Below are 123,649 nucleotides of genomic sequence, written 5' to 3'. Positions count from 1 at the left end.
GCAAATCATCCCAAGAGAGAGAGCAAAAGACATGCAGAGGGGCTGGGGAAGGGAGGAGGGTGAAGGCGAAGGAGCACATGCACCATTGGGACAGCTGGGGAAATAAGGCCATGTGCTGCAGCCAGAGCCTCTCTGCACAGGGGGAGGTGTCAAGAACATTAGCACACAGTACTTTCCAAGTTCCAGGTGGGGACAGGAGGGTCTTGCCCAGCTGATTAACTGCTTGCAGGGAGGGAGAGGGGGCAGAGGCTACTGGTAGGGCTTGGGCTCTGTCCTGGTGCTCTTTCCCCATCACTATAAGTCCGTTGAATTTTTGGGCCTGAGCTCCAGGACTGCAGTGACCTGAGGGCCCCTTTCACGGAGGCAGGATGGCCTCGCCTGACTGGGTGGGAAAGCAGAGCCCCCAGGCTATCACCTCACACCAAAGCATTGGAGGAAGGCTAAGGTGTCTCTATATTACAGCTAGGACATTCACAGTTGTCTTGCTTATTCTCTCCTGTCTTCCCAGAAGAAAGGAGGCAGCTTGGGGTCAGTGCAGGGAGTAAGAGACTGAACAGCAGGGAAAAGGAGATTGCAATTTGCAGGCACCCCTGCAACTGTGCCTCACTCCCTAGGAACCGTGGCAGAGGACAGATGCCTGGATTGCACATGGTGATCTCTGTGTTTTTAAGGTCACTTTGCAACTGTGTCAATATTTGACAAATGCAGAGAGCTGGGCCAGTCACCTGAAATTAGAGGAGCAGGAACATACTAAATGTACTAATCATTCTAGCTTCAAAAACAACCTCCACCCACACAGCTTAGCAGCAGCACTGCGCCCAGCTGCACCCTATTTACATTAAAATTACCGAATAAAGGTGCACCCAGCAGTGACAAGATGCCAGCAAAGCATTTGAGATAGGCTCTCCTATCATCTTATTCAACATTAATTCAAACTGGCTTGGATCTGGGACCATCGCCTGGCCTAAAAACTGGCTAAAAGGCCCTAAACTGAGGGGAATGATCCGTAACAACAGAATAAGGTATGGGAAAGGGGGAGCCATAAGAAGCAGAAGCAACAGTCTGGTCCTCCTACTGCTTTAATAAGATTCCAGAATGGGGAATAAAAACACTAATGACACTCCCAGGTGATAAGAAAAATAGGGAGGAGCTGGATTCCTATGACAGACGAATAATCCTAAGGGCCTTTAAATGGGTGGGCCCACCTGCTGGCCAAGCGTGGCTCCGTGGCACTTGGTCTCAGATTTCCTTTACTGTCCACAGGCACTTGTGTCCAATAACAAACCCTCTTGCTGGGGTCTGGTTTAACATAAACCAAAGGCACAGTAAGGACTCTTCCACCTGTCTCCCACTGGCCACAGACCCCTATCTATAAGGTCCACCTAGCACCAACCTCTTTGCTAGGTACAGTTATCCATCTTTACCAGGCTCTACTCAGTCTCTGCCCTGGAAGTCAAGGGGCTGTGCTGGTCCCCTCGTTAGCCTGCATTTGCTGGATTCTCAGGCTGCTTCTCCAGGAACTCCCCTAGCAGTTTACTTCCTGAGTCTTCTCGGAAGCTCTGTCTCAGCTCTCCCAGCAACTTCCCCAGTTGCCTTCCCTTAAGTGGTAACAAATCACAGGTGTACTGGACCCTGCTTTCCCCAGGAGACTCAATCTGGGGAAAAATCAATCAAACAGGTCCTCAGAGAGGAGGAAATCGGGCAGCAAGGATGGCTGAGGCTTTAGAGGCAGCCAATGAGACAGGCATTTGCAATGAGATAAGTCAAACAAGCCAGTGGAGGTTTTGGCCCTATACACAGAGACATTGAGTCCTACAGCAGGGAAGGGATGGTCCCTGCTCTAAAACACTGGTTAAGCTGGCACCTAGAATTGGATGTTTCCCTACCAGGAGGTGACTGACAAACCTGAGTGTGTTCAGAGAAAAATCAAAAATGAGGAGGATACTAGAAGGACTGACTTTGTAAGAACAATTATCCAAGTGATACATATACCAATTCTAAGGCCTGGCCTACACTACAAAGTTGGGTTGTGGAGAGCTGCCTTGCATTGACCTAGTTGTGCATGTGTCTATGTTTAAATTTGTCTCCTACTGAGGTAAGTGCCCAGTTACAGCAACGCAGTAACCGCCTCCCTTAGTGGCCTTGGACGGTGTCCTGAGGTCAACGCAGCACAAGTTTAGACACTATGTCAACTCTAACAGTCCTCCCAAAATGCCTGACACTGACCACTCTGCTCATAATTGTGAACTCCACTGCCCAGGGTCATGCAGACAGGAGGGCCTCCTCCCCTTTAAAGCCCTGCAAATTTTTGAAACGCCTTTTCCTGATTGTCCAGCTTGGCAAACACACCTAGCAGCTCCCGCTGTCGTGTGCAACTGCACAAGTCACCATGCCGGCTTCATGCTTCAGTCATGCTCCACCCTGGAGTACAGGAGACATTGGGTCTCCTGAGTCTGTGGGAAGAGGCTGCACAAGCACAGCTACGGACCAGCCGTAGAAACGTCAACATCTATGAGCAGATTGCATGGGGGATGCAGGAGAAAGGGCATGACAAAGGGATCAGCAACAGCGTCACATGAAAGTGAACGGATTGCATCAGGCATATCAGAAGGCCAGGGAGGCCAACCGTTAGTTTGGTGCCAAGCCACAGACCCGTCACTTTTACAAAGAGCTGCATGGCATATCTGGCAGAGACCCCACTCGCACCCCTACTTTTCACCATGGATACCTCCAAGAAGCCCAAGCCCCAGACTCCTGGCATAAACAGCAAGAACGAGGAGGAGGATGGGGGACAGGAAACTGGGGGGTGGGAATCCAGCTACACTGTGAGCCAGGACCTGTGTGAGACTCCAGCGCAGTCCAGTCAGTCGAGCATGGGCAAGCCTGACGCAGGGAAAGGAATCTCAGGTAAGCGTGTAAACGTATTTCCCATTACAATGATGTACTGATAGCACCCCCAACTTAACAGGACACAACTATTGACTTTTCATTAATTTACTCATACTAGAAGAGGTAGCGGGACAATGAAGAGAGAGAGCATTGTTATGGGATTTTCACTTCCCTGTAGATGTAGGCAGGGGGAGCCATGCTGAGCAGTTTGTTTATGTACACCGCGATGGGCTTTGAATCCTCCTGAGATTTTGATGAAACTGTCATGGAGGTACTCTGCAAAGTTCTCCTGGAGCTTTCTAGGAATGGTGGCCTCATTTCTTCCTCTGCAGTAGGACACTTTTGCACACCAGTCAGTGATAATTTGGCAGGCACCGTGCAGTACACAGACTAGCAGCATAGGGGCCCAGATGGCTTTGGGACACCACCACCAGCAGTTGTGCTCTCTGTGCCTTTGTTACCCTCAGGAGTGAGATCTCAGCTACAATCACCACTGCCTCCAGAAAATGGTGCCAGTACTCAGTGCCATTGCCCTACACTCAGGGTATGTCTACACTACCCACTGGATCTGTGGGCAGCGATCGATCCAACGGGGGTTGATTTATCGTGTCTAGTCTAGACGTGATAAATCGACCTCCGCACGCTCTCCCATCGACTCCTGTACTCTACCGCCATGAGAGGCGCAGATGGAGTCGACGGGGGAGTTGACTCACCGCAGTGAAGACACCACATTAAGTCGATCTAAGTACGTCGACTTCAGCTACGTTATTCACGTAGCTGAACTGGTGTAACTTGGATCGATCCCCTCCCCCACCCCAGTGTAGACCAGGGCTAAGTTTCATGCAACTGAGCAGTTCCTTCCTCATTTCCCTCACCCCTGCAGCTCACACTCACTGTGGCTGGTGCTGAGTGATGCCATGCACAGGCACTCCCAAGCAGAAGTGTCAATGAGCACGTCTTGTTTAAAGGTTATGGGGAGCAAGGGAACGGAGTTCTGAATCTTAAGTTTTTCCTTCTTTTGTGACTAAACTGACAATGGTACCTCTGTGTGTTTTATCTGCAGCTGCTGCGGCCTTTAAGGGGTCCCTCTCCACACTTGCAGAAAACCTGAGCCAAATGAGAAAGAAGAGGACTCGGTATAACATGTTAAATGAGATCCTGCAACGCAGTGCTGCATCGCACCATCAGCACTGGGCCTGGAGGGTGATCACTGCAGGCAGCCTGGAGAAGGAAACAGCAGACAGGAGAAAGGCCCAGGAGTCCCAGCAGGAAAAGGAGAGGGAGATGCACCAGGACTTAATAGAGCTTCTCTGGCAGCAAACAGATGCTGCCGATTGTTGCGGACTTACAGGTTCAACAACCATGGGATCTTCTCCCTTTCCAGTCCCTGGAGAACTCCAATACAGCACCTCCCTTCACACACCTCCCAGCATTCCACATGGTAGTAGGGGGAACATTCCTACCCCTGCCATTCAACCCCATGGGCATTAAGAATCAGTGGTTTCCCCAGGAATTGAAATTAGGGAGGGGTGTTCGAATTTACAGGGGGGTGTCAGAGCCAATGAGGGGTGAGACTGTGAGGGTGAAGGTGGGCTGTAGTAAAACCTCGCTGCTAGTGCAGGCTGGGCCGTCTCTTCCACAGCAGCACTGTCCCCACAGCAGGACTAAGCACTTAGACCTGATTATCAGTGATTTCAGCTGTAGTGGCCACTTAACAAAACAAAGACTATCTATGGAGCCTAATCAGCTGTCTTTAAACACTGGAGAGGGGCAGGTTAAATGGTACTTGTGACTCAGACAGACCATCAAGCAAAATACCTGTCCCCACCCTCTCTCGATGCCCTCAGTCAACACAGGCTAAGTACAGTTCTACTGCCCTTTACTCATACAATAAGAGCAACAACATTTAATTCCTCCCTCTCCCCCCGCATTCAAGTGATTTGGCTGAACCCCAGCCAAAACTCTATCACTTGGGCAACACAGCTCTGTTTGCTGGATACCTAGGTAGATTAGGTGTGAATGTAAATAAAATCTGGTCCTGAAGCCTTTCCCCCAAGCCCCCAGCTCATCATTAGCTGTTAGGGAGAGCTCATTTAGACTTTGCTTGCAAATCATAATTTGAAATGATTAGGTTGGCCAACATCACCGAAATGAATGCACTGACATTGTCATAAAAAACAACAGCTGTACAAGTAAGCTCTATGTTCATACTTTTAAAATCTATTATACTTTTTCAGATACACGTATTTTATCATACACACTTTAAAAGCATATAAAGTGTATTAATGGACATGAATGTTCTTTCTCCTTAAGTTCTGTTCTATTAATTTAGTAAATTTTTGATGTATTTGCTTTTAAAGTTACACAGATTTTTCTGTGCACTGGTTTTGTTAGAGTAAAATTATTTGGAAAATAATTAATCTTTATTCGTTCACAACATATGCTGTAGAGTGCCTTGCAGTTATGAAAACACACATTTACTTGTCACCATACTACAGCATAACACAGCTCATCAGATCAGTGACAAAGTGTAACAATCATAAACAAACACCAAGCACTGCAAAATTAATAGGTGCACTGACAGTGTTCTACTCAGAGGTGTATATCAAGCACCACACAATTCCTAATGACCCCAAAACATCAAGGGCAGGTACAGCACAGTACACCACAGTACACACACTGTGGCTCACTGTTAAAGTGCTCTTTCCAAGCCTCCCTGAGCCACATAGCCCTGTGCTGAGCTCTTTTAACAGCCCTTGTGTCTGGCTGCTCAAACTCCGCTGACAGCTGCTCCACTCCTGCCCTACAGCCCCGTGGCAATTTCCCCCCCTTTTGACAGGTTTCAGAGGGGTAGCAGTGTTAGTCTGTATCAGCAAAAACAATGAGGAGTCCTTGTGGCACCTTAGAGACTAACATTTGTTTGGGCATAAGCTTATGTGGCCTAAAACCCACTTCATCAGATGCATGGAGTGGAAAATACAGTAGAGAGGTAATAAATAGGTACAAATACACAGCATATGAAAAGATGGGAGTTGCCTTACCAAGTGGGGGGGTCAGTGCTAATGAGCCAATTCAATTAAGGTGGAAGTGGGCTATTCTCAACAGTTCACAAGAAGGGAGGAAAAATCACTTTTGTAGTGCTAATGAGTTCAATGTAATCAAGGTGTCCCATTTCAAACAGTTGACAAGGTGTATCAGCAGGGGGAAAAAATAGTTTTTGTAGTTTTCCACTCCATGCATCTGATGAAGTGGGTTTTAGCCCACGAAAGCTTATGCCCAAATAAATTTGTTAGTTTCTGAGGTGCCACAAGGACTCCTCGTTGTGCCCCCCCCCCCCCCCTTGGCTTCACAGATCTTATGCAAGACACAGCAGGCTGCTATAACTATTAGGATTTTTTTCACTGAGATACAATTTTTGTAAGTAAACAATGCCAGCATCCCTTCCATCTTCCAAAAGCACATTCAACCATCATTCTGTACCTGCTTGGGCGCTAGTTCCTTGGTGCTGTTGAGGTGGCTAGTGTATGGCTTCAAGAAGCAAGGGAGCAGGGGAGGCTGGGTCTTCCCCAAACCTAATAGCACTTCAACATTGCCAATGGTAATTCGCCAGTTATAGCTTTCTGAAAAGTCCTGTGTTCTTAAACATGCACCTTCCTTGAGCAGCCAACATTGATGTTGGTGAAGCATCCCCCGTGAGCCACCAATGCTTGCATAACCATAGAAAAGTAGCCCTCTCTGCTGATCTACTCTGTGGCAAAGTGGCCAGGTGCAAAAATAGGGATATGAATGCCATCTATTCCTCCACCGCAGTTCGGGAACCCCATTGCTGCAAATCCATCCTCTAGGTCTTGCACATTGCTGAGAGTCACAGTCCTGGATAACAGGAGATGATTAATGGCCCTGCACACTTGCATGACAAAGGCCCCTGCAGTGGATTTTCCAACTCCAAAATGATTTCCCACTGACTGGTAGCAATCTGGCATTGTAAGTTTCCTCAGTGTGATTGCCACTTACTTTTCCACTGTCAGTGAAGTTCTCTTTTTTTGTTGCCCTGCGCTGGAGGGCTTGGGTGAGCTTGGTGCACAGATCCAGGAATGTGGCCTTGTACATCCAAAAGTTCTGCAGCCACTGCTCATCATACCAAGCTTGCATTATGATTAGATCCCACCCGTCAGCGCTCATTTCTCAAACCTAGAAGCAGAGCTCCACGATATGCAGCTGCTCTGAGACCACCACCAGAAACCTTGAATGAGTTCTCATTGTCCCACAGCAATCTGTCCTGCAAGAAGCTGTCATGTTCCCCACTGATGCAGTTCTTCTTATGGCTCCTCAAATACCAGAGGATAGTGCGTCCTGTGCTTGCAATGTTTATGACAATAGTGCAGAGCTGTGCAGGCTCCATGCTTCGGTCAGAGATAGTGGACTGAGAGGACTGCATGGGTATGTGGGCTTTTTAACAAAAGTGTGAAAATTATGGGGCACAGATGACATTATCGGATGGAGACAGTTGCACACCGTGAACCTGATCTTTTGCACCCAGTCACCCCTGCACAACCTGTTTCTACCCCACCATGCCTTGCCAAAACTTCTCGAAACACTGTGCTGGATGGTGGCAGATTGCACACTGGGATACCTACTCATGGTGCATTGCCCCAAGCACTCCTGGCGACTACGCACAGCACAGGTGCAAGGAGCCACATATGCACGAGCAATATACTATCTGTGGCAGCTTTATGGCGACGTAATTTGAGATAACCAAAGTGTTGTAGTGTAGATGTGGTCTAAGTAACATTCATCAACGGGCATGAAAGGGAGCATGCTCCAGTCAGAGAGGGAGATGACGCCAATGGGGTAGAACAAAGGAATGGGATGGATTCAAAGAGAGAAACATTGTCCAAATACACGAAAAATTATCCTGAGAGTAAAGCGTATGAAGCTGTGGAATCCTCTCTCCAGGAAACGGCTAGGAGCCCCATCACTGGGGACAGTTAGAATGAGACAAGACTATTCTGTCCCTGCCCTGGCTCCAGGAATGAGGCTGGAAGAAACCTATTACAACTTTTTCATATCTAAGACTCTATACCCCCTAGCGCTGAGTGCAGCCAGTGCAGGAGGATGGACAGCAAAGATCATCACTGATGGGAATAAACACAGAGATCCAGTGACGACCAATATGCCTTTACTGAAAAAGGCTCTGCCCTGCCGTGAGCACCTAACAGCAACTAATGAAGACTGGCTTCCAGAAGCTCTTTGCCCTCAGTTCACCTCACAGCAAAGGGATGCGGGAACAATTCAGTAACAGCCAAGTCCAAGGCTGAACTCTTGCCTTCTGCGAGGGCACAAGCGTGGCCTCTTCCTGGATTTGAGGCTGGGACTGCACAATCCCTTTTCTAGCTAAGTAAGACCCCCTTGTTCACAGGTGCCAGGAGTTTCAAAACTAGATTCATCAGCATGGCTTTGGCTCAGCTGAAATGAAGCCACATCACCCTGGGGAAGAGCCCATTTATAGCTGTCTTTCACTGGTAGAAATCTTGGTGTAAAGCCATGGGAGACCCCAAGACCTTGGTTCTCCCATGAGCGACTGGGAGGGAGACCCAAAGCCTTTACGTAGCAAAGGGAAAAGGAGCCGCTCCAAGATCAGAACCCTTTAATGAAGAGAGGAACTGCACAGCGCATTCAAACTACCCTTACTGGGGCAGAAGAGATTCAGTCCATGGAAACTGAAGACAGTGTTCGGTGTCCCATTTGCAATGCAGTGCTGACCCATTCACTACTGTAGGTGCCGAAGGAAGTGCTGAAGCAGAGCCTGCAGGGAAGAGGTCAAGAGGGAAATCCCAGGGAGCAGCTACTGTCATGCCCTTGAATTATTATATAAGGCTAAACACAGGCAGAACACAGACCATATGGAGGAGAAGCATCTTGCCCGGGCCTCTAGTGGAGAATGGGATGGAGCTTTGCTTGATTTAATTGTAAAGAGTAATCTTTAAATCAAAAGAACTTTGTAAACCCCTTACTAACTGGCTCAGCATCTCTTCAGCTGTGCCTCATCCTACGATCACCCTAAGCGGACGAAAGGGGAAAAAATAATTGAAATAAAGCAGTGAAACTGTGGAATGAAACCAAAACAAAGAGAGGAAGGGGGGTTACAATTGATTCAATAGCTGCTTGTTTGCGCTCACCCTTGCCTTCACCACAGGTCACTACAGAGCAATGGTGCTCATCTAACCCTTAAGCAGTCTGGGGACAGGACAGCAGCGGCACTGTCTTTTGCATTAGTTATGAGTGGGATTTCCTCTGCAACGAGGTTTTCACCCCATTAGCCAGAGTGTTCCTTTCACGAGGCCCAGCACACACTCCCTATAGATTTCCAACAGAGGGGCAGCTGCCAGAGACCTGGCTTAGTGATATTTAGGGCTTGTCTACACTTAAAACACTGCAGTGGCGCAGCTGTAGCTCTTCAGTGAAGACTCTAACTATGCCAATGGGAGGGGTTCTCCCATTAATGTACGTAATCCACCTCCCTGAGAGATGGTGGCTAGGTCAACAGGAGAATTCTCCCGTCAACCTAGCGCTGACTATGCTGGATTTTTCACACCTCTGAGCGACGTAGTTACACCAACCTAATTTCCTAGTGTAAACCAGGTCTTATGTCATGCCCTCCTGACCTCGCCACAAACAGGTGCGAAGCACTGCTGGCCACTCATCCTGCTTGGTAGGGCCTGGTCTCCCAGCAACATAGACACAACACACACAAAAGTTAGAAAATAGATTTTATATTCTGTATAGATGTGGAGAAGTCAAACAGGTCAGGCACGGGTTGGGAAGAGGCTGGGTGTCAGGTCCCCGTCTCTACCTCCACCACCTCTGCTACAGCACCAAAACCGACGCCCTCCTGGATGATGACCACGTCACTGGGGGAGCCTTCGTCCTGCATGATGATACATTTGTGCTCGTGCTCAGAGATAGTGATCTCAATGATGTCATTGTTCATTTCCAGGTGCCCAGCAGGGGACGCGCTGCCCAGCATCCTGCACGCCCCGGGCTCAGGGGGGCTGCCTGGGGGCTGGTAAGTAGCAATGTAATGCCCGTTAGCAGTTATCATAAGCTCTGCTTCTTTTATTGGTGCTGGCATCTCCACTGACTGCACCATGAGCACCGTAGGCTCCTCAGTACCCCCATCCTGAGGGACCTTCCTCTTGACCCTCTTCCTTGCAGCCTTTGGCACATCCATGCCCAGCAAGACCGCAGCCTCCACCAGCTTAATGGAGTCTCTTGCCCCCTTGTGGGTGACCTTGTGGCGCTTGAGGCTCTGCAGGAGGGTGTAGCCCATGCCACAGACATCACACTTGTAAGGCATGTCCTCCAGGTGGGATTTCTGGTGCCGGCGCAGCTTGGTGGCCAGCGTGTAGGCTTTGCCACACTGCTCGCACTTGAAAGGGCGCTCGCCGGTATGGAGGCGCTCATGGGCCCGCAGCGTGTGGGGGTCCTTCAGCGCCTTGCCACATACTGTGCACAGGTGGGCCTCCCCAGTGTGGGAGATGAGGTGCCGCCGCAGCTCCGGCAGCTGGGGAAAGGCGTCCCCACAGAAACGACACTTGTAGGGCTTCTCGCCGGTGTGGAGCCGCAGGTGGCCGCGCAGGTTGCCCTGCTGCCGGAAGTCCTTGCCACAGTAGGGGCAGATGTAGGGTTTCTCCCCGGTGTGCAGGCGCATGTGGTTGCGGAGGGAGCCAGGGTTGGCCAGGTAACGCTCACAGATGGCACACTTGCAAACCTTGGGGTTGGCTAGGTTGAGCTCCTTCATGAGGTGGATCTTCCTGTGGATGCGGAGGGAGGGCCGGCGGGCGAATGTTTTGCCGCACTCCTCGCAGGCAAAGGGCCGCTCGCCGGTGTGCAGCACCTCGTGCTCCCTCAGGTCCCGCTTGGTGCCATAGGCCTTGTCGCACTGCTTGCACTGGAAGGGACGCACACCCCGATGGAAGAGCACATGGGCCTTGAAGCTCTCCTCAGAGCTGTAGCTCTTGCCACATTCAGTGCACAGGAAAGGCTTGTAGCCAGTGTGGGTGAACCTGTGTTTCTTGAGGTGGCAGAGCTGGAGGAAGGCCTTGCCGCATTCCCCACAGCGATACCTGCGCTCGCCAGCTTCATCTCCGTGTGGCAGGGACTTTTGCTGAGATACACCCAGGCTCCCAGAAGACTCCTCCTCCAGTGCAATACTGACCTCCACCTCTGGGTACTTGTCCGGCTCATCAGGATCATCAGATAGGCCCTTCTTCCTTTGCTCCAGGGGCTCCAGTTTGGAATGGTTTTTGGAAACTTGCCCCACTTTCTTGCGCGTCTCTGCACCACCTCCCTCGGAAGTGCTTGGCCTCTTGGCCTCCTGCCCAGACACCCTAGCATTGTGCGCCTGCAGGCACTGGCCCGTCAGTGCATGCACCTTGCGCGGCTTCCCAGCTAAGCGAGCGCTGAGTCGAACCCCGTTTGGGGGAGACAATGGCAGATGGAGCTTCCCACAACATGCCTCTTTTAGCTCCCCATCTGCTCTCTTGGCTTTGGGTTGGGGGTCCATCTCCTTGACTGAGTCCTCTTTGCATCTGCTGTTAGCCTTAGCTGCTGAGGTGCTCTCATGGTGCTGGTTCTCTTTCCTCTGCACCTTGGCTTCCCCAAACTCATGTCTAGGGGTCATGCTTTCCTCCTCCTTCCTGCTGTTGTCTTGCAGCCTGTGGGAACGTTTGGCTGGCTGCCTCCTGCCTTCGGCTCTAGTTTCATTCTCCATCACCTTGGAGTTATCAGGATCCCCTGCACAGACACACAACACGGGGAAAATCAACACTGGCTATTGGAGGACAACAGGCTTGTGTTGTCCGGAACAGAGAAAATGGAGAAACTCAGAGACAGACACTCCACCCTACCAAGGGACATCAAGCATCTGGCTCCTTGATGCCTCTCTCCAAACAGGGGAGGAATTTCAACCTCAACACATCCAGGCAGGACTTTGGGGAGCTGTGCCATGGCTGGTAAGGCTAGGAACTGCAACATTCTCCATTCTGCATTGCTACTTCCTGAAGTGACGTAGGGTCAGGGTATCAGTCACAGGGCCCGGGGGACTGCAGGGCCAGACTGTTGGCCACTGAGCCCCAGCTGCTAGTATGTCTTCTGGACGCCTCAAAAATGGATAGTTCTATACAAACACCAACCCAGGGGGATATTCAGAGTAGTAGGAGGAGAATACAGCTGTGATTAGAGCCATGAGGAGTTACTTCTGTGTGGTATGTAGTTACAGCCACTTCACAGACAGCAGCCCACCTGGGTATTTGACCAGCAACAAAATAGGCAACTCCCCATTACACCTCCATAATGCTCACTATGGAGATAGGCTAAATATCCCACAACCAAGGCAGAGTCTTCCTCTTTCCAAGCACACTACACAGTATCCTCCTCCCCATACCATACTACACCCTCCTCTTCTGAAAGAGCGGGGAAGGCAAGGCAGCATTACTTCCCCATTCCCAAGGGAAGGGAACTCAATCCCTACAACAATGGTGTGGGAGGAATCTCTTATTGAATTTATAGGCCCCTCCAAATTCACTCCCCCAGGGGTTCGCAATCCCTAGAGCCTGCCTTATTCTGGAACTGCACCAATGCTCCAAACTCTGAAGACACGCTGGTTAACGGGTCCCCAGAATCACGTAGTGATCTCTGCTTAACAGCGCTGTAGTCATGGCCTTTTCATAAGAGGAAAACAAGGTTTGCATGTCCTAAGAAAGGAACGTACCTGCAAAGGGTTCTGATGCATTCCCACATGGGGAGGCTCCTTCCCTTTGCACCACAGCCTCTGCCTCTGGAGTTGCTGTCTCTGTCACAGCTGCCACTGCCAGCTGCCCCTTTGGCTTCTTCTCATCAAAAACAGCTATCCCCTCCGATGCACTCTCCAGCATTCTCCTCTCCACTTGGGCAGGACCAGCTTGGGCCTCTGTAGGCCAGTACAGCAACTCGGTTCCTGCAGCGATAAGACGCCGCACTCGGATGTGGAGCCTTCCACTGATCCACACCAAAGCCACGTTTGCCTCATCATCCCCCCGGCCTCGCTTCACCAATCTGCAAGACACCAAGCTCAATGTCAGCACCCACCGGGGCACATGGAGATCTTATTGCCTTCAGTGGGAGCTCCAAGCTCTGAAGGATCAAACTTTAGCCAACTGAGAAGAGTCCTCCTAGGAAATAAGCCCTTTAACTGGCTAAAAGAGGCCCCCAATGTCTTGATAAGAACACGTTCTGAATTCTTGGGCTGCATGTAGCTACAAACTAGCTCCAGAATAAAGCTCTCTCTGACTCCTTAAAACACCCTTCACTATCCCAGGTCTCTCTGTCACTTTAAACTTTCCAGATAGGTCACTTGGAGGCCCTCCTACAGAAACAAACTTTCTCCACAAAGAGAGCCAAGAATCTGTCATTCCCCTTACATACAAAAGGAAAGAGTGAGATCATATTTACACAGCATTTTTCATCCCAAAGAAACCCTTATGCAGCCAGGGAGTATTTCACCCACCCCTGAAATGCAGCCAACTGTGGGGTAGAACATGGAAGATGGCACCTTCCAGTAACGCAACATTCCACTAGGGCACAGAACCAATAACTGAAAAATACCCCATGATGAGTGATCGACACCATATTCTGAAGCACCTGGGCTATTTCTTGGAAGTCTGCCATCCATGTATTGGCCAAGCCTGACACTGCCTAGTGAGACCACCCCACAGTGTTACAGTGGCTATAGATTCTCTCTTTACACTTACAGTATGTCCCAAAGGAAACCCCCATGTTGTTTCATATACAGCTACTCACTTCCTCCAGCTGGGGCTCCTCTCACAAATGGATTCATCACTGCAGCAGCCAGACTGAATTGCCTGAAAAACAAAATGAATTCAGAACAGACGTACAAGTTCGGTGTCTGCCCCTTAATTGGGAGCTGGCTGATGCACCTGGCACTTCCTGTAATCAGTCTCCATCCTGATCATCACTACAAAAGTTTTTTTTTTCTCCTGCTAATAGCCTATCTTAATTGATTGGTCTTGTTAAGAGTTGGTTTAGCAACCCCCATTTTTTCCATGTTCTCTGTAAATCTATCTATCTATCTTCCTACTGTATTTTCTACTGCATGCATCTGATGAAGTGGGCTTTAGCCCATGAAAGCTTATGCTCAAATAAATTTGCTAGTCTCTAAGGTACCACAAGTACCCCTCATTCTTCCTGCTGATACAGACTAACACTGCTACCACTCTGAAACCTATAGTGACTCAGGCACTCAGATCCCATAGTGATGGGCAGACAATCAGGACCCGAATAAAAGTGAGACCTGATACCTAGTGTTGGGTGCTTGCAGACTTCCCCTGCCACACTGGAAATGCCGAGGCAAGTGCCGCACATGGGAGCCAGGCACTGGGCAGTAGAGAACAAAGAGCTTCAGCAGACGGTACAGAGCTGGACACCTGGGTTCTCGAGCATGGCAGAGCCAGGCTTTGCACCTGGCTGGGACCTTAGTCTCTCCCCCTTCCTTCATGATAAGCCTCTGTGGTGGACAGGGAGTCCTGCCGCCCCCACTCAGCTGGGTGCTACTGGCTTGCCCGCGAGCTGGAGCTGCTCCGGGGCTTGCTTGTCAGGCCCCCCCGGCCCAACCGTACCTCCGAGGGCGCTCTCTCTGCCGCACAGCCCAGCTCCTCCTCCGCCCGCGGCCCGAGGAGCGCTCCCGGCGGCAGGGCTCTCCCCACGCACCAGACGCCCATGCCCGGTTCCTGGGCGAGGGAGGGCCCCAGGGCCAGTCCCGGAGGGAGGCTCCGCAGGGCTCCGCAGGACGCGCCCGGCTGCGCGGGCAGGTCTCGGATCCGCCCCGGGTGGCCGCGGACGGGGCGCTGCTCACGGCCTGCGGGGCGACAGGGGAGCGACGGCGTTACACGGGGGGCGCAGGCCCCGGGGCACGCTCCCGCCGGGCGCCCGCTCGCAGCCCCCACTTTCCCGGCCAGCTGGCTCCGCTCCATGCCGGCCCGGGGCGGAGGCTCCGGCTCCGCGACCCCCGGCCGGATCCTGCCGCCGCACGGCAGAGGCGCGCGCCGACCCGGTTCCGGTCGGGAGCGGCCGGAGCCGAGAACAGGGTCCCCGCTGCCGGCTGCCCCGTTGGGGGTGGAACCATCCGCGGAGCCAGCGGCCGCGTCCGGACGACTTTCGCTCGGACCCAGAAGGCGCCAGGGACCGGAAGTGGAGAATGGGGGCGGGCCGCTGTTTCCATGGAGAGGGGAATCCCTCTTCCGGTTCGGAGGCGGATGTTTGTGAGCGGGTTTGACAGGCGGGACCCTCTGGGAGCGGGCGACGGGTGAGGGCGGCGAAAGCGGCGGTCGCGGTGTCGGGTGGGGGTCGGTATTTCGGGGCGACGCCGGCCTGCGGGGCTCGGGTCCAGGCGGCGAGCGCGGCCTGGCGGTCGGAGCGGGCCACTGGCCGCCCGGACTCTCGGGTTCTCCCCGTGGCTTGGGCCGGGGCCGCGCTGCCCGCGGTCAGTGGCGCGGTGTCGGGGCGGGGGATGAGAGGATCGCGGTTCTCGCTCCCCGCGCGGGGAGACGGGGGGTCAGGGGGCTGACGCCTGCCAAGCAGCCGGCGAGGGGGAGCGGCGCGGAGATGCCGAGGGGTTGATGATGATGATGATGGCGGGGCTGTCGATAGGTAGATTGGGGGTAGGAGGGTGGGGGATGCCTGTGTCTTGGAAGGGGCTTGACTGAGGAGCCCGGGTTGCTCGGGGAGAACTGGGCCGTGTGTGGGGCTTGGCAGGCCGGGAGTCCAGCTACGGAGCTGTCTGCTAGTTTTCTTTTTAAAAATAAGAAAATTCCCAGACAAAAAAGTTGTTCACGCTGCAAATAGAGATCCCCCTAGTTTGCATTTCTAGTCTTAGCATGTCTTGTTTTATATATATTAAACAACGTTTAGAAGTTCGGCAGGTTTGGCAGTAAGCGGTCAGCTCCAAGCAGAAACCACTCTTTGTACCCTTTGGATGGGGTGTACTCAAAATATGCACTGGGCACCGCTTTTTTAGAGGGACGAGACCAGAAAATTATTTTTCTATCGTTCCTTTGGCTACTCAGACATTGTGCGTTTCTCTGGCTTCCTTTCCCTTTCAAAGTTTAAGTGTCAAGGCGTCCTTTCTAGAACACCACTCCCACTTGAGGAAAGCTGTAAATAGGGTTGGGAAGAGCAGGGTTAGAGCCTAGCCCTGTGGGTTTGTATTGGAAGAGGGTGGAGAGTGCATACAGAATGGGAGCAGAACTAGTTCAGATAAGGCAATCCACACTTACAACGCTCAGGGCCCCAAGGCTGGCTAATGCCCAGGTTTACAGTGCTAAAGGGAATACAAGGCCTTTGAATGGATCATTTATGAACTCTTGGATTCAGGAGAGTTTCCTGAGGCTTGGGCAGTGATAGACCAAAACCCACTATGTAACAGCTAGGATGCAAGCAGGTGAGTGTAGACCAGTGAGCCTAGAGGGCAGAAGAAGTTCTAGAACCCCAGTCTGATGGCGGGGGAGTCAGACAGGCTGGGTAGGGGAGTTCAGGTTTAGTGCTGGAGCTCTGTAAGTAGAAGACTGTTTCTCTGTAGGAAGAAGCAAAGATCAGGAACTATAATATGCTTCAGTTTTCCCCAAAGTATTTGTCAAAGATCCACATTCACAATTAACATTTGGGACATTAGATAGACTAGGGCATTGGGGAGACAACAGGAGATTAAGGGACCCTGCGAGGGAAATGTCTTTTCTTGGACAGGTCCCCCATAGGTCACTTTATACTGTTGTTCATATCATATATGGGATTTGAAAACTGGGGATCAAATGCAACCCTGGATCAGGCTGCTCTGTTGAAATCGGTGAAGATACACTGCCTTCTGTCATGATGAATTTGGAACATAGGCGTTGTCATATTGAAGCAGAGCCAAGGTCCATTTAGTCCAATATTCTGTCTCCAGCAGTGGCCAGGACTAAATGCTTCAGATGCAAATGTAAGAACTCTGCCGTAGGCAGATGTGGTACAATATCCACCTTCTCTCCCCCCCCGCCCAATTAGGTCTCATCCTGAACTCTAATGGTTAGATTTTTCTTAAGCTGTGAAGCATGAGGTTTAATATCCTTCCCAAATTTTTGTTAGCATTAACAGTTAAAATTCCTGATATTCTTGTTTTTCATATAAATGTCCAGTCCCTTTTTGAATCTTGCTGTCTGAATCTTTAGTTTGGCTCAAGGTATCCAGGTTTGCAGAGGAGGCTGAGCTACAAGGGGGTATGCCAGAAGGAACTGGGTTTGTGGCTGGCAAGAAAGATATGTTGCCGTTTCGAGACTGTCACATGACTCCAGTTCCTTAGAAATTCAGCAAAACGCCTTGTGTGGTGGGTGGGGCCAGAGGAGAACAGATAAGCAACCTGTGCAGCTTGTGGTGGGACTCCAAGGGAGAAACCTGAGCTCCGCTTTTCTACTTTCTTCCTGGATCTCTGCTAGGTTACAGGTTGTCTGCCACACTCCCCTGATCGTGATCGCTAGTTGGGTAGGTTTGCAGTGGCTACGGTGCCTGGCTTTTGGCAAAGCATTTGAGGTTGGAAATGGAATTCCATTAGATTCAGCTTTTACTGAAGCACTGGAGAACCAAGGTGTAGCAACAAGAAGCAGTGTATCCATATCGAGTTAGCGGGGTCATTAATGACCTGGAAGAAGGAAGTTTGGCTCTTGATGTCTCTCTCTCAGGGTGATACCTCTGCAGGTGCAGCCAGCTGAGACATTTGAGCTAACAGCTCCCAAACTTCGGGGGTGGGGTGGGGTTGGGCAGGATATTGTCACTGGAGGTTGGGCATTGTGGATTCTGGAACTCATGCTTGCAGTGCCTGAGTTGGTTGGTTTCAAGGCATATCTGTTTTTCCAGGCTCTTTCTGAGAGACTGGGTTAGTGCAGTGGTGAGTTATAAGTCCTGGTGTGCTCAATGGGCTTTGAGGGTGGTGTTGATGCTGAACTGGGTAAAAAAAAAATCTGTGTATATTTGTATAAAAATTGGTAACATCTGAGGCCAAAGTAATGGGTTAGGGACCTTCTCTAACTTGTAAGGCAAAATAATTATGTGTGCAGCAGACGCTAAACTGGCGGAAGCTGCGAGCAAGGACAGAGAAATAACTCAAAGGGCCCTAGAATTTTTATCCATGTTGGGTCTGGCAGTTGCTGATTAATATGAGAAGTGATTGAGGAAGGGGAATTGCTTCTTTGCTTGATGATATATTTCTTCTTTAATGTATTTAAATATATGTCAAAGGCAGTTGGCGATGCGGATGAGCGTTCTTTGGTGTAGAGTATTACGTCTAAATAAATAATGCAGATGGGAGGAAAATGACCAAACCCCAGACTCAGTTGGAGGAGGAAGCCTGGGGAGCAAAAATAGCTGAGAACCTGGTGCGGGAGGCAGCAAATGAGACAAGTTCATGATGTAATAGTGCTGCAAAAAAGTCTGTGTCAGTTAGAGGCTACGTGTGCAGAGACTTCATATGAACAGAGAGGATTTATTCCTTGGGGAGACCCCATGGGGATCCTGCATTAAGTTCTGGGCTCCTCAGTCCCAGAGCCCTCCCATTCCAAAGCAAGGAGAGGGGTGGGGCGCACTGCTTTGGGAAGACATCCCTTGGGGTACTGCACTCAGCTCTGGGTACCTAAGTATTGGAAGGGATCCTGAAAAGCTTCTTAGAAATTCTCAGGGGCAAGAGGGACTAACTCACAAAGAGGTGATGCAAGCTCAATCTGCTACTCCTTGCATATGCATGGCACGGGTTTCTCTGTCATGTGGAGCCTGAACCCACTCTCAGGATTTGGGGAGCTGCCTGCATGTGTAAGGGGCTGGGAAGTTCAACCTCTGGAGCGAAGGCTGGGGAGGAAACATCTTCTTGGGTGGAAACATCAGGTGTCACACAGGGCACTGAGGCACTCTTTTACTGCAGAACTATAAGGAACCTGGAGACTAGTGCACTCTATGCCACGTGGTGCCAGCATTGGAGACCCTACCAGTGAGAGGAGCCTGCTAATGTGGAATCCACTTGATGCTGGCTTTTAAACCAATAACTTGGGCCTCTGGCTCAGTACTGCAAGCTGTTCCTGAAGCCAGGCTGTGGCACTTCCTGTGGTGAGGACTAAGGGAACCCAACTCCATGCTGCCCCTGGGCCAGCACCACCTCTGCCTGGTAGAATTTGGACTTAGTCCCTAAGCACTTCAGGACACTGCTTTGCAAGCTGCTGCTGGTGAGCAGCAATGACAGTCAGATGTAGAGGACTCCTATCAAAGGCTTCCCACTGATCGAGGGGGTGGCAGCAGTTAAGACTGAACCTGAATTCCCTCCATTCCTATTGAAGTTGCTGTGTGTTAAGACAGCACCTTGCAGGAATCTAGGGTCTGAGATGGGACCAGCTAAGGACAGTTTGCATGCAACCTCCAGGGTTATCAGACTTCACATCTGAGTGTCTGCTGGATTATTGGGGAAATTATACTGGTGCTGGGGATTCTATAATCAGACTAAATCACTGCAAATACTGGCTACAGTTGCCATAGAAACTGAATCTGTTGTTGCTAGGTGTGGGGAGCTGGTTGTCACTTGGCTACAGCTGCTGCATAATTCCAACATTAGCTCATGGTCCAGAGGAGCGTAGTGTCCTGCTCCATGACCCTACTGAGATCCAAGAGAAGTTCAGGCAGCTCTTCTAGCTCTCAGGAGGGGGGCAGGGAACAGTTTTGCTTGGCTCTCTAGCTGACTGCAGATCTGTCAGGCCCTGCATAGTTTCTGATTTGCCTCGAAGATCCTCTGCCCATATATGTCTGTCTCACTGTGGTTATGGGAATCTGACTTGACTTGAAATAACTCCCAGACATCCGGGAGCCAAGGACGAGTTAAAGATTGTGTCTGAGTTGCTGGGGAAGAGATAAGGAAGGGTCAGAGCCCCCAGCACCTCCTACCAAAGGGAGGGGACAAACTCTCAAAGTTCTAACTAATGCTCTGGCAAAATCCCCACCCCAAACCTGGCAATTGGTGTAGCCCCAAGCATATGAGCAAGACTCTCTAGAGTTTGGAATGTCACCCTGATCACACTAACTGTTCATAGGCTCCTTGCATTCTTGGATCTCACAAGCAGCTATAGGAACTCAGAATTCGAAACACCAAGCTACTCCACCTTCCTGCACTCCAGGAAAAAGCCACTTTGGGTCTAGAACCATAGCTTCCTTAGTTAGTTAGTTAGTTCCTTTGTTAGTTTTCAGGCAAGACCATGTGTTCTGCTGCTGTTTAGTTCCCAGTCACTGCAGTCCTCTTCTGGGCATTCACACGCAAACAAGACTCTGTCCCATCCCAGAGCCCTTCCTTCTACAGCCTGCACATGCCTGCGTTCCCCTCTGAACTACTCCCAGGATGCGTGCATCCCTGTGAATGACAGATGCCTCACTGGCTGCAGCACTACAAAGCCACCTCAGCCCCCACCCGTGGCCTTAACAGTGGTGTCATCATTGGCCTTATTTCGTTATAGCTCCCTTTGGGATGCAGCCTGCTGGCTGCAAAGTTCCCATCTTCATGGTCCTGCTAATATTAGTTCCTGAGAGCAGGGTCTATACCTCGGTCCCATCCATCAGCCTCCTGCATATCACCAGGGCATCAGCATTAAACTCAATCAGCTGTTTCTTAGAGGGCTCCCTTAAGAAATGGGAACCTCCTGAAGATCTGCTGCTTTAGTTCAGTTTTGGGGTCGCACCCACATTTTACCACAGGTGAGATTGAGGAAAAACTCTCAGCAGCAGCGAATGAATCTCATGCCCTGGAATCTCTAAACTCCCTAGCTTCCTCAGTGTCGTGGCACAGCTTATGCAGTGCTGCCTGCATCGGGTTATTGTGCTATGGAAATAACATGGGGTGTATCCTAGCCTCTTGCCCTATGTGTTGGGATGGGAGAGAAGGATTTTGCTATTGTGATGCTAAACTGAGAATGCTTGTGGGGGGGCAAAGGGGGTTGGCGTTCTCCCTGCATTTTAGTCCAGTCAGTGAAATTTTGCTAGAGATGCGTCAAGCTGTCCCCAACAGGATTTTGTTTCTAATGCACTGAAGCACCCATGTGTGCCAGTGCAGATAACTGTTAAGAGCCCCCTGACCCTCCCTGATAGCTGGGGGATATGAAATCTGGGAAAGCTTCCAGAGCAGAGCCCTGCTGTGCAAGCAGCTGGGCCCAATGCCAGCTCCACTGGGGCAGGAAGGGGCGTGTTGTGTGGAAATAATGGCTGGTACAGTCAGTGTGTCAGGCAGGGACTGGGATAGCCTGTTATCTTCCCTTGTATCTCAGTGTCTCTCCCAAATTGAGTTCTCTGGGAGGGAGAACCATCAGGCCACAGCTGGGCTCAGGGCAGAGACTCACTGGAAGGGTTAGCTAGGGCTCTTTCCCCCTCCCAACAGGAGGTAGAAGGGAAGGGTCTGCTGTTCAGGGTGCCCATTGCTGCAAGTAGAAGGGGTATCTGGGTGGGCTTTGGGGGAGAGAAAGTTTCTGGGTAGGGTAAAGTGTGAGCAGTCTTTGGGGAAGTCAGGAAAAGGGGTAAGAAGTCAGTGGATGGGCTGAGTGTGGAGGGGAGGGGAAGGAAAGGGAGAGCCTCTGGATAGGCTGTGAGAGTGGAGTTGTGTGATCTGTATGTGTCTGACTTAAGAATCTCTGTAGTTTTCCTTCTAGGCTCTTCGGGCAAGCAGCTGAGTTTGGGGGCCATAGCCATGGACCCACTCTCGGAGTTGCAGGATGACCTGACCCTGGAGGACACCAACCAGTCCCTGAGCCAGCTCAAACTGGCTTCCTTCGATGATAAGAACTGGCCAGCAGATGAAGTGCCTGTTTTTCCCAAGTCAGGTGGGCATCTCTGCTGGGGCCAGCAGACATTTGGGTGCAGGGCTGACTTTGAGGCCAAGAGGTATTCCAGGACACCTTGTGCCTTGGCCTGTTGCAGGGAACTGTGACCCTCTCACACTCTAACTCAGTCCCATCTGGGATGTGAGGGTTGGGAAATGGAGATGTGTGAATTGTTTTGTGCCCGAAGCCCACAGTGTAGTACCTGGCTGGGCTCTTGCAGGCTCTGATACCCAGAGAGACCAGGTGATTTGGCAAAGCATGCAGGGTAGGCAGCAGGGTATGTGCAGAAGCACCTGTGCTGTGAGCAGCCCTGACAATACCCTTGGCTCCTTTCCTCTCATACATGTTGGGTGAATTTCCATGCTCAGGAGAGTCCTGAGCAGAAACTGACTGACTAGACACTGTTCTGAGTTGTGGGGTTTGGGACACGCACAGTTGCCTTCCAGGGACAAGGCTGAGACTTGACAAAACTTGCTTGTCCTGTGACAAAATCAAGATTTCAAAACAGGTGTTCAGGAAGGCCAGGCTAGTACATTAACTTCTCCCCGTGTCACTGAGCCTCCGGTTCTCATCCCTGTGTTTCCAGGCCCCTCCCAGAGCTGCTCCAGGTCCGTTTCTGCTTTCATGCTAATTGCTGGTTTCCTGTTTTTTTTGTGTGCAGAGGACACCAACTGCTCCCCTGAGCCCATCACTCACCTGCGCTGGGATGATCCATACTACGATATTGCTAGGCACCAGATCGTGGAAGTAGCAGGTAATGACCCACTCTCCCCACTCCTTCCAGTGTTGCCTCTTCAGTGGGATCAGATGTGGGCTTGTTAATTGGAGTGGAAAGGGGCCCGCCCTGTGCCAACCACCAGTGGCAGACAACAGGGACAGCTGACATTTTCGGGGATGGGAGCCCCAAACCTTTGGGATGTCTGTGGCAGTTCTTATTTTCCATTGTTCTCGGTTTGACTCAGATTAATTCCCAGATCTCACTGTCTCTGAAGTGATTAGAGTGAGGACTGGTCACTTCTGCTTAGGTGCATTCATTGGAGCCCCACCATGTCCCAAGGCATGCTGCAGCACCTTCTAGCTGATTATACCAGAATTGCCACCTCCCCCTGGTTCTTCAGGGCGGTAGCTAATATCTAAGTTGTCTGAGAAATTGGCACATTAACTGGTGGGGGACCATGCAGTTTGCATAGTCAAAGCTTGTGGCCTTTACTGTAGCTGGACTGTGGGGACAGCCTTTGCTGGATGTGTCTGCTACAGGGAGCAGATGGGAAAGGGTTAACATTGTTGCTACTTCAGTGACAATTAGGCTGCAGCACTAACATTCCTGATTCCCTCCCTGTTTCACAAACATCCTTTAAAATATATTAACTCTTGGAGCACTGCAAACACCCTATGCCAGTTACAGCTGAGACCTGTGACTGGAATTTTTAGAAGGTGCTGGGAGTGGGGATACAGGTCAGGATTTTGCTCTGGAACTATTTCCAGCTTGCCCAGCTCTCTTGCTGCCAGAAACCCTCCCCAGTCCCCCACAACTTGATTCTCCCACTTCTTCAGCTTGCATTATCCATGCACCCCTCCACTAGCCCTGCACCCTGGTTTGTGTTCCACGAGTGAAGAGAAATCTTGGGCGGAGGGGAGGAGGAAAGAATCCCAGGCTTATCAGATCTCATGGTGAAATGAAAGTTGCACTGGTATAATCCCCTTCTCTGGGTGGTTTGGGACATTTGGCTGGAATATGGCTCCTTTCTCCACTTCAGTGATGCCACTCCAGCTTTTTGGACATTATCACTATTGTTGTGTGTCCCTAAAACTATGGCTTTTTCCAGGCTACTTTGTGTCTAGAGAGCCTTGGGCGCTCAAGATTAGTGCAATAATTCAGTCCCTGGCCAAAGGGTCTCTAAGGGTATGTCTACACTGTGATAAAAGATCCACAGCACAGCCGCAGCTGGCCTGGGTCAGTTGATGTGGGCTCAGGCTGCGGGGCTATAAAATTTCAGAATAGGTGTTCAGGCTCAGGCTGGAGCCTGTTCTCTGAGACCTTGCTAGGGAGGAGGATCCCAGAGCCCAGGCTACACCCTGAGCCCAACATCTGCACTACAGTTCTATAGCCCTGTAGCCTGACCTCCACAAGCCCAAGTCAGCTGACATGGGCCAGCCACGTGTATTTTATTGTAGTGTAGACATACCCATACATTCTTGTCCACAGTGTACTGGTTTGCCAGATTCCTGATCCTGCTTCCAGGGTTAAAATTCCCAGCATTATAGTTGTCCCAGATCACCACCCTGTTCTCCATAATGCTGTGGTTGGGTTGGAGGAGTGCAGGTTTGTGCCATTTAATGCTTCAGTGACAGAAACTCAGATATTTGCTCAGGCAGGTGTTTCTAAACACCAGGAATTTAAGAGTTAAATGACACTCTCATTCACCTCAGACAAAGCCCACAGTGCTTAACGGAGTGGTTAGATCAGAACCAACAAGAACCACGGAGTGATGGGCCCAAACCTAGGATGTCCTCTGCCATGTGTTGTGTGCTGATATAATCTCCAGTGTTTCTGTAGAGCTTTTATCCCAAGGGATCCCAAGCTTTTATCCCAAAATGCATGAATAGGCATCACTGAAATCCAGCCAGCTCAGAGGCGGGGCACAACAACTCTACATAACTGTGTAGGGTACAAAGTGAAAAATTCCATATCTTACTGAAATGGTAGGTGGGATTTCAGGAGGTTCTCATCTGGCAGGATGGCTGACTGGAATGTGCGCTGGGATTGTGGAAGAAATCTCCTCCCCCACTATTGGGGTAATTTTTATCCATCGTAATTTCTAACTGCCCGTCCCTGTGATCTTTGTGTGGTTGGAAAGCCTTCCTCTGAAGCCTGTGCCAGTGACTGCTGTTGGAGTTGGGTTGCTGATGGCCTGCTACATTTGTCTAGTTCCTGTGTTCTGTGATCATCTCAAGTCCAACTTGGAGGGCATTGACTTGCCTTATTCCAGGCTGGTGATTTCCTCCCCCTGCAAATAGTTCTCTGCTTGCCACTCTCTCACCCAGCAACCGTGTGCCCTGGGCATGCTCAGTGCCTGCCACTCAGCTTTGAATGCCATCAGCTGATATCTTGGAACTATGTTGAGTAGATTCAGAGCTGATCGCTGAAGACCCAGGAAACGCAGTGTGACTCCCTGTGTTTCTAGGTTCCAGGAGGGAGACCACAGCAGTTGCAGAACCAGTCTATGAATGGAAGGCGGGCAGGCTAGTGCTCCGTTCAAGGGGAGATGGCTACAGATATCACTACACCCACCAGCAGAGATGGCACGAATTAGCTTGCTGTTGGCAATTTCAGTGGAGAGGCCCAGGACTGAATGTAGCATGGAAACGGGATTCCCTGTTGACCCCTAAAAGGGGGACAGGTCTCTTTAGGGCTGGGCTGAAGCACGTTGGCAGCTGCTGGTGGGGGAAAGATCACCCTGCTCCTGCCCAGGCTGAACTTGTTCTGAGAATGGAGGCCCTAAGCCAGGGGCGGGCCCGAGGGCCACATCTGGGTATGGAAATTGTATGGTGGGCCACAAATGCTCACGAAATTGGGAGTTGGAGTGCGGGAGGGGGTGAGGGCTCTGGCTGGGGGTGCGGGCCCTGGGGTGGGGCCAGAAATGAGGAGTTCAGAGTACGGGAGGGGGCTCAGGGCTGGGGCAGGGGGTTGGGATGTGGGAGGGGTTGAGAGCTCCAGCTGGAGGTGCAGGCTCTGTAGTGGAGCCTGGGATGAGGGTTTTGGGGTGCAGGAGGGAGCTGTGGGCTGGGCATGGAGCAGAGGGGTTCAGCGTATGGGAGGGGGCTGTGGGCTGAGGCAAGGGGTTGGGGTGTGGGAGGGGGTATGGGCTCTGTGCTGGGGGGCGGTTTTCCAGGGTGGGGACAGAAATGAGGGGTTCAGGGTGTGGGAGGGGGCTCTGGGCTGGGTCAGGAGGTTGGGATGCGGGGGATGGGGTTCTGGGCTGGGGCTGAGGGGTTTGGAGTGTGGGAGGGTGCTCCAGGCTCAGGGCGGGGGTATGAGGGCTCCAGCCGGGTGTGCGGGGGAGGGGGTGGGGCTGAGGATGAGGGGTTTGGGGTGCAGGAGGGCGCTCCAGGCTGGGACCGAGGGGTTTGGAGGGCAGGAGGGGGATCAGGGTTGGGGTAGGGGGTTGGGGCGTGGGAGGAGGTCAGGGGTTCGGGCTCCAGGTGGCACTTACCTCAAGCAGCTCCCGGAAGCAGTAGCATGTCTCCCCTCTGGCTTCTAGGTGGAGGCGCAGCACTGGCCAGGTGGCTCTGTGCACTGCCCCATCCGCAGGCGCTGCCCCTGCAGCTCCCGTTGGGCACAGTTCCTGGCCAATAGGAGCTGTAGAGCTGGCGCTTGGGGTGGGGACAGCATGTGGAGCCCCCTGGCTGCTCCTACTTGTAGGAGCCGGAGGGGGGACATGCTGCTGCTTCCAGGAGCCGTGCGGAGCCACAGCATGTGCGGAGCAGGGCAAGCCTCCCATGCCGCTCCCTAGCGGGAGCTCGAGGATCAGATTAAAAGGTCTGATGGGCCGGTTGCGGCCTGTGGGCCATAGTTTGCCTACCCCTGCTCTAGATCACCAGAGATGTCAGTCTGGGATGCTTCACCAGCAACCAGTTTTTCAGAACTGATGACACCCTTCCCAGCAGTGGGGAGTTGGCAGTGCAGCTCCCGTTAGCAAGTTAATGGAGATGTAGTCCAGAGGCTCCCTGACGTGTTCAGCTCCTGGCAGCAGGCACTGTTGCTCAGAGGGGCTGCCTGAGTCACACTCTGGGCTCCGTGACAAGGCTGTTTATTTAGCCTCTTAGTCAATTATTAATAAAGTAACTGAAACAATATTCAACATGTCAAACCACAGCCCAGACCTTGGAATCACAGGGTCACATTCCCAGGACATGTTTAATCCAGGAGGGTCTAAACTGGTGCTGTGGGAGCAGGGCCCCCATTAATGGTGGAGAGCACATGGTGTCAGTGCTGGAAAGAAGCACTAAGGGAATTTCTTACAGACTAGGAAGAAACTGATTAGAAAATAGTCTTTGGCCTCCAAAACCTGGAGAACTAATGCTGAGCTGCCTTTGGCTCACTAGACAAGCTGCTGATCTGCACTTAAACCTTCTCCATGCAGTGACAGCTCACTATGGCCAGCCCCTGCCTCATTTCTCTTGTAATCATTACCAAAGGGTTGCAGAGATAGAGGTTTTGCCCATCCTGCTGCTTCAATAGATTCCTTCTGTGGCTTTGCTTAGCCATCCATGCCCTGTCCTGCACATCAGGGCAGAGGGCATGTGGCTAATTCTGTCCATCTTTTCCTGAAGAGCATTCTGGGGCACTATTCTGAGACATTTCAAGGAAATAGAAGCAGGAGGCTGGTTCTCATCCTCAGGCTGAGCTTGTTGCATCCAGGGCTGTCATGTGAGATTAGCACAGAGGTTCCTTGTTGATGGAAGGATGCATAATGTTTGTACAACACAGTTTAATATTATAAAAACAATTAATGCTACTCAAAAATTGGGACAATCATTATCTTGCTGGTACTAATTTGTGATCCAGGTTGTCCTGTGGAGTCCCAAGCTGTCTGGGCCCTAAGGGGAAGGATTTGAACTCTAAGAAGTGTGGAGTAGAACTGGTTGGAAAATAGTCTTTTGATGGTTGTTCTCCACTGCTCCCCCTGGAAATTTTGGCTTTTCGGTGAAATATCAAAAACCAAAATATTTTGATCCACAGTGATTCCAAGTTTCCCCATGAGAGTTGTACTTGAGGGACAGTATGCTCCCATTCTCCTCTGTGGGTCATGCTCTCTGGAAGGAATATGTCTTCTCCTTTGATGCACCGTTTCACCCTCCTTGATAAAGCAAGGATATGTGTTTGAGGAGTCCCTGGCTGTAGTGCATCATGGGAGATGTAGTTCTGCTAGAGAGCCTAGCTCAGAGAGAGGAATAGAGGTGTAAGGCATCTGACTACAAATCCCATGAGGCATTGTGGCACCCTTTTGAATCAGAATATTTTAGATTTTGGCTAAATTATTTTGTTTTCTGGATGTTTAATTTTTTTTGATGAAACATTGACATTTTCCATGGAAAACAAACATATATTTTGTGAAAAAAACTGTTTCTTCAAATTTTGTTTGTCAGATTTGTTGACAGAATTTTTGACCAGGCCAAGGGTAGAGATCTCTGGTGCATCCTGTGTGCATTTCTTGTTTGTGGGTTCCTCTTCTTCTTGGCAGTGGAATTACTGCTCTGTAGCAGTTAAACTCCTTTTGCAGAAACTCGTGCAAAGGCTGCTCAGCACCTCAGCAACAACTTCTGCAATGTGAGATTTGTGAGAAACCACAACATGCAACATCTGGAGAAAAGCCTGCTAGCCCATGCTCTGAGGGCCTTGTTGGAACCACTCCAGACTCAGGCTCACCCCGGGCCTCCTCTCCAGAGATCTGTATTTTGTTAGTAACGTCTAAAAGTTTTAGTAGTCATTTCTGACACCTTGGGATCAAAGCCAAACTGCGGTACAGTATAATCCTGACCCCAAATCACAGATGAGATTAGCAAACGTGGCTAATGGTTAGGGGCCATTAAAATTGGTGAGAGTAGGATCCAGAGAATGCAAATCCCACTGGAATTTGGGGAAAGCAAAGAATCTTAGAGCTGCTATAAGGCAGTGAATTTCCACTGATCCTCCTGCCCAGTGGGACTGCATTCCAGAGCCCAGGTAATGGTGAAGGAGACAAGGGAGCTGCCTTTACCCCTTTAGTGCCTGTCTCTCAAACCTGCAGCTGTGAGATGCATTATAATCTCTGCTTTCCCCCAAATAATTGGCTTCCCCTCACCTGGCACAGGGAAATTAGAAACCAGTATGTGATCTCCTGTGAATAATCTGTAGCCCCTGTCCAATAGGCCCCTTCCCAATCCCTGAAATTTGACGCTTGTTTCTGTTTGTTATGCATGAGAAGCAGTAGATTTCAAGCACTTATTGGTAGCTTTTTGGGCTGCCCTGGCAGAACAGGCCTTGTGTTGATGTGTAGCACAGCCTGCTGTAGCAGTGGAGAGCTGCCATCTCTGCAAAGGGAGAGGAATTCCAGTCCTCCTGCAGGCATGGCAAAAGGCAGAGTATTGGGTGTTGCTATATCTTACTGTGTTGTACTTTGATGACAGATCCAGGGGCGACATTGACTCTATCTGACTTTTGAACACATCTCTGAGTTCTTGCAGCTGCCATTTCAAGGGGTTACTAGAGTAAAGGCAGTGACTGTCTGCAGAGCTTGCACTGGAGCTGTGTGTTGCAATGGGTTGTGCTGGTGAAGAGCTGTGCTCAGCAGGGCCCCTGCGCTGCCTTCCCTCAGAGATAACACTGGTCCTTTCCCCTTTAGTGCAATGTGTTTTCATTGCTCTTATTTGGACAGGAATCCCTTCCCGTCTGCACTCAGTTGTATTTATCTGCTGGCTTTGGTGACATTCCTTTGGGACATTGACATGGTGCAAATAATTGATATTTGTGATGTGCCGAGGAAGGCCTGTTTCCTGCCCCAAAATTTGACGTGTGACTGTGGCATGTGAGGTTGAGAGGATGGGGTGGCTTCTAAGGGTAGCTGTGCTCTGGCCAACCCCCTAATGCAGGCTTAGTATCCGTGTTGGAACCTGCCCTCTGAACAAGAGAAATGGAAATGGGTGGGAGTGGCATGGGATCTTTCAGAGATACAGATCCCCACCTAGGGGTATGTCTACACTACGAAATTAGGTCGAATTTATAGAAGTCGGTTTTTTAGAAATCGGTTTTATATATTCGAGTGTGTGTGTCCCCACAAAAAATGCTCTAAGTGCATTAAGTGAATTAACTCGGCGGAGTGCTTCCACAGTACCGAGGCAAGCGTCGACTTCCGGAGTGTTGCACTGTGGGTAACTATCCCACAGTTCCCGCAGTCTGTGCTGCCCATTGGAATTCTGGGTTGAGATCCCAATGCCTGATGGGGCTAAAACATTGTCGCGGGTGGTTCTGGGTACATATTGTCAGGCCCCCCGTTCCCTCCCTCCCTCCGTGAAAGCAAGGGCAGACAATCATTTCGTGTCTTTTTTCCTGAGTTACCTGTGCAGACGCCATACCACGGCAAGCATGGAGCCCGCTCAGGTAACCGTCACCGTATGTCTCCTGGGTGCTGGCAGACGCGGTACTGCATTGCTACACAGTAGCAGCAACCCATTGCCTCGTGGCAGCAGATGGTGCAATAGGACTGGTAGCTGTCATCGTCCTGTCCGAGGTGTTCCTGGCTGCGTTGGCCGGGAGCGCCTGGACAGACATGGGCGCAGGTACTAAATTTGGAGTGACTTGATCAAGTCATTCTCTTTAGTCCTACAGTCAGTCCTATTGAACCATCTTATGGTGATCAGGCAGACGATATGGATCGGTAGCAGTCGTATTGTACCGTCTTCTGCCAGGCAGGCAAGAGATGAGGATGGCTAGCAGTCGTATTGTACCATCTTCTGCTGAGCAGCCCTGAGATGTGGATGGCATGCAGTCCTTCTCCACCGTCTGCTGCCAGCCAAAGATGTAAAAGATAGATGGAGTGTATCAAAACAAGAAATAGACGAGATTTGTTTTGTACTCATTTGCTTCTCCTCCCCCCTCCCCGTCTAGGGGACTCATTCCTGTAGGTCACACTGCAGTCACTTACAGGGAAGGTGCAGCGAGGTAAATCTAGCCATGTATCAATCAGAGGCCAGACTAACTTCCTTGTTCCAATAAGAACAATAAGTTAGGTGCACCATTTCTTATTGGAACCCTCCGTGAAGTCCTGCCTGAAATACTCCTTGATGTAAAGCCACCCCCTTTGTTGATTTTAGCTCCCTGAAGCCAACCATGTAAGCCGTGTCGTCAGTCGCCCCTCCCTCCGTCAGAGCAACGGCAGACGCCTTTTTTCCGCGCCTTTTTTCTGAGCGGACGCCATACCAAAGGCAAGCATGGAGGCCGCTCAGCTCACTTTGGCAATTAGGAGCACATTAAACACCATACGCATTATCCAGCAGTATATGTAGCACCAGAACCTGGCAGAGCGATACCGGGCGAGTAGGCGATGTCAGCGACGTCAGCGCAGGGACAAGAGTGATGAGGACATGGACACAGACTTCTCTGAAAGCATGGGCCCTGGCAATGTGGGCATCATGGTGCTAATGGGGCAGGTTCATGCCGTGGAATGCTGATTCTGGGCCTGGGAAACAAGCACAGACTGGTGGGACCGCACAGTGTTGCAGGTTTGGGACGATTCCCAGTGGCTGTGAAACTTTTGCCTGCATAAGGGCGCTTTCATGGAACTTTGTGACTTGCTTTTCCCTGCCCTGAGGCGCAAGAATACCAAGATGAGAGCATCCCTCAAAGTTGAGACGTGAGTGGCAATAGCCCTGTGGAAGCTTGCAACAGCAGACAGCTACCGGTCAGTCGGGAATCAATTTGGAGTGGGCAAATCTACTGTGGGGGCTGCTGTGATGCAAGTAGCCAACGCAATCAAAGATCTGCTGATATCAAGGGTAGTGACCCTGGGAAATGTGCAGGTCATAGTGGATGGCTTTGCTGCAATGGGATTCCCTAACTGTGGTGGGGCCATAGACGGAACCCATATCCCTATCTTGGCACCGGAGCACCAAGCCGCCGAGTACATAAACCGCAAGGGGTACTTTTCAATAGTGCTGCAAGCTCTGGTGGATCACAAGGGACATTTCACCAACATCAGCGTGGAATGGCCAGGAAAGGTATATGACGCTCTCATCTTCAGGAACTCTGGTCTGTTTCAAAAGCTGCAGGAAGGGACTTTCTTCCCAGACCAGAAAATAACTGTTGGGGATGTTGAAATGCCTATAGTTATCCTTGGGGACCCAGCCTACCCCTTAATGCCATGGCTCATGAAGCCATACACAGGCAGTCTGGACAGTAGTCAGGAGCTGTTCAACTACAGGCTGAGCAAGTGCAGAATGGTGGTAGAATGTGCATTTGGACGTTTAAAGGTGCGCTGGCGCAGTTTACTGACTCGCTTAGACCTCAGCGAAACCAATATTCCCACTGTTATTACTGCTTGCTGTGTGCTCCACAATATCTGTGAGAGTAAGGGGGAGACGTTTATGGCAGGGTGGGAGGTTGAGGCAAATCGCCTGGCTGCTGGTTACGCGCAGCCAGACACCAGGGCGGTTAGAAGAGTACAGGAGGGCGCGGTACGCATCAGAGAAGCTTTGAAAACCAGTTTCATGACTGGCCAGGCTACGGTGTGAAAGTTCTGTTGGTTTCTCCTTGATGAAACCCCCCGCCCCTTGGTTCACTCTACTTCCCTTTAAGCTAACCACCCTCCGCTCCTCCCTTCGATCACCGCTTGCAGAGGCAATAAAGTCATTGTTGCTTCACATTCATGCATTCTTTATTCATTCATCACACAAATAGGGGGATGACTACCAAGGTAGCCCAGGAGGGGTGGTGGAGGAGGGAAGGAAAATGCCACACAGCACTTTAAGCACAGCACTTCAAAAGTTTACAACTTTAAAATTTATTGAATGCCAGCCTTCTTTTTTTGGGGCAATCCTCTGTGGTGGAGTGGCTGGTTGGCCGGTGGCCCCCCCATCGCGTTCTTGGGCGTCTGGGTGTGGAGGCTATGGAACTTGGGGAGGAGGGCGGTTGGTTACAGAGGGGCTGCAGTGGCAGTCTGTGCTCCAGCTGCCTTTGCTGCAGCTCAACCATACACTGGAGCATACTGGTTTGGTCCTGCAGCAGCCTCAGCATTGAATCCTGCCTCCTCTCATCACGCTGCCGCCACATTTGAGCTTCAGCCCTCTCTTCAGCCCACCACTTACTCTCTTCAGCCTGCCACCTCTCCTCCGGGTCATTTTGTGCTTTCCTGCACTCTGACATTATTTGCTTCCATGCATTCGTCTGTGCTCTGTCAGTGTGGGAGGACAGCATGAGCTCAGAGAACATTTCATCACGAGTGTGTTTTTTTTCTTTCTAATCTTCACTAGCGTCTGGGAAGGAGAAGATCCTGTGATCATTGAAACACATGCAGCTGGTGGAGGAAAAAAAAAGGGACAGCGGTATTTAAAAAGACACATTTTATAAAACAGTGGCTACAGTCTTTCAGGGTAAACCTTGCTGTTAACATTACATACATAGCACATGTGCTTTCGTTACAAGGTCGCATTTTGCCTCCCCACACCACGTGGCTACCCCCTCAACCCTCCCTCCTCCCCGTGGCTAACACCGGGGAACATTTCTGTTCAGCTGCAGGCAAACAGCCGAACAGGAACGGGCTCCTCTGAGTGTCCCCTGAAGAAAAGCACCCTATTTCAACCAGGTGACCATGAATGATATCTCACTCTCCTGAGGATAACACAGAGAGATAAAGAACAGATGTTGTTTGAACGCCAGCAAACGTACACTGCAATGCTTTGTTGTACAATGATTCCCGAGTACGTGTTACTGGCCTGGAGTGGTAAAGTGTCCTACCATGAAGGACGCAATAAGGCTGCCCTCCCCAGAAACCTTTTGCAAAGGCTTTGGGAGTACATCCAGGAGAGCCACGAGTGCCAGGGCAAATTAATCCTTTCACATGCTTGCTTTTAAACCATGTATAGTATTTTAAAAGGTACACTCACCGGCGGTCCCTTCTCCACCTGCCGGGTCCAGGAGGCAGGCTTGGGTGGGTTCGGGGGGTACTGGCTCCAGGTCCAGGGTGAGAAACAGTTCCTGGCTGTCGGGAAAACCCGTTTCTCCACTTGCTTGCTGTGAGCTATCTACAACCTCGTCGTCATCATCATCTTCTTTGTCCCCAAAACCTGCTTCCGTGTTGCCTACATCTCCATTGAAGGAGTCAAACAACACGGCTGGGGTAGTGGTGGCTGAGCCCCCTAAAATGGCATGCAGCTCATCATAGAAGCGGCATGTTTAGGGCTCTGACCCGGAGCGGCCGTTCGCCCCTCTGGTTTTCTGGTAGGCTTGCCTCAGCGCCTTAAGTTTCACGTGGCACTGCTTCGGATCCCTGTTATGGCCTCTGTCCTTCATGCCCTGGGAGATTTTGACAAAGGTTTTGGCATTTCGAAAACTGGAACGTAGTTCTGATAGCACGGATTCCTCTCCCCAGACAGCGATCAGATCCCGTACCTCCCGTTCGGTCCAAGCTGGAGCTCTTTTGCGATTCTGGGACTCCATCATGGTCACCTCTGCTGATGAGCTCTGCATGGTCACCTCTGCTGATGAGCTCCGCACTCACCTGCAGCTTGCCACATTGGCCAAACAGGAAATGAGATTCAAAAGTTCGCAGTTCTTTTCCTGTCTAGCTGGCCAGTGCATCTGAGTTGAGAGTGCTGTCCAGAGCGGTCACAATGTAGCACTCTGGGATAGCTCCCGGAGGCCAATACCATCGAATTGTGTCCACAGTATCCCAAATTTGACCCAGCAACGCAGATTTAAGCGCTAATCCACTTGTCAGGGGTGGAGTACAGAAATCGATTTTAAGAGCCCTTTAAGTCGCAATAAAGGGCTTCATCGTGTGGATGGGTGCAGGTTTACATTGATTTAACGCTGCTAAATTCGACCTAAAGTCCTAGTGTAGACCTGGGCTATGAGCTGCTCTTTTTCACTTATTGGTAGGCAATAATATTAAGGGTTCACAAAATATCATGGAAGCATCTGGAGTATAATAGTCCCCATCTGCTGCTTTATAAGTGAGATCTGGCTTATTGCAAAGTGGGCTCACTCTCTACTAATTATATTGATCCATATTGTAAGGCACATCCTCCATCTATCTCTAAACCCCTCTCAGTCAGAGGTTTCTGACACTTTGAACAAGAGTCACTTCACCCTAATGTGTAGGGGAGTGCTGTTATCCCAGTTTTACAGATGGGAAAACTGAAGTACATAGCAGGGAAGTGAGTCAACCAAGGTTACACACTGAGTTAGTGAAACACCCAGGGAAAGGTGCAGGAGGATTCCCAGTCCTCTCCTTGAACCACTAGATGACCTTGGTTTTGATAGGAACATAGGGGAAGAGAGAGACCCCTAGGGGGTGTGTGTGTGTGATTGTGATTGCCAGTACAGACGGCTTGTTGTAACTTTGTTTCTGTTCCTCCAGACCAGGGTGCACTTGATGGGGCCCAGACAGGTAGGTAGAGTGACTGGTTCTCATGTCATTGGCATTCGATACTCTGGATCATGGTATTCCTTTAACATGATTGTGGCCTGTAGCTGGGTTATCTCAGGGGAGCCCAAACTTTGCCCAGCCTAGGACTGTGTTGGCAACTTGCCAGAAGTGTGAAGGCTGCATGTAATGTGCACTAAACCAAGTAAATTGCAGCCACCCTCCTCCTCTTAAATGTGGAGGTGCAACCAGCTGGGACTGTCCTCTCTGTGCACCGCACCTCCATGTTAGACATGGCAGAACTCTCTGAGCTGAGTTTAGCCTGCAGACTTCATGCTGGGCACCCTTGGGTTCTCAGGTGTTGGCATGAGTTCTGTTCCTCCTCTTGGGTGGTGATGCTTTCTTTGGGCCAGGTTAGCTTGAATCTAGCTTCATCTTATTGTGGTGTATGCTTCAGGCATCCGTGCTGAGACTGCTTCCCTCCCTCTCATCCACTGTTGTAATCAGGAAATAGACTTGCTGTGCAGCTGGCACTCTGATTGGCCGTTCTTCCATGAGCTCCTTCAGGGGCAATTTTTTCTGCTGCCAGCTGCTAGTGGGACATCATATTACGGTGGTGTGTTCTCCATGCTAGCCTGAAGCTGTGCTACGTGGCCCAATGTGCTTGCTGAGGAAGATGATCACGTTTGTTAACATTCTCTGGAGTCCATCCCCAAATGTCAGGAGCTTGGCTGTTATAATGCCATTGGATTTGTCAATGCAAATGAGCTCTCTTCTGGTGCTAGGAGTTCTTTCCATTATCTTTGAACTTTCTGCTGGCTGAGCCCTTTGCTCAGGCCCTGGAATTGCTGATAAATGCCACTGTTTTTCACAGAGACAAGATGGGTGAGGTAATATCTTTTATTGGACCTCCTTCTGTTGGCGAAAGAGACAAGCTTTTAAGCTTACACAGAGTTCTTCTGGTTTGTTTTTTTACAGCTGCCTTTGTGCAATTCTTTCTGTGTGGGTGTTCCCCCACTGCCTTATCTCTTCCTGTTCCCCAGTCTGCCATGCCCTCAGCATATTCCTCCCATTTTACATTTTTTACCTTCTCCCTCTGCAATAGTTTAATAGTTTAAGTACAAATAAAGCATTAAATAGGTATGATATATTTGTCCTTCATCCTGGAGTCAGCTGGTTCCTAATGCAACCTTGAAAAACTGCATCTTGCCAACTTAAACTCCATCTCCCTAGCTTCCGCAGATACCCTCTCTTGGTTCTCCCCAAAACCCATTAAGGATGAAGGCTCTGGTCTCTTCATATGGCTTTTGTCATAAATATAAAGGGAAGGGTAAACCCCTTTGAAATCCCTCCTGGCCAGGGGAAAGCTCCTCTCACCTGTAAAGGGTTAAGAAGCTAAACGTAACCTCGCTGGCACCTGACCAAAATGACCAATGAGGAGACAAGATACTTTCAAAAGCTGGGAGGAGGGAGAGAAACAAAGGGTCTGTGTGTCTGTCTACATTCTGTCTTGGCCAGGGATAGACCAGGAATGGAGTCTTAGAACTTTTAGTAAGTAATCTAGCTAGGTACGTGTTAGATTATGATTTCTTTAAATGGCTGAGAAAAGAACTGTGCTGAATAGAATAACTATTTCTGTCTGTGTATCTTTTTTGTAACTTAAGGTTTTGCCTAGAGGGGTTCTCTATGTTTTGAATCTAATTACCCTGTAAGGTATCTACCATCCTGATTTTACAGGGTGGATTTCTTTATTTCTATTTACTTCTATTTTTATTAAAAGTCTTCTTGTAAGAAAACGGAATGCTTTTTCATTGTTGTCAGATCCAAGGGTTTGGGTCTGTGGTCACCTATGCAAATTGGTGAGGCTTTTTATCCAACATTTCCCAGGAAAGGGGGTGTGCAAATGTTGGGAGGATTGTTCATTGTTCTTAAGATCCAAGGGTCTGGGTCTATAGTCACCTAGGCAAATTGGTGAGGCTTTTTACCAAACCTTGTCCAGGAAGTGGGGTGCAAGGTTTTGGGAAGTATTTTGGGGGGAAAGACGCGTCCAAACAGCTCTTCCCCAGTAACCAGTATTAGTTTGGTGGTGGTAGCGGCCAATCCAAGGACAAAGAGTGGAATATTTTGTACCTTGGGGAAGTTTTGACCTAAGGTGGTAAAGATAAGCTTAGGAGGTTTTTCATGCAGGTCCCCACATCTGTTCAGAGTTCAGAATCGGGGAGGAACCTTGACATGGTGGCATAGTGGTGGGATTAACCTGAAATCATTTTGAGGTCCAGTTGAGATTTTTTGAACTAGAAATACAGATTTTAAAAAAGGAAATGTTTTTCCTTTGGAAAGGAAGTCCAGAAAGCAGCTGAAACTGAAAGCAGCTTGTTTTTCTCTGCTTTGTGGCCAAGCAGAGACAAAAGGGGATTATCTTTGTGAATTGCAGGTTTTCTTTGCCTGGAGGCAGGGTACTTAACTCCTGCAGGGAAATTCAGTCTTCCAACCCAGAGTTTTTTTCTCCCTAAAAGTAAATAGGGAGGGGGGTGTCCTACCCATTTGCCTGGAGACAAAAGTGGCAGGGTTTTTTTTTTAGGATTTTGATTTTTTTTGTTTTACAAGGAGCACAGGTTTGAAAAGGAATTTTTTTTTTCCGTTGGGCTGCTGGTAAGCAGGTTTCCAAGTAGTTGGAGGTTTTTTGCTTTGATTTGGGCCCAGAGCAGAGACAAGGGAATTGTCTTTTTCTGTAGGCTGACAGTCACTATCAGAGAATAGGTATTCTATTCCAGCACAGCAAAATTTTACAGCCAAGTTTTGTTTATTTCTAAACCTTGGGTGTAAAGTTAGTTAAAACAGAGAGGTTAGAATGACAAAATCCACGGCTCGACACAAGCTGGAATTAGCCAGATTTCAGGCTGCGGAAAGACGAAGGGAACATGAAAGACAGATAGAACTCATGCGGCTGAAGAAGGAACAAGCAAGAGTGGCAGAACAACACCAAGCGGCTGCTCACAGGAGAGCTATGGAAGAAGGGACAAGGAACTGGAGGAGAAGGAAAAAGAGAGGAAGTATGTGGAGGAGATGGAGAAGATAAAGGCTCAGCAGAATATCCCAACAAACCCTAGTAATCCTTCTCCAAGTACCACTTCCCATCCCAGAAAGTTCCCCACCTACAAGGCAGGCGATGATACTGAGGCCTTCCTAGAAAACTTCGAAAGGGCCTGCCTTGGGTACAACATCTCTACTGACCAATACATGGTAGAGCTGAGGCCGCAGCTCAGTGGGCCCTTAGCTGAGGTGGCAGCTGAAATGCCTAAAGAACACATGAACAAGTATGAACTGTTTAAATCCAAGACGAGAGTCAGAATGGGGATAACACCCGAGCAGTCTCGTCGGAGGTTCAGAGCCCTAAGGTGGAGACCAGACATGTCATTTACCCGACATGCCTACCACACTGTGAAACATTGGGATGCCTGGATATCAGGAGCAAGTGGTGAGTCTCCAGTAAATTTGCCCTTCCTAATGCAAATGGAACAATTCTTAGAGGGTGTTCCTGAGGAAATAGAAAAATACATCCTAGATGGGAAGCCCAAAACCGTAATCGAGGCAGGAGAGATTGGAGCCAGATGGGTGGAGGTGGCAGAGAAGAAGAAAACTTGTCACAGTTGGAGTGGAGACCAGAAGGGACAACCCCAGACCACACCCTATTACCGGGGGCTGCCCAAAGCCCCACCTACCTCCCAAAGAACCCTCCAGACCCCTTATCGTCCCACTACCCCATTCTCCAGCAACCCACCTCGCCCCAGTGACCCGTCAGCTGGACGACGTTTTAAATGTAACGAGCTGGGGCATGTAAAGGCCAACTGCCCCAAGAACCCCAACAGATTACAGTTCATTGCACCGGAATCACACCAGAGGTCCGCAGGCCCAGATACCTCCCAGATACCCTTGGAGCGGAGGGAAACTGTGAGAGTGGGTGGGAAGAAGGTCACTGCGTGGAGGGACACCGGAGCACAAGTGTCAGCTATCCATGCTTCCTTAGTGGACCCCAATTTAATCAACCCAGAGATCCAAGTGACGATTCAACCCTTCAAGTCCAACTCTTTCAATTTGCCTACAGCCAAGTTGCCTGTCCAGTACAAGGGCTGGTCAGGAACATGGACTTTTGCAGTCTATGATGATTATCCCATCCCCATGCTGTTGGGGGAAGACTTGGTCAATCATGTGAAGCAGGCCAAGAGGGTGGGAACGGAAACTTCTACCAGGACCCGGTCAGAGGTGATAGACCCGGACCCCAGGCCAATGTCTGCAACAGCAGTAGTGGATCCAGTCCCAGAGACCCAGACGGAACCAGTCCCAGAACTGGAACCAGCCAAACAACCAACACCAGACCCAGTGTCAGCACTGAATCCAGTACTTGCAACCTCAACACCAGAGGGCCCCACCAAACCTGAACTGGCAGCAGCCGATAACCCTACTCAAGAGGCTCAGCCGGAGCCTGAATCCCAACATAGTGCACCAGCGGAGAGCGGTTCACAGTCAACAGAAACAGCTCCATCCCCTATATCGCTTCCAGAGGGACCAAGCCTAGGTCCACAATCCCATGAGGAACTGATGTCTCCAACATCAAGGGAACAGTTCCAGACCAAACAGGAAGCAGATGAAAGCCTCCAGAGAGCTTGGACGGCGGCACGGAGCAACCCACCGCCTCTCAGCTCTTCTAATCGATCCAGGTTTGTTGTAGAAAGAGGACTTTTATACAAGGAAACTCTTTCTGGGGGACACCAGGAAGACTGGCATCCTCAGAGACCGTTGGTAGTTCCAACTAAATACCGGGCCAAGCTCTTGAGCTTTGCCCATGATCACCCTAGTGGCCATGCTGGGGTGAACAGGACCAAAGACCGTTTGCGGGGGTCATTCCACTGGGAGGGAATGGGCAAGGATATTTCTACCTATGTCCAGTCTTGTGAGGTGTGCCAAAGAGTGGGAAAACCCCAAGACCAGGTCAAAGCCCCTCTCCAGCCACTCCCCATCATTGAAGTTCCATTTCAGCGAGTAGCTGTGGATATTCTGGGTCCTTTTCCGAAAAAGACACCCAGAGAAAAGCAGTACATACTGACTTTCATGGATTTTGCCACCCGATGGTCGGAAGCAGTAGCTCTAAGCAACACCAGGGCTAAAAGTGTGTGCCAGGCACTAGCAGACATTTTTGCCAGGGTAGGTTGGCCCTCCGACATCCTCACAGATGCAGGGACTAATTTCCTGGCAGGAACTATGAAAAACCTTTGGGAAGCTCATGGGGTAAATCATTTGGTTGCCACTCCTTACCACCATCAAACAAATGGCATGGTGGAGAAGTTTAATGGAACTTTGGGGGCCATGATACGTAAATGCGTAAATGAGCACTCCAATGATTGGGACCTAGTGTTGCAGCAGTTGCTCTTTGCCTACAGAGCTGTACCACACCCCAGTTTAGGGTTTTCCCCATTTGAACTTGTATATGGCCGTGAGGTTAAGGGGCCATTGCAGTTGGTGAAGCAGCAATGGGAGGGATTTACACCTTCTCCAGGAACTAACATTCTGGACTTTGTAACCAACCTACAAAACACCCTCCGAACCTCTTTAGCCCTTGCTAAAGAAAACTTACAGGATGCTCAAAAAGAGCAAAAAGCCTGGTATGATAAACATGCCACAGAGCGTTCCTTCAAAGTAGGGGACCAGGTCATGGTCTTAAAGGTGCTCCAAGCCCATAAAATGGAAGCATCGTGGGAAGGGCCATTCACGGTCCAGGAGCGCCTGGGAGCTGTTAATTATCTCATAGCATTCCCCACCTCCAACCGAAAGCCTAAGGTGTACCATATTAATTCTCTAAAGCCCTTTTATTCCAGAGAATTAAAGGTTTGTCAGTTTACAGCCCAGGGAGGAGACGACACTGAGTGGCCTGAAGGTGTCTACTACGATGGGAAATGTGGTAGTGGTGTGGAAGAGGTGAACCTCTCCATGACCCTTGGGCGTATGCAGCGACAGCAGATCAAGGAGCTGTGCACTAGCTACGCGCCGATGTTCTCAGCCACCCCAGGACTGACTGAACGGGCATACCACTCCGTTGACACAGGTAATGCTCACCCAATTAAAGTCCAACCTTACCGGGTGTCTCCTCAAGCTAAAACTGCTATAGAATGGGAGATCCAGGATATGTTACAGATGGGTGTAATCCGCCCCTCTGAAAGTGCATGGGCATCTCCAGTGGTTCTAGTTCCCAAACCAGATGGGGAAATACGTTTTTGCGTGGACTACCGTAAGCTAAATGCTGTAACTCGCCCAGACAACTATCCAATGCCACGCACAGATGAACTATGAGAGAAACTGAGACGGGCCCAGTTCATCTCTACCTTGGACTTAACCAAGGGGTACTGGCAGGTACCGCTAGATGAATCTGCCAAGAAAAGGTCAGCCTTCACCACACATCTCGGGCTGTATGAATTTAATGTACTCCCTTTCGGGCTGCGAAATGCACCCGCCACCTTCCAAAGACTTGTAGATGGTCTCCTAGCGGGATTAGGAGAATATGCAGTTGCCTACCTTGATGATGTGGCCATATTTTTGGATTCCTGGGCAGACCACCTGGAACATCTACAAAAAGTCCTTCAGCGCATAAGGGAGGCAGGACTAACTGTTAAGGCTAAGAAGTGTCAAATAGGCCTAAACAGAGTGACTTACCTTGGACACCAGGTGGGTCAAGGAACTATCAGCCCCCTACAGGCCAAAGTGGATGCTATCCAAAAGTGGCCTGTCCCAAAGTCAAAGAAACAGGTTCAATCCTTCTTAGGCTTGGCCGGTTATTACAGACAATTTGTACCGCACTACAGCCAAATCGCCGCCCCACTGACAGACCTAACCAAAAAGAAACAGCCAAATGCTGTTCAGTGGACCGAAAAGTGTCAGAAGGCCTTTAACAAGCTTAAAGCGACACTCATGTCTGACCCTGTACTAAGGGCCCCAGACTTTGACAAACCGTTCCTAGTAGCCACAGATGCGTCCAAGTGTGGTGTGGGAGCAGTTTTAATGCAGAAAGGACCTGATCAAGAATTCCACCCTGTAGTGTTTCTCGGCAAAAAACTGTCTGAGAGGGAAAGCAACTGGTCAGTCACTGAAAAAGAATGTTACGCCATTGTCTACGCTCTGGAAAAGCTACGCCCATATGTTTGGGGACGGCGTTTCCACCTGCAAACCGACCATGCTGCACTGAAGTGGCTTCACACCATCAAAGAAACTAACAAAAAACTTCTTCGGTGGAGTTTAGCTCTCCAAGATTTTGATTTTGACATCCAACACATCTCAGGAGCTTCTAACAAAGTGGCTGATGCACTCTCCCATGAAAGTTTCCCAGAATCAACTGGTTAAAATCGTCCTTGAGATGTAGAAAATATTGTTAGTCTTTATGTACTTGGTAGTATATTTAGAGATGCATGTGTCTTATTAACTCTGTTTTTCCTAGAGCTCCAGGAAGAAATCCCAGCCAGTGTTTCACCCTAGCTGAGATTTGGGGAGCGTGTCATAAATATAAAGGGAAGGGTAAACCCCTTTGAAATCCCTCCTGGCCAGGGGAAAGCTCCTCTCACCTGTAAAGGGTTAAGAAGCTAAACGTAACCTCGCTGGCACCTGACCAAAATGACCAATGAGGAGACAAGATACTTTCAAAAGCTGGGAGGAGGGAGAGAAACAAAGGGTCTGTGTGTCTGTCTACATTCTGTCTTGGCCAGGGATAGACCAGGAATGGAGTCTTAGAACTTTTAGTAAGTAATCTAGCTAGGTACGTGTTAGATTATGATTTCTTTAAATGGCTGAGAAAAGAACTGTGCTGAATAGAATAACTATTTCTGTCTGTGTATCTTTTTTGTAACTTAAGGTTTTGCCTAGAGGGGTTCTCTATATTTTGAATCTAATTACCCTGTAAGGTATCTACCATCCTGATTTTTACAGGGTGGATTTCTTTATTTCTATTTACTTCTATTTTTATTAAAAGTCTTCTTGTAAGAAAACGGAATGCTTTTTCATTGTTGTCAGATCCAAGGGTTTGGGTCTGTGGTCACCTATGCAAATTGGTGAGGCTTTTTATCCAACATTTCCCAGGAAAGGGGGTGTGCAAGTGTTGGGAGGATTGTTCATTGTTCTTAAGATCCAAGGGTCTGGGTCTATAGTCATCTAGGCAAATTGGTGAGGCTTTTTACCAAACCTTGTCCAGGAAGTGGGGTGCAAGGTTTTGGGAAGTATTTTGGGGGGAAAGACGCGTCCAAACAGCTCTTCCCCAGTAACCAGTATTAGTTTGGTGGTGGTAGCGGCCAATCCAAGGACAAAGGGTGGAATATTTTGTACCTTGGGGAAGTTTTGACCTAAGGTGGTAAAGATAAGCTTAGGAGGTTTTTCATGCAGGTCCCCACATCTGTACCCTAGAGTTCAGAGTCGGGGAGGAACCTTGACAGCTTTATAATTCTGGTAGTGGTCAGGTACCTTGGTGATGGGTGTGGAAGAAATACCTAGATAAAGAGAGACTGGGTGCTAGGACACCTAGTAACTATGCCTGCAAATTGTAGGATTTGCTTCCTGTCTGCATGAAATGCTCAGTCTGCTTCTGCATTGAAGTGAAACTAAAATATGTCAGAGATATCTGACCCTTCCCAGCTGTGTCACCAACTTGCCTGGAGCCTGAAATTGCATGAAATAGAATAGTTTGTTTCTGGCTTCTGCTCCAATAAAGGTACCAGCATGCAGTGCTCCAGGTTGATCAGGCAGTCTTGCATTCTGAACCTGTAGTGTCTGTGAACCTCAAGTGTGGCTGAGGGCCAGATCTTTGAGTTTTGCTACTTCGTATACTCATCCCTGAATGTTGTAGCTTTGGAATATTTTGTAACATTGGCTCTTTGGTGGCAGACCCTATCTAACTGCATTCGGATGATATCTAAATACTAGGATATTTCCCACTTGAGATTTGCATAGAAATTGGATACCCATCTGATTGTACATACAGAGATTAAGAATAGTCAGGGTACCTGGACTGGTTCTAGTTAACTGTCCTAATCATGCAACAGACTCAAATCAGGGCATAGATCTCAAGTAGCCTGAGCAGTGTTTCCCCAGGTGAAACACACCAGGAAATGTTTAGGGAGTTTTGCAGACAGTTAAGCAAATAGTTCCCTTAATGGGTTTATGGTTCCATTTAATGCAGAGTGGTCTTATCAGGACTATATTATAGTTCTGATACACCTTGTGCTTCTGACACAGCCAGCACATCTCAGGCTGTGATCTCACACATTTGAGTGGCAGCACTCTAAGAAAAAGCAAGGGATTGTGTTGACGATTTAGAAGGTATCATAATTCTTGTTGCCCCAATGCCCCAGTGTGGTATTTGGAAGTGTATTGTGCTGCTGGAGGTGCTCCCCTCTGCATGAGGGAGAAAACTGAGGTGCTGACCACTTGGTCCTTAAAAACACCATGTACTTTTCAGGGTGTTTACCTTGGGTCCTGGTCAGATTCCAGTTTGAGTAGTTATGTTGGATCTCCCTAAATTCACACTAGTTTCAGTCCTCAAGGGTGTTGAAAAATTAGAGAGGGCTCAGAGAAGAGCCACGAGAATGATTAAAGGATTAGAAAACCTGCCTTACAGTGGTAGACTCAAGAAGCTCAATCTACTTCGCTTCAAAATGGAAACGTTAAGGGGTGATTTGATTAGTCTGTAAGTACCTACCTGGGGAGCAAATATTTAATAGTGGGCTTTTCAGTCTAGCAGAGAAGGTAGAACATGATACAAGAGCTGGAAGTTGAAGCTAGACAAATTCAGGCTGGAAATAATGTATAAAATCTTAACAGTGAGGGTAATTAACCACTGGAACAATTTACCAAGGGTCGTGGGGCTTCTTCATCACTGGCAATTTTGAAAGCAAGATTAGATGTCTTTCTAAAAGCTCTGCTCTGGAAATTATTTTGGGGCAATTCTATGGCTTGAGTTATATAGGCGGTCACAATGGTCCCTTCTGGCCTTGGAAGCTATGAAATGAATATAATACTATTCTTTGCATACCATTGTGCATTGTTGCTATGTTCCACTCCAAAGGTAGCTACACTTCGGTGTTGGATGAAGTGATTCCTTGTGTGTCTGGACATCTACGTGTGATGTTTGTTGTGTGCTTTGGACTCTGGGTGCTGTATAATCACTTATTGCTGGTTGTTTGCTAATTGAGTTATTGCTGAACATACCCCATTTGGGAGAGGAGGGGAACAAACGAACAGTGGAGTCATTAGTTCAAGGTCTGTGGTTGTGCTTAGTGGGAGCAATAGCTGTTTGCACTGCAAAGAAGTGGCTAAAATTTAGAGACTTAGAAATAAGATTAACTTTGCATTTTCAAAACCAAACAGTACAAGGAGTGGAACATCTGTCCGAGATCAAACATGATCTGCTCTCTCCAAGGCAGAGCGGTCAGCTGGAGGCAGTTTCCTCAGCTAGCCAAAAGCTTGTAGAATTGGCTGCAGTTTCTCATTTATAAATTGGAACCATTGGTGATTCAAACCCCCCTGAATGCTTGGGAGCTGGCTTTGCCTTGTCTGGAAAGACCAGTCTGATCTGAGATGGCAGATGGAAATGGGATATGAAGCAGTTCGTTTCAGGTGATTTATAAGTTAGCGGACTGAGCTCAGTACAGGGAGCTAAGGAGAAGCCCTGGCACTGGTGGTATGTTGGTCTCAGTATAGTTCTCCAGCTACCTTCCCTAAATGCCCTTAAACAATGTACTATCCTGATTTGGAAGGCAAATCTGGCCATGTTTCTGGAGCTCTCTGAGGGATTAGATGCCCCTTTCTGTTTACTTTCTTCTGGCAAGTATCCAAGAGAATTTGCCTTCCTCTCTAAGGCTGGTCCAGGATCCATAGATTCTAAGGCCGGAAGGGACCATTGTGATCATCTCGTGTGACCTCCTGTATAACACAGGCCGCAGAACTGACAACACCAGGCATTCTCAGCAGGACTCTGTACCAGTCGCGGTTACAGGCACTGCCTTCTGGGCCCTAAGTGTTGTCTTTCATGTTGCTCCAGTGGCAGGTGTCTTGGTATTGGAGTTTGATTTGCCCTTAAGGGCTATGTGCTTCAGCTGGTCCATGTCTAGTGATTTGCCAGGCTCAGAAATCAGTTTCTCAAGGACCTCAGCACAGAACTCTGCTGTGGATATTGCATCAGTGCAGAGCATTCACAACAAAGGCATGAACTTGGCCATGCTTGGGCTCTACTCCTGGCTTCTGTTGCACAAACTAGCCTTGCTTGAAAGACAGTTAAATATGGACCATGTGGCTATTAATCTGGAGGGGTGGCCAGGAGAGAGTGCTGTTCCCAACATATAGCGCCTTTTCACACTGCGTACTGAGACCTGGAGTGTCTCTGTATTCTTATCTGAGACCCCATCATCACAATGCGTGAGAGCATCACAAACATAAACAGATTTATACTCCCAACACCCTGTGAAGTCAGGAAGTATCCCCGTTGTACAGATGAGGAACTGAGGCAGAGAGGCTGAATGACCTGTCCACATGGGGAAGCTGTAATAGTGCCTTATCCACAAGCCCATGACTTTGCAGGCTACTCTTCCATTTTCAATATAAGGGCAGCTGCAATGTACCCATTTATGCTCAGTGGGTGTATGGCAAGCTGTCAAGAAGCTTCTTGGTTAGACGGAGTTTGGGCGCCCATGGGATAATCTGTTTGATGTTGGTCTTGTGGCCTGGCTGTGGCTGTGTACAGTTGTTCCCAATGGTCTCCGCATCACCCTCTCCAGGTCTTGTGTATCTGCTGGGTACCATGTCCTCTCTCAGTGCCTTTTACCCCAGCATGCCACTGTTGTGTTCATGTGATGGTTGATCACTCCCTCATGGCCTGTACCTTGAGCTGTCCCCTATTGCTTCAGTTGTCTCCCTAACTTTTGTACAGGGACCAGTTTGTTTATATTGGTGAACTCCATATTCTCTTGTATTGTCTGGTGAGTTACAATAAAATATCAGTGGAAAGGGAAAATGAGAGTGACAGACTGGAGAGGAAATCTGTTCTCACAGCCTGGACTGCGTGGATGGGGTTGAGGACTGTTGGCCCCTGAGAGGTAATGCTTTCTTGGGTGTTGTGGCCATGCTCACACACATGCGGACCTGCGGCTGCTCTTGGCATCAACAAGCACTTGCCTTAGCGCAGGCAGGCTTTATTTCTGCAAACTTTGGAATTGGCCCTTGTTTATTAGACATGATAACCTGCTCTCTTTTGACTAAAGATCTCAGTTGCTGGGCATTGATTGTAATAAAGGGGCAGTTGGGGTCCAAGATCCCAGTGCAGGGATGTGAAGAGAAGTGGCTGCATGCCCTGTGGGAGGTGAGTTTAAATGTGGAACCGGAGAAGTGATTGTGGTGGTGAATGATACCGGGCAACTCTGCAGTTTGAAATGGGGAAAAGTTTCTGCTTCTTCTCCATGCGACAGCCTTTGTGGCATTGTTGGTGCAACTTAGAACAGTCTGTACTCCCCCTTCTCTCACTGGGCAGGACACGCTGCATTGGCTCACCAGGAAACTGAGGCTCTCGGGACAAGTTTTGCTCTTCATTGTCCTCTAGGGAAGCTGTTCCCACCCCTTCTTGGTATTTGAAAATAAGCCACCCTGATGGAAATAGATGGGGGCTCCTTCATGCAGGTGATATATCTGTTCATGCTGCACTGAAGCTCTGTGTACCCACGTGCTTAGTGAATCAGTACAAAGGAGAAAAGCTCAGAATCAGATAGGGTGCAATTCCCTCTATCCGCTCACTGAACTCTCCCCTCATCTCCCTACTAGGGCTTCATTCATGGGGCCACATTCTCTGTTGGCAGAAGTCCACTGAAATCATAAGAGTTATGTCAGGTGAGAATCTGGCCCAAGATCTGTGAAACCACAGGAGAGGATCAGGGACCATGTCCCTAGGGTGGAGTTCTTCGGGTGTGATGAGAGCTGTTCTTTGCTGGGCTTTGAGTTGGGTAGGGTTGTCCCCATGCTAAGTTTGATAGAATCACACTGGATTTGCCAGGTGATCTCTCCAGAACAGTTTTAGGGTATGTCTACTCAGCAACTAGACACCCATGGCTGGCCCATGTCAGCCGACTCGGGCTGAGACTGTTTCATTGCAGTGTAGACATCTGGGCTTGGGCTGGAGCTCGGGCTGGGACTGGATGAGAGGGTTATGGGCCAGCCATGGGCTTTTCTTGGTTGTGTAGACATACCCTTAGGCTGCATCAGATGATGAAGCCAGTAAACAAGATTGTTCTGCAAAACACTTCGGAGGCTCATGGTACCAATTCCTACTTCTCTAGGATAGGCTCTGGGGAGGAGCGGGAGTAGTGGAGCCTGCCCCTCATCACCTGGCTCTGCTCTGCTCCATCCTGCCCAGAGTCAGCCTGTCCTTTGTGCAGCTTTACCCTCTCCCTTAGGGTGTGGTCTGATTTCACTGTGCATGTAGGAGCAAACTTCAGCCGAAGCAAGAGCAAATATGCCAGGAGAGAAGCACATACCCTGGGCCCGCGCTCTGAAGCTTCTGCGTCTGCGAGGGGAAGGTCTTCCCTCTACTAGGGGTACTTACATCTCTGTAGCAATGCACACAGCCACAGTGCTGCAGGTGCCCAACTCTGAGCAATCTCTGTTTCAGTGTTGCTACCTGAGGCCACTGTGTGGGGAACAGTTCCTGCATGCCTCAGGACATCTGAGTCCCACATCCTGCCCTTTCCTGCTGGCTATGTGGCATATACTCCACACTGGCTCCAGACATCTTTCACATTACTTGCCCTTAGGGCCCTGCGTGCTCTCAGATCACTGCCTTCCCCCACCTATGGACGAGGTGGGCTCTGCTGAGGCAGAGGTCAGGCAAGCTGTATTGGTTACTGTGAAATCCCAGGCTTCTGCCCTGTGGTGGAGGGACAGGGACTCCTGCTGCATTGCACATATGCTGGTGGGAGCCCAGTGTTGTCCCTGAATCTCCCTGTGATCTCTGGCATTTCATTCCCAGGTGATGACAACTATGGACGGAAAGTCATTTTGTTCAGTGCCTGCCGGATGCCACCCTGCCATCAACTTGACCATGTGAAACTGCTGCAGTGAGTACTGCCTTGGGGGCCCACTGCTCCCATGACAGCCTGGATCTGAGACAGTCCCCGAGTCCTAGGGGGCAGATCTACAGGCAGCAGCTGCTCTGGCTGGATATGTGCCCTCTGTTATAATCTCCAACTAGGTGTGGGCTGCACCCCACATCCAGCCAACCCCCGGCCAGGAATTGCCCTCCTGTATGCTCCTCTCCTTCCTCTCCCAGGGCACAAGTGCCTCCGTTTCTGCAGTGTGGCAAAATTTTCCTTATGCCAACTGTGGCCAATAGGGAGCAAGTTTATACACATGCCAGTGCATACTGCGAGCTCAGAAGTTCCTGTGTCTTCCCAGGTATCTTAAGTTCACACTGGACCAGTATGTGGAGAGTGACTACACATTGGTGTATCTGCACCATGGCCTCACCAGTGAGAACAAGCCGTCCCTGAGCTGGCTGCGGGATGCCTACCGGGAATTTGACCGCAAGTGAGTAGGTGTGGCCAATGGGACAGGACTCCTGAGTTCTCTTCTACAGTCTGACTCCCTGTGTGGTCCTCTTTGGAGCTAAAGCATGTCCTAGGCAAGTCCTTTCCCCATTTGTAACATGGGGATCATGATCCCGCCCACATCTCTACCTGCTGGGAGGTGGTGGGGGTGAACTGATGTTTGTCAAATGCTATGAAGATAGAAAGTTCTATAGACAGAGTGAGGGGTACAAACCGCTCTTGTGGAAAGTTCTCCGGGTCAGCAGGGGGCTAGCAAAGGCAAGAGTCAACGCAAGTGTCCAGGCCATTTGGCAGCTCCTCCCCTTATGGGGCAATGCCTCATGAGTGGAGTCGTGGGGTGGCAAAGAGCAGGCGTTGAGGTTGCTGGGTGGTTGAGGGCTAGGAAATGAGGGGAGAGTGGTGTTATAGAAGGCTGGGGAATTGGGTTAACACACGGGGCCCCAGGGAGGGGCACAGTGCACTGAGAGTGTGGAGGGTGGGACTTAGAGCCCCAGGGAGCCATTTGGGCTGCTGCTCAGCCCAGCTCCCCAGCCCAGGCAGAGCTCTCCCTCACTCGGCTTCCTTTGGCAGGTACAAGAAGAACATCAAAGCGCTGTACATCGTGCACCCAACGATGTTCATCAAGACTCTGCTGATTCTCTTCAAGCCTCTGATCAGGTAGGGGGCAGCGGAGGCTGGCTCAAGCTCCCTGGGTGCAGGGGGATGTGCAGCATTCCTCAGCAGGCCAGGAGGGGAGCACAGGCTCCTAGCTCCTCCTGTGCTGGCACTGGTGACTCCTCCTGCATTAACCTCTCGGGGGATATGCCTCCCATTATTTCTGAAAGATCCAGGCAAAACAAGAGCCCCTCTGCTGGGGCCTGGGGAGCTCAGCCCCTGCAAAGGCCACATGTCCCAGGCGTTAGCACCAGGACAGAAGGGGAGGAGGAGAATGAAACCCAGAGGGGCACTGAGTTCAGCGTGTCACCAGTGAAACCGCCAGCCTCCTGGGCCAAAAATGAAAAGAGGAGCGGACTCTGGCCTGCTGCAGAGCCCAGGGAGGGGCAGTGCTGTGCTGTGCAGAGCCCATCTTTGCCAGGCTTTGAGCCAGGCTGTGGAGGAGCCTTAGCAGTGCCTCACGGAATATGGGGGTTGAGAGAGAGCTGCGTGGTGTGGTGCCCCTACTGCTGAACCTCTGCTGCCTCCAGCACTGCCAAGGCCCCTCAGTTCTGCCCCGCAGGCCCCATGATCTTCCAGCTCTTGCTCCCCCAGACAGCTCTGCTAACAGCCCCTCATTCCTGCTGCTCTTGCCCTGGGCTTCCCCCAGTTCTGCTGATGTTAGTCCCTCCGGATCCCTCATGGGGCTGCTTGTCCTCTGTTTTGCAGTTTCAAGTTTGGACGGAAGATTTTTTATGCAAACTTCCTGAGCGAGCTGGAGGAGCATGTGAAGCTGGAGCAGCTGGGGATCCCAAGCCAGGTGCTAAAGTGAGAGCATGCGGCCTGCCTGCCTGCTTACCCATGGCTCCGGGAGAGGAGGGAAGATGCAGGGTGGGGAAACAGTGGCAAGGGGGAAGGAAGCAATGGGGAGGGGCCTTGTTTTGCTCCGAAGTGATGGTTCATCCGAGGTAGCAGTGCCAGGGTGCCTCAGAGAGGGGGCTCTTCCTAGCTCCCCTTCCTGCCTGTCTTCAGCGTCAATGCCTGGCTCAGGCTCACTTGGCCCCTTTGCTGCCTCTGTCTCTTCTGCCTCTTGGTCTCCTCTCAGGCAAGTGACTTTACCCCCAGGCATCTTTCTGCTGTCCCTCCCTGTCTGCTGCTGCCTGTACATCCACTTTGCTCAAAAGCTCAGTGGAGCCTTCTCACTTCAGCTTTCCTCTGTGGTCTCCCAAAGGTGCTTCAACTGCACCTCCAGCCTGTTCAGATCCCTGTGGCTCTACCTCTCTCCCATGCACACGCACACCCCATCAACCCTTGTCTTCCAGCAAACTTGCCCTGACTTCCTAGGTGCACGGTCCTTTGCCCCGTCTTTTCCCTATTCATCCCAGCAAGCTCCTCTCTTTGTACAGACCCCCGCCTCCCCCCTTGCTCCCTCTTCTCCGCTGGAGACTGAGCCCTTTGGTCTTGCTGCCCCAGCACTCCTGAGCTGCCTGTCCTTGGGGTCAGCAAGTACTAGGCTAGAGCTGTCTTTGGGGCAGTTCCCAGTGGATCAGCAAGAGGGGCTGGGTTGGTTGCATCCACAAAGCAGTAGGGTGGGTGCCGGGTGTGAGGTGGTAGGCACTGGTTGGTGGTCCCTGTGTGAGATGGGCTGGTTCCCTACCAATCTGTCTCTCTCACTACAGATATGACGAGTACCTGAAATCACTGCAGAAACCCTCTCAAGTGCCCCAGAAGCTGACCCCACCGCGCCCACCCCTGCCAAACCAGCAGTTTGGGGTCTCTCTGCAGCAGTGAGTATCTTAGAGTTGCGTAGCTTTGGCTGCTGGGCCAGCTAATGCCAGAGCCCTGTGTATAATGCAATATAGTGCAGTTGCAGAAATGGCCTTGAAATTGCTGCAGAATCTGAGTTGTCATTTAGAAAAACTCAATTCTCTAGCCCAGATCCTGAGCTACCCTCTGCCCACCTCAAATTGTGGCTTGCCTGATTGCTGGGCTGGTTCTTGGTGTAAACTAGAGGCGCTGCAGGGCTTCTCTAACATGCTAACAGCCCACAAGGGGTTGTTTCAGTAACTGAGGATTCACTGGAGTGCCAGGACACCCCAGCTACATGCCTGTGTGCGTGGGGCTAGGAGTGGGAAGGGCTGGAGTACAAGCCATGATGGCACTTTTCTGCCATATGAGGATTCCTTGAGTGGGAGGATTCCTCAAGGGGCCGGCTAAAATGGCATTAGGCCTGTGTTGTTTTGCTGGAGCAGGGCAGAGGACCTGACCCTCAACTTTTTCCATAGCTTCAATGCTGTTTTAATAGAGGGTTTCTCAGGGACACATCCCCTCCCATTCACCCTTGCCTCTGCTTCCCCACACTTTCCTGGTCACATCACATCCCTGAGGCAGCTTCAGAATTGCTGACATGGGAAAGTGACGTCAGCAAAGTATTATTTAATGTATTTTTAGCTTTTAATGCAATTTGGCCAGTGGAAATGAGGAGAAACCAGCTCCATGTGCTCAGGCAGTTGTCCCTGAGGCAGTTTGGGAAGTGATTTTCTAGCCCTTCTGGCTGCAGTGAAAGCCTTCCAAACGTGAGCTCAGTGTAACCAGCACAGTGACTGCTGGCTGAGCTTGCAGGCGTCCTGAACCGATCTCTCAGAGAGAGGTGACTTGGCCCATTCTTTGCAATGGGGGTTTGACTCCGAAGCCAAATGATGGTGATGTACATGTCCACATTAGATATTACATTACTGATCATCTGAACTGAACCATCTGGCATTTGTCATTGCGGGATGTAATGGCAGATGTTGGAGAGTAATACACAGCAGCTAGCTGCTGTCTAGGTGGATTCCTGTCCTTCGCTCCCCTACATTTAAACTCCCCTCTGCTCTTGCCTAAAGCGAAGAAAGAAAAAGGAGTTGCATCCCACAGAGCCACCTCAGTTGTTTCCTGGCCCCTTCCCAGCAACCAAAGCCTCCAGCTTGGGCCCCTGACGCTGGCTGTAATGCAGTCGCTGCTCCTCAACACAGACCAGCAGTAGGAGGCAGCGTAACATATGTGTATTGTAGTATCAAAAACATGTGGGATGCTGCCCTGGTTGGACTGGGATGGGGAGAGGGAGGGGGAGCAGGCTGAGGGGCAAAGAGTGGGACAGGACTAGGCGGGGAGAGGGATCCCGCAGAGGTCCCTGCTACGTACATATGTCAGATGTGATGAGCTGCATGCGGGCAAGAGGTAACTGGCAACCTCTAACCTTCTGTTCTTCCCACAGCCTAAGGGAAAAGAGCTCTGATCAGGCCCCCATCCCACTGGTGGTCAGGGAAACCATTGCCTATCTGCGGGAGCATGGTGAGTGCGTAAATGAAACCCTCAACCCAATTCAATACCATGCCGGTGCCTTCTCCCCTTCCTAATGCCAATCAGATCTTTATGAAACAGAAGGAAAATGACCACAGAACAATATGGAGCCCAAATATGATTGATGGAGCCAAGAAGAGAGATCCTGCCATGCCCTCCTTCCTGCACAGTGTCTGGGTCTGACATTCCCCTCTGGTGTTATCTGGACTGGTGATCTGCTAGGTCACTCCAGTCCTTGACTCTGGGAGCCAGCCTTACCCTGCTCTGCTGTGAGAACCCCCACTCCTGGGCTGTTCGTGCACAGCCTCCGGCATGTAAGCTGCTCCTTGGATTGTATAACCGAATGACGCTAGCCAATATCTCCGGTCCCAGACACAACCCTAGGAACCTCTGTCTTGCAGTTTCTAGTTATGCCCGCTGGACACTACAAGCTTATATGAGTTCGTCAATTTAACCAAGAAATTGATACGTACCAGGCTTGTTATCCCAAGGGGAGCCTCTGACACACTTCAAACCAAAGGCACTGCTTCAGGTAGAATAAACAAACAGATTTATTAACTATAAAGATAGATTTTAAGTTATTATTAGTCAAAGCATAACAAGTCGGATTTGGTCAAATGAAATAAAAGCAAAACGCATTTTAAGCTGATCTTAACACTTTCAGTGCCCTTACAAATTTAGATGCTTCTCACCACAGGCTGGCTGGTTGCTCTTCAGCCAGGCTTTCCCCTTTGATCAGCACTTCAGTCCCTCGGTGCGGTGTCTGTAGATTAGGGGTGGGCAAACTTTTTGGCCTGAGAGCCTCATTGGGTTTCTGAAATTGTATGGAGGGCCGGTTAGGGCAGGCTGTGCCTCCCCAAACAGCCAGGCATGGCACGGCACGGCCCCCGCCCCCATCTGACCCTCCCTGCTTCTCACCCCCTGACAGCCCCCCGGTGACTCTGGACCCCCTGCCCCATCCAACCATCCCTTCTCCCTGACTGGCCCCGGACCCACCACCCCTAACTACCCCCGCCACCCCATCCAACCCCCCCCACCTTTCTGACTGCCCCCCCCAGGAGCCCTGCCCCATCCAACCACCCCTTCTCCCTTACCGGCCCCAGACCCACCGCCCCATCCAACATCCCCTCTCCTTCCTGACTGCCCCCCTGGGACACCCTGCCCCATCCACCCCACCCTGCTCCCTGTCCCCTGACTGTCCCCGGAACCCCTGCCCCTGACTGTCCCCCCCGGGACCCCTGCTCCCATTCAATCCCCATGTTCCCCGCCCTCCAACAGCCCCAACCCCTATCCGCACCCCTGGCCCCTGATCACCACCCGAACTCCCCTGCCCTTTATCCAACCCCCGCTCCCTGCCCCCTTACCGGTGGCTGGCGGTGTGGCTGCACCAGGTCAGGCAGCCGCGCCGCGCAGCACAGAGCACCAGGTCAGGCCGGGCTCTGCAGCTGCGCTGCCCTAGGAGCTCACTGCTCTGCCGCCCAGAGCATGTGCCAGCAGTGCAGTGAGCTGAGGCTGTGGGGGGAGAGGGAATAGCTGGGGAGGGGAGGAGAGGAGAGGGGGCTAGCCTCCCGGGCCGGGCAGGACGGTCCCGTGGGCCGGATGTGACCCGCAGGCCGTAGTTTGCTCACCTCTGCTGTAGATGTAGGTGGAAGAGAGAGAGAGCATGGCAGATATGTCTCCCTTTTATCATGCCCTTTCTTTCCTCTTGGCATTACCCGCCCAGCCTCCCCCTCAATTTCGGAGTTAGGTGAACATTATCTCATCACGGTTCCAAACTGACCAAAGGAAGGGGGGGACTCCCTTGAGAGTCTAACAGATTATTTTGTTGCTGCCTAGGCCAGCGTCCTTTGTTCCTGTGAGGCTGGGCTGGGTTTGTCCCATACCTGCCCTGACGTGGTGTGAACTGCCTCTCTGTTCTTGGAGAGTTTTTGCCTGGGCTTGCTTTAAGCCATGAGGTTACATTTTCAGCCCCATAATTATATACATGAAATTATACCCTTACTGTAACAATTACTATAACATCACTGGAACAACCATGCTCAGTGCATCATGAGCCTTCTGAAGACACCTGACACGACAAACTTTGCATCGGATACCATGCAATCATTTTACAAGGATGAACATGGGGGTGGTGAGTGTTCCACCGAGGTACAGAGCACAGTGGGCATGGGCAGTGCTCTCTCCACAGTTGTGTGCAGAGGTTTCCTGTGCACATGGGAGAAGCTGGTGCTTTGACAGCCTTGCTGTGTGCTGTGGCTCGCCGGGAAGGGTCAGAGAGCTCCGGTGTGACAGGCCTGGTCTGAGCTCTCCCTTTCCTTCTGCTCGCTCGCTCTCCCCAGCTCTGACCAAAGAGGGGATTTTCCGGAGATCAGCTTCCACACAGATTGTCAAAGAGGTCCAACAAAAATACAACATGGGTAAGTGTCCCTCCTCAGGAGAACCTTGCGCCGTGACCCCTCCACCTCACCCAACACCCACCTCCAAGTTAGAGTTCTCTGGTCCTCACCAGTCCTGACCCTCAGACTCTGCTCCTCTGCACTGTTCCTGTTCTGGGGCTCTGCTCTCATCATGCTTCTTGCTCTGCACCCAGTGCTGGGGAATATGAGCTCCATCTAGAACTACACAGGAGTGTGTGGATGAGTACCTCTTTAGCTCTAGGCTGGGATCAACTCATTCCACTGTGATCTGAAAGCCTATTTGAATGCTGCTCTCCATCCTGCTGGCCAAGGGGGACTGAACTTTGCCTGTAATCTGCCAGAGGATTTGTGTTTGAGCAGTACAAAATGCGCACCCCCCATTCCTGTTTCAGGAGAGGCTCGTCTCCCTCTCTCCACCTGCTCCCTGAGGAGCCCCTTCTGTTTCCCAGGGCTGGGCATGCTACCTTCCCATTGCTGCCCTGGAGAATGAGACCAAGACCAGAATAGACTCCTGTTTGGGGGGATGAGCCTTGGGGACATTGGACTGGAATTGGCAGAGCTGTTGCTTCTGTCTTGTGGGCAAGTAAGTTGCCTCCATCTCAAGTGAGTCTGGCCTCATGCTTGTCCCCAGGGAGCTTTTGCTCCAGAGCTGGACTTTGACCCTGTGCTCTGCTCTATTGATCTGGAGGGAGTTCTGCCCCTTGCCCCTCTCCGTTAGGCAGTGTGCTCATGCTCTGATAGATGGGCTTCTGAGCCTGTGTCTCCTCTCTGTCCTCAGGGATACCGATGGATTTCCAGCAATATGAGGACATTCACCTTGCTGCTGTGATCCTCAAGACATTCCTGCGGGAGCTGCCAGAGCCCCTGCTGACCTTTAGCCTCTACAACCACGTTGTCAACTTCCAGAGTGAGTTGGGGGCAAGAGGGTACAACCAATCGAAGTCTAAACTCCCTGAGGGCAGGGATCTCCTCCAGGCTACCTCAGACATACAGCTATGCTCTCTGATCCTAGCTTGTGGCTCTGGTGCCTTTCCAAGGAATCCAGGCGGTATGGATGGGCCCCCATTGCCAAGGGAGTATGCATGGGATGGGGAGGAGAGGGAGTCCTGCCTGGGGTACCCATGCATTGTGAGCTGGGCTCCTATCAGAGGAGTCTCCCAGTGTGAGTCAGGGTCACCCTGTTGCCTGGTGGGAGCTGGAGGTTCTCCCCCTTCACTGGCTGGTGCGAGCTAGGGTCTTGCTCACCTACTCACGTGCCGCATGTTTCCCTTTCAGATGTGGAGGAGTCGAATCGTGTGGATGTTGTTCGCAAAACCCTCCAGACCCTGCCCGAGGAAAACTACCAAGTGCTCTGTTTCCTGATGGCCTTCCTGGCAGAGGTTTGCTGCTCCACTTGGTGCTAAGGCGGTCTCCTCTTAGTTCACTGCACCTGGGCCAAGCTCCATTACTGCCCATTCACCTCCCTCCCCAACACACGCTGCCCAGCTGAGAGAGAGCGCGGCTTCGGCTAGGAAACCAAGCTTCTTTATCCCTCCGTCCCCCTTCCCCAAGGGTTGGAACCGACTCTAACGTGTCAGGCTCAGGTAGTTCCTCCCATTGGGGCTGGGGGTCGGGGGCAAAGGGCAGGACAGCAGCTGAGACGGGGTGAAACTCCTGTTGGTGCAGGTTGTAACAAGGCTGGTTCTGGTGGGACCCAACGGAGAGTGCCAGTTCAGGACAAATTGCTTCAAGCAGGGCAGTTACAGCCCAAGGCTGGGGTTTCTATGCACATCAAGGCAAACCAAACCAGCCAAACAGAGCAGACTTTGGTCTCACCCCACTGGCTAACCACAAGTCACACAAGCAATTCCCTTAGACACTCCAGTTTCCCAGTATCACCACCAGTGCCACTCATTATGGGGATGAATGGTTATGAAAACCAATACCCCAGTAAAAGAAAAAGGGTTCTCTCGATCCCAAAGGACCAAGCCCCAGACCCAGGTCAATATACAAATCAGATCTTACCCACAAATCATGCTGTTGCCAATCCTTTAGAATCTAAAATCTAAAGGTTTATTCATAAAAGGAAAAAGATATAGATGAGAGCTAGAACTGGTTAAATGGAATCAATTACATAGAATAATGGCAAAGTTCTTGGTTCAGGCTTGCAGCAGCGATGGAATAAACTGCGGGTTCAAATCAAATCTCTGGAGTACATCCACAGCTGGGATGGGTCTTTCAGTCCTTTGTTCAGAGCTTCAGTGTAGCCAAGTCCCTCCAGAGGTATGACGCAGGATTGAAGACCAGATGGAGGAGTTGCAGCAGCTTTTTATAGTCTCTTGCCATGTGGTCTTTCTTTGTTCCAAAGACAAGCTGTCCATCACATGGCCTGGAAAAACCTCAGAGTTCTGTCCATAGGCAGGTCCCTGCATAACTTGCTCTGTCCCAAGGTATGTCTGCCGTCTCTCAGTGGGTCAGTTGTATGGCTGATGGCCCTTAATGGGCCATCAAGCAGGCTAGGCAGAGCTGACACCAACTTGTCTGAGGCGTCACCCGAAAGCATAGCATAAGTTTGAAATACAGACCATATAGAGCCAATATTCATAACGTCAACTATAAAAATGATACACATCTACAGATAGCATAATCATAACCAGCAAACCATAACCTTGTCTTAAACACCTCATTTGACCCCCCGATTTGGTGCCACTACAGGACCTTGGTTGCAACAATGATCTATATGGTCCCAGTTCAAGTCAATAACGTCACACAGGTAAAGACCAGAAACAGGTGTGCAGTGAGAACGGGATAGAAAATGAGCTCCAGATCCTGCCCTACTGGACTTGCAGGGAGCTTCCCACTGCTGTGGAAGCTGCTCAACTGAGCCAAGTCTATCCCCAGCAAAAGGGGCAGAAACAACCAGCTCCTAGTGCTTTGGGCATGTTGGATGACAGCACCTGCTGGGTCAAGGTGTCTGTGTGGCCTGCCAGCTGGTGCAGAATATGTCAGGGTGTCACTTGCCATCCCAAAAGCCCTGCAGGTTTTGCGCCCTGTATATCACCCTAGCCATCCCTCCCTGACAGTTCCTGGGGGTCAGGGCGGGACCCTGGACTCTATTCCCTGCTTTCCCCACCCCTTCCAGGCCTATCAGTCCCCTCCAGCTTTTCCAGAGTTGGGGAAGGTTGGGGTAATTTAGGGTCACATCCACGTTGCTCTTCAGTTTGCAGCTAAATTAGAGGGTGGTTAGAGCAGAGGCCTGGGCTCATGGCTGCTGGAATCTCTCCTGCTCTGCCTTTGTCATCGTCTGTATTGCAGCGCCCCCTAGAGAGCCAGGCTCAGGGCCCAGCGAGAGAGGTCCCTGCCTTGGAGACAAGACCGAGTGAGAAAGGAAGGACTGTCATCCCTATTCACTGGTGGGGAATGGACACGCAGAGAGACCAAGTGACTTGCCTGGAGTCTCACAGGCAGTCTGTGACAGAGTTGGGAATTGAACCCAGGTCCCCTGAGGCCCAGTCAAGTGTCTTCAGCGCAAGCCTGCCTCTCCTTCCCGGGTGCATTGTATTGCTTCATGTGCCTCAGTTTCCCCCTCTAGGTTAGGCGCCTGAGACCCCACCGAGGGGTTGTGAGGCACCAGGGAGGGCAGAGTGCTGATACTGTTGTTGCTGCCCTGAGTCATTAGGGGTCCTCTCTCCCTCCCACACAGGTCTCCTCTCACAGTGACGTAAACAAGATGACGAACACCAACCTGGCCGTGGTTTTCGGCCCAAACCTGCTGTGGGATAAGGATGTAGCCATCACCCTCAAGGCCATCAAGCCCATCAACACCTTTACCAAGTTCCTGCTGGACTACCAGGGGGTGCTGTTCCAAGACATGGAGGCCTGAGCCGGGGCCAGCCCACATTAGCACACTGTGCCCACCTTCCCCCTCCCTCTTCCTACCTTGTCGTGGAGCCGTGGCCAGGAGCCTCCAGCACAGAGGGTCCATTGGAGCTGCAGGCGCTGAGCTGAATGAGGGCTGTGGAGATGATGTGAGAGTGAGTGAGCAGGCAACCATTTGCCAGAGGTCGGGGAGGGGAGCTGGTTTCCCCATTCCTGGGAGTGGAGTCTTGTCCCCATGGCCATTCTGTGCAGCTCATCCCTGGCCATGCTGCCCTACTGGGGGCTGTTTCTTCCTTCCTTCCCCTCACGGGCTTCTTTCTGCCCTCCTCTCCTCCCCGCAGCAACCCCTCTTCTGTGCAATGCCCCAAGATCCCAGCTCATTCCTCCTGCCTGCATCACCTGGGCAGGACTGGGCTCGAGTTGTTTGGCAGGGGGCTCCCTGTGCCAGCCCTTCCTCTCAGGAGCTGAGTGCAGATTCCTGGCTCCCGCCCTCACCCAGAGCAGGTCAGGTAAGCCTTGTGCTTCAGGTGTTAGTGAGGACAGCACCAGCTGCTCCTGGGCTAACACCGACCCTCCCCTTGGCTCGCAGCAGGCGTGTGAAGGAGAAACTGACTCTCGGGGGGCTGGGCCATTGGGCCCTGCCAGAGACTCTGTGACTGAGGGGAGTTGGCTTAGCCCCACCCCCTGCCGGCACTACTACTCCGAGGAGCCAGTAATGCCTCTCCAAGGGGCGCTAGCATCCTCTGTGGGTGCTGTTCACCTTCACTAACAGGGCTGTGATGGGCATGGGGTGTGTGGCGGGTGGTAGCCCAGGACTACTCTGCGTTGGCTCTAATGGTCCCCTTGGCTTTGTCCTCAGCTCTTGGTGGGAGGGTTTTACTCCAGACCCGGCCTCAGTGGGCATGCGCTGCATGGGGATGCGGGGTCCCCTTTGTAATGCTCTGTGATCAGTGAGCTTGTTGGTATCATGCAGGGAGCAAGTGCCCTGGTGGCACTTGACTTCCCACTGCCAAACCCCGCAATTGACACTGCCCTTCCTCATGGCTGTAGCACAGGGACACTCCTGGGTCCCCTGTTTATCTGCTGGCCAGCCCCTGAGCCCAGCTGCTTTTTGACGTCGGGGTGAGTGGAATTTTATCGAGCAAAAATGTAAGTGAGAATATGGCCTGAAGGGCAGGGCCTGTGCACTGAGGCCAAACTTTAGCCAGAGTGTGAGAGGCCTGGGTCGCAGGAACCTGCCCAGGTGCTGAGCTCTCACATGCCAAAGCATACAGCATGCCCCTAGCTCAGCTCCTCACTACTCCATATATCTGTTCCACCCCTTCAGGGGAGCTACTTTGATACACCCCTTATATGCTAGGTAAGGAGGGAGGGAGATGGCTCTCTACAGGCCAGGCTCAGGAACAGAGCAGCTCCTGTGAGAGAGGAGCTTTCACACTGGAGCGAGACTCTCAGTTTCTAGCCTCACTCCCCAAGACCCATAATTCTTGTGCCCTGCTCCGCCTGGCCAGTCCTGCTCCCAGCTGCACCACAGCAGTGGGGAAACATTGGGACCAAGCAGAGCTCATTTTATAAAGTGGCAGTTGATCTGCTTTTAATAGGATTTTAACCTGCCCTCGAAACTGACCAAAGGCTGATACCCTGGTTTAAAAACAGACAAACTTCTGATGAGCACCAACAACAGGAATGGGGTCTCCTCTGCCAAGCCTAGGAGCAGGGACCCAGGATTGGCAAGAATTCTGTCCTGCAATGGAGCCCAGGCCCAGCTCGGCAACTCTAGCTATTGCCGATTGATTGGCTGCTCTTGGGGTGACCCACAAAAGGGTGAGATGGGCAAGTGGAGGAGCAGAGAATTCTGAGGGCTGGAGAACAGATTGTGCAGGGCTTGGGGCCACCCTGGGTACTGAGTGAATCTCTCTCTGGGAGGCTGAAGAGCCCGTGGAGGGGAGGGACCAGGCCTGGATCTGGACGTGCTGCTGTGTGAGTTGAATTTCTGCCTGTTGGGCTGGGCCACAAATGCCCTTTGCTGTGAATAAGTCCATAGTGATGGTTTGGGTGGGTGACAGAGGGCTTCTAGTTCACCTTGACTTCTGGTAGATCCAGCATGGAGAGTAGCTCTGCCATGGAGGTTTCTTGGGAAAGCTGGAGGGACTCAGTGCTCCTACTGAAGTGGGGGGGAGGAGGGCAGTGTAGGAAGAGCCCTACACTTGCCCCATGAGTTTTGTTAGGCCATGCTCCGTGGGACACTCTGGAAAGGGGTGTTGTCTGCGTGACCCCATATCACATCTTCTGTCTCCCCCTCTCAAGGGAGTATCCCCACCTGCATGTATTTCAGAGCCAAGCTAGGCTGGGCTTGCTGACGTTATCTGGGCCACAGCTAAATGGTTGTTGGCTTAGATCTGCCCAGAGGAAAGGAAAAACCTGCTGGTGTCCTAGGGAACAACCAGAATCTTAAGCCCAGTAGCCTAGAACAGAAATTCCCCATGGGCTGGGGCACAAGGACCTGGCTGCAGGCTCATCCGCTGCTCTCTGCAGTGACTTCCAGCTGGGAACACTGAATCCTGACCTGCTCGGTGTTGAGAAAAGCTGGGCTGGGCTGCAGCAGGGGCAGGCTGAGGCTGCACTTGGGGCAGGTATTTCCTTAGCTTCCCAGAGACACTTTTAAAAAATATTCTATATAGTTAAAACTCCTGAGTTTATGGCTTTCCTATTGAGCGTAACGGGACCTGCTGCAAATCCCTGTGCTAGGGGATGACCCTGCTCCTGGGGCAGAGCCCTGCATGGGGAAGGGAGCAGACTTGGAGCAAGGTCAGGCTCTTGGTACTGCAGATGGTGGGAATGGGCTCGCAAGGTCTTGGGAGCACTCCAGTGTAAATATTCCCATTCCTTTACCCAACCCCTGCCTGCTTCCCCCGAGCTGCCAAGAGGCTTGGAACAGGCACATCAGCGCTGGCTACTTTGCTACTGCAATTTATTCTTCGGGATGCCTTTTATGAAAATACTACTCTTGTGGCTTGTATGTGAAGCTGTGGCCTGGGCCTGACTGCAGTCCTTGGCTCCCCATGCCGGGTGGCAGGTGGGCAACCGAGTCCACGTCTCTGCCAACTAACTCAGGACTGAATTGCCTTCCTAGTCTGGGTGCCTCCTTGGGTGTACAGCCTGAGGCAGAGCTGGGAGGGAGGCAACATGCAGGTAGCTGGAGTGGCTAGAGGACCAAGCTTGGCCCACGAGACTAGGTTCTAGTCCCTGGTGCCTGTAAGAGGTGGTTGGTAGCAGGTTAGGGGCCCATGGTTACTCTGTATTTGTCTCCCATAGTGTGTCCTCCTCCTAAGTACAGCTGCCCAAGGGCCCCTTCCCCAGCGTGGCTTCCATACTAAATATTGGCCACAGCGGCCCTGTGAGGGTGATGTGTTTTGTCTCCTCTCTGTGCCCTGCTCTGCGGCACCCAACTTCCCTCCCACCCTCATTCCAGTGGTGTCTGAGCAGCCTGTGAACACACACTCCACAACCGGCCCCAGCTGTCAGCTCTCTGCCTCTCTCTTCTGCAGCCAGAGCCTGTGGGTGATGCAGCTGAAGGCAAGGTCGATTTGATGCCTTATGGTGACCTCTCTGCTGACTCAGCAGAGACCTCTGAGGGCCAGACTAGCCCCTGGTTGCTCTTTCAAGCAGTGGGGCTCTAGTGCAATTTACAGCTTTGCTTTTTGTTGCTGGTGTTCCCTGCCTTCTCTCCAGTTGATGTTCAGTAGGCACAGGGCTGGGGTTTTTACTGAGACATTAATTCACGTCCATGTTTATTTCCTTCTACACTGCACCAATCCTGTATTTCACAGTTTGCACTTTTTTGTATTTCAATAAAAACCAAAACTCAGCCCCAGAGCATGGTGTATTTCTCCAAAATGCAGCCTCTGGGGCTGATCTACAAGAGAAAGCAGAATGGCTGGTTATTCACCCAGCTACAACTGTGAGCAGAGCTGTGCATGGTCCATCCTCCTTGTGCCTCTCCAGGGCGTGTACACACACGTAGGGACAGCACTGCTTCCCCCACTCAAGGGGCAGGAGCCATGTGCTAGATCCACAAAGGGGACTCAGGCACTGCACCACCTAACGTTAGGCACCCTACTGCCCCCTGGAATCCAGAAGTCCAGGTTAGGTGCCAGATTCCCTATGTTGTGCAGTGGGAGAGTTCAGTGCCTAAGAACAGGATTCACAAAGGCCAGAGAGCTGGGCGGAGAACTGCCTAAGCTAACCAGGAGGAATTATCATCAAGGAGAGAGGTGGGGCCTCAAAAGGTAGTTCTGTGCCTTCTTCCACTTGGGACTCAGAGCTGGGCCCCCTTTCCTGGTGCTAGAGCTGATCTGGTCCACGCGATCTTGCCAAAAAAAAAGGGGGGGGCCCTGCTGCAGCCCCCCCTTTATTCCAGTAGCCCAGTGCTAAGAGCACTGCCGCCCCCCAGGCTTCCTGAACCTGAGCGGGAAGGGAAGGGGAGCAGCTTTATAATCCAGCTGCAGTGACTCAGACGTTGGATTCTTTTCCCTTCTCACCTCAGCAGGTGAGGAGCTCAGAATAGCATCTGCCCAAACCGCATGGGCTGGTGCCCGTGGAAGGGGGTGATTAAACAAGGGCTAGTGAAGGGATCTAGAAATGCCCCTCATTTGCCATGTACAGATTCACCCCCTGTGCAGCACATCTTCCTGTTTGAGTCACCAGCAGAGTTGTTTACAGGGAGAGAAAGGTGCGTTTTCTGCCCCTGGCATGCCTATGGAGCAATCTCTACAGCCTGTAGAACACCACGCTCGAAGCTATTCGACTTGGCACACCATGAATGCAATTGCCAGCACTGCTCTGATTGCAGGATCTGTGGGGCTGCTGGTGACAGAGGAAGCAGGCTAAACCCAGCTGGATTTTCTGCTCCTAGCTGAAGCTTGAAGTGCTGCCAGTCAAGCTTTTGTTTATGGAGAAGTCACAGCTAGAGAAGCAAGATAACATTTTGGTGCCCAGAGCCAGCCTGGGAATTAATTATTCAAGTGTAAGCATGTCACTAAAAGGGATTTACAAGCGTTAGGGGCCCTCTTCCAAGCAGCCCTTTGTCTGGGTCTAGCTCTAGATTTCTGTTCACCTGTTCTACCCTGAGTTGTGCAACATGGGATGAAGCTGGCACCAGGACAATGTTTGTTCACGCTGGCCCAACAACCAGTGCAGTCTGTACAAGACAGGATGCTGTGTCATTGCACAAACAAGGAAAAGCCGCTCCTGTTCCCTCTGTTACATCAAAGATTCCCACCACCGCACCTCCCCCCCTTTAGATTAATTCTCACTCTCTTTACTAATGCTTCTCTGAGGCAGCAGTGCTGCCTGCTCATTGCCTGCTCTGCCCCTTTGCTCTCCCAGCCCTGTCCCATAACTAGAGCCCTGCGTGGATACACAAGTGTGTGTCTGCATCCGATCCAGAAAAATTATCTGCAGGGCTCTGCTCTGGGGGCTAGGCTGAGGCTCCGAGGCATCCCACTCTCCCCCCACCCACGAGGAGCCTGGGGGGAAGGGACGTGGTCAGGGGCTGCTCTCAGACCCCCCCCACTGAAGGCAGGTGGAGGATCTGTGCGGCTCTCCGGCTCAGCTCCATACTGGCCTGGCTGGGGGGGAAAGGAGCTGTGGAGCTGCCTGGAGGCTGCTTGGGCCCCCCACCCAGGGCAGGTGGAAGGTCCACTGCGGCTCCCCACCCGGCTCTTACCAGGGCTGCGGTTCCAAGCCGCCCCCCTCCCTGGCTGGAGCTGAGTCGGGGAGAGCTGCACTGGTAGCTGTGGCGGACCTTCCACCTGCCCTGGGCATGATGCCTAAGTAGCCCCCGACCCAGTGTCCCTGCCTCCCAGGGCAGGTGGAGGATCCACGCCAGTTCCGCTCAGCTGCCCCCCAAGCTCTTACCCTCAGAGCCCGGCGCGGATACAAAATTTGTATCTGCATCCATGCTGCTATCCGCAGAAATACCCACGGATTTGCAGGGCTCTATCCATAACTTTCCTCATTGCATCCCATTCCACCTTCCAAAATAGCACTTTGTAGGCATTAACCCTGCTCCTTCCTGGAGCTGTACTGACTTCTGCAGTTAAAATCTGGCTGTTAGAAGGGAAAGCCATAAGGGTGGGAACGTCCCAGCATCAGAACCTGCAGCGTAATTCACAGAAGAGTCGGATCAGCCTGACCAACCAGGTAAGAGTTGCTTACATAAAAGATTTATTGGAAATTCTTTGAATACATGAAGTGCCTTGGAGACTATTTCCAAAACAATACAATTTAGTACCCTGCACCCAAAGCATTTGTAGGTCATCTGCTATGTACAAGCTGCCTTGACATAGTACAGGACTGAGCAGATGGCTATTAAAATATGACAAAATTCATCATTAAATTCTACAGCAGGCCACAGCATCAGTAGCTAGGTCCCTCTTGCAGAACTGCTGTGGGCCAATCATTTCTAAAGCATTGATTAGACAGAGCTGAGTGACTAGATTTTGGAATGGAGAAGGTGTCAAAACTCTGAGGATTGCCCAGGAATAAGCACATATCTCATCCCAAGAGAAACCCTTTATTGCTGTGGCTATCCAGCTATACCCTATCAACCCAGGTGGGCAGGTTGCCACTGGGTGGCATTAAACAAACATGGCTGCTACACAGAAGTTGTGCCTTGTGAGATGCAGGAGCTGCGACCTTGTTAAAGTCACATGAAAATGACTGAGCACAGACACTAGGCCCTGGAGGCTTTCTGGACAGAAACAGGAATGATGGCTTTCCTTCTGTGGATACCACAGCAGTTCAGTGTGAAGATGAGGAGGAACGACAGAGGCAATGCTGCCTAGGGAAGGATCACCACCAGAAAGGTCTATTCTATTTCTTCCTAGCAGGCACAATGCAGGCCAGTAGCTTACTAACCTCTATGAAGAACTTGACAGGAGAGCTCACCCAGGCATAGCCTGCAAGTTAAAAGTCAGGGTGCCAGAGTACGTCCACATGCAACTTACTACAAGTCTGCGGAGAATGACCAGCTGATCCAGGGGGTGGGGGTCAGGAGATCTGGGTTCTATTGCTGACACTGCCGTTTACTCACTGTGTTGCCTTGGACAAATCACCTGACCTCCGGTCTAGTTCCCACAGCTGTACTGTGAGGATGCAGCTTACTTACCTCCCTCATAGGCAGGTTGTAAGGAGTATTTGTCAAGTGCTTTAAAGCCCTCTAAGTCAGTGTTATTAACTGACAGGGATAGTGGGATTTTCACCTCCAGCATTTCCAATTCCACTTCACTGGGAGGCCTTTTAGCACTGGTGCAGACAGGTGAAGAGATTGGATTGCTCCTCGCAAAACAAGGATCGATTATTTATATATGGGAGTTAGTTGGACTGGGTGGGTGGCCTGGGAGGGGGGAAATTTGCTGCTTCGAGTAGTTATAATACCCCTACCTGGTGCTTTAGGGCATAGACTGAAACACGGCCACTGATCATGCACAGCAAACACCTGTCAACGCAAGGGCTGGGAAAGCAAAAGAACACGTTAGCATATTGGAAATCAATTCAGGTCCTGAGCTCAATTCTTTGCTCTTGCAGCAGCACAGGGTGGAGGGCTGCAGAGGCCACCTGGTAACCCAAGGCCTTGTGTCATTCTCTAGCAACCCTCCTTTTCAACCTAAGGAATTGTGCCAAGCTCTGGAGAAAGCCACATCCAGCCTTTTTTGACCACAAACTGGTCAACAACTCCACCAGTAGTAAGGAAACTAGCAAGGATCCTCAGAGTACAGAGAACTCCCACCACTCTATAGAAATATCATCTGTGGGTAGCAAGGGGGACTTGCAGGAGTCTCCTCTTCAGTTACTCAGCCCAGTTACAGGTGGCTAAAGGGCAGAGAGAGTTACACAAGCCCTACTCTGTCCAAGTTCCTGCTTAGTGCCATTACACAGCTTCTCCCTTCCTCATGTGAGACAAAGGACACACAACAACCAGATCAAACACAGAGCACTGCCAGCCAATCACACTACTTCATGGCTAGCGCATTACAAAAATAAACTTCTAGCTAATCATAAGCCAGCTGATTAAAAAGAGTACCATCAACTTTTCAAAGGTGTGCTTCTGTGAACCAGCTACTTCCCGAATGGCTGAGGAACAGAACAAGTCTATTTCCCAAGCCTATCAGAATGTAGCTCTTCAGGAAGTCCCTGCACTCTGCTGCACCAACATGTGCATGTTATTATATCAATGCTCCGACTGGGTGTCATGGAAAAAAGTCCCCAGAACAGAACACTGTATTAGAGTAAATAAATGTCTCTGAAAATAAATATCTTGGATTTTCCCTACCAAAGGCAGACTATTGTCATGGGACAGGGCTCCATGGCACAACTGCTGTCTGCAGTGACAGGACCGAATGACCTGCACTAGTACACGAAAACATAACTTTTTTTTAATATAGGTTTCTTTAAAAGCAATAAATATTTCCTGTTTCTTATATATTAACCAAAAAGCAGCAAGGTTTGCGGGGAAAAAGGACTAAGACCCCTAGTTACATAACCCTGGAGAAATAGAAATAGAATTCCTATTCGTATTTACAACTGCTTTTCAAGAGCAGCGACCACAACTTTAACATACTCCCAAGGTGCCACTTGCAGATGCACCAGTACGATCACATTCTGGGACCTCAGCATGGTGGTTTTCCTACACTCAAGGAAATGTGGAAAGCCCTTCCGCATAGCTTCTGTAGTTTCACATCTCTGATTCAGGAAGACAGGCCCAGCACAAGGCCCCACAGAGAAAGTCTGTGCAGAGACCCAGTTCCTTGGAAGCAAAAAGTGAAGACCTCTATAGGCGTGGCACAGTATAGCGCGTGAGGTGGAAGTCTGCCTCATCCCCTTGCGCTCTGCAGTCCATGCGCTCACTGAAGACAGGATGAAATGCCTCATTTCTAAGAGCTGATGTCCTGCACTCAAGCCAGCTGAGTATGCCACTGCCCAGATCCTGTGTTCGGAGCCAAGGCTGTCTATACTCCAGTGCAATTGCAGACCCAAGGAAAAGATGGTCTGTGCCCCAGAAGCTAAATCTCGGGGAACTGTGATGCAAGAGGCTTTGCAGAGAGCATTTCTGGCAACTTTCTGTAAAGCCCCTCCATACACAGAACAAAGACTGATGGGGAACTGGGTTACTAACAACAAAGCTTGATTTCTTTTGTCCCTATTGTAGTGTTATAGATAAGTACTCAAATGCCAGTAGGAAAAGGGGTCCAAAACTATCCCAGGGCCTGGCTGAGGGGAGACTGACAGTTGAATCTGTACCTAGTATTGAGGGAGGTGATCTGACAAAGCCCACAAGATGCAGGGGGGAAAATGGGACACAAAAGAGGAGTGGCAGAAAGGACATTGTAGGCTTCCTCCTCCAGGTGCTCCAGAAGACGGACACTGCGCGGACACTGCTGCTGCAATAAGAAGACCGCTTTACTGCAAAGTCTCTACAAAGGCATCAAACTCTTTGACGTTTTTCTCATGGACTGCCAGCTTCTCCGGTAACGAGTCCTGTGAAGGCAAAGAAAAACTCAGATCAAGACTCACTCGCAGAAGGTGCAGTCAGCCGAAAGGAAGCTATAAAACAATGGAAACGTATATAGTAAACTCTGGATATCAGATAGCAGGATATCAGACAGGATCCAGCACGTGAGCCTGGGAAGGGCAGTTTGCCCAGTTTTTTGTTTTTCTACAGAAGCAGCAGGTGCACCATAACCTGGACCTGCAGCACAAAGTCACTCAGCTGTTAGCATTAGGCACTATGGTTTTCCCAGGCAAAACCATGTTACAGAAGTGGCGGGCCTGATACTGCACTCATCCAAGCAACATTCTCACTGCCTTCATTGGGCGCTTTCTCCTAATGCAATCCAGTGTGCCACTAAACCAGATGTGGCAGAGGCAGCATTCGGTTCTTAGATTTGGGTTCACCTAGAGATTTGAACTATGGCACATTTGCCCCTCCAGGTAACAGACAGCAGCACTCAGCTGGGAGCTGAAACAGATGTTTCAAAGCTGCCACAGACAGTCATTTAATGGGAGGGCGAAGTAAAGGACTCGCTCACAAATGCGGCATGTGCAGTAAAAAAAAAACTGCACATTTCAGGTTACTCCAATTTTAGGCTCCAGGCTAATAGCTTTCACACACCAGATAGGGTGGGACAGGGCTGGAATTAAGGCAGTAGGTTTTCTCCCGAGAACCTTAGAGAATGGGTTATGCTCTTCTCTTCTAGAACAATTTGATAAGGACTGGGAGAACTGACCTCCCAAATCACTCCTTTGTGGTGACTAGTCTTAGTTCATAGGGCCTTGAGCTTAGCAGATGCAGGAGTGAGGGGGGGAAGTACAAGACTATGACAGTAGGGAATAGTCTTGGACAGTAGAAGAGTCCTGCAGCTGCAATGGCTTCTGGGAAGAGGATACCCGATGCAGCACACAAATACTGTCCCACACACATGTAGCACAAACCAACAACTCATCTAATATTCTCCATGACAGCTGTACACATGCACTGAGAAGGAATCAGACTGAAAAGGTCTCACATCTGGTTCCTTCCAAAGGTTTCAGGTTCCGAGATGTACAAGCATGTTCAGCAGACTGACAAGGAACCCCTCTTGTAGGTGCCTCTGCTCTCATATGGGATGTTGGCTTGTTCAGGGAGCTAGGAGGAGGAGAGCACTGTGAGAATGTATGTCCCACACACACCAAAGTCCCGTTTTTCCATACCAGATCCTCTGCCATGGACTGAGCCCCAATGTCAATGGAGAGGCTGCTGAGCTGAGGGGGGTTCTGAAATTCGCGGTAGAACGTCCCCAAATCCATTGGAAGAATGTCATCTTTTGAGAATGCTGGTTTCTAGAATAAAGATACAAACGTTAATCCCCATTTAGAGAGTTCGGCCAGATTTCCCCCTTCGCTCTAGTCACAGACAGAAGGCACCATCAGCTACCAGCAAACAACTCAACATTACAGCAATAAATCTAAGTCAAATAATTGAACAGCAGCATCACCTATATCCCCTGCCATGACCAGAATTAGTGTTTCCCTGATGACTTTATGAGTACCTAAAGCAGAGTATTTCCCTACAATCTGCACTCTGCTTTAGGTATATGGGACACAGGGAAAACACAAAAACCTGAACCCAGGCCATGGTGGAGAAAGGGAAGAGGAAATTATTTCCCAAGTTGTGGGTTTACGAATATCTATGTCTTTACCATTTTTAAGGATGCCCAGAGACCCTGTCCTTGATATGGGAGCACAATGAGCCCGTTTGGAGCAATTCATTTATTTTCATTCAGCATCACACCAACACCTGCAGCCCACCCCAGATACAGGTGCTCTGCAAAAGTGCTAGCTTGGGCTGATAAAGGACTGCATGGACTTACAAAGTCAACCATGACAAAGTCGTCGTGTGTGTTCCCGGTGCTGCTACCACTAGAGCCCTCTGAGTGCAAGCTGCCCTGTAGAGGAGACTCAGCGTCTGGGGAGTCAGGAGGATTCACCTGCCCAAGAAACCAGAGTCAATCAGTTTCAGATCCTGTCACTGAGCCCATCTGTGTGTTGTGACAGCATGGGAAGAAGCATAGTGACAGTTACAAGGGCGTACAGACTGTAAGCACAGACTAGCAGGGGCTCTGAACCTGTAGCTGTTTCCATCTCTGGAAAGCCCAGACTCTGGCATAGAGGATGTTATTAGAAACCAGGCTGACGCGAGTAGCTAGTTCTTTGGTCAGAAGTGCATGCAAAGCTAAGGCCAAGAAGGATACATCTGTATGGCATGATCCAAACTTGACACGCACAGATGGCTCTTGGGGGGGTTCTTACCATGGGGTCATTATACTCCAGCTCAACATTCTTGGGCGCAAACATGGCGAAAGGAATGTCCAAGCTGGCCATGGTCACCTGGAGAGATTCAATGGGTAGAACCTTAGCACTTCAGTCAGATTCTCTGCATATCCAGCATGCACCATCCCATTGCAAGGCTGTATGTCAGGATCTGAAACTTTGCCCCACCAAAGTCACACTGGCAACTTGACTGGAACCCAAGGGCTACACTTAGAGGGCATGACATTGGAGAGATTGCAGTCAACTTCCCCTTTAATACACAGGTGTAGACCACAGAGCCTACAGCGCCCAGCATACAGTAAAGCACCACATACAGAGACCTGCAGTCCTTGCTAAAGTCTGGTCTCCCGTTTCCTCTGGCTGCCTTGGTGATGCAACGCCTGGCCCCCTCTGTCCAGCAATGGCATGAAGAAAAGTGCATCATGAGTTCACCTCAGAACGATCACTGCAAGTTACCTGATTAATGGGTTTGTTGACAAAGGCCCCCACTTTCCGGACAAAGATGGTCTCCAAGAGATCGTGTGGGGAGCCACTCTTCCCTTCGCTGCTGTTTGATACGGTTTCTGTGTCCTCACTGCGGGAGAAGGGTTGATGGCTCATTGCACATAAACAATTTAGACAAAACCACATTCTTTTGTCAAGATTCCCTTGTTTTTCTACGCCCTCTCCTAGTGTAGGGAGGAAGGGGAGGGAGACGCATCTCTGTTCTTGCCAGATACTGTTTTCCCCTTCAGCCATCAGTATGCAATAGAGCAGTGGTCTCCAACCTTTTTATGCCCAAGATCACTTTCTGAATTTAAGGGCAACCCAGGATCTACCCCACCCCTTCCCCGAGGCCCCGCCTCTTCCCCAAAGCCCCACCCCACTCACTTCATCCCCCGTCTTTCCATCACTCGCTCTCCCCCGCCCTCACTTTCACTGGGCTGGGGGTGCGGGCTCTAGGCTGGGGCTGAGCCTGGTGGAGGGGGTTGGGGTGCAGAAGGGGGTGAGGGGTGCAAGCTGTGGGAGGGAGTTTGGGTGCAGGAAGGGGCTCTGGGCTGGGGCAGAGTGTTAGGGGTACAGAAGGGGGTACAGGTTGTTGGCTCCAGGAGGGGTCTCAGGGCTGGGGTGCGGCCTCCTGCCAGGCAGCACTTACCTCTGGTGGCTCCTGGTCGGTGGCACGGCGAGGCTAAGGCAGGCTCCCTGCCTACCCTGGCCCCACGCCGCTCCTGGAAGGGGCCAACGCGCCCCTGGGAGGGGGCGAGCAGCACATGACTCCACACAGCTCCCCGTTCCCAGCCAGTGGGAGCTACTGGGGCGGTGCTTGCAGGCAGAAGCAGCGCATGGAGGGAGACCCTTGTCCCCCTGGCTCCTGAGGCTGTGGAGCGCACTGGCCGCTTCCGGGAGCGGTGTGGGGCCTGGGCAGCCCTGCTGTGCCACCGGAGATCATGATCGACTGGGAGATCCTCTAGGATCGACTGCAATGGAGACTGCCAGGCTGTGGAGCAGCTTTCTGCTTGGCTCTATGAGGGAACCACCCCCATCAGTAGGGCAGAAAACCTCAGCCAGTCCTGAGGAAAGGCTGTTCAGAAGAGGTGCATGGGATGAGGGGGTTAATTTGAGAAATGGCAAGGAAGCTTGAGCAGCTGTTGCCAATCACCATCACTCTTTCAGGAACACAGAATTCTTGGATATCTTCCCTGTCAGGAGACAGGGTCGGGAATCTGAACACCATGCTCCTTCCCAGGCCCCGTGAAGCCTGAGTAGTCCAATATCACAGCAGCCAGTGCTAATCTGGTTAATTTTCAGTGGGTGGCTACTAATTATAGTCTCAAAACCTGGTTTTCAGAAGTATTCAGCAGCTCTAAAAATCTGGTCCTTGGTTTTCCGGCGGGCGTTAGCCATTTGCTAACGACTGGTTAGTCAAGGAGCACAGGCCAGTGCACTAGTGCTATTATAACATAAACAGGGTTTTTGTATTGAGTAGAAAACCAAGTTGGTTAAGATGTTTTCTATGGCAACTGTCCCCTGGCCATGAGAGAAGATGGAACCACAGGGGACAAAGGGATCTGGAGACAAACAGGAAGCTCTAACTGGCTGAGAGGGAGGTTAGGATTTCATGCAATTTGGAGTTTAAAGTTGCATTGTTTCCTGTTAGACAAGGATTCTTGCCCCCAAGGTTTCTTGATATAACTGTTAAATAGGTGTTTTCTATTACTGATGCTTTATGACAATTCAGATGAAGCCTTTTTGGGAGGTTAAAATTTACTATTGAAGCCGCCTCAACTTGCTGTTCATGGATCAGACAAATGATCCAGAAGTTATGCTTTGGTACTGAAATGACACAAGGTGCTCAGAGACTATGAGGGCCATAAAGTATAAGCAGATAGACTAGATCTTTGTTTGACGTGTTTTTCAGCTTCTCTGTGCTCAGACTGAAAGCTCTGGCTTTAAGGCAGAGCAGCCAATCTAGTGTTATTGATAAATTTAAAAGAACTGCCCTGCAAATGCTTAAAAGAAAAGTCAGTTTTAAATTTGATTCAACTTTATAGTCACAGATGAACTCGTAAGAGGTGCTGCACCTCTTACTAAGACCTACCTACTGGAAGGAGTAGCTGCTGAGTAGAGGGCTCCATCCAATGGGGTGCACATTACCATCCTCTCATGGTCAGCCTGAGTGCCATGTGCTGGCTGGCTAGGAACTGGGGGCACCCCACCCTCCTTCCCTGGAACAATCAACTAAGGTGGAAAGGAATGATCAAGTTAGCGATCTCAAGACTGATATAGCAACACACTATAGCACTAGAGTTGATTCTCTCATGCTGGGAATAAGTTCTTTTTGGCTCTCCATGGATATGCTCTGACTACACTCCTGCTAGAACACAGCAGTGATTTTCTGACAGGGAGCAAGAGAGAGGGGAAGTCATGTGGGAGGGGACTTTCCCAATGAAAGAATTCATATATCACTTCCTTCCTAATTCTCTGACGCAGATTCAGTGCCATTTCTCCAGACCTATCCCTGGCCTTACCCTGTTCTCAGTGCAATGTCTCCATTCTACCCAAGGGAAAACACCTTGATTAAAGTCCCACTTCAGGTGATTCCAAGAGCATCATAAAGCTACTTCCTGCCTTATTTGCTAGCACCATGTTTTTTTTAAATTACTCTAGATCCTTTGCACTCTTGACCTAGCTGCATACAGAGGCATGCAATGGTTTTAAAGGATGTCTTATCTGTGTGACGCTTAGTGGCTGTGGTGCACGCCATATTCATTCTCCCAACCACCAAGAGTACCTGATGAGGATGTGCAGCATTCAAACCACCAGCAAAGATTACTGGATACCCCATGTCAGCTGATCCAACTCCCAGGGCAGCAGGCTGATAGGAAAGACGAGAGCTGGAAAGCTAAGAAACAAGAGAAAAAATACAAAGAGGGCAAAGAGAGAGGAAAAGCCCCCACAGTCTGAATAGTTATCAGAATCACTGGAGAAAGAACAGGAGATGTCACAGAGGCACAGTACAAGCATGGCTCTGGGCTAGCAGAGTGCCTCAAAGATTTATATGGGAGCCAACGCCAAAGGTTTGATTTAATTTATATATTTTAAAACAAATCAGCCTTGTAACAGAAAGAGGATGAGGGTTTGGCCTTAAAACAAGACTAGTTTGAGTGGGAGAGATAATGTAGGGGAAAGCCTGCATGACAGCTCTTGGAGAAAGGACCAGCACAACCACTTCAAAACTCAGAGCCCATATAAACCCTGGCATTTTAAAGCCACTTCCTCATCAAGGATTCAAGCTCTCAGCATACTTACTGCAAACAAAAGGGGATGTAGCAGGAATGAAGGACACCCCCCACCTAATCAAAGTAAACAAACCCTGGCCACAGGACATACAGGCCCTCAATCTTGCTAGCTAAAAAGAAAACCAGCAAGCTAAGCCCCACAAGATTTCCTCCCAGTATCCCAAACCCAACGAGAAGGATGAGCATCAGGAGATGCTTCCCATCTTCAGCCACCTCTTTCTCTATCTCTTGATCCTAACTAGAAACACAGTTAGTGGGGATCCATAGGAATCCCATTTCTTCTTTTGACCTCAGAAGCAGCACTCTGCTAGGAGCCATGTATCACATGACATCCTCAATTGAGACAAGGTGGGTGAGGTAATCTCTTTTATTGGACCAATTCCTGTTGGTAAAAGAGACAAGCTTTCAAGCTTAAACAGAGCTCTTCAAGTCTGGGAAAGGTTCTCAGGGTCACAGCTCAATACAAGATGGAACAGATTGTTTAGCATAAGTAACACATATTCCAAGGGAACATTTCAGGAGATGTGGCTTGTTAACATCCATGTAGTCACAGGACAAAAAGGGGAGGGCAGTAGGTTACAGATTGTTATAATAAGCCATAAATCCAGTGGGTTTTTTTACAACCATGATTTTTAGAGTCTATCAAAGTTATGAATTTAATAAGCTCCCAGGCTCGTCTTTTGAAGGTTTCCTTTGAGGACGAGGATGAGAGATCAGATATAGAGCGATCACTTTGTGAGAAGTGTGCACCCACCCATGATATGGTATTTTTGTCTTGTATCCTTTTCCTATACAAGTTCGAGTTCATTTGAGAGCATAGTGATTGCCTGGTTTCACCTATATAGTTATTATTGGGGCATTTAATGCACTGAATGAGATACATCACATATTGTGATAGGCATGTGCAGGACTCTGGATTTTGAAAGATGTGTTGTAGAGGGTATTGATCATTGTAGCAGTGGAGAAATGTCGGCCAGTTTTGCATCTGTTATGGCAGGGGCTAGTGCTGCTTTGAGTTCGTGGATCCTAATTTCTGGGTTGCTTCGGATAATGAGCTTGGTGAGGTTGGGAGGTTGTTTGAAGACCAGAAGAGGGGGTTGGGGAAAGATTTTTTTTCAGGAGGTGGTCCCCATCAAGTACGGGTTGTAATTGTTTAATGATACCCTATATTGGTTCTAGTGTGGGGTGGTAGGTGACAACTAGAGGTGTGTGGTTGGAGGATTTTTGTTTTTTTCCTGTATTGAAGCAGGTTCTCTTAGGGTATTTGGGTGGCCCATTCCATGATGTGATCTATTTCTCTAGTGGAGTGTCCTTGTTTGGTGAAGGTGTGTATCCTGGACTTTCTCCTCAAAGCATATTCTATGGTATCTGAGGGCCTGGCTGTAGGTAACAGATTTCTTGGTGTGTTTGAGGTGGTTACTGGATCTGTGAAGGTAAGTAGGGTGATCCAGGAGTCTCTTGTATATAGTTGTCTGTTGAATGCCATTACTGAAGCTAATCGCGGTGTCCAGAAAGTTGATGCTGGTGCGGGAGTGTTCTAGAGACAGTTTGATAGATGGGTGATGGTTGTAGAAGTTGTGGTGGAAATCTATGATGGGTGGGTCCGACATATGCCTATCACATCTGGTGCACTAAATGCCCTAACAACAACAACAACTGTGGGGGTGAAACCAGACAGACAATCACTATGCTCTTAACTGAATTCACCCAGAAAAATTATAGAAGACAAAAACACCATTTCACTCATGGGTGAACACTTTTCACAAGACCTGACCCCTAGGACGTGAAGGGTTCTTCCACTGGTGTAGGTGTTCCACCTCCATCGACCTAGAACTGTCTACACTGGGGGAAAAGTCAGCTTAATTACATCACTGAGGAGTGTGGATTTTTCACACCCCAGGAGATGTAGCTAATGCTGATATAAGTTCCCAGTGTAGACCAGCTCTCAGTACCTTTCCCAGAGCTGAAGAAGAGCCACAAGAGGTAACCTGAAAGCTTGTCTCTCTCACCAACAGAAGTTGGTTCAATAAAAGATATTACCTCACCCACCCAGGGACCAACATGGCTACAACACTGCAATCCCCAAGTGAGTCAGTACTCTGAGTGCTGACATTTTTGAGGTGGTGTCCTGACAATTTAAGGGCTGCCCACAGATATCAGGCTGGGCTCCTTCTAGAGTCTGGGTTAAGCTGGAGGGAGTGGTCTCTTCTCACAAACCAGGCTGGCCCAGTCTCAAGAACTCTTATTTTGCTAGGAGTATCATCTGATGCTACTCTGACTTTCATAGGGCTTTCTGCTCTCCAGAGAGTCCCCAATCCCCCCCGGGAACTCTAGGGGCCATTCCCCATTGAACTGGCCCAACATTCTCTTTATTTAAAAAGTCCCCCAACTCATGCAGACATCCCTTCCCATCACTACACTGTGATTTACTGTGAGTTAAGACAGCCAGTCCCTATTCACCAGACACTGTCAACTTGAAATTTAATTCACTTTTAAAAGCAGAGTTAAAAGTAACTTCAGCCCTGCACCTGCTGCTGAGACTGCCAGCAATGTTTGTGATTTTATAATAGAATGTTCCTATTCCATAAAAATGATTCTCTCCCCTGTTGCTGTGTGAAAGATCCATACCTACAGGAGAAACCTACCTGACTAGTCAGGGGGAGACATAGAAACTGACTACACAAAGTGTGTGAGAAGCACAAAATAAATGAACAAAAGTAGAAAATAGACATCTTTCTAGTCCTCTTAGGTGTTACTTATAACAACCAGAGATCAAACATTTTCAGACAGAGTGGTGAGATTTTTTCAAGTTAACAGTGTCTCAACTTTAACACTCTTAGAACAAGCACCACGTTACAGGAGGTGCAGGTTCCAGAGCCAGAGGCTACTCATGAGAGAACACTTCAAGCACTATCCACTGATGCCTGTTGTGTCATATGGGTAACAGATGATGGTCTCTAAGTTCCTGCAATCGGAACACATGAGTAACAAGCAAACATCCTGACTGGGAAAGAGAACTAGGCCAAGATCCTCAAAGAAATTTAGGTACCTAACTCTGATTTCAGTGGGAGTTAGGACCTAAATACCATTTAGGATCTGAGCCCTAGACAACCACAGGTGAAATCCTGTCTCCATTGAAGTTAGTGGCCAATCTCCCATAGACTTCAGAGCAGTCAGGATTTTACCCCAGATGTTTACATTGAAATGCTTCAAAACAGACTGTCATGATGGGGCATTCAATTCATTTTTGCCCTCCAAGACCCTCTAAGACCTTTGCCACCCCTCCCCTTTTCTTTACTCCCTGCCTACTCCAAGAAAAGTTGCATAAAGCTCCTCTATAGCCAGTCAACATGAAGCCTTGTGCGTGCTAGGTGGTCTCTGGGATCACAGGAGGTATGCTGGGCCTCCCTCCCTGCAGAGGTGAGGAATGCTGCTTCTTTCCCAAGCCCCTGCCAGCCGACAAAGCACTGTGCACTTTGATAAATTAAATTTCTTCTACCCACTGCAGTCAAGACCCCTTGATACCTTGACAAGACACTCTCCCCCCTTGACCTCTCAAATGGCATGCATTGGTTGCTTCCTATAGGGCTGCTGCTCAGTGCTATGCTGCAAGTGTTTTTTAGTTTAAAGAGCACTAGAGCACCATTTTGAACAAATAAAAAACCCTGCTATATAAAGAATCACAGACATTGTGAACACATCTAACCAGAATAAAAAGCCCATCCCATTTTGGGCTGACCAACTTCTTCAGCATAAGGAAGCAGCAAACAGATTTATTTCCCAGTGTACACTCTGGGTAGTCAAACTTGTACCTTCCTGCATTTTTAAAGTACTATCAGGCCATAGATACTGTATTCTATTGTGAACTCACTTGATGTGAAAAGGCCAGTCCCATCATAGGGACCTTCAAGGTGTCCATCACCACAGGAGGAGGGGTCTGAAAATGTGCCTTAGTGACAGTAAAAACACACTGTGCACATACACAGACACACAGAGGAAAACAAGGAAGGAAGAAAGAGAAAAGGACTTGAGAGAAGAACTGAAAAGAGTTGGATGAACTGAACACTAATGAGGAGCATCTATGGCCAGAGCAATCAGACAGCTTTATGCATGGTAAAATTCTCAGTATGGCCAGAAATTCATTTAATTTGTAAAGGAGTCAGTCTTGCAGTGAACCACTCCCCATCACAACTCCAGAGAGAATTAGACATAAAGCAACTGCCAAAAGCTCCATTGCACAGCTTACTAGGACTGCTAGCCAGTTCACCAAGACTAGGCTGAGGGGCTCTTAGGAACAGTTGAGACTGATTTTGATTTGAACACATACAAGTTGTCTATATTTTGATGGTCTCCCCTTCAGATGTAGCTAGTCTTCCAAAATTGTAAATTCTGAGGGGCAGGGAACATGTCTGTGTGTGTCCCTGTGCAGCACCCAGCCCAATGGGGCCCTGATCCAGGCTGAGGCCTCTGGGCACTACCATGATCCAAATCATTTTTATACCAGAACACAGCAAGTGGAGCAGGGCCTTAAGTGGAAATTGGCAATCTGTGGCATTAAAAATTGTCTAGCAGAGGGTGCCTGATGTGAGAGGGGTGGGCCATCCATGGGAATCCCACCGCACCAGGTCTGTCTCCCAGCTTCCTGGAAGCACAGTTCCATTGGAATCACATTAGCAGGTACAATCCCTGAACACTTTGGTGTTCTCCACGGAAAATACAATGCAGGGTAGTCTGCATCTTTTCTAGTAAACTCTACAGGGCTAAAGGGAGGAGGATGTATTCCGCCAATCTTGTGTTTACCCCCTCCCAATACATGGATGCCTAGATAGGCCTATTGAGGTCCAGCAGCAGAGTGGCTGAGCCTCCCTTCCACTCAGTAGGAATGTGGGATGCAGCTTGGGGGGGGAGGCCACAGTCTGTATGTACAGAATCCAGTGCACAGACAGGTCTCAGTACCTGATCTGGACTTTTAGATGTTTATAAATATATAAAGAGGGTTTGCCTTTTTTCAATGTATGTTGTCCCCTTATAGTGCCTTTTTAAATGTTGCCTTTGGCCAGAAAGATTGACAATTGCTTTACATCTGATCATATTATGTATGTAAATTATAAACCATGGAGCACTGGTACCAGAGGCTGCTGTTAGTCACCAATCCTCAAAGCACTGATGGTTTCATAGAGAGCTTTTCTTCCGATATTAGGAAGCTTCATGCCCTCCAGAAAGACGACCGGTGGCAATTTATTTAGCACCATTGTTACTATTATGTAACTAACTCTGGCTATGAGTAACTGACATAGGGACCAGTACAAATGTTCTCATGAACATTAATATGTATTAACACCATTTATTGAAAAGGCAGAGAGCATGGGGCTCAGCCTCAAACAAGTCTCTTGTGCTGGACATCTAACAACCAACAGCTTTACTCGCTCAGACTTACCATGAGCACTCCCTCTCTGATTCAACATTGCTGGGTGAACTGGTCATCAAAATATCAGTGAGGCACAAGAGAGGCCTCTTGAGATGGATTTATTACTACATTTATCAAAATTAAATATATTTACTAGTAGTTTGTCAGATTGATCACCTTGAGGCAATAAGTGACCCCAAAGCAAACTCATTCAAATGAGAAAAACGTTCTCAAACTGCATTTCACTCTTGACCATAGTAACACAGACACATCAGAAATGGACTAGAGATCTTAAAGTTCACCAGAGATACTTAATTTTGTGGACAACTGGACTGAATGTTCTTGAACTTCTAAAGCTACAGGAAAACAGATAATCTGACCAAGCTTTAGTCAGAGAGCTATAGAAATTACAGACAGGAAAAAAAGAATGAATCTGGTTGAAAAGGGGGCAGAAGACTGCTAGAAATTTTGAAGTTGTTTTCATTTTGTAGGGTTCAAAATGGACCCATTTTCTGTTTTTTGCATTGTTTCCAGAGATATTTGAAATGAAAAATGTTATGCAAATGTTTCCATTTATTGCAAACTGCGTTTGCAGTAAGAAAATGCAGATTTAAATAAACAAAAATGGATAAATTTTTAAAAAGTCTCTAAACATTTTTTGCAAAATTTTTTATAGACATTTTTTCATGAACAGTTAAAAAATGATGAAAAAGACCCTGTAATGAGTGGAAAATTTCAACGAGCTCTAGAAAAATTCCCATATAATTCACACCAAGGATCAATGCAGAACTGTTCCCCATCAGGTACTTGCTAGTGTTTGTCCAGTCTAGTTTTAGATGCTCCAAGTGATAGGGCTTTCACCCTTTCCTAGAATAATTCCACAGCCTAGGAGACTGCAAAGTAAGGTAAGTCTTCTCCTGATATTCCTGAGAGTCTCCCTCCCAATTTGAGGCTATTACACCTTGTTATATTGCCTGGCCTTATCTGAATTCATTTGTCTCTTTGTAGTGTTTATCCCCTGGACATATCTGTAGACTGCCGTGTTCCTCTTCAGTCATTGCTTAGCCCAGCTACACAATTTAGTTTTTGAATCTTTCCTCATAAATCAGTCCCTTCTGTCCCATGAAGTCTTGTTGGAATTAGCATCCACCTGGGTTTTACAAAGAGGGGAGCAAGGTCTGGGCAATACATATGTGTAAGTAAACAAATTTTAATTACAGAGACTGAACACACAGCATACTGCTGTTAGACTGTACACCTGCTACTTCAGAGGACATATGCTGAGCTGCACTAAAGGGAATTAGTTGTTCAACTTGCCTTTGGGACTGAGGAGCTCATTTTCTCCTACCTGGGATGGAGGGGAGGTGGAGAAAGAGGTAGTGCACACTTCCTGGGAGTCTTCCACTGATGGGTATGCTGCCCCATTGTCCTCACCAGTCGTTCTAGAGCAGCAAGAAGAGAGAAATTTCATGATAGGAATATTCCATAAGCCAAAAAGAAATAATGAAAAGTATTCATAGATTCCAAGGCCAGAAGGGACCATTGTGATCATCCAGTCTATTGAGTGAGACTCAGATGCTGCAGGAGGACAGAGTATTTGGGCGGAGCTGAAAGAAGAATTTACGAAGGGGCTCGGATTCTTTCGTTGGCAGGGCTGAAGAGAACACTGCCAGGAGTTTAAGTCCTTTGGGCTTTGAACTTTCCAGAGGTTCTCCCTGAAGAAGGAAAAGGTGCTTCCTCTTCCATCTGGTTTCTTTTTCCAAGAGAAAAGGTTTCGATGTACTGACCAACAGACCCAGCTTTGTTGCTGGAGGGATAGCTCAGTGGTTTGAGCATTAGCCTGCTAAACCCAGGGTTGTGAGTTCAATCCTTGAGGGGGCCATTTAGGGATCTGGGGCAAAAATTGGGGATTAGTCCTGCTTTGAGCAGGGGGTTGGACTAGATGACCTCCTGAGGTCCCTTCCAACCCTGATATTCTATGAAAAGAATCCCTGGGACCAAATACCAAATATTGTGCCATTGCTCTTGATTAGATCATCATCACAGGAATTTTAGAGAAGGCAAACTTCATGCACTTATTTCCTCCATTCTTACTTACATATGTACCCTGCTGCTGATGAAAAATCTCAACCCTGTGGGCTTTCCCACAGTGATACCCACCTATGTGAATTCCCACAGATGCATGCTTCCATGACCCCAGGTTCTGTACCAAGTGTCTTGCATGATAACTGGTACACTTTCCCTTCTGTACAATATGCAATCAGATAACTCCATCACTGACACAAAGGAGATTGCACCCTGACTGCTAAATGATCTAGAATGTTACAGCAAGGAGTTAGGACCATTGAGAATCCTCTGAGGCTAGCTGCACTCAAACCTCTAAACCTGAGGGGGAAATGCTGCCTTTCCTTACATGCTCCATTTCTAATAAGAGTGACACTGATCCTGCAGTCCTCCTCTACGCCCAGTCAGCAGGTACTAGAGAAGGCTCTGTACTTGGGCATAAGAAAGCCTTCATTTATAGCCCATGACCACACTCTGTTTCCTCACCTGTAATTGCACGGGTGCATGGGTGAGGAGCTGGGGTAGGGACGGTCCACAAAGTGATCAATGATAATCCCCATGATAGGTGGGGTCCTCTCAAACTGCCTGTAACACAACAAGCATATGGTGTTATTCATAAGACTGGCTTCCCCTCTCTACTGCGTCCCCACTCATTCCCAAAGAGTCCCTTGTATCTGTTAATGGGGACCAGAGCATCACCACAATTCAATCCTGCAACTCCAAGCATGAACCAGTGACATGGTGTTCTGGAGTCTGGCTCAGGGCTACCCAAATACTCCCCCTCTGCAAGACCTGAGGATCCAGGAGGATGTTTAATGTGGGACTACCTAAATTGGAATGAGGAAATGTGAGGTTTAATGTTGTTTTCTTGGAAGATGCTTTTTGGGCTGACCACATTTCCTTACCTGGTTGAAATGAAGGCCAGGTTGATTCTGTAGGCACAAGACAGAGTGATGGTGCCCAATGGGGTACCCACTGTTCCAACACGGACTGTCTGGAAACCTAAAAGGGGTAGAAGAGTGGTTATCAGTTTCACTAGCTTCTTATGATGGTCATAAAGGTTGATTATTTCTATTCCATACACCCGGTCTGGATTAGATCTTCCTAAACTTGGTTTCATTAATCCCTCCATTTTGAGCTCTGAACAAAAACACGAAGGAAAAACAGCAGCAATATGTTGTCTTGTGGTATCTGTCTTACTGTCACCCTCACCTGCTTCACTGCCTGCAATTCCAGTCCTGGCCCCGCACATAGCTTTGCTAATGCCCCTCTTTCGTGAATGGCATCACCTACTGCTGTTCCAGTCCTAAGCCACACAGATGCACCTCAGTTCTACTATTTCAGTCCTGGACTGCTAGAGTAGAAGTGACCATCATCGTGAACATTCTCAAAGTTCTAAGGATAGGCCTCCCTGGACAAGGGTTATGCCTTGAGTCAGTAGAGGGCTTCTCATGCTAGGGGTAAGGTTACCAAGGGTAGGGATCTATGGGCTATGGTTAAGCCTGTGGTCTTTAGGGATCCCTGGCCAGGGTTGCTAAGGGCCCAGCTTCCCAGGCTGGAGTTAGGGTTTCTAAGGGTTGGCCTCTCCAGACTAGGTTTAGATCTGGGTTCAGTGGAGCTCCCTGGGCTGGGATTAGGATTACTCAGGGTAGGCATGTCGGGGCTAGTGTTACGCCTGAGGTCAGTAAGGCACTCCAGGCTGGTGTTACTAAGGTAGTGGTCCCTGGGCTAGGGTGACCAGGTGTCCGGTTTTTGACCAGAGCACAGAGCAGAAAAGGGACCCTGGCGGCTCTGGTCAACACCACTGTTAAAAGTCCGGTCGGCAGTGCTACGGAGCTAAGGCAGGTTAGTCCCTATCTGTTCTGGCTGGCACCATGGCCAGCAGGTTTGGCTCCTTCGGGGGGGGGCACAGGGCTCCGCATGCTGCCCCCTGCCCTGGCTCTGCACTCTGCAGGTGAGAGCAGCGCGTGGAGCCTCCTAGCACCCCCACCTAGGAGCCGGACCTGCTGGTTGTTTGCTGCTTCCAGGGCGTGCACAGCATGGTGCCAGCATAGGCGCGGGAAGTAGGGGTGTGGGTGCTGCTTCCCGCGCCTATGCCCTGCTCCTGGCCCTCCGTCCCCACAACCCCTCACCTCAGCACCTCCACTACTAAAAATGTTCGAGCGCCACTGGGTGCCAGGACAGGCACGCAGCCTGCCTTAGCCCCCCCTGCTGCGCCACTGACCGGGAGCCACCCGAGGTAACCCTGCGCCCCAACCACCTGCCTTGAGCCTCTCCCCAAACCCAGAACCCCCTCCCGCACCCTGAATCCCTCATGTCTGGCCCCACCCCGGAGCCCTCACCCCCTCCCACACCCTCAACCCCCTGCCCCAGCCCAGTGAAAGTGAGCGAGGGTGGGGGAGAGCAAGCCACCAAGGGAGGGGGAATGTAGTGAGCGGGGGGCATGGCCCTGGGGAAGGGACAGGGCCTCAGGCAAGGGGCAGGGCTTGGGTGTTCAGTTTTGTGTGACTAGAAAGTTGGCAACCCTACCCTGGGCTATCACTAGGCTTGGGGCTTGTAGGGCTCCTCTGACCAGGGTTAGGATTACTAAGGGTAGGGCTCCATGGGCTAGAATTAGGCCCGTGGCCAGCAGGGATCCTCAAGGTAGGGATAGGGTTACTAAGGGTATGACTCTTCAGGCTAGAGTTATGCCTGCGGTCAGCAGGGCTTCCTAAATTAGAGTTAGGATTGCCGAAGGCAGGGGTCTCCAGGCTAGGGTTAGGATTACTAAGAGTAGGCATCTCTGGACTACAGTCACGCTTGGATTTAATGGGCCTTCTTGAGCTAGGGTTAGGGTTACTAAGGGTAGGCTTCCCCAGGCTAGGGCGACACCTGGGGTCAGTAGGGCTCTCTGGCCTAGGGTTAGATTACCAAAGATAGGGTTCCCAGGCTATCAATAGGCTTGGAACCAGTAGGACTACACTGACCAGGGTTAGGTTTATTAAGGGTAGACCTCTCTGGTGTACATTTAGGCCTGGGAACACTAGGGTTCTCCATGCTATGGTTAGAGTTACTAAGGATAAGTATCTATGGGCTAGGGTTATGCCTGGCATCAGTGGAGTCCCCAGGCTAGGGTTTGGGTTACTAAGGGTAGGGATTCTTGGGCTAGGAGGAGTCCTGTGGCCAGTAAGAATCCTCAAGCCAGGGTTCAGGTTACAAAGGGTAGGCCTGAAGCATAGGGTTATGCCTAGTCAGTAGGTCTCTCCAGACTAGGGCTAGGGTTCCTAAGGGTAGGCCTCTCTGGGCTAGGTTTACAGCCTAGGATTAGCATTACTCACAGTAGGGATTCTCAAGCTAAGGTTAGTGTTAATAAGGCATAGCTGTCATTTTGTAACATCCATTACAGATAAAGCAGAACAGAAATTACTTGTGAACTGCAGGCCTGGTCTCCTTATAACACTAGGATACTATTACAAAACCTGACAATTTGGGAGAGAGACATCAGCTAGTTTATGTCCATTGCACAACCATACCTTCTCCCAAGCCGCTCAGCTGCACTTCCCCAAAGTATATCCTACGAGGGAAAGAAGAGAGATAGTACATCAGACACAATCTATCCAGAGGCATAAAACTAAATACATTTATACTCCTTATTAAAACCATAAGGAGTGGAAGGATCAGAGCCATCTTTCCTCTTTAGAAGGTACATTCCACGTGGCAAATCGTGCTCGGACTGGCTAGAAAGCCTGCTCCCAAAGAGTCTGCCAGCCAAATGGCTAATTCCATCCCATCAGATGAACACATACAGTATTGTTTGAGGAAGGAGAAGGAAAAGGAAAAGACAGCAAAAGCATCTGTTGTAAGCTGGGATAGGATCTGATCAGAAAGGAAAGAACAGATACTTAGACATATCAGAACCCACTTCCTATTAAAAACATGATTTCTTTTTTAAAAAACCCTACCAACTGGCTCAGTGACCAGTCTACAGATCCATGGAAGACTGAGACTCAGAACTGACTTGGGATTCCAGGCCTGGGGAGCTGCCTATTCCGAGTCCTAGTATTGGTGCTTATCTTACTACATACAGGACACTAACTTGATGTGATGGGGTGTTCACACCACACAAACCCTAAGGTAGCCCTAAAGGGACCAATTAATCTTACTGGCTGCACCTGGGGGAGAGTCAGGCTTGATTGATAAGCACTAACTGAAGATAAAGCCCAGGTGTCCAGGAGCAGGCTGGGCTTGTAAAAAGTCAGGAAATTGAGAGCAGAAGGGGACTAGGTGGGCTGGCCAGCCTGCCTGGACGTTGGAACTGGGCTGAATGCTGGTATCTGGCAGAAGACTCTGAGCCGCAGGAGTAGTCTGGTGGTGGAGGGCTGTCGCTGGTGCTGGTCCTTGGCTGCAAGTTGCAACTGACAATGGAAGCAGGGGGAGAAAAAGAGAAAATCTCCTTGGACTATGAAGGAGAAGCAGCGGGGGACAAAGAGTGGTCTCAGAACAGGGGGAAACGAAGTCTTGATATGTCAGGATTTGAAGAAGGAATGCACAGAAATGAAAAACAAATGCAGGATAAAAGTCAACATTTCATAATTGTCAAATAAGTGAGAAGATGTGAAGGTAAGAGATGTTCACCACTTTTCTTTATCCATTCCATTTTCAGGGGGTTGTGACATACAAAGAGCTAAAAGAATGCAGGGCGGAGATCTATTGATAGACTTTACACATCAGGAGCAAGTTGAAAAACTTCTTGAATCTGTAAGCTTAGGGAAAATGAAAGTTACTTGTCAATTGCCTAAATTCCTGACATAAGCAAAAGGGGTTATGTAGGGAATACGGTTAGGATTCTCTGAGGATATCACAAAGAGTACAGGCAAAGATAAACTATTGTTTGTTAAACAGCTACTTAGGAGAGAGGCAGAAAACTGGCCATCTACAGAGGGATCAAGAGGCATAACACTTAAAAGTGGGGTATCAATATTTCTGGGTTAAACCATATATTCCTTCCCCCGTCTTCTGCCATGAGGTGCTGTAATTGCCACATACAAATGGCTGTCAAAGGTTTGACTAAGGGAACAATGAGGTACAGTAAATGTGAAGGAAGTCACACAAATGACAACTGTGTAGAAAGAACAGAACCTAAATGCAACAATTGTGAGGGAAAGCACAGTTCAGAATATAAAGGATGTTCAGTAGCAGAACAAGTTAGAGAAATACAAAATATTTAAATAATTTAAAAAGTGTCATCTGCGGAGGCTACGAAAAGATACCCAAATGCAGAAAATAGAAAAAGAAAAATACTCAAGTGAGAGAAAAGATATACAGGTGCAGCAGAACACATCTCTAGTCAGGAAAGAGAACGAGCCCTGGTCTACACTAGTAGTTGAGGTCGAGTTTAGCAGCGTTAAATCGATTTAACCCTGCACCCGTCCACACGATGAATCCCTTTTTTTCTACTTAAAGGGCTCTTAAAATCGATTTCTCTACTCCATCCCCAACAAGGGGATTAGTGCTGAAATCGGCCTTGCCGGGTCGAATTTGGGGTAGCGTGGATGCAATTCCACGGTATTGGCCTCCGGGAGCTATCCCAGAGTGCTCCATTGTGACCACTCTGGACAGCACTCTCAACTCAGATGCACTGGCCAGCTAGACAGGAAAAAGCCCGCAAACTTTTGAATCTCATTTCCTGTTTGACCAGCATGGCAAGCTGCAGGTGAGTGCAGAGCTCATCCGCAGAGGTGACCATGATGGAATCCCAGAATCGCAAAAGAGCTCCAGCATGGACCGAACGAGAGGTACGGGATCTGATCGCTGCATGGGGAGATGAATCTGTGCTATCAGAACTCCGTTCCAGTTTTCGAAATGCCAAAACATTTGTCAAAAATATCCCAGGGCATGAAGGACAGAGGCCATAATAGGGACCCAAAGCAGTGCCGCATGAAACTTAAGGAGATGAGGCAAGCCTACCAGAAAACCAGAGAGGCAAACGGCCGCTCCGGGTCAGAGCCTAAAGCATGCCACTTCTATGATAAGCTGCATGTCATTTTAGGGGGTTCAGCCACCATTACCCCAACCGTGTGCTTTGACTCCTTCAGTGGAGAGGGAGGCAACATGGAAGCAGGTTTTGGGGACGAGGAAGAGGATGATGATGATGAGGTTGTAGGTAGCTCACAGAAAGCAAGCAGAGAAACCGGTTTTCCCGACAGCCAGGAACTGTTTCTCACCCTGGACCTGGAGCCAGTACTCCCCCGAACCCACCCAAGGCTGCCTCCTGGACCCGCCAGGTGGAGAAGGGACCTCTGGTGAGTGTACCTTTTAAAATAGTATATATGGTTTAAAAGCAAGCGTGTTTAATGATTATTTGCCCTTGCATTCGCGGCCAGTACAGGTACTGGAAAAGTCTGTTAATGTATCTGGGGATGGAGCGGAAATCCTCCAGGGACATCTCCATAAAGCTCTCCTGGATGTACTCCCAAAGCCTTTGCAAAAGGTTTCTGGGGAGGGCAGCCTTATTCCTTCCACCATGGTAGGACACTTTACCACGCCAGTCCAGTAGCACATGGTCGGGAATCATTGCAGAACAAAGCATTGCAGCGTATGTTTGCTGGCGTTCAAACAACATCCGTTCTTTATCTCTGTTATCCTCAGCAGAGTGATATCATTCATGGTCACCTGGTTGAAATAGGGTGCTTTTCTTAAGGGGACATTCAGAGGTGCCCGTTCCTGCTGGGCTGTTTGCCTGTGGCTGAACAAAATGTTCCCCGCTGTTAGCCACGCGGTGGGGGGAGGAGTTAGCCACGTGGTGGGGGGAGGCAAAATGCGACCTTGGAACGAAAGCACATGTGCTATGTTAACAGCAAGGTTTACTGTGAAAGAGTGTACCCATTGCTCTATAAAATGTGTCTTTTTAACTATCACTGTCCCTTTTTTTTCTCTCCACCAGCTGCATGCATGTGTTTCAAGGATCACAGGATCTTCTCCTTCCCGGAGGCTAGCGAAGATTAGAAGGCGAAAAAAACACACTCGTGATGAAATGTTCTCTGACCTCATGCTGTCCTCCCACACTGACAGAGCACAGACGAATGCACGGAGGCAGACAATGTCAGAGTGCAGGAAAGTACAAAATGAACGCGAGGAGAGGTGGCGGGCTGAAGAGAGTAGTGGCGGGCTAAAGAGGAGAGGTGGCGGCAGCATGATGAGAGGAGACAGGATTCAATGCTGAGACTGCTGGAGGATCAAACTAATATGCTCCAGCATATGGTTGAGCTGCAGAAAAGGCAGCAGGAGCACAGACCACCGCTACAGCCCCTGTGTAACCAACCGCCCTCCTCCCCAAGTTCCATACCTCCTCACCCAGACTCCCAAGAATGCGGTGGGGGGGGGCCTTCGGCCACCCAGCTACTCCACTCCAGAGGATTGCCCAAGCAACAGAAAGCTGGCATTCAATAAGTTTTAAAGTGCTGTGTGGCCTTGTCCTTCCCTCCTCCACCACCCCACCCAGTGCTTCCCTCCTCCACCACCCCTCCTGGGCTACCTTGTCAGTTATCCCCCTATTTGTGTGACGAATTAATACAGAATGCATGAATGTGAAGCTTACAGGGAAGTAGAGTGAACTAAGGTGGGGAGGGGTTTATCAAGGAGAAACAAACAGAACTTTCACATTGTAGCCTGGCCAGTCATGAAACTGGTTTTCAAAGCTTCTCTGACGCTCACCACACCCTCCTGTGCTCTTCTAACCGCCCTGGTGTCTGGCTGCGTGTAACCAGCAGCCAGGCGATTTGCCTCAACCTCCCACCCCGCCATAAACATCTCCCCCTTACTCTCACAGAGATTGTGGAGCGCACAGTAAGCAGTAATAACAGTGGGAATATTGGTTTTGCTGAGGTCTAACCGAGTCAGTAAACTGCGCCAGTGCGCTTTTAAACGTCCAAATGCACATTCTACCACCATTCCACACTTGCTCAGCCTGTAGCTGAACAGTTCCTGACTACTGTCCAGGCTGCCTGTGTGTGGCTTCATGAGCCATGGCATTAAGGGGTAGGCTGGGTCCCCAAGGATAACTATAGGCATTTCAACATCCCCAACGGTTATTTTCTGGTCTGGGAAGAAAGTCCCTTCCTGCAGCTTTTGAAACAGACCAGAGTTCCTGAGGATGCAAGCGTCATGTACCTTTCCCAGCCATCCCACGTTGATGTTGGTGAAACGTCCCTTGTGATCCACCTGTGCTTGTAGCACTATTGAAAAGTACCCCTTGTGGTTTATGTACTCGCCAGCTTGGTGCTCCGGTGCCAAGATAAGGCTATGGGTTCTGTCTATGGCCCCACCACAGTGAGGGAATCCCATTGCAGCAAAGCCATCCACTGTGACCTGCACATTTCCCAGGGTCACTACCCTTGATATCAGCAGATCTTTGATTGCGTTGGCTACTTGCATCACAGCAGCCCCCACAGTAGATTTGCCCACTCCAAATTGATTCCCAACTGACTGGTAGATGTCTGGCATTGCAAGCTCCCACAGGGCTATTGCCACTCGCTTCTCAACTGTGAGGGCTGCTCTCATCTTGGTATTCATGCACTTCAGGGCAGGGGAAAGCAAGTCACAAAGTTCCATGTAAGTGCCCTTACGCATGCAAAAGTTTCGCAGCCACTGGGAATCGTCCCAAACCTGCAACACTGTGCGGTCCCACCAGTCTGTGCTTGTTTCCCGGGCCCAGAATCAGCATTCCACGGCATGAACCTGCCCCATTAGCACCATGATGCCCACATTGCCAGGGCCCATGCTTTCAGAGAAGTCTGTGTCCGTGTCCTCATCACTCTTGTCCCTGCGCTGACGTCGCCTACTCGCCTGGTTTCGCTTTGGCAGGTTCTGGTGCTGCATATACTGCTGGATAATGCTGGACAATGTTTTTGCCCCATTAGGCATTGGCATCTCAACCTAGAATTCCAATGGGCTGTGGAGACTCTGGGAACTGTGGGATGGCTAATCACAAGTGCAACACTCTGGAAGTCGACGCTAGCCTCAGTACTGTGGAAGCACTCTGCTGAGTTAATGCACTTAGAGCATTTTGTGTGGGGACACACACAATCGACTATGTAAAAACGGTTTCTAAAAAACCGACTTCTATAAATTCGACCTAATTTCGTAGTGTAGACATACCCTGAGAGAGTTATGGGAGATTGTGTATTGCTTGTAGGTAAAGGGAAGTTTATAACATTAATTACAGAAGTAATTAACTGCATCTTGCTGATGGGTGGGGGGGGAGCTGAAAAGATTAAAGTCATAGCAAAAGCAGTAGAAAAATATCTAAAGATAAACAACCTCTTGATTGACTGCATTCATGTGATTTTTAAATTAAGGCAATAATACAACCTAAACAACCTGGTTTTAATGATCCTTAGTTGGAATGCACATGGACAAGAATTTAAGAAAGCCATCTTTGAAATGGGAAAAAAGCCTGATGTAACATGTGTGCAAGAAATATGGGTAATAAGTAAGCTTATGTTCAAATTTACCAGGATATGATATACCCTGGAGAGATTAAGAGGCTATAAAAGAGGGACTTAGTTTCTGCATATCCGTTTTAATGTAACTAAGGTTTGAATATAATGCTACTGAGATTCCCATGCAGAACAGAAACCATTAAATACAGATTTATAGTGTTTATACAGTAGAACCTCAAAAATATGAGCACCAGAGTTACAGACTGACTGGTCAACTGGACACCATGTGAAACCGGAAGTAACCAATCATGTAGCAGCAGAGAATTTAAAAACAAAAACACAAAAAAAGCCAAGTACTGTACTGTGCCTGTATTGCATCTTAAAGATAAGCACATCTGGGCTACTGGTCCCCACCCTACCCACGGGAGACAGCAGAGCAGGAGCATTGCTGGGGTCTGCGCAGCTCTCTCTCAAACCCCCAATGGGACAAGGTGCAAACTCATGCCAGGGCTGACTAGGTTGCTCAGCTGCTGCTGAGTCCTGGCTTTGAGTGTCAGCTACTGGATCTGGAGCCTAAACGGCACTTTGTTCAGAGTTACAAACATTTCAGTTACGAACAAACTCCATTCCCAAGGTATCCATAACTCTGAGTTTCTACTGTAATCCAAATAAACTATTTTAGAATTAGAAAAAACAGTCAAACAAACAGTCATAATTTGCAGAGACTTTGATAGTCATACTGAGCTATGCGGAGATAAGAAAATTGATCTAAATGGTAAATGCTTAGAACAATTTGATATGCATAACCTGGTAATATTGAATATAGGAACACCTACTAAATTTAATTTAATGGATGGATCTTTTTCAGTTTTGGATTTGGGAACCACAGCAAATAATACATAGTAAATGCAACTGGGAAATTCATAAAGATGACAGAATAGGAAGTGATCACTTCCCTATGCTGATTGAGTACCAAAGCCAAAGAAATGTAGAAAAACACAGAGCTCCAAGCTGAAATTTTCAAAAAGCTAACTGGGGCCTTTTTAAGATATAAATGTGATGAATATTTATGTAGTAACTGTGCAAGTGACAACTTGGGAGAATTCTATAACATAATAAAAGGAATTACAGCAGCAACTAATCTGGCCATCTACAAAACATGAAATTGCCTACAACTCAGAAATCCCATTCCCTGGTATAATGAAGATTGCAAATTAGCAATCAAGGAAAGAAATAAGGCAGACAAGCAAGCAAAACACACAATGAACAGTAAAGACTTAATGAATTATAAAAGATGTAAGGTAGTAGCGCAAAGGATTATCAAAAAGACAAAAAATTGGAAAAATTTCTATAGGAAATGATACAAAGATTCTCAGCTTTCAGAAATATATAAGCAAATTGAGTGCATGGAATTCAAAGTAAAAGTAAACCTATACCTGATCTTATTGGAAACAATGATATTGAGGTCTCCAACTTAGGAAAGGCAGCCATTTTAGCAAAAGACTTCCAAAAGGTCAGTAGTGATATGAATTAAAGCAATGAGTTTTGTGAGAAGAAAAAGATGTACTGAGAAAAACGGTGACCAATTAAATGGCTGGAGAGAATATACTAATGGTGTGCTAAACAAACATTTTAAAATGCAGGAGCTTATTGCAGCCATTAGAAAAAGGAAAACTACAGCTCCAGGTAAAGATAATATATATAATGAAATGCTCCAGTACTGGTCAGAAGGGAGTTTAAAGATTCTATTGTGGTTATAGAATGATATATGGGAAAAAGGACTGGGGCCAATAGCATAGAAACAAACATTGGTAATACCAGTTAAGAAACCAGGCAAGGATCATACAAAACCTGATCCTTATGGGCCCACTGCCCTCATACCATGAGTGGGAAAAATCAAGGAAAAAAAATGATAAATTTAAGGCTTGTGGAATACTTGAAGAAAATATTTATAAACTAAGTATTATAACTGAGATACAAAGTGGTTTCAGCAAAGGAAGATGTACAACTGATCATATAGTGAGACTAGAACTGGAGGTACAAAAAAGCATAAGGACTAAGAACTCTATGGACATCGAAAGAACTGAGGACTTCTTGGACATCGAAAAAGCATATGATATGCTATGAAGGGAAGGCCTCCTATATAAAAATAACCAAAATTGGAATTAACAAAAGAGGACATGTTGGTGGATAAAGCACTTTTTAAGGGACAGAACTACAAAAGTCAAAGTGGGAACAGCTTTAACCAAAACCTACAAGCTTACAAATGCAACTCCACAAGGAGTATTGTTAGCCCTTCTTTTTTTCCATTATGATAAGTGACCTCCTGGAAAGTGTGCAGATGGGAATAAGTATTTCCCTTTTCACAGACGACTGTGCTATATGAACTAAGCATAAAAGACTTGAAATAGCTGTGGAAAAGAAAAATGAGGCACTCCAGAGAATTTCCAAGTGCAGAAATTATTGGAGATTTAAATTCTCACGTGCAAAAACTAAGGAAATGTTTTTAATTTGGAAGAAAATTAAGGAAGACTGGGACTTATTTCTTTATGGTGAAAAAATTCAGAACAAAAGTTTTGTTCCTAGGAATAGTGCTTGATAAAATGTTAACTTGGAAAGGTCACATAGATAACACCACACGAAAATGTACAAGTAGGATGAACTTACTTAAAGGCGTAGCTGGAAACAAATGGGATGCAGATAAGAAGGTATTGATAATGTATAGTGAAGCATTGATAAGACCAGTTTTAGACAATGGATGCCAAGCTTTTGGTTCAGCCTCAAAAACAACTCTTAGACACCTAGAACTGCTCCAGGCCCAAGCTCTGCGACTGGCATGTGGTGCAGTGTTTACCTCAGTAATGTGTGCTGCAACTAGCCACTGAAGAGGGACCTATCAATCCAAGGATGAAACTATTAGATCTAACCTTTTGCACAAAGGTAAAAGGGAATCATGAAAATAGAAGTATGAGGATTGCCGGGAGCCAAGTAGACAAAATGATATGGATTGCCACACATTTCCTCATACTAATCAGAGTAAAAATGGGAAAAAGGAGATATGTAAAAAAGAAATATTGAGAGAACTAGAATTTTTTAATCATGGGAAATCAAATTACAGCTGCAGTTATTCCCCATTTGTGGATTTGGAATTGTATGTAAAAAACCAAACCAAGAGAAGAAAAAAATTCACACATTAGGACTAATCAAATTTCTGAATTTATTTAGAAAAAATGAGGCCAGCTTTGCCAAATCTATGCAGACAGATCAAAAGATGACAGCATGGGTAGAGTGGAAACAGCCTTCTGTGCTCCTAGTCTTGGAATCCACAAATCTAAAATGCCATCAAATTATGGGACCATTCTGAAAGCTAAACTAATGGGCATAATGTTGGCACTGAGCTGGGTAGGAGATGCGTGACCAGCTACAGCTGCAATTTTATCTGACTCCTTGTCAGGCATTATGACAATCAGAACAGGGACTTTGGAAAGTAGAATGACAAGTGAAATAACGTTTCTAACTATGGAAACAATGCAAGCAGGTGTCTGTGTAACAATAGCATGGATTCTTATGCACATCAGAATACCTGGAAATCAGATGGCTGACAAAAGGATATGAAATGGCTGACAAAAATACCATGTGGAGGTGGATATTAAGATACCCTTAAGTAGAGGAGAATTTAAAAGTGTGATCATGAATAAGCTTGCAAAGGAATGGCAAAAACTATGGGTCAAGGAAACAAAGGGACAAAGGTTTTATGACATACTCAAAAAATTGGAGATAATACTATATGCCACAATTATCATAATGTGAAGTAGTCATTTTTAGAGTGTGTTAGCAGGTCACTGTGCGTTAAATAATAAGTTAACCTGATTAAAAAGACAAAGATGGGCTGAATAATATGCACAAAACCAAAGAAACATGTTCTATGGCATTCTGGGCAATAGTCTACAGAAAGTAAGTTTCTTCATAAAAAAATGTAGCTGGCTTGGAATCAAAAAAATTTCCCTGAACGGAAATGGAATGATTGGGTGGGGAGGGAGGGATAAAAAAAATGGCTAAAATGAATGGAGAAAGTGGCGGTCATAGCCTTGTGGGATGACACTGCTGTGCCTCAAAAAAACCAAAAACAAACAAAAAAAACCTATGACAAAGAAGGGGGTTGCAGGGAGAGAGTCTTTCAGTTGTTCTCTGGGCACAGAGAAGTGGGTAGGAGGAAACCTATGAGGAAGAAAAAGCCCTGGGATCCCATCCTGTCCCTGGTGGAAGGGATTTACCCACAGGAGTTGTAGGCAAAAAAGCCTGTGGAAGGCAGAGTAGGAAGAAGCCCAGGGAAAGAGCAGTGAGGGTTGAGACTGCTTAGACCTTGGCTGCTGATTATAGGGTCCTTGGGCTGAAACCTAGAGTAGCAGGCAGGCTCAAGTTCCCCTACCAGCCACTGGGAAGTGGCACAGGACTGGTGAAGGTGGCATCTGGACAGTTGGTCTAGCGAGATACTGATACACCAGAAGGGAAAAAACTATATAGTGATCTGGCCAGATGGCTGAGTCATGAAGAGAGAGCACCCTGAGTGCTGGAGAGTGAAAAGGACCACAGGGCGAGCAAGTGGCAGAAGGGGGCAATAGACCAGACTAGAGTTTATCCCCAGACCCAGCCACAAGGAGGCAACCTCAATGGTGAGTGAATCCCGTTGAACTCTGTTACCTGCACATTAAAGAAACAAGCAATGTGGGCAAGAACAGAGAAAAGATGAGAATTTTGTTAAACCTCACAACTTCTGTGCCAATCATGGTAACAAACCTGTGACTTTGCAGTAGCTTCAACTCACCACCCCAATGCTCTATACAACCACTTCCTGAGGTCAAAAAGAACGGGATTAGGCCAGCAACCATCCTACCTCAAGTTGTGAGCCCATCAAATCTCACAAGCTAAGTAGGGCTAAGCCTGATTAGTATTTGGGTAGGAGACCCACAGGAAAATCCTAGGAGTGGCGGGAAGTGGCAGTGAGGATTTAAGAAATGACCTTCTTCCAGAACTAGCTTTTTAAATTGTGTTCTGCATGAATGTACTTGAGTGTCCAATTTGTGCATGCATTTATTGTGATTCTATATAGGTCTTTGGTAATTGTTTGCCAGAATGACCAGTTACGCAATTAACTGTTCAAGTGCATGTACAATTAGTGTGTGCATAAGTCACATATACATTTACACACATTTTTAAATCTGTTCTCCAGCATCCCAGGGTGGGTTGGCGAGCTGCAGCTGGAGGCGCTGTGCTACAAATCAGGTAGAACACTGAAGGCCTGATCATTAGGGATCTATCTATCTTCTGGCAATTTTTGCATAAGTTTCAGATATTGGCTTTGGTTTTTCTAGCCAAATTCCAATTGAGTAGCTGGATTTTGTGTGCCTAAAAGTCTCCTACTGTTTCAGTTCAGACACAGAATATCAGTCTACATTACCTGTACAGTATTACGTATTCATGGCCCTGTTTCCTGGAAAGTCTGTAGGCTGGAGTCACCCTGGTTATAGCAAGCAAGGACTTCAGCAGCAGAGACAGCCTATTGTACACAGTGTACGAAACTTTGATTTCTTTGTCACACCTAGAGAGCACATAGAAGCAGTTAGACCAATGTTTCCAGCCAAGCAATGCAAATTTACACCAAAAGGGAGTTGGGCCAGTAATCTAATACTTGCTTAAGAGTGAAAGACAGACCTGAAATAAAGCATCAGGATGGTAATCTGTATCTGGGCTAGCAGGCCAAGACTCCTATTCCAGTCCAGGACAAACAGTAAATAGTGATTCTGTAGAACTCACTGCTGCAGAAGGTATAGGGCCTTGTACTAGAGAGGGGTAACTTTAGCATAATTAACATTTGTAGTTCCTGGGTAATTGAATTTCATGCTTGACAGCACACACTGATTGCCACAAGGGACCAAGAAAGAATTAATTTCTAATCCTCTTCTCTGACGAACAGTAAGCAGCAGGAGAGGGGCATTGTGCATGGGGGAGGGGCTTGTCTCTGAAACATCACGAGTGGTATGTCTGACTTGAAAGACCAATGATCTAATATGGCAAATCTTACATTCCCTTGTTACTTCTCAGTTTTGGAGAGGGTGGGAGAAACAAAGAATACAAAAAGCAAGAGCTATGAAAAAGCAGATGACAGTGTTTCCCTTTAACTTAACTGATGGAAAGTACAAAAGCAGGACTTAATGCCAACTTTGCCTCCAAATTCCTTTACACACACATCTTGAGAATCAGTGTCGGGTACATAATACTGGGATCCTGAAGGGCTTATTACAACTCTCGCTGCACTTGAGAAGAGAATATTTTGTCTTTTTTCTCCTTCTCCATGGTCTCTCCATTCCCACTAGGCTGCTGCTCATTGTGATGTACATGTCAGGGTGCATGCCAGACAGCACAGGACATTGAAGCAGAGCATGACAGCTCCAATTGCTGGTTAAAGGCCCCTCATATGAACCTCTCTGGAACACCTTCTGATCTGCCCTTGGCAACATCTTGGAATGCTGTTAAGCTCTTCCCCATAGCTTTTCCAGTTTCAGGTGAGGTCCCCTGTGTGCTCAATCAATCATTCAGTCAGCCAGGAAAAACTTGCTCATTTGATTAAAAAAAAAAAAAAAAAAAAAAAAATTGAGGAACACACACTTACTTTTCATTCATTTCTAGACACCAGATTTCCAGCTCCATGGAATCTCCCTGCATCAGAGAAAGGATCAGGAACATAGCTCATTTAAAACAAACAAGCTCTTTCACATTTCATTAAGAATCAGTTACAGCAATGTAGCTCTAAGGCAGTGGTTCTCAGCCTGTGGCCCAATCAGCACAGAGCTGCAGCCCATGTAACATCCTCAGGGCCATACAAGTAGTATTGGATGTGGCCCACAATGGTAAATAGGTTTAGAACCATTGTTCTAAGGGAATGTATTTTTCCTGACTCTTGATTCTTTGTAAACAGATGGTCATTATTTCCTCATTATATGCATGTGCTAACAAGGACAGGACCCAAAGATATCTTACTGTGGGACAAGGGAGCCCCATAAAAAGTAGGATGGAGGCTGTACTCAGGACATGCTTACATCAGAATGGCTTAGCTCCCAAGGTGAGCTAATAAGCTGATTTTGCAGCTCTCCCACTAAGCGTTTGGCCTCACCAATTTGCAGTGAGATTTCCCTTTAGTTGTAAAATATGTTCATTTTCAGTGGCATACTAGCACACTGCAGGTCTAGAGAGATTTTTACATGGCCTTGGGCAAGAGAATAAGAGCTTAGGCAGGTAATTTAAGGGGCAAGTCAGCAAATGGTGATGTATCTTGACTGGGTTCTTACCTCAGAGGTTTTGAGAGAGATCTCTACACACATTGACCGTCCAACAGCAGGTAGCTGTCCTGCCAGGGCTTTCTTTGCTTCATGAGTTACCTCTGGTATATCTTTGATTGCCAAGTTGAACTGCAAAATGAAAGAACTTACTTTATTTTTCAGATTCCTTTGGAAAACCTGTCCAGTGCACACTGCAGACAGACTCAAGTTAGAGCAATCTGCTACAAAACAGATTAAAGAGGTGCCCACTCTAACAGTTACAGAACGGACTATTGAGGGTGAATACATATTTAAGCCTGACAGAAGCCTTCTGTGAATTTTAAGAGTCTGGTCTGATAAAATTTAACAGCGTAAGCATAAGTAGAACTGTGCATGTGTAAGAAATTGCAGAGTAATCATGTCTGTGAGAAAACAAAAAGATAAACTAAAAAGCTAGAAAAGACTCATTTGAACTAACACTAAACCTGTACTGACAGGGGAGGAGAGTTAACGTGGAAATGAAAGACTATGATGTATGTATAAGAAAAGATAACAAAAAGTTATACATAAGTTTGTGTAATACAGCAAGGTTGAAGTGGTATTCTCCAGTGCTGGAGGTGACTGATGAAATTGTCCTGATGAGCTTCCCACTTGTAAGTAACTGACCACCATGTGCTGAGTGTTTTGCCTTAATAAAGATTTGTTATACCCCTCTGCTGAGAAAGTGAATCTCATTCCAACGTTCTGGTGAGCTACGCAGTTTGTAAATTGGGCTAACAGCCAATATCCCAGGGACTGCGACCTAAGGCTATTGAGGGGTTTAAGGCATTTTTAAGGGACAGCGGAGTCGCTGGAGAGATATGTAGACAAGACATGGTGGGGGTTCCCTTAAGGAGATGGACACCCTTACAAGACAGAATCTGCTTGAAGTGGGGGCTAATGTGCTTGAAAGCAACTTTTTCAGCAACAAAAAGGTTGCTGAGAAAAGGGTAAAAGACACAGTTCAGGGTGAGATAGCGACCACTAGAGCTTTTGAGAAACAAAATGGAGCACTGAAACTGGAATTCAGAAAATAAAAACTCAAGTTAAAGAAATGCAGAAGGGTGAGACACAAGAACTGATAGACAAGGTCACTGAGCTACGAACTTTGACTGAGAACGCTCAAGAATGTGAGTTTCTTAAGGAGCAGAATGATGTTCTGCAACCACAGCTAGAAGCAGTGCAATTGGAGAATACAGAACTGACAGGGGCTTTTAATCAGACAGTGAAACTTTTGGAAGAAGGAAGCATTAATGAGCACAGTGTTGTATTGTCTAAGGAGGCTCCACCTCCTCATAATCCACTTTTTCCTTCCTTGAGCAATCTGGACTCTAAAGCTGCTCTTATGGTGCCTGTTCCAGTGGAGCCTATAATCATGTCCACAGTCCAAAACAATCAGGGTGGTACCTGTTTAGAGGTGAAGGTTAAAAACCTTTTACCAGAGGAGATAGCCATACTGCAAGAAATAGCCCCTTGCTCCAGAAGCACGGAGGAAGTGTTGAAGTGGCTTCTGAAAACTAGAGAGCAGGTTGAATTTTGTGATCTGACTAGAGGGATAGGAGAGGATTTTACAAAAGGGAGTTGGCTCTGGGGTTTGGCTACGTATTCCACAGGGCTAGAGAGGCTGGATATAGTGGCAGTTGTTGTGTGCAGAGCTTATCCGAGTTTTATTCTGGTCTGATGCAGCAATCACCACCGTTGTTGCTGTTAAGCAGAAACCTAAGGAGCCCCCTGCCAAACACGAAGAGCGACTTTTTTTTTGCTTGTTCTCTGGTCATGAATAATCCATTTTGTGATGATTCAGACTACCCACAACTTGTTATCGATGGGCCACTTCCAGAGGTTAGAGAGGCAGTTAAAATGGTATTTGAGAGGGGCTGAACTAATGTTCAGGTTGAAAAAGCAAAATATTTTTACCCCCCAGGACATGGTGAAAAGCACAAAGACCCTGTGGATGAGGCTGAAGCATACAGGATTGAAAGTGGCCAGGAATGCAATTCCAAGGGTAGTACAGAAACCCCTGGGTACGGTAGAGTGTGTGGCAGAGAGAAAGGAGGTGGTTGTGAGCACCCATGGATCCCCTTTTATGAGGAAGAGAGGTGCAATGAGGAACTGGAGGAGGTGGTGTGGAGGCTCCAAGAGGTGTCCTAGGGAACAGGGAGCAGTCTGCTGGCTGGAACTGCTTCATCCGTCCCTCAGTAGGGATACTGAGCCTCCTCCCACTCATGCAGGATTCTTACCCACTTCACCTTGGATGAGTGGGAATGCCACAACGTATTATCAGTTATAGGAGACATCCATAAACATGCTTTGCTTGATAGTGGAGAATCCGTCTTGTGACAGGGTTGGGCCAGATGGCTACAGGAAAGTGATAGAAGGCAGATATATTAGCCCCAGGTTAAGTAGGTCCTTTTTCCCTGGGTAAGGTAACAGGGAAGGTTCCAGAACAATCAGGAACTTTCTGGAAACAATTAAGGCAGACAGGCTGATTAGAACACCTGCAGCCAATCAAGAAGCTGCTAGAATCAATTAGGGCAGGCTAATCAGGGCACCTGGGTTTTAAAAAGGAACTCACTTCAGTTTGTGGTGTGCGTGCGAGGAGCTGGGAGCAAGAGGAACAAGAAGCTGAGAGTGAGAAGGCATACTACTGGAAGACTGAGAAGTACAAGCATTATCAGACATCAGGAGGAAGGTCCTGTGGTGAGACTAAAGAAGGTGTTGCGAGGAGGCCATGGGGAAGTAGCCAGTGAGTTGGAGCTGTCACGCAGCTGTTACAGGAGCCACTGTAGACAGCTGCAATCCACAGGGCCCTGGGCTAGAACCCGGAGTAGAGGGCGGGCCCAGGTTCCCTCCATCCCTCCAACTCAATACCGGAGGAGTTGAACTGGACTGTGGGTTCCACCAGAGGGGAAGGTCTCTGACCTGTTCCCTGAACCACTAGGTGGATCAGCAGAGACTGAGGGGATTGTTGTTCTTCCTTTCTGGCCAGTGATGAGGCTAACTGAGTGAACGGCAGATTTGAGCCACAAAAGTGGCCAAACTGAGGGCTGCCGTGAACCTCCGAGGCGAGAAAATCTGCCAATAAGCACAGGACCCACCAAGGCAGGAGGAGGAACTTTGTCTCAGTCTCTTTAACATCTAGAATTCAGGTGGGGCATGGAATGCAATAGTGTATTACCATGACTGGGGCAACAGGACAAGAAACCACTTTCTGTCTTACTAAACCCACAGATGTCAGCGTAGCTCACACTTTTGTGGCCCATGATTCTCAGGAAACTGCAGGCACAGCTACAAAATGTGCTAAACTAAAAAAGGAGTACAAAAGGCAGAGAGAAACCTAAAGCTGCAGAATACATTGGCTGAAAACATTTCACTCTGGGCAAAAAGGTAAAAAGTTTACAATCCCAGAATTTAGCCTTGGGAAATGTCCTATTTCACAATGAAAAACTGAAGTGGAGTGATTTAAGGAAAAGCAAGTTGGCTGAGACTCAGAAAAGAATAAAGAAATCAAACCAACAGTAAAACAGAATGTTGCTAAAATACAGCAGTTAACAGAGGCCAGGCCAAAAAAAGTCTCACCTGTGAAAAATGTATTAAAAACTGAAATATAAAAATAAAATGTGAGCTGCTTCATTTAGGGGGAAGCCCAGTGAAAAATGAAGTTATTTTTATGGCCAAACTTCTGGCAAGGAGTACGAAGTGGGAGACCAGGTACTTCTGCAATATGTCTCGGATAAAAAGCCATTTCCAAAAGCCAGCTGGGAGGATCGCTACTATGTAACAGCCAAGGCTAGGTTGGTCACCATGGGAGGCATAATCTGCATTGCATTGGGGTCCACTGAATTTGTGATACAGCAGAACAAGATGGTGACAGTGCACGAGGGGGAGAATGCCACCCTAGCCTTATGGTTCCTGGGTAATCATGCAGGAAAGCCAATGTTCTGATACAGACTGCAGAACAGCCAAGGTGGAGGATCCTGCAGCACAAACAACTCTCAGGAGCACGGATTCGGACGTGACCCAGGTAGGGACAGTGTGTTTAAATGGGATGGTAACAGCTAATCTAAAAAATTCATGGCATGCAGTTAACACATACAGGAAATATTAGAGTTAATTTAGCAGCTCATTGAGCTACCGCCCAGGAGCCTAACATGCCAGACCTTCTCCCCAAATGGGATTAAGAATGACCAAAGTACCACTACCACTCCTGAACATACTGGAGTAACAATGCCTCCTATTCTAAAATTGAAGCGAGATGATGATCCATCCACAGAAGCAGAAACCGACAATGGATTAGTAATAAATTGTGACCATCAGACTACGTATAGTAATGTATAGTACCAAATGATACCTGCAGTATTGAATTTAACCAATTTTACTTTACCACAGGAGCTCTGTCATGCAAAATATGCGCACTTCTATATGTGACTGATAGCAAAAGCAAGGCAAAATTTCAAACAGTCAATGGATGGGGTGGAACTGGAGGAAATTTGATGGCCTGAGATGTGAAAGAGTCAGGGGGAGAGAGAGATATAGAAACAGTAATAGGAGTTGGGGCACTGGGAATATCAGCATGGAATCATACGGATATCACAGTATTGTGGGAAGAAAATCAGAAAGTGAGAGTTGAATTACAAAACCTTTTAAAGTGAAAAGAACAGAATGAGGCTATGGGGAGGATTTAAAGGATGTTTAGGATGCTAGAACAACAGGATAGGCGTTTAGGGAAGTGGAAGCAGCAATCAATGAAATGGAAAAATTACGAACTATCTTAATGTATCAAAGGTTCATGGTATAGCAGCTTCCTAATACTGGAGCTACAGGGAGGACTAAAGGAAATTCAATGGGGGTGGGAGATGCTAGTTCATAAAAATAAGATGCTGGAACAATGGCCAAAGTAAAAAGTATATTGGTGCACAGTTAGATGCTACTCAAGGATCTATTATGCTGAGAAAAGATGCAAGCTTGATGAAACGTGGCTCTTTCCTATGGTACTAGCAGTAGCAGCGGCCACAGGATTAAGCGAGGTATTGAGAGTGTCTAGCGTCTAGTCCATAGGTACGTTGGAACCAACCATGGCAGGTTACATCTTAAAGGAATGTCACATCCTCGGATATTGATAAGGATGTGTGTAGGAGACTGGAAATTCGCAGATACCTCATGTTGTTCCAAGAGGCCTGGCACTTGGTTATGTCATTGTGATGTACTGCATTGCTGGCATGTGGGTTCACCTTGGATGAAGAAACCTGAAATTGTACAGTACAGCTGAGGCAATGGGACAAGATCAAGCCAAGGTTGCAAAGGCTGGAGAAGGTAGCCACATGGGTCGGACACTTCCAATGTGGGACACAAACATGTTATGACTGCCAATGTTTTGCTTAGTTCCAAAAAAAGCTGCCCACATAGGGGAAAAGATAATTTTTGCAGTTCCCCAGCATGAGATCCACAATATACCAGCTGATGCCCCTCTGACTGATGCTACCCTAGACTATGGTACAGCTAGACAGAGTCAGATCATCACTGCATTTAAATGTGCAGGCCTTAATGAGGAGACACCCAGAACATTTGTTGACCTTCAGACAGGACAGTCAAAATATTCAGAGCGATACAGATACACTGGGTTATGCTCCATGGTGGGAATTAGCATATAATAGCAGGGAACATCCATGGATATGCATGACATCAATGGAGTTTGTAATTGTTCAAGCCATACTAGCAGTGAAGTTAATTGCATTGATTTAGACGGTTAGGAGCTTGGTTAGACAGCTGGGAAAGAGAAGAGAGGTATATGAAATACAAGCTCCGATGAAGCCTTAGGAAGGATTCTGTGGCTTCATGGTGGGGTATGTTGGCGGCAAAGAAACTGATCACCACTTGCTGAGTGTTTCGCCTTCATAAGGATTTGTAAGACCTACCTGCTGAGTAAGTAAATCACAGTCCAACACAGGCAAATCCCAGATTGGCTTAAATTTTTCATATTTACTAATAAACATTGTTTTGGCTCTTATTAGATTCTTGTACATCGGGTACTAAGGCAAAACACACCCCTCTGTCCTCACTTAGTTCTTGTATGCACCCATGGAGAATCCAGAAGCCCCCCATTACCCTTATAAACCTCACCTCTTATGAGGGCCTCAGACCTCTGAATGAAGAGGTAAAGACCCTCCTTCAGAACTTAGATATGAGTCTTGGTCATCTGGCAGAAGTGACTGGTGAGAGTCACAAACCTCTCCTGAGCCTGGGAAGAGGTCAGGGTACTACTGTACATGCTGAGATGTAAAATCAACACATTGTACAGTATTGTTTTTATATACTACTTGAAAGTGTTCCCCATATTATCAGCATGATAAAGTAGATGAGAGAGAGAGATGAGATTGTTATAAGTAACATGACTTTACCCAGTCAGAGCCTGTTGGGGAGGATGATGATCGAGTACAGATTTTCTCTCCAAGTCGGGCCTGGACAATCACTTGTACAGTCTGAAAGAGAAAGCCAAAAATGCTCACTGATTTCTAGAGCACTCTAGGACCCTCAGCCTACATTGCAGGCCAATCCAGGGCAGCTGGACACCAGTTAAATGATCTCACTTTTGGGAAAGGATTAGGCAGAGTTTAGAACTCAGGATCAGTGGGGTTTGCTAATCTCCTTCCACTATAGTCACCTAAGGTGTTACTTGTAATAGCAGCAGGTAAACATGTTTTGGACAGAAGCGTGCTTTTAAGTTGACCATGTCCCTGTAACAATAATAAGGAATCACTGAAGCCATTTCATAATCAGTGGTCACAGCATTTGAACCAATTCTACCAAAAACTATGGAACTTCATCCTGGAGCTGGAGATACATAAAGAAGTAACCTGGGTCTATCAGTTGATGCATTTATAGCTCATCCATCACTGCAGTACCTACCTACCTAATCAGGACAGGGAACTACTTAGAATTAGGGGTTTCACTTTTTAGTTATCTGTGAACGTGTAACAAAAAGTATTTAGCTATTATAATTTTAAGTACTATATAAGAACCTAGATGGACAGAAAGAAGATCAGGACTCGGCAGGAAATACTACTTAAGTGAACGGAGACTTAAACTTGTCCAGGCTGCTTGATGAAGTCACACCTAGTCAATTTCACAGGGGCAAGTGGCACAGAGCTAACAAGGGTATTCGGGACCCACAATTAGGCTTTACAGCAGGGAAATTTTCTGAAAAACAGCTTTTTTCTGGAAAATAAATGTGTAAAACAGGAATCTTCTATCTACATTTACCTTCAGTTCTTCTCAGTTTGGTTATTAACAGATATACAAGCCTATAATTCTATCCATGGGGAGTTTTGGTTTAACTTCAATATAAATGAAGGTGAATTCAGAGGAGAGGATTCCTACCAGTGTCCCAGTACCAAGACACGGAAATTACCTTCAGAGCAAAAAATTTGATGAACTTGTCCAGGTCCTTCCTGTCCTGGGAGTTGAGATCGGTGTCCATTGCACATGAAAATCTGAAACGCATAACAAACATGGAAATAAAACTTTCACACACCCTTCTACTTTGGTCTTGGGATTTGGAGCAGCTGCTTCAAAACTTTGGGCCACATGATGGGGTACATAAACCCCACACTGGAGAGGAAGGGGTTATGGAGCTGCTGGGGGCCCTGGTGGCCCCACCCCACTGCTTTGGCAAAGTTTGCCCAAGCAGGAGGAGGAGCTTAAAAAGTGAAGTAGAGTAGCTCACTGTCAAGCAGATAGTAGAAGTGAGCTGATCCGCATTCTGTGGTCTTGGGAAGCAGCACCACAGGTGCTCTTGCTGCCTGAAACCTAGCTATGGTGGCCTGACCAAGCCTGCAAAGAGGGGATGGGAGATTCTGAAGGTCTGAAATTTTATCTTTACTCTGTGGGAAGAGAGGGGAGGTATGAAGTGACCCAGGGAGGCAGTTGTATTGCACCTCAGGGTGCAGCACTTAGCTGCCCACCCTTGGGCCTTGGATTGGAAGCTGGTGCTGGGGGTGGGCTCCCCTACAAAGCCCTAGAGAGGGACAACTGCAGAAGTCTATCCTTTGATGGGGAACCTAGCTGGGAGAAGATCCTGAAGATAGTCCAGACTCTTCTATGAGACCCTGACTCAAGGAGGAAGGTCTGAATCCCTCACTTGATTCTGAAAGCCTCCCTGTTACTAGGCTCTTTATGACAGGTTTCAGAGTAACAGCCGTGTTAGTCTGTATTCGCAAAAAGAAAAGGAGTACTTGTGGCACCTTAGAGACTAACCAATTTATTTGAGCATGAGCTTTCGTGAGCTACAGCTCACTTCATCGGAGGCTCACTTTCTTCAATAATTTGATTTTTCAGTCAAATTATTGAAGAAAGTATTCCTGGTCCTATATAGAAGGTGATCAATTGTGATAGTCTAGATTTCAGATCACAGGCCACTGAAGCTGTTGAAATTCATAGCACTGAGATAACAAACCAGGCCTGTTGGTACTAGGATCCTGGAGCTGCAACTGTCTCCGCTCCATTATTAGCAGGTACTGAAGTCATACATAATAGGTAATAGTAGCTCTGCCTCTGGAGAAAATGGAGTCTGGCTACTAGCCCCTTGCATAGGCTGACCCTGATCATGGCTTCCATCGCTTTATTAGTAATGTTCTCTAGATTGCAGGTTTAGCTACAACTAACTGTAGGATATATTTTACCAAGTAGAGGTGAGAACCCCACAAATCCCAAGTTTCCTTGTGTGATGGGCTGTACAAATGCCACACCAGAGCGGAAGAGGTTTAAAAACTGCTTTGGGCTTAGAACTCTGAAAAAGTGCAAAGTATGACTGCTGTAAAATATCTTTGCATTTCTGAAGCTCCTCTTATCCAGAAAGAGCTTATCATACAAATAATATTTATGGACCACCTTGGTAATCACTGAAATGCAGCCACTGCTGGGGTGGGAGGCATGGGCAGTTTCAGAGCACACAGCAACACTGCACAAAAATGTAGCACCAGAAGAATATTATCTGATTGAAACTACCTGGGGGGAAAGAATGTCAGAACACAAATTACAGTTTGATTAGGGCACAGAGGATAACCATCCTGCTCACACAGGAAGTGCTGTATGATCTTAATGACCCAAAGTGGCCAGAACCTTCATCTTACATCTCAACTGAATAATGATAGTAAGCATGTATTTTCGTTAGTGCTCTGCAAACGCCAATTGAAAAGAGGCCACTTCAGCAGTACAGTACTATACTGCCCCATGTTGGGGTAGCAGATCAGCACTGACTTAATAGAAGCCTACCTTGCAATTTAAGGTGTAGTTGTAGTGTGGGTAGGCATACCTGTCAAGCTTAAAACTAGCTGGAACAGGCAATATTAGCATTGAAGACATTGTGGCATGGACCCCAGTGTGGGCTAGCAACTTGAGTATGTATCCAGGGTCCCCAGCGGTCTTGTACTCGGGCACTAGCCCACACTGAAGCCCATGCCACATCTTCAGTTACCTGTGTGAACTAGATTAAAGCTAGCATGGGTATGTCTACCGCAGTACAGCTACAGACCTTAATCTGCAGTGTAGAGGGAAGAGAACTGTCTACTGAATGATCAGAGAGGAAAAGGAAGGTCAGATTTGTATTCATATTGCCCCTCGAGACTGGCACTGTTCTTATAATACTCAATGAGCTAATATGAAAACAATTGGTGTAAATCAGTTCGCATTAACTTGAGAGAAGTGACCTATCTTGTCAGAAGTCACTAACTCCACTACTAGAAGAACTAGACTCCATTCCCCGACCCAGTCAGGCTGGGCTTGGAACCCAGTCCCTGTAGTGCAAGAGAGGATGTGAAAGGAAACCTGGCATCTGAGCCAAATCCTTTCTGGCCCCTGGATGTGAGATTGATACAGGAATCAATGATTACCAAAGCCCTGTCCTCATTTGCACAACTCTCTTGTTCTGGTAGGAACTGGGAGTGCTTCAGAAACACCACAAAAAGGCCCTGGGGGAGGGAACAGGAATGCTCAGCATAACTCAAGAGTGACCTCTCTGGCCAATTAAAGAGCAGTGTAAATTGGCTTTGTGTAGGAAGTCTTTGCTCAGTAAGAAGGATGGTGACACTCAGATTATTAAGATGAGAAGCACGTTATAAATAACCAAGAGAAAGTAGACAGATTGGTCTTGAAGGCAGAGTGAAATGAGGGGCTCTTGTAAAATACTTTTGAGTTGGGAAGTACCCCTGTTTGATAGCTCTCATAATAAAGAACCCCTGCTGGGGAAGGAGGGAACCTTCTGACACTAGAACGGGTATATCACTGCAGTGTACGCTATTGCTACAACAGCGGTGTGACCCTGGCCTCAGAACATGTTATGATTTTTAACATGCAAAATGTTCTAAAGAACACAAGAGAGAGAAAGGAAGTGGCAATTTTTAATACTTTATAGCTCAGCCAAATCTGAATAGACTCTCATGGGATAAAGGTACTTGTGTAGCCAAATATCAAAGATCTACTGGAAACAATGAGCTTCTAGAAAAAGGTCCCAATAATCCTTTGTAATAGAAAGTGCTGAGTAACCTAACACAGGAATCACTACCAGCCCCTCTATATTACATGGGTGTTTGAAAATTGAATGTTAATCTATTTATTCTGTTGTTTTCTTAACCTGAGACTCAGTCTCAAATAGGTTTCAGAGTAACAGCCGTGTTAGTCTGTATTCACAAAAAGAAAAGGAGTACTTGTGGCACCTTAGAGACTGACCAATTTATTTGAGCATGAGCTTTCGTGAGCTACAGCTCACTTCATCGGATGCATACCGTGGAAACTGCAGCAGACTTTATATATACACAGAGAATATGAAACAATACCTCCTCCCACCCCACTGTCCTGCTGGTAATAGCTTATCTAAAGTGATCATCAGGTTGGGCCATTTCCAGCACAAATCCAGGTTTTCTCACCCTCCACCCCCCACACAAATTCACTCTCCTGCTGGTGATAGCCCATCCAAAGTGACAACTCTTTACACAATGTGCATGATAATCAAGTATCATCTTCTGAGGACGGTTAAGAGCAAAGTAGAGGCCAATTCCTTTGCCCAGTTTGGGTTGAGGTGTAGTGTCATTGTTACCTGTGAAAGGACAGAACTGACAGTTATATATGGAACCTGCTAAGCCCACCTGCCAACAAGAGTAACACTGTGTGATCATCCCAAAAATCTAGCCATTACAGTATATAGAGTCAGGCCATGCCTACGCTGAGAAAGAACCTAAACAGATATGATTATTCTGCTTGTGTAGACACTCTTATTCCAGTAGAGGAGAGTCTTTTTGGTTTAGCTTAGGAAGTGTTTTAAGCTAAACTGGGGGGGGGAAAAACCCCACCCTTATACTGGAATAAATGTCCACACAGGATTTATGCCAGTATAACTAGAACTATGTAGCTGGTAAAACTTTCTGTAAACAAAGCCGTAAGTCCCAGCAACACAGCATCTATACGGTATGCAAGCATGGTATCCATGAATGTGTGATCATATTTGGTCACTCAAATTCTTTTCAGTTCTCTATTAACTGAAAGAGGAAAGCAGGTCTCTGAATTTTTCTTAGCAGTGAATCAGCAGCTCCACTGACCTACAGGGCCAGGGATTCATGGCTCAGAGCTGGTTGAATTGGAGCCTCTTAAAATATTCAGATTTTCAGATATAAAGTCCAACTGTTCTCTAAACTTTGCTGCAAACTCTTCACTTTATTTTTCCAATGTCAAACGTCTTTAAAACAAACTCATTTGTGCAACTGGCACTTAGATTATGCCCCACAGCAAATACCTTGAATTACTAGGTTTAAATAGAGAGATATTTCAGCATTAATTAAACTGCCCCCCACCCCACCGGCACTGATATAGTTAGCTAAATTTAATTAGCTCCCATCCAATTTCACATTTTCTGAAATGGTCTGTTGTAGATTTCACACATTTTCATTCTATTCCACACAACAATAATTTATGTCTATCTAGCTCCCCACATCTAATCTAATTCAGCTCCCTTGACTTCTTACTTTTTAGTTCATCCTGCCTGAGGGATTATTTTAAGGGGCTCTAGTAATAAAACTGCCATATGCCTTCACAACACCATGTAAATAAAGCACTTCCTTGTTTTTACTATTTTGCAGTTATTAGTTTCAAAAAGGATACTATCAAATTTACGATAGCCTCTTGCTCCAGCAGATGCCCCTTTTCATCTACCTTAATAATAAGCAGTAAACCTCACAGAAAGAATCCTAATTAAGATTCCAAGTTATTCACAATGTGTGCGTGTCACTCACAAAACACTTGAAAAGCCATTCCTCCTTTACTTACTTGCCAAGTACCGAGTGCAGGATCCTGTTCTCTTGGCAACAGTTGATGTCACCAGCACCAAAAGTGGAGCAAGGAGCACAGGACAATGCTCCATGCTAGGGGACTAACTTCAGGGGAAACACTGATGCCAGAACTTGGGTCCTGGCAAGTCTAAAGCATGTCATTTGATGATTATCATGTCTCCACATGTGTATGGTAACACCTGACCATTAGCTCATGCCTGCTGAGGCTTTGTTATACAAAGATGAGTAACTCTGTTCCATTTCTAAAATGAGTTTCCCTGCTGGTAAAAAGAGCCAGAGAGAAAGCTCTAGAGACAGAAGTCATCTGTCTAGTCACAGAATTTACCTTGCTTCCTCACACTGGCTACCATCAAAGTGCCTAACCGGACCTGAAGGGAACCCCTCTAAAAGTGGAAAGGAAGGTTGGCTCCACCATGCCCTTTCAGTTTTGACCCCTTTATTTCAAATGCCCACAAGGCCTCACAGTTAAGTGCCTATTATGATAGCACAATAGCTAACCATATTGCAAAACCTAGGAGTGAGACCACCAATTAATTTCACTCAGGCTACTGAACAGCCAACAGATAGTAGTACCTTTTGGTCACTACTAATCTGAGCCACACTTTAACCTGAGACCTACAAGTGAAAGGTTCCAATTCAATTACAAATCCTAAAAGCCAGGTAGTCCCCTGCCAATCAAGTAACTTAGGCCAGGACTACACTATAGACTTATATCAGTGTAACTACCTTGCTCAGGGGTGTGACAAATAGACACCCCCTGAGCAATGTAGTTGTAACGACCTAACCCCTAGTGTAGACAGCGAAATGTCGGGGGCAGAACTTCTCCTGTCAATGTAGTTAATCCACCTCCGTGAGAAGCTCTGCCGTCGGCGTAGGAGTGTCTTCACTTAAGCGCTGGATCAGTTCAGCTGCACCAATGCAGCATGTTAAGCGTAGACCTGCCCTTAATGTCTTTTAACCCAACATGTGCAGCAATTATATAACTAGTGTTTATATCAGATGCTTTTATCTGTGAATAGCTTGTCTGCCCCTCCTTGCAATATCTATGTTCATGCAGTTGTGGTAATTCAAGTCTTTTTCTCCTTGCCTCCAAACAATGGATGCCAAAAGCAGGTGTTCAAAGGACAAGCTCCACGCCCTGCTTCTCTAGCTAAAGCTGTGCCCTTTCTTATGAGGGCACTAACGAGATGGGTAGAGTTAAAACAATATTAGGACCTACCCACTAAACATTTTTTCATATATATGTCAGTGTTGCCTAAACTCTGTTCGACCAAGGGCTATGTTGGCAACTTGACAAGAGCCTGATTGCTGCACCCAATGTTTGTAATGGAACAGATTGCAGCAGCCTTCCCACAGACACTATACAGTAAGTCCCAGCATACTATACTAGATTTTGATTTGAGCAGCCTGGTTGAATGCTGATACCTGTAGTCTGCGTGTAAGGTGGCTGCATGTTAATGTAGAAGGGGTGACCACAGGCAGCACTGTTGAACTGCATGGGTCACATTTTGCAGAATAAAGCCTCATTTACGGTTGAGGCTCACGTAAAGAAAGTAGACAGAAAAGGAGTTTTAAAGCCTGGTGTATAATGAGAATTACTACAGCTAAATGGGTAAGAAATAAAAGATAAGTAGGCCTCTTTACAAACTCTTGCACTCTTAGCCAGCACTGCCCTACAACTGGAACTCAGTTCGGCTCTCCAGCATTTACACTTGCAATACCACTATTCAAGTTTGTTATACTATGTGACTAGCTGACATCTTAAAGGGATACAGAAGAGGCAAGAAGGGTTATCACTGCAGAAAGGGAGCCCTGAACAGCTCTCATCCCACATAAAAGCCCTGAACTCTTAGTTATATAAACCTGGCCCAAAAACTGGGTCTCCCAGACCTCTGAGCATATGTCTACACTGAATTAAACTTCCTTAGCTCGCCCATATCACCTGACTCAGGATCACACTGCTAAGGGGCTCTTTGATTGCAGTGTCAACATTCAGGCTCTGGCAAGTTAATCATTCTAGTAAACAAAAAGCATCTGACAGTTTCTCCACCAGATAAATCTGTTCAGCTGCCACTGAGTTAACAAACTTTCCAAAAACGTCACTTCTGGAGTGACCAAGCATAAATTTCACCCCAAACAACACACATTTTAAGAATATTAATAAGCAACTGAAAAGAGATTTAAGAACGGAAGTGCTATCCCATACTGCAACTATAGTGGTGCTGTCTGAAGGCTAGACTATTGATTTAAATCAGTTGGGCTTTATGCTAAAGTCTTTATGCTCTGAAGTCTTTTCATCACTTTAAATTGTAAGTACATAAAGATTCATCTGTGAAATTATTTTAAACACATGAAGATTCACTTGTAACACTAATAATAAAGAATAATAAAAATAAAGAAAATTCTGAATCAAAATCTTCATGAGCTGAAGGAGACCTTGTTCTCCCTCCATCCCCATCCAAGAGTGAGTCTGAGGTCCCACACCATGATCCCTCCCATCAGCTGCAGTACATGGAATGCCAAGCTCAGGACAGACACTCCAGTCAGAAATGCCACACAGACTGGGTGCAGTGGGAGTGTGGGCCACAGGGTCTACCATTTGTACTTTCCTCCATTTGCACCGTACCTGCAGGGAGGAGGCAGAGGTGATTGCTCTGGGTCTCATGCCGGGGGACCGAGGCTGGCTGACCCTAGTCTCTCTGCATGACCAAACCCATCTAGACCTCAGGGATCCTCACTAGCCTTCTTGTTGGGCCAGGGGCCTAGGTGGTGTCTCGGTTTCCGGATCTCCTCAGTTCTTAGCCAGTGGAATCTTCTGGGGTGTCTTCTCTTCCCGGCCAGAGCTGGTAGGGTTTGGTCCCAGTCTCGATGCCCAGCCCAAGGTCTCTCTTCAGGGTCCAGCTCTAGGCTCAGGGCTCCAGAAGTCTCCTCGCAGCCGGGCCCGTGAAGTCTCCGTCCCGGTCTCACTGCAGAGCGCCTGTGCCCAGGGCCCCCTCACCGCCAGTGAGCAGAGCCAGCCTCGGTCCCCGGCCCGGGGAGGGGCTCAGTCTGGGGGCTCTTGGTCCCAGCTCCCGGCCTCAGCCTTTTAGCCCGGGGAGCGCTGGTGCCTGTGGGCCGATACCCGCCCAGCGAGGGGTCCCCGGCTCTCGGGCCCAGCCGTGCCCAGGGAAAGTCGGGACCCTGCTGCGGGGCGCTACACGCCCAAGGGTCGGGGGGATCTCAGTGCCCTGGGACCCCACTGTCCGGGCCGGGGGTCCCCGGTGTCCGCGCCCCGGGCTGGGGGGTGTCCTGCTCTCCTAGGACCCCGGGCTCCCCCTCGCCGCCGCCGCCGCCGCTGTTTGTTTTCATCCGCTCCGGCCGGGGGAGGGGCGCAGCCTGCGCATCCGCCGCGGCACTTTCCGCACGAAGCCGGGACGGCCCCTCCCCGCTCCCGGCTGGGCCAGGGCGCTGCGGCCGGTGCTGGCAGGTGAGGGGGGCGCGGCCTGGGAGGCTCCGGCCCTGGAGTGAGGGGAGCCCGGTTTCGTGGGGAATCTGCTGCTGGGAACGGGCAGCCCCCGCGCTGTGCGGGGCGGCGGGACTCGCGGGAGAAGATCCGGGCACTGGCTCCGCGCGCCGGACAGAGTAAATCCCGGGCCGGGCCGGGCCGGGCCGGGCCAGGGGAGGGTGGCGGAGCTTGGGGAGGTTCGCCCCCTATTCTTAGCCCAGCTGAGGAGGGTCCCTCCCCCGCTAATAGTCCCCCGCCCCCCCCATCCGACTCCCATCTCCCCCCTCCCCATTTGCCCCCTCATTTCCCGGCCTCCCCATCTCCCCCGCCCCCCATCTAGCTCTCCCCTCCCCGCCCCCCCATCCTCATCCCCTGCCCTCCCCATCTCTCCCGCCCCCCTCCGGCTCTCCCCTCCCCATCTACCCCCTCATCCCTCTCCGGCTCTCCCTTCCCCATCGGCCCCCTCCCTGCTCTCCCCATCTCCCCCGCCCCCCTCCTGCTCTCCCCTCCCTGCCCTCCCCATCCTCATCCCCTGCCCCCCATCTCCCCTGCCCCCCCTCTGACTCCGCCCTCCCCTCCATCCCCCCTGGCTCTCCCCTCCCCATCTACCCCCTCATCCCCTCCCCTCCCCATCTCCCCCGACCCCCCTCCTGTTCTCCCCTCCCCATCTACCCCCTCATCCCTCGGCCCCCTCCCTGCCCTCCTCATCTCACCCCTCATCCCATCGTCCTTTCCCTGCCCTCCTCATCCCCGGCCCTCTCCCTGTCCTCCCCACCTCCCCCAGCCCTCTGTCCAGCCCTCCCCATCTACCCCCCCCCGCCCTCTTCATCTACTCTGCCCCTCCTCATCTTCCCCCTTATCTATGGCCCTCTCTCTGCCCTCCTCATCTACCTCACCCTTCCCTCCCCATCTACCCCCTCATTCCCTGGCCCTCTGTATTTTATCCATCCACCAATCCCCTGGTAACATGAGGGGCCTCTGGAGGCAGCTGCTAGAGGGATTAACTACACCACAACAGCATCCATATCAGGGGACCTGGTTCTAACACATTAGTTCCCTAACTTAAAACCACAGTTTTGTCTTCTAACATAAATGGACCCTATCCATGGCACTGAACTGTGTCATGCTTTTGGACAGAGTTAAACTGTAGCATATTTTTGAGACATGGTTAAAATAAATTAGGTTCCAGCTACACTAAAAGACAGAGTCATGTTTTACACTAACATGGATATTATTATAGTTGAGCCCTGAGTGGAATCTGCTCACTTCCTCCTCCCACCCAAAGGAAGGCGCCTTAGCTGTTTCACAGTTAATTTGTGTATTCATGTCCATATTGAGAACATATCAGGTAAAGTAAAAATGAATTCATGTTTCAGGACATTAAAGTAATCACTAACTGACTAAAGCCCGGAAGAAACTTCCTTAGTGGGCATGGTAGTGTTTAGTTCTCCCATTATGGGAGTCTTAACAGAGTTCTCTGAAACCATCTGAAACTGGCCAGATAGGATAGCAGACTACATGGACTATTAGTCTGAGTGGGTCTGGCAATATTCATGTTCCAAGATGGGGCAAAGGACAGGAGATAGTTTTCTCCTTTCCCCTCTCCATCAGAAGTGGAGGATGGACTCTTCCTGTTGCTTCTGCTGCTTCTGCATGCAGTAAGTCCACAGGAATGTGTGTGTGGTGCACTGGGTTTCTCATCAGGGTCTGCCTCAGCACTTCCAGAGGACCTTTAACTTTCATGTTGGTCTCTGGCTAGTGGGTATGTTTTAAAGCCCTGGGTATATATGATAGAATATCAACTACATTTGCCATTGGTCTCTTTGGAAATCCTTGTGCTATCCAACAGTGAAGTTCATCTTGCTGCCCATGTGTCATATACATAAATCTATTTGAATTTAGCTAGTGTTTAATGTTTCCACTGTAGCTTCTGATGTGATCTGGCATAATCAAAGGGAACTCTCACACACACACCCATAGGATCACACTCTGAGACTTGTGACTTTGAATATGAAGGGCAGGCTCTATTTCTCCCAAATTTCTGGTGATAGCAGCTCTTGGATTTTGTTGTTCTAATAGTCCACATAAACTGCATGCCTGATACAACCAGTTTAGGTTATGCACAAGTGAACCAGCTCAGAAAGAAGCAACAAACTCATCCAACTTGCTTAACTAGTTCAGTGACAGAGCAGAAATAAGGTAGTTGCATGTGGATTATGTAGTTTCAAAGATTGCTAGCCTGAATATGGCCTAACCTGGTAGTGACTGAAAATTGTACTATGTATATGATATTAGTTTGTTGTGATTTTAAAAACTTTCCACTAAGAATTTTACAGAAACTACTGCCACTTCTAGCCCCATTTTTGGCATTTGCAGCAGAAGACCGGAGGAGATTGAAGTCCCTTCTCATTCCTGCAGATAGTCCCTTCTGTTAAGGGTTGAGACACTGATGGGTCTGTAGGGAAGCTCACACTGCTGTTGCGCACATGCTGTGAGCTGACTGTTCCAATTTCCTGGGCATCTTTCATCTGCCACTAAAATTGATCCCAACATTAAAAAAAAAAAAAAAAAACAATTTTTATTTTTTAAAAACAGAGAGATTATCTTTACAAATTTCTCTGAGGTGTGTGTTTCTTACTCTGCTGTTATGTAACCTGGGCAGAATGAAGCTGGCAATAGGGCTGAAAGGCTGAACTTCTTAAACTGAGTTCTGAGTCTCCGTTCAATTCACTTCAATGCAGGTGACAGCACTGGGAAAAGATCTGCAACAAGAACTGCTCCAAGAACTCACCCAGGCTTTCGCTATGGCTGTTCCTATAGCGATTCTTGATTGTGACCTCTTGCTCTATGGCCGAGGACACCGAATGCTAGATCGCTTCAAGCTGGAGGATGTCACCGATGAGTACCTGGTGTCCATGTATGGCTTCCCCCGACAATTTATTTACTATCTAGTGGATCTGCTGGGAGCCAGCCTCTCTCGCCCTACACAGCGGTCCAGAGCCATCAGTCCAGAGACACAGATTCTTGCTGCATTAGGTTTTTACACTTCTGGCTCCTTCCAGACTCGCATGGGGGATGCCATTGGCATCAGCCAGGCCTCCATGAGCCGCTGTGTTGCCAATGTCACTGAAGCACTGGTGGAGAGAGCCTCACAATTCATTCATTTTCCAGAGGATGAAGCCTCTGTGCAGAGTCTGAAGGATGACTTCTATGGGCTGGCAGGGATGCCTGGAGTGCTAGGGGTGATTGACTGCACCCATGTGACAATCAAAGCACCCAATGCCGAGGACCTATCCTATGTGAATCGAAAGGGTCTTCATTCTTTAAACTGCCTAATGGTGTGTGATGCTAGAGGAGCACTGCTGAGTGCAGAGACGCACTGGCCAGGCAGCCTGCAAGACGGCACTGTGCTGCAGCAGGCAGCTCTTAATAGCCAATTTGAAGCTGGATTGCACAAAGATGGCTGGCTACTTGGTAAGTTAATTCCAGTTATTGTCTCCTCTAAGAGTCTGTTGCACTTTGGCTGCTTTTTGAGTGACTCAAAGGCAGCAAAACAGACTGCTGGTGTGAAAATGCCTGACATATTTGCTTTTTTAATACAAACAACCAAATAGGTTTCATACAAGTCATTCTTGGTCCCACTGGCAAATAAGACATTAATTATTTCTAACATCTTACAAAATCTATATAAATGCACGTCTGCCAAAATGTAAATACCAGATAAAAGTGATTTAGGACCATGTTCCATGGAAAATGTATGTGAGAAAGGGTTTCAAATGTGGTTCTACTCAGAGAGTAACTTTGTAAAAATGCCCCCTGTGGGGTTCCATTGTTATCACCTCTCTGACTCCAAGCCAGTTGACAGTTTACAAGTGAAAATGCTTTTTCTAACTGCAGTCATGCAAACTCATCCTGGGATCTGAGAGTCAAGGTAGGCTCTTCTTGGCTCACATAGGACTGGAAGAGCAGTGATTTCCTGCTCTGCGTTTCATACAGTATGATTAGTGAGGTTGTATACATCCACTCTTCTGCTTTGTCCTTGTCCTCATTACCCTGTTTATTTCTAGATTGAATCGCACAAACCTTGTATTCTACACTTGGGTCTGGTCCAAATGTCTGAATTTCATTGCCTATGTGTATTAATTGGACTCTCCTAAAACTCCCTCCCACATTTTTACAGAATTTAGTCTTGTGAAATGGAATATCTTGATTTTTCTCCTTGTTGGTCTCATTTGCAAATCTAATTAAATACTTGTCACTCTTACCTGGATTCTCCCATACTCTGTGTTGATAGTCAATGAAGTCAGTCTGTACCTATGATGCAAGGAAACTGGCTACAAACAGGTGCCCAAATTTAGTCTCCCCAGGTTGAGGATAAAGAGCAGAAATCTTTGCTGTTGCTACTGGTTTGTGAGCTCTCTCATTTTTTCCTTTGATAGGTGACAGCTCCTTTTTTCTCCGCACATGGCTGATGACCCCTCTGCATATCCCTGAGACCACCGCAGAGTACCGTTATAACATGGCACATTCTGCCACTCACAGTGTCATTGAGCAGACATTCAGGACCATTCGATCCCGGTTCCGTTGCCTGGATGGATCCAAAGGCACCCTGCAGTATTCTCCAGAGAAGTCTAGCCACATCATTCTGGCCTGCTGTGTGCTCCATAACATCTCTCTTGAACATGGGCTAGATGTGTGGTCTTCCCCAGCAACAGGACAGATGGAGCAACCAGAGGAAGAATACGAGCAAATGGAATCGCTGGACTCTGAAGCCTGTCGAATCCGCCGCGAGCTTTTGCTTTCTCATTTTAGCTAATAAAGCGAGGGATGGAGACCTTTACAGATGTACCTGAGGAAAATATGGGAGCAAATACACTCTCACTTTCTTTAAGTTAATAAAGAGAAAAATTAAGATAGGCATGGGAGCTAGGGAAGAAAGGGAATCACTTGTAACAAATTCACCCTGTCTTAGGGGATATTTTACATCTGCCAGACTCTTGATTCCTTTGTAAATGTTGTTTTGAGCCCTGAATTCTCAATACCTAATGTGTGCAGACCCCACCTTGTCTAGAGGATAGTTAGGCAGGGACAATAATGTGGGATCGTTTCCTAATAAAATCACCTCCAATCTTCTGACATGTTTGAAAAGTCTGTAAATATTACAAAAAATGACACAAGAATTGCAAATCTGTCACTTTGTGAGTATTACAGTGGCCTGTAGCATCCATCATAAATCAGTTTCAAACATTTCTTTCAAACCCTTTTAAGGTAAATTTCCAGTTGGGCACCTACCCAGCCTCTGCTTGCGCATATGCAAAAGTACATATGCACTTACATGTGTCTGCAATTTACAGATGCAAACACTTGCTAAATATCCTTGCTAAATGCCTGTGCACATCTTTTCATTATTCTGACACCAGCGCACACACAAGTGCTAAAATTTGTATTAACAAAACCCATTGGTCCCAGATTTTTTAAGGGCACATGAAGGTGTTTGCAGGTGCCCAAGTGGGCAAAAGGGAGAAGTTCGGCCATAACTGGCTGCATCAGCTACTTGGTGTGTCTGTCTTGTTCCCACTGGACAGACACTAGCATTATCACAGTTGCCTATGGCAAGGCCCCTTTGTTAGTTGTCCTAGCAGAAACTGATGGGGCCACATAAATTGCACTTCCTTTCACCGCAAGAGGTGGTCTGTGTAAATCAAGATTGAGGCATGGGATGGGAAGATTACTCTTCATTATCCATTGAGTATATGTCTTGTAGATAAACAGAGGACTTCAATTTATAGGACTTTCATGGGCACATGATATTTTTTTAAAAGCTGTTAAAGTTTCAAGTGTCCCAGCAGGGTTCTTTCTTTCCATCGGATTAATGTAAATGTAAATTCTTTTCCAAGAGTTTTGTTGAACACCAGTGTGACCACAGTCTTGGGAAGCTTATTTCTGGGAGAGGTTCTATCTTTTAGCAAGGTCACAACTTCAGTTTCATTTATGGACTGTTCTAATGGAATTTGGTGACTCCTGCAAAGATTTTGATACTTGTAATGGTAGCACAGCCATTTGTCATGTCAGATCTCAGAATTCTTAGTTTGTAGGGGAAGTGAGACTAGAGTGTGACCTGCAGCTTTGAAGATGGGAAAGTAGAGGAAACTGACTGCTTGATGCTGGTTGTGGCCTGGAATTAGACATTGCCAGAATATGCCTGCCACTTTCCATTGACTGTCAATATTTAGTATCATGTGCATGATAAATAGTAAAAAGAAAAGGAGTACTTGTGGCACCTTAGAGACTAACCAATTTATTTGAGCATGAGCTTTCGTGAGCTACAGCTCACTTGCATCCGATGAAGTGAGCTGTAGCTCACGAAAGCTCATGCTCAAATAAATTGGTTAGTCTCTAAGGTGCCACAAGTACTCCTTTTCTTTTTGCGAATACAGACTAACACGGCTGTTACTCTGAAACCCATGATAAATAGTGTGCTTTAGCAGGGATAAAACAAGACTCACCAGAGCCCTTCATTAGAACTGTTAAAACTTTACAATTATCTAATGTATATAATTATCTGGCCCACATATTTTGTATTTTCCTTTGTTTCTTTTCTCATAAAGTCTGGCTTCAGATCTCCGGTTGCTCAGTTTGTGTAGAGAACTCTCCTTTTTCTACTATACAGATGCCTGAACTTTCCTAACAAGAGAACCAAAGTAACTGTTTTCTTGTAATTGTTTGTAAAATATTCTTAGCTTAAAAATAATTGTAATACAGTAACAATAGGAGGAAGGTGCTGTTATGATTATGGATGTCTGTCTCCCATCACAATAGTATCTTATCAATTTTGCTAATATATGCCAATATAATCCAAATAAGGTAAGAACTGATTAGGAATGGGAGAGGCTACGGCCAGATGAGTCTCAGACATGTTCACGTGTGACAAATTGTTATTTAATAAGGAGATGAGGGTCCTCAAACGTATTCTCTAACTCTTATGACATGCCTGTGATACAGGTATTTACAGCAGCCCCTGCTGAGACCATAGTGAAATTGTGGGGGATGCATTTTTTTGAATGTATTCTGAACTGGGTTTTGTTGCCTGCAGCTACAATCCACTTCGATGGATCCGAGTTTGAGGCTATGGAAGTCAATGCCAATGCCCATTGTGGCTAGGGAAAATGGAAAGTTTTCATATTTACCCATTAGACCACTGCTTTCTATTGGGAGACATGTTCTGGTGAGCTGCCCTCTAGTTCCAAGATGCTGGATCTCTCTACCTTAACATATTACTAACTGGCTTTTTGAGTTTTCTCTTAAAAATATTTCTTTAAAGAATCTCTGATTGCATCCCCTCTCCTCCACTCTACTGGTGATGCTAGCCTTGATGCCTGCTTCATCTTCTACTCTTATTCTAGTCTTTGAGTCTTTTCCAAACTGATCCATATACTTGGAAAGTCTTCCTCAGCCTAGTTTGACAAGCTACTTTCCTTCCTGTGTTCATGTCCCTCTTCAGACACAATTCCTCCACAGATGAGTTAAGATTAAAAAAAAATCCCTCTTATTGCCTCCTCTACTCTGGGCTCCCCAATGCATGTTGACTTCTCTGTTTTTGTCCTATAGAACGACACCTCTTCAGAGCTGACATTTTTGTTTTATAGAGCACAAAATACATGGTCAGTGCTTAATAAATAATATATAATTAATAATAAAGTTCTTTTGCTTCTCTTCTTAGTTAAATTAATCCCTATTTTTAATTAACTCTTCTATTATACTGTCTTTATCTGCACTTTAATCTGTTTCTTTCTAAAAAAGAAAAGGAGTACTTGTGGCACCTTAGAGACCTGTTTCTTTCTGTTATCCTATTTCTTTCATCACTTTTTTTCCTTTCCATATCAATCTTTACGCCACCAGGGTAAAACAGGGAAGTCTGGAAAATGTGCCTGATAGTGAGAGATTTAAGAAGTTCTATTTATTTAGTTTATCCAAGAGAAGGTATGAGCAGATTTCTGATAATAATTCTGTAATCTAACGGACAAAGGCCTAATGAGATCAAATGAGATCCAATGGTTGCAGCTAAATCAAGTCAGACTGAAAATGAGGTACATATTTTGGTTGAAAGTAATTAACCATTAGAACAGCTTACCTATGG

General features: G+C 48.3%; 4 protein-coding genes across 20 annotated transcripts; 2 read left to right on the top strand and 2 right to left on the bottom strand.

Annotated features, from left to right (window-relative positions):
- Nucleotides 1-9,646: 9,646 nt before the first annotated feature.
- On the bottom strand, nucleotides 9,647-15,101 carry ZNF408 (zinc finger protein 408). Its single transcript, XM_073348208.1, has 4 exons — nucleotides 14,565-15,101; nucleotides 13,729-13,790; nucleotides 12,662-12,984; nucleotides 9,647-11,685 (listed from the first exon to the last, which is right to left on the bottom strand). Exons 1-4 carry the CDS (start codon nucleotides 14,916-14,918, stop codon nucleotides 9,725-9,727), a joined length of 2,700 nt encoding a protein of 899 aa, XP_073204309.1. The 5' UTR covers nucleotides 14,919-15,101; the 3' UTR covers nucleotides 9,647-9,724.
- Nucleotides 15,102-15,119: 18 nt separating this feature from the next.
- Nucleotides 15,120-63,672, top strand: ARHGAP1 (Rho GTPase activating protein 1). 4 transcript variants are annotated; one of them, XM_073348207.1, is made up of 13 exons: nucleotides 15,120-15,250; nucleotides 21,639-21,809; nucleotides 22,471-22,563; nucleotides 48,972-49,059; nucleotides 49,397-49,528; nucleotides 50,119-50,205; nucleotides 50,911-51,009; nucleotides 51,861-51,968; nucleotides 53,438-53,514; nucleotides 55,863-55,940; nucleotides 56,719-56,847; nucleotides 57,216-57,319; nucleotides 59,623-63,672. In XM_073348207.1, the coding sequence occupies exons 2-13, from the start codon at nucleotides 21,677-21,679 to the stop codon at nucleotides 59,800-59,802; spliced, it is 1,308 nt and encodes a 435-aa protein (XP_073204308.1). In that variant the 5' UTR covers nucleotides 15,120-15,250; nucleotides 21,639-21,676; the 3' UTR covers nucleotides 59,803-63,672. The 4 variants fall into 4 exon arrangements, with proteins under 4 accessions (XP_073204308.1, XP_073204305.1, XP_073204307.1 ...); XM_073348204.1 differs by having other exon boundaries at nucleotides 15,121-15,250; nucleotides 21,627-21,809; XM_073348206.1 differs by lacking the exon at nucleotides 15,120-15,250 and adding an exon at nucleotides 15,379-15,427 and having other exon boundaries at nucleotides 21,627-21,809.
- A 2,331-nt stretch (nucleotides 63,673-66,003) lies between these two features.
- Nucleotides 66,004-115,617, bottom strand: ATG13 (autophagy related 13). Of its 12 annotated transcripts, none has more exons than XM_073348219.1 (18): nucleotides 114,655-115,609; nucleotides 107,102-107,183; nucleotides 106,092-106,172; nucleotides 99,685-99,804; nucleotides 99,009-99,055; nucleotides 97,797-97,937; nucleotides 86,432-86,472; nucleotides 83,825-83,921; nucleotides 83,406-83,504; nucleotides 82,204-82,297; nucleotides 79,320-79,418; nucleotides 74,941-75,051; nucleotides 74,248-74,387; nucleotides 72,126-72,243; nucleotides 71,649-71,726; nucleotides 71,210-71,326; nucleotides 70,551-70,679; nucleotides 66,004-69,338 (listed from the first exon to the last, which is right to left on the bottom strand). In XM_073348219.1, exons 2-18 carry the CDS (start codon nucleotides 107,168-107,170, stop codon nucleotides 69,261-69,263), a joined length of 1,659 nt encoding a protein of 552 aa, XP_073204320.1. In that variant the 5' UTR covers nucleotides 107,171-107,183; nucleotides 114,655-115,609; the 3' UTR covers nucleotides 66,004-69,260. The 12 variants fall into 12 exon arrangements, with proteins under 12 accessions (XP_073204320.1, XP_073204324.1, XP_073204325.1 ...); XM_073348213.1 differs by having other exon boundaries at nucleotides 69,255-69,338; nucleotides 70,367-70,679; nucleotides 114,655-115,614; XM_073348223.1 differs by lacking the exon at nucleotides 79,320-79,418 and having other exon boundaries at nucleotides 114,655-115,607.
- On the top strand, nucleotides 114,695-120,648 carry HARBI1 (harbinger transposase derived 1). Of its 3 annotated transcripts, XM_073348226.1 has the most exons (4): nucleotides 114,695-115,649; nucleotides 116,753-116,860; nucleotides 118,254-118,986; nucleotides 119,952-120,648. In XM_073348226.1, exons 2-4 carry the CDS (start codon nucleotides 116,837-116,839, stop codon nucleotides 120,326-120,328), a joined length of 1,134 nt encoding a protein of 377 aa, XP_073204327.1. In that variant the 5' UTR covers nucleotides 114,695-115,649; nucleotides 116,753-116,836; the 3' UTR covers nucleotides 120,329-120,648. The 3 variants fall into 3 exon arrangements, with proteins under 3 accessions (XP_073204327.1, XP_073204329.1, XP_073204328.1); XM_073348228.1 differs by lacking the exon at nucleotides 116,753-116,860 and having other exon boundaries at nucleotides 114,698-115,494; XM_073348227.1 differs by lacking the exon at nucleotides 116,753-116,860 and having other exon boundaries at nucleotides 114,698-115,649.
- The last annotated feature ends 3,001 nt before the right edge of the window (nucleotides 120,649-123,649 follow it).

Source organism: Lepidochelys kempii, chromosome 6, assembly GCF_965140265.1.
Source record: "Lepidochelys kempii isolate rLepKem1 chromosome 6, rLepKem1.hap2, whole genome shotgun sequence".
Lineage (NCBI taxonomy): Eukaryota > Metazoa > Chordata > Testudines > Cheloniidae > Lepidochelys > Lepidochelys kempii.
The sequence above is the reverse complement of the archived record's forward strand: the minus strand, read 5'-3'. Positions and strand labels throughout refer to the sequence as shown.

What these genes read in the sequence shown, in the direction of transcription:
- ZNF408 (XM_073348208.1), bottom strand. Translation starts at nt 14,918, where the DNA reads ATGGAGCGGAGCCAGCTGGCCGGGAAAGTGGGGGCTGCGAGCGGGCGC. An exon ending in AGGAGCCCCAGCTGGAGGAA is followed by an intron (nt 12,985 to 13,728) that starts GTGAGTAGCTGT and finishes GGTGTCTTGCAG; the next exon opens with ATTGGTGAAGCGAGGCCGGG. An exon ending in TGCATCAGAACCCTTTGCAG is followed by an intron (nt 11,686 to 12,661) that starts GTACGTTCCTTT and finishes GTGTCTGTGCAG; the next exon opens with GGGATCCTGATAACTCCAAG.
- ARHGAP1 (XM_073348203.1), top strand. Translation starts at nt 37,997, where the DNA reads ATGGAGAAGATAAAGGCTCAGCAGAATATCCCAACAAACCCTAGTAAT.
- ATG13 (XM_073348212.1), bottom strand. Translation starts at nt 107,170, where the DNA reads ATGGACACCGATCTCAACTCCCAGGACAGGAAGGACCTGGACAAGTTC. An exon ending in TCAAATTTTTTGCTCTGAAG is followed by an intron (nt 106,173 to 107,101) that starts GTAATTTCCGTG and finishes TTTCTCTTTCAG; the next exon opens with ACTGTACAAGTGATTGTCCA. An exon ending in CCCCAACAGGCTCTGACTGG is followed by an intron (nt 99,805 to 106,091) that starts GTAAAGTCATGT and finishes TTCATTTTGCAG; the next exon opens with TTCAACTTGGCAATCAAAGA.
- HARBI1 (XM_073348226.1), top strand. Translation starts at nt 116,837, where the DNA reads ATGTCCATATTGAGAACATATCAG. An exon ending in CCATATTGAGAACATATCAG is followed by an intron (nt 116,861 to 118,253) that starts GTAAAGTAAAAA and finishes ACTTCAATGCAG; the next exon opens with GTGACAGCACTGGGAAAAGA. An exon ending in CAAAGATGGCTGGCTACTTG is followed by an intron (nt 118,987 to 119,951) that starts GTAAGTTAATTC and finishes TTCCTTTGATAG; the next exon opens with GTGACAGCTCCTTTTTTCTC.